This window comes from Oryza sativa, chromosome 2 (genome assembly GCF_034140825.1).
Source record: "Oryza sativa Japonica Group chromosome 2, ASM3414082v1".
Classification (NCBI taxonomy): Eukaryota; Viridiplantae; Streptophyta; class Magnoliopsida; order Poales; family Poaceae; genus Oryza; species Oryza sativa.
In genome coordinates, this window is record NC_089036.1 from 18,546,769 (window position 1) to 18,668,866 (window position 122,098).

The following is a 122,098-nucleotide window of genomic DNA, read 5'->3' on the forward strand; positions in this document are numbered from 1 at the left end:
CATGAACCCTGATTCAAACAAGTAGAAATGAATAGTCCTGGATGCAGAATACTCCTTCTGATTCTTACACTTATTGCATGGACAACAAATAAAACCCTTATGCCTATTAGCTTCGGCCACTCTCAAAAAATAATGCACGCCGTCAATAAACTCTTTGTACCGCCGGTCAGCGTACATCCATTGCCGATCCATCTACATGACATAAAAAAAATCGTACACAAATAATTATTCTTACAATAATGACAGTCATACAATAATTATAAAATAATTACAAACTCTTTCAACAGTCATACAATAATGACATATCATTATTCATACAAAAATCATAAAATGTTATACCAAATAATTCTTATTTACTATTTCTAAAGTTTTAAACTAATATTAATTTGTTTTACTTCTTTTAATTTTCATTTTAGTTTGTTTTCTATTATTTAAGATTAACTTTCACTATATTTTCCTTCTCAACTATTTTATAAAACCTTCTTTAGCAAATAAACTAAATTTCTATATATTCTTTCTTCTCCACACAAATTTTCTCTCTCATCAACTTACAACAAAATTTTGGAGACAAAAAAAAGTGTGCAAAACATAGCTCCAAATGTAATATGACAAAAAAAACATTGGAGGATGAAGTTGCTAACCTTTTAGGCACCTCCGATTTGTATATAATCACCAAAATAAATTCACTATAAATTTTGGCATGACCTCCCCTCTTTTTTGAAGAAATTTTGAAGCTTGCTCGGGCAGCTGGAGGAGGAAGAAGACATATATATAGGGGTGGGACTTTAGTCCCGGTTGACTAAAGTTACGATCTTTAGTCCCGGTTGGTGTGATCCCGGGGGGCTTGACAGGCCCTGACAGCATTTGAACCGGGACTAAAGATCAAATATGTCCGTTACCCTTTTTAACCGGGACTAAAGATCATCTTTAGCCCCGGTTTTTATTGCAACCGGGACTATTGTGGAATTCGGCCGACCGACGAAAGATGGTTTCTCCACCAGTGAGTAGCGCTCTAGTTATGTCCCTAGAAGAGGATTAATTTATCTCTCTTTTTTTTACATGATGGATTAGTGGTATTATGCTCCAACTAACTCTACTTCCAGTTGAAACAAAAATGGTCCATGCATGCTTATCAACTCGCTCTACCATCCTCTTTAATTTCTCATGGAGAAAAAGGAAAAGTGAAATAGATTTTGATTGGCATGCATGAATTCAGATCAGGTTGCAGTTACAAGTGTAACTGCAAGTTAACAACTGCACATAACTTTAACCATCCGTTTTCATGATCAACGGTTCAGACTTAACGCTACGGTAACCATGTAAACAGAACCGTGCTACAGTATTTACTGCTACAGTGCTATAAACAATACATTGCATGATCTGGGCCATCCAGTTTGCATCCAATGTGTGTACTGCTACTTAAGTTAATAGTGACTGCACCTAAGCCAAGTCCAGCATGCATGTTAGATTTTTTTTTTATTTAGTACTAAGGAAAGATGCATGCTCTAGAACCAGATCATATCAAAATATCAAAATAGCTGCTTTACGTACGTGGAGAAAAGGAGAGGGGATCAAGGGGGAGACATGGAGCATGTCAGAGCAGCGCTGAGCGATGCATGCAGCTGCTGCTTAGCCTACGCGCGCCTGCAGCTTTTGCATACACCTGCTTGCATGTCTCTACCTAGCTAGTATGGGTAAGCTCTAGCTTAAGTCAGAGCAAAGCAAGATTGCACACTGGTGTTCTCCACTAACACCCCTCCCTCTCTCTCTCTCTCTCTCTCTCTCTCTCTCTCTCTCTCTCTCTCTCTCTCTCTCTCTCTCTCTCTCTCTCTCTCTCTCTCTCTCTCCCTGTTGGGAGACAAAGACCGGCTCTTCTGGGACAATGATTTATGCGTCATGGTCTCCCACTATTTACCAGCAGCGCTCCGATGGAAACCTCTGGCCACCATCAGCATCAGCAATAGGATCTTTCTCACTTTCATCTCACCTTTATTCCCCCTCTGTCTCTCTCTCTCATTCATTTACATGTTACTCCTTAATTCATCCTCGAAGAATTACTTGTCTTTGTAGATCATATATTGGTCTCCACAACATATTCCCTCTGTTCCAAAAAATACCGATTCCTAGATGCCCGAGGTAGTTTTAGCGATGGCTGCTGAAGACCAAAATACCCTTACACAACTACACAAGTACTACATTCAATTCATCTTTCAAATAAAAAAAGCAACAATAGGCAAGGAGATTCCCTCGATCCCTCCGTCACTACCAACCATCCACATACAAATCACCGCCGACGTCATCATCGCCGCACGCAGCTGATGCCGACACTGTCGCACCACCGAACAACGCACCGCCAATGCTGACACCGCACCACCGATGCCATGCCGCACGTACCCTCCGGTGTCAGATCCATCATCTTGCACACCTTCGATGGCGCCCCCACCGCCTTGTGCATCACATCCGCCGCCTTGCATAACTTCAAAGCCAATGCCGCATCCGAGCCGCCTCCACCCGCTGCCACCAACGCCGCTAGAGAGCCGAACCCTTCCGCCGCCACATCCGCGTGGTCACGCCCTGGTGGATGCGGAGAAGCAGGAGCGAGGGGGAGAGGCATGGAGTGGAGAGGGAGCTGCAGGGAGGAGCGGTAGAGAGGGACGGAGCGGGGAGGGGGACCGGTGGTGCCTCACATCCGGCGACGAAGAGGATTCGATTGGGGATTTTGGGGTGCGAACTCGCGAGAGAGAGAGAGAGAAACGCCTGGGAAGGGATAAGGCTCGATGGTGGTAACGTGAGGAAAGAGAGGTCATGGGCCCATGGATGTCCTCCATCGGTATGACTTTCCTGGTTTTCTGCGTAAGAGTCGGTTTTTTCTGGGACAAACTCCCCCCTCTAGAATTCGACTTACTCCCTCTGTCCCATAAAAAGAGGATTCCTAGCATCCCAAGGTAACTTTAGTGAGATGTAAAAAGACCAAAATGACCCTCATCAATGAAAAAAGTAGTAATTGTAATAGGTAGGTAAAGGGTATTTAAGGGATAAATCTTCTCGTTTTATGTGCTGAAGATAGGTAGGATGGTCGAAGTTGTTTTTTTTAAATAAAATTTAAACTTTAGAAGTTGAGTTTTTTTTGGACAGATGGAGTACTCCGGATTGGTGAAAGAGTCACGGAGGTTCTCAGTTGGGACCAGTCGTTGCTATTCAGTTGGTTTTGGGCTTGCATTTTTTTCTCTATTTTCTCCTCCTCGCTCTCCTACCTGTGCACGCGCACCTACTCGCTGGTTTTTAGTAGGCTAAAGAATTATCTGGTTTAATCGGGTTTTACTAGTTCGATTACTTAGGAATGTTTTAATTGGACATAACCGTTTGAGGGCTTTGGTTCCATTTTTTTTGTCAGACGGCCGGTCCGGTCTAGTCCTCATAATTTCACATAAAACAGTTTGATCTTTGCAACAAGCACGAAAGAAGATCATGCATTTCAAATGAGGTTATATTATGGTATATATGAGCTGCAAACTTATTGTTTTTGCACAATCAGATGTACACTTGTAAAAACAAATTTGAAAAACATTGTTTAGTAAAAATAAACACTTTTGATATCACGTGTTTCACCCTATTTTATGAGAGGGAATCTATATACCTCCATCGATAAGTTCCTTTACAGTCAGATTAGGTCATTAGGCTCGGGACAACACGGTCGGAGGCAGGCAGATAGTGGGGGATGAGGAAGGGTCGCCTATGGCATGGGTTAGATGGAAATTAAGGTGGTGATATATATACGGAGACTTGGAGAGTTAAGGTCGGTGTACTGTCGCGGTTAGTAAAGGATGTTAGGCAGTAGTGGTGAACCTCGTTTTCAGCCATCGAGCCCGTGGCCAGTATAAAGCACACTACTACAAAACAACATATAAGTATCGCATTATCAGTACCGATAAAGGTTTCTTGTCCTCTCAGACCCGCGTGCTCCCAAAGTCCCGATCAATATTGGTTCCTATCCAGCACTGATGAAATACGTATCAATATTGGTTCATTAAAAGACTTGGCAATTATGTTATTAATGTCAGGTCTTCTAAACAATCGGCACTAATGTGTGAGACATCAATGTCGGTTTATTAAATGATCCACCACTCATCCAAGCCGAGTCGAGCAAATGTCAAGCCGATGTGATTTCAGTTAAAAAAAAAAGAACAACTGAGATTTTATCCCTGATCATTCTCACTCATCTCTTCTATTCCCCATTCTCTCACCCTCACTCTCTCTTTCTTTTCCTAACCTCTCACTCTCCCCATCTTGGCAGCGGTGGCCAACCTTGCAAGCATCGACGCCAGCATCACGGACACCAGCAGCTAGGCTCACGGGCGATGACGGCCACGACTGCCTCACAGGCACTAGCGGCAATGGCTAGGCTTGTGGGCACGAGGCACTGGGGCCTCCCATTGGTGACGAGGCCTAGGAGCCCATTGTGGTTGCTTCCCCCTTGCCCTTTCTCTCACCATGGGCCATTCGATCGGGCTGCCTGTAGGTCGAGGGCCGCCGGATCTGACCTCGCTCGTTACCCTGCATCCTTCCATTGTTGACTCCCTCCTCAACGTCCCTACCTTCCTTCTAGCTGTTGCGGCGTTGCATGCATTGGGGATGGAGGTTGTCCCCATTCCTGGGACTACCACGCCGATGGTTCCTTCTCCGAGTATAATCCGTGTTGCAACCTGTGCTTTTTCTTGGAATCGTTTGTAGATTCTTGATTTTTTTTTCCCATATGTTTTCATGAACTTGCATGTGATATGTTGATATTTGTTGATTAGTCTCGTTCGACTTGATTTTTTTTATGAACATGTTGATGATCAGTTGGTGGTGTGATGTATTGGTGATGATAATCTTGATCTGGATGTGCCATATTTGTCTACTATTCTGTGTCGACTTAGAAGATCTCGGGAGATCTGGGGTTCTAGACTTCTGGTGGCCGCTCAATAAATCAGTCGATTCACTACTTATTTGGCTCGTGGAAACCAATAGTGCCGATTCTCAACTCGGCACTGGTGATCAACATATTTGGTACGGTATTAAATGATCATTTGCATGTGAGATGTGACTCCCTCCCTCCCTCCATGTTTTCCTGTGGAGTATAGCATTAAATAATCTTTGCATGTACCCTGAAATTCAGAATTAAAAATAAGGAATATTAGAAGTAGAGTATAGTGTCCATATAGAAATACAATTAGGAAATGATAGAAATTTGGAATTAAAAATAAGAAATATTAGAAGTAGAGTATAGAGTCCATATAGAAATACAATTAAGAAAAAAAATACAAATTCGGAATTAAGAAAAATGAATATTAGTAGTAGAGAATAGAGTCCATATAGGATTTTAAAACTAACTAAAATTTGGAATAAACATAATGGAATTAAAAGTAGAGTTTAGAGTTCGTATAAAAAATACAATTTACAAATAACTAAAATTCGAAATTAAGAAAAACATGGAAAGAAGAGTATAAAGTCAATATAGGAATACAATTTAGAAGTAACTTAAATTCGAATTTAAAAATTAAAAAATATTGAAAGATAAGTTTAGAGTCCACATAGAAATACAATTAGAAATAATAAAAATTCAGAAATAAAAATAAATAATATTGGAAGAAGAGCATAGAGTCTATATAGAAATACAATTTACAGAAAATTCGGAATTAAAAAAATATATTAAAAGACAAGTCTAGAGTCCATATAGGAATATATATAATTTACAAATAACTAAAATTTGGTATTAAAAATAATTAATAACTAACACATATATAAAATACAATATGAATATTACACATTAGTAGTTTTTTAAAGTTATTGCAAAATTTAAAATTATATTGTCATTTTAATATATTTGAATAATATAATGAGAAAACATATATGCTATTATATGAGAGAAAATATAATGATGCTAACCGCGCAATCTGCGCGGGCCACCATGCTAGTTGTAATTATAACAAGACATATTGAGAAGATGATTGGGGAGTTATAGACGATTAACATGGACTCACCTTAATTAAGGATTCCTGCACTTCACCTACAAATGATCGAGTCCTTGTAGCTCAAAAGTCCCACATGGCAAATGGCATGGATGGTGTGGTCCCATGGCATGCATGTATGATAACACCCCATGGGGATGAGATGAGCATAGAGAGGGTCACTCACAAGGACATTATGGTAAATTCATTCAGCGGCCGCACGTATCGCAATATATGACGTCGCACAGGCATAAAGATCTCCTCAACATATCATAACCCTGCTCCAAAACACGAGCAAATTAATTAGCGCCTCATGCTCACCTCCACTCCTCCACTCTTCTCCGCCATGGAGCACCACCACCACCATGTCAGGCCGGACGGCGAGCTCCGGCTCCTCCTCCTCCCCGCCACGGCACCCACCACGCCCCGCGACGACGACGGAGCCGCCGCCACCTTGTTCCCGCCGGCGCAGCCGCCGCGCGACCACCCGCAGCTCGACCTGAGCCTGTCCATCCGCATTGGGCCGCCGCCGCCGCCGCCGTCGCACACGCGCACGGCGACGGCGACGGCGCAGGCGCAGGCCGGCCAGCAGAAGAAAGCATCAGCAGCAGCGGGCTTCGACGACGGCGACGGCGACGACGTGCGGGCGCTGAAGCAGCAGGCGGCGGAGCAGGCGCGGCTGGCGTCGGCGGAGCGCGCGTACGCGGAGCGCGTGATGGAGCTGGCGCGGCGGGAGCTGGAGGTGGCGGAGCGGGAGTTCGCCCGCGCGCGCGCCATCTGGGAGCGCGCCCGCGGCGAGGTGCACAAGGTGGAGCGCATGAAGGAGGTCGCCGCCGCTCGCCGCATCGGCGCCGCCGCGCTCGAGATCACCTGCCACGCTTGCATGCAGCGCTTCCACTCCTAGCGCTAATTTTTAACTAATCAACCTCGCCGTCGCCGTCGCCGTCGCCGTCGTTCATCTCCATCGTCTCCTTCCTTGGTACGTAGCCAGCTGGCACGCCACGTAGCATATTGGCGATACGTACGTACGGTACTATGCATGTACGTGTGCGTATACACGTACGTACGTACGTACGTACACCAAGCCTCGACGTTTGCTGGATATGGCTGTACGTAGTTAGTTCGATCTGCACACTAGCTTACATTAGCTGCTCCTTTTGTTTAATTAATTTAGCTAAATTTCGTGTGTTTAATTAACGTGTGTTGATTAATTCAGCCTTGGCTACTACACTTTATGTGTACTTGATTCGTTGTGCAAACAGAGAGTATAAAGGATTTTAAAGAGATGTGACTCGTGATACGAGAATATATCACGTCTCTCTAAAATTTCTTATATCATGGAAGAAGTTTATGCTGCACGTTGCTTAACCTTCCATTTGCTTGATCTGCTGCTGCGTGCATGTTGTGGTTCCATCGTACAGTGGCCAGCCCGAAAAGAGGTAAGGAATCTAGCAGCAGTTGAGCTAGCTTGCTTTATTACTACGTACTAATTGGTGCTTTACAATTCGGGTGCGTGCTGGAATATTGTTATCAGCAGCTACTTTCATTAGCAGGTCCAATCTTTCGAAGGTGATAATTGATAGAGGTAGAATATATATATATATACACACACATACATGTTAATTTGTTGATGGGTGAGTTTGTACGCGTGTATTGAACTGCCTATCTCCGTGTTTAGTTCTAAAGTTTTTTCTTCAAACTTCTAACTTTTCTATCACATCAAAACTTTTCTACGCACATAATCTTTTAACTTTTCCGTCACATCATTTCAATTTCAACTAAACTTTCAATTTTAATGTGAACTGAACAAAGGCTATGTCTCTCTACGGTAAAAATATCTATACACGTGAAATGAGTGTATCTCTTGGTTGATTAGGTTCTTATGGTGGAACATATTTGCTGTCTGACTTTAAGCGCTGGACTTGATAAAGTGCTCGTATTTGACTAGCTATGTGTGACTTAATCTCAAGAGGTAATATCTGCGCGCACATGGTATAGAAGGTGAGTTTGGTGGTAAAGCGAGTACCTACGCTAGATTAGGCTTGCAATCTCATTTAGAGGTTTGTTAGGAAACATCCTGTAGGTGTTTAGGAGCATAAGTATACGGTTGCGAAAAAAATTAAAAGATATGTATGATACTACCTCTTTTTAAAAAAACATATGTATATATATTTTAGATTGGCATAGATATTAAAAAAGTTGATAAAAATAATTGGAAATATATTGTGTTTGGTTTAGAAGATGAAGTAAGTGATTAAATTAAAGGGAGAATGGTTGTAATTGGTTTAGAGTAAGGGGCAGGTGGAAAAATAGCTTCATTTTGAGACAAGCTATTGTGTTAGAAATAGCTACATTTTGAGATAGAGAAAATATTCCCTCCATTTTCAATTGATCATCGTATAACTTTTTGAGGTTATTTTTAAATGATCATCATATTAGGATTTGTTCCTTAAGTCAATTTTTATTTATGCATAAGAGTAAATGAGCATTGGTGTTGCAATATCTTGGTTTTTTATTGACTAGGAAAATAATGACGATTGTGTATACATTGAGTTTGTTACCAGAGTAAATATATACATGAGTGTTATTGGCTTTGCTTGGTCTTTATGATCTCTTGTTATATAATGACCAATTGGGAATGGAGGAAGTAATAGTTAAGCAGGTTTTCTTATTTTTCGTGTATTTACTACTATCCATGATTTCACGTGCTAGGCTCATATTAGATCATGTTCTGTTCGGATTGTTAAAACGGCTTATTTATTTCACTTCGAAAAAAAGTACTATCTCCGTTTTAAACTGTAACTACCTAGTACAGGATGTGACATTACTTAATGTCACATCCTAGTACATCCTAGTAATACTAAGTAGTTACATTTTGAGACGGATGAAGTATTTCTCTATTAAAGCCATGTTTAGATTCTAACTTTTTTTCTTCAAACTTTTAACTTTTCTGTCACATCAAATTTTCCTACACACAAACTTCCAACTTTTCCGTCACATCGTTCCAATTTCTTCAAACTTTTAATTTTGTCGTGGAACTAAACACAGCCTAAAAATTTTTCTACTGTATGATTTGTACTATTCGTTTCAAGATATTTGTTAAGTTTATTTAATAAATACTTTTTTATCTTTATAGTTAAGTAGATAATTTGTGTTAATAATCTTAACCAAACAGGACATCCTCGACGTGGGTGAGAGTGTTGGATTATCTAGTTCCACTTTTTTTTAAAGAAAAAAAATTGAACATTCATCTCGATTTATGAAAGACGAGCGGAACAGAGAGGGGTGGGTCGATGTCAGCCTTGTGAAAAACACAGGAGGGAAAAGCTAGACAAAACGACCATGCAGGAGTAGAAACAGTAAGCCGCGAGCCTCTGTTTTTCTCTGTTTGCTCTTACCGATCAACAGTTTGCGACCCCTGCAAAGGAGAAGAAAGAGAAAAAGGATACTTACAAATATGGGCATGCTGCTGCTTGCTGCGTAGGACTAGGAGTATGCAGATGCAGATGCCATAACGCAAATTGTGCAGATGCTACATATCACTTCAGTGCCAGGATGTCGGCACACGAAGGATTTCTTCTGTACTGCCGCTACAGCTTTGTCATTGTTCTTCCTCCTTTCTCCTCTCGTTAATTAGTTCCAGATTTCTGGAATTATTGGGCTTGCAAGTTGATAGTTTAGATAGCTAGGATATGGGACGGAGGTAGTAATCCATAATGAACTCGCTGAGATTTGTTTTCTCGGGCAAGATCTCAATAAAGGAGATTGCGATCCTCCAATGTAACTTCCCACTAAATTAGTGGCTGAAGCCCACATGTCAGTCACGGTGAACAGTAATGTTAAAGGATCCTCTTCCCAATAAGGGTTACAAAATGGATTTAAATTCTCCACAAATTTTAACTACGTTTGAAGAAACTCGATGTTCAAGCCAGTAGATAAATTTTCATGGGTCCGAGATCAAATGCAGAAATGCCTCCAGTCTCGTTATTGGACTACAATTTCTTCAAGGAATATAGCAACTTAGAAAAAAACATATTGTACTTCTAGGAAAAGATTAGATTTCAGAAATTGTCCAAGAACTTTCTTGCTGGATTGTTCCATTCTAGTCATTGAACTCCATTATGAGTGTTCTCAGCTTGCTCAATCGCAACACTACTAGTATATACATAGCTTTTTTTTTCCGAGCAAAAAGTAATTCACTGGTAAGTCCTTATAAAATTTACAGAACTTGGAGCTAGCTACAGTTCAGAGATAGACGACCTGCAGTTCAATTCGATCAGCAAAAAGCTGATAGCATCTTGAGTACTAAAGCGCGATGATTAGGAACCGGGAAGAACCAGCAATTAATGATTGGGGCGTTATGTGTGTGTCGCGTGGAATCATCATGTGTTCATGTTCATGTTGTGATCGATCGAGACCAAACAAGCATCACCGATTGATGAGATGATGATGATGAGATGAACAATGGCTTGAAAAGTACTTCACTGACATGCTGACACGGAACCAAATTAAAGAGATCGATGTACTGATCCTACCTAGCATGAAACACAGCAAAGCACAGCCCATGTGCAACTTCGTGCCTTTTTGCGATTGGAATCTTGTTCTCACGTTGGGCTCGGTTTGTGACCTGTCTCTAGGATTTTTAGTCGAGGCTAGGGATCACGATGTTTCTGTTCTTCAGTTAACTGCAGGGTCATCTCTTTCAGACCTTGCCTAATCATGCATGCATATGGGTTGCCGATATGACGGAGTTGTTGATTGTTACGGAATTAGTTTCACTGTTTTGGGGTTAATTATTTTCCTCTGTCGACTGATAACGAAATTGCAGAACTGGAGAAATTTCACTTCTGCAAAATATATCGGTTCAGAAGAACATAAGGTAGCCTCAATTGCTTTACAGTCTGCGAAGTTGTTAACAGGAACTTTGTTTGAGTACTGTCAACTTTTTTTTTTGATAATGGAAATAGGTTATATCTCCGGCCTCTGTCCATAAGCACACAGCCAAAAGGTCCATAAGTGAACAGAAAAGAACTTGAAAAAGGTTAAGATGGGACAAACCCCCAACTTCTGCCGATAATATGATCTACTGAGATAAAGTTTTCTTGCTATGAACTTGAAGTTGAGTGCTGTCAACTTGACATGAGAAAACAAGGATGATAGCAAAATTTTCTTGTCGGCCGTGCAAAGATCCTGAATATATAATTATAATCAATGGAGCACTGATCACAGTAACATGAATGTGCATATTCTTGCGACAAAACATGCATATAGATGATCCAAAAACCAGGAACCTGACAGACAGAAACTTACAGGTGAACAACTAGCTTGGTTGCTACCACCTTATCACAGGACACAAGGAAAGAAACAAAGGAGAAGCAGAAGCAGATGGCCCGAGTTCAGATAGAAAAAAAAGGACAGATACGATGCATGCATGCCATGCATATATGAAAATCTGGATAGAGTTAGCAAGCAGAAGGCCTTATAAAGATCGAGTTGATGACATACTATATCTTAAACTTAAAGCAGGAATCATCACTCTACTTAGCCTTCTACATGAAAAAGCTACAGAATGAAGAGCATCCGATCCTATGAGCAAACAGAAAATAAAAATTAAGAGATCACGCGTAGTTAGCTAGCTGCACACGTACTCATCAGTTATCAGTGCCATCTTGCTGACGAAACTAAAGAGGCACAATTAGACTAGCTATCTGCGATTCTGAATGCATGGTAACATGTAACTTAGCTTGTCATGCATATGCATGGTGGCGACAAAGAGATAGCTACTAGAAAGAAATCAGAGACCGAGGCTCCTCGGATCGATCGGGACAGTGAATCTGTGCGAACACTGCAAAGGTGATACTGATCGATGATAAGGCACTTGGGAGTTGGGACTAGCATGAGTGACTGGAGGAGGTGCGCATGTGGGTAGTGCTTTCTAGCATGCCCTCGTACGTGAAATCAAGGTGTTGATTTTAGTTAAGGTGATAAACAATCACCACTACAGAACAATTTTCACGGACAACTTCTTTCTTTTCACAGGAGGGCGAAAATCTCCGTATATGAAACGATTTAGAAGCTACCTAGTTAATACGTAGTTAAGACCACTTGAAAAAAAAATACATTTTTACACACAAATAGTTTTCTTTTCGTAGACGGACTTATTAAGAGATCCACGTAAAAAAATATTCGCAGGCCATCTTTTTTTCCTTTTAACTCTTCCCAACTCCTTTCTCTCCCTCTTCTCCTCTACTTTTCTCTCCTTATCCCTTAGCTTCTCTACTTCTCCCTCTCCGCCTCCTCTACTTCTCCCCTCCTCTACTTCTCTCCACCAGAGATCCACTTGCGAAGGGAACAGCCGACGGGACGGCACTGTAACGAGCGAATCTGCCACTAGCGGCATCGGGGAGGGGTGGATGCGCCACCAGCGGTGGCATCGGGAGCTGCAAGGCCTCGGCGGTGGTGGGTGGGAGCTACGGTTGGGTTATTTTTTCGCAGGCGGCAGCATAACTGACCGCCCGTGAAAAATGATTTTCTCACGAGTTTGTCGCCGTTTGGAAAATGTCGATTTTTATAGACATCTTAGGGGAGGCGAGTCGCTCAGCCATTTGCGAAAATCATTTTTATAGTAGTGAATTGTTAAAAGTAATTAATAAATTGTTATGTTGGTATTTGTGAAATGATGTTGAATTTGGCAAAGTGTCGGGGCAAGGACGGTCTAACCACTATGGGGTGAGCAGTTAGACCAGAAGTACATAGCACTACTAGGAAAAGCATTATCGCAAGCGGCCGAAAAGGATCTTTGCAGGCGAGGTGGCCGTCCGCCTGTAAGCCAACGACTGTGAAGATCGCCGATCTTCGCAGGCGGGGCGGCCGTCCACCTGTGAAGATAATTTTCGCAGGCGGACGTTGGCTAGTCCGGTCCGCCTGCGAAAAAAGGAATCGGCCGCCTGCAAAAAAAAAACTTCCGCTTGTGAAGATAGGTAGAAAATATTGAAATTTAATAATAATTTGCCCGTAAAATACTTTTAAATTATTTAATAGAAATTCTTGTAGGTAGATTATTATGTACATATATTGGAAAATTATCAAGCATTTGGTACTGATAAATGTACATATATTACATTACTCAAAAGTGTTGCCAAAATATATATATTACAATATTTTTTTACATTGTCACTTCAAATACGCCATCTAGTTAATACATAATGGCATAGCACTGTTCCACTCCCGAAGATTCTTGAATTCGTCACTTGTGGCTAGGGCACCCTCTGGGTCGAAGAAATCTCCTTTCACATGACATCTTATGGTGGATGAAGTGACACAGATCACACTGGACATTTTTTATGCCTGTATCGTCAAAGCTTGTTCGACATTGTAATCTTGGCAACTGCATGCATTGAAGATAAACAATATATTAGTATCATAAATATATGAAGTTGTCTAGCACATAGTATAGAGACTTACATCCTCCGCGTTAGTCCTGTACCTCCCATTAACTCTAAGGAATTCGCAAGCGTAATACCCGCAAAGGACCGTTCCTTGCGGTTGCTTGTGACACTTCAGGACATATCATAAAAGATAGTTAAAATTTGCAATTAGTGAAACAATTGGTATACATTAAGTGAGTGGAGTATTACCGGCCAATAGGTACGTACTAGCAGCTTCTCCCTTGTTCGGGTCTGTTCTCCACCCTTGAACTTGTAGTACTGGTACGCACTGTATGGATGTCGTACCGTTTCACATTAAGGAGGATATTTATTTATAATACATTCATATAAGAATGCAAGAGTCATAATCACTTACTACTGTAAGATTGTTAGAAATTCTTTGTATGACTAGTGTTTATAATCGAGAGGGTCCAAGACTACCACGGTTCCGTCTTTAGGGTGGATGAGTAAACAGATATAATGATCGCTACATATTAACAACAGCATAGTTAGTTAGTACCAGCTAAAATAAGACATATGTGCAGAAGATAAATGTACCCGACTTACTTAAAATTATAAGCAGCCATGACGACTCTCTTATTTTGGCTCTCTTATTTTGAAAGTGCAAGAAGGCTCGTCCAATGTACTGTGCGACAGTAATCAATTTCTCCTTGTGCAAGCCCTTCTTGTATTCAGCTATCTCTTTTGGAGTCTTGCCCTTCAGCTGGTCTGACCCTGGTGCTAGCCTCATGGTATGTTGTGTTTGGCAAATCTGAGTTGGATCCAAGAAGCCGATAGGTTCTTTTGTCTTCTTAGCATCCATGTATTGCATCCTACAAAAGAAGTTTGTTAGTAACAATCACATGGATTTGTATTGTACATATTTTTCATATAATCAATTAAAACTCATACTCACATGCACCAAACACCGACGTAGTTAACGTCCATCTTATCCCGACGATATATGGCGTGGAGATCTGAGAAATCTAGCCATACGTAACCTTCTTCGCCAAAACAATCTGCCGATGATCGAGCTGTTATATTGCCCAAGCCTTTCTTGCTGGCCTGCATGTAGAAGGTATGTAACCTTTTCATCTCCCATGGTACTTCGTTCAGTGCCCATTCCGGCAAGAGTGTTTTCCCATGTTCGTACTCAGTCGGGCAATCATCGGTTGCGAAGTATGTTGGCCCGGCTAGTTCAGCGGCCTTCTGGGGGTCATCATCTCTGAGCTTGGCACGTTCCTTACCCCCTCTGAAGACGGTTACCATGAACTTCTCCTTGTTCTCATCTTTGGACTTAAAGTCGTGGCTCCTAAGCACTCTAGGCATCTCAGAATTGGTAGTGGCCTTCTCAGGGACCATGGTCTCTTGCACCTCGGGGTCTTTCGCAAGAGAAGGATCTTCAAATATTTCTGGCTCTATACCGTCCCATTCCAATCCTAGTACTTCTTCTATTTCTGACCCGACTGATGCCACAAATTGCACCTCTGGTTCTGCCACTGTAATCTCCATGGGCACTTCCGGCACTGGAATCTCCATGGCTGCCTCCGGCACTGCAATCTCCGGTGGCACTTCCGGCACTGGATTATCCTTTTGCATATCGGGTTCCTCCGCCTTATCAGTCACCTTCCTCTTAGGAGGTCTCGGAGGTTTTCCCAACCCCGGTTTTGGCACCACAGGTTTTTCCGTGGCGTCGGTGCCCAATCCAAAGGATACGTCATTCTTGTGCCAGAGAATTACAAGATCGACCGCATCCCCAAGTACGGATACACCATCTGCAGTCGGGAAGTCAATGTCATAGGATTCAAACCCTTCGTGGACCACTTGCGGCTGCACCTTGGCATATGCATCGGGTATGAACTCTTCGTTGTATGTTCTCCCAAGGATAGCAATGGCTGTAGCGGCCTCAAAAGTTTTCCCGGAGCGTCCAATGGGAACGTGCAATCTGCAGGGCGTATTCTCCTTGAGGTCATCGAAGGGTTAATCTGGCTCAGGTTCTTTGGTTTCGGGGCGAGGCAAAATCATGTGCTTGACGCAGAAATCCATCATTTGCCTTTCAAACTCCGCAGCCCCTTCGTCTCTAAGTTTATCCTTGTACGCTTCACGCTTCTTGTGGGGGTCATATTTGAACCCTTCCTTCCAACTCATCTTACTCGACACACCTCGAACCCTTCCCCCATGCTCAGGAGTACCCAACGCCGTACTTAGCACATCTTTCTCCCTCTTAGGCTTGAAAAATCCTTTCTTCTGTGAACTGGATAAATTCTCTATTTTATCAGCAACGCTCTGCAGCTCCGGATCTTCAAACGATACTTTTCCTTCATCCGTGATCTTAGGAGTTCTAGCTCTTACCCAGTTCCTTGATCTCTGTGTCCATTCCTCCATTGGTACTGGTTGCCCCTTCTTCCTCATTTCCTCCTCCTCTTTTGTCCACTGCTCCACCTTTGGTGCGTATCCCGCGGAACCTAAGCGATGAGGAAATTTGTTCTTCTTGGCCAACTCTGCATACTTTTGGCTCCTTTGAATTTCTTCCGGGGAGTTCTTCAACGCCAGAAAGTCGTCCCACTGATTCGGGGTTATGTTGGCATACATCGAAAACGGTGTGCGTCCCGTCTTGACAAATTTTGTGTTCAAGATGGTTTTCCAACCACGCCAAGACTTGGCCATTGTTTGCAGTGCACAATTCCTCACTGCTGCCTCTGATCCATTCGGGAACTAGAAGATTTTCTTCAACTCTTTCCATAGGACTTCCTTATCCCCATTCGATACATGATCCTAGTCCTTCACCGTGATGGGGATCTTTTCCCTTACTATTATGCCACACTGTGAACTGAATTTCACACGTGCCGTCTTAGGGGCGAGCGGCTCTCCTTTTGGCAAAACATGGGTAACAACATGGAACCCTTCATCCTTTCTATTCACGCTTCTCTCGCCCTTCCTTTTCTTTGCCTTAGCTGACCGTTCGCTTTTCTTTGAGCCGGTTGTGTTAGCTAGTACCTCGTCAATTTGCGACGGAACTTTTTTCTTCGGTTGCCGTTTTGATCGCCGTGGCGCCGTTTCCTACAAGAAGGTATACATGACAGTTTCGAATTAGCTCGGGCTAATAGTTATCACGGTGAACAGTTTACATATTACGTTTACTTACCCCTTCTTTAGGGGGAATGTAGTCTTTGTCGCCTTCTTCACCGTCGCCCTTTTTCCTTCTCTTCGGGCTTGGGCTTGGACAAGGATCGCTTGGCGACGAGTACTCATCGTCTTCGTGAGCTACGTCGCTGCCGGAACTATCTTCTGGTGGGACCGTTGGTTCCGGAGCAACCACAACAGCAAGGGACTGCTCTTGCTCCCCTAAACCCTTCTCTTCAGTCCCTTTAGTACTATCAGCCATAGTTTCAAACCTCTAACATAAAAGAAAAAGTTATCCTCCACATTTTAAATTACTCAAATTAGTACAAACAACTTTAAATTGCGAAATTAATTACCACTTACTATTATGCTAGAATAGATATGTTATTAATTAGTACTTATGCTATTAATTAGTACTTACTATTATGCTAAATTAATTAGTACAAACAAAATGAAATTGCGAAATGTAATTAATTATACTTACTATTATGCTAAATTAATTAGTACAAACAAATTTAAATTGCGAAATATTATTAATTAGTACTTACTATTATGCTAAATTAATTAGTACAAACAAAATGAAATTGCGAAATGTAATTAATTATACTTACTATTATGCTAAATTAATTAGTACAAACAAATTTAAATTGTGAAATGTTATTAATTAGTACTTACTATTATGCTAAATTAATTAGTACAAACAAATTTAAATTGCGAAATGTTATATATTAGTACTTATTATTATGCTAAATTAATAATGCTAAATTAGTACTTACAAATTTAAATATATCATCCACAATTTTTTTAAAAAAATGTTAACATACCCTCCTACATGTTATTTAAAAAATTTGACAAATTCACATATCCTGCAAAATTGAACATACCCTCCCAATTTCGTTCACATATCACCCACATTCCCAAATTCACATTCACAATCACATATAACCCCTCATTCACATATCACCCACCCCTCATTCCCATTCACACCCACATGCACACACATATATACCCCCTCACACCCACATGCACACACATATAAAAAGGAACAACCACATGCACACACGTTCATGGACGACGAACGGCCGACGACGAACTTCGGTCGTGGACGACGACGGAAGGGCCGACGACGAGGTTCGGCCGTGGACGACGAACCGGCCGACGAAGCCGTTCGGCCGAGTACGTCTTCGCCCGTGGACGATGAAAGGCCAATGACGAAGCCGCTCGTGGACGACTGCGAGAGAGAGACAGAGATGGCGGCGGCGGCAGTGGAGAGGTCGGCGAAGCGGTGGATGGGCCGAGGGGGCAACGGCCGGCGGCGGTGGACGGTGGCGGTGGTGGAGCGCTAGCGCGCGAGCTTGCGCGCGCGCGGTGGCTGGTGGCGGTGGCGGCGGAGCAGCGGCAGAGGTGCGGTCAGTGTAGCTCGGTGGTGGAGCGGCCGGCGGCGGGAGCGGCCGGGCTGCGGTGGAGCTGATCGACGGCCGGCGGCGCGGTGGAGCGTGAGGCCGGCGCGAGCTCGAAGGCCGGCGACGCGCGGAGGACGACGGTCGGAAGGTGAAGGTCGCAGGCAGGCGGTGGCGGAGGACGGCGGAGGCGTGCGGCGGTGGAAAATTTTGGCATCCTGACGGCGCCAAAAATTCTAGGGTTCCCGCCTGGACTTAGAAATTTTGGCGCCACAGGCTTGCCCTTATATAGGGTAACGATCTTCACAGGCGGGCCGCCCGCCTGCGAAGCCGATCTTCGCAAGCGGGCGGTCCGCCTGCGAAGATCGTTTTTACTATCTTCGCAGGCGGACGGTCCGCCTGCGAAGATGTAAACCCTGCTCGGCATAATAATCTTCGCAGGCGGACCGGCCGCCTGCGAAGATATTTGCAAGACTGACTCTTTCTATTTCAAAATTATTTTAAAATCATTTTTGTGATTTCAAAAATGTCTACAGTAGTTGTAATAAAAATGGTAATTGTACATACAAATAGATAAACCTTAGTATTACTACTTTTCAAATGTAAATATTACTTAAATGTTTCAAACATTAATATTACTTATATGTGCACTTACCATTTTTTTAAAACTTTTTAAAATAAGTTTTCAAACAATCGTAAGTGAACATAACAAAATGCTACTAAATTTTTAAACCTCTTTTAAAAATCTTTTAAAAAATAAAAAACTGTAAATGTTACCCTACAAATGGTAATTGCACATAAAATTAGTATAAACTAATATGCAAAATGTTGCATGCAATTGTTCATCAATTTGCGATATGATCACACATCACCTTACATACCACCATTACATAACTACTAACTTCTTAGATGCTTACATGCGACTCAACAATCATTACTGTCGGTGATATGGGCCCGGGGGTATCACGTCTAGAGGGAGGAGGCCGCCCTCAAACCCACGTGGCTCCCCGCGAGGGGGGATCAAGCCCGGGGTGGAGCGGTGGCTACCCCCACCTAGCTAGAGGGAGGAGGCCGCCCTCAAACCCACGTGGCTCTCCCCGAGGGGGGTCGAGCCCGGGGTGTTGTGGCGGCTACCCCCTCCCAGCTAGGGGTCAGGCCGCCCCCAAACCCACGTGGCTCCCCGCGAGGGGGGTCGAGCCCGGGGTGGCGCGGCGGCTGCCCCCTTCAAGCTAGAGGGAGGAGGCCGCCCTCGCTTGGGGTCGAGCTGCCCCGACCCCCTCCACGTATCAGCCCACGTGTACAGGGTTAGGTGGGCGCGCCTAACGCCCACCTAATTGCATTTAAAGAACTCTATGCAACCACGCCATGCCACATTTAATGCGGCGTGCTGCGCATCTGACCGGTCTGTGACCGATTGAATGACCGATGGGACGGCGACTGTGTACCCCCGCCCTGTCAGTGTGTCAGGCGGCGAGCGGCGTGCTCCGTCCAGTCCCATCATAATGATGAGGGGCTTCACAGCCTCTTACCTCGGTCAGAGCTAGTCCAACCACTCTGAACTGACCCGGGTTCCCGTTTTCTGGTGTGAACGAGAACCTGAAAGTCATCATCCATTAAATGGCGAATGACAAGGGCGCCCTGCATGATTTGATGGGTCCCGCGCAGCAACCGACGTGCAGATAGCTTCTGGGCTAAGGCACAAGACATGTAATTAATATAGAGAATATTTTCCCTTCTCCCTAGGTAGCACTCGCAGCACATGTGGTATCCCCTTAGAGTATAAAATGAGGACCATGCCTAGCTAGGAGGTGGGATCGGACTGAGGATCCCTGAGCCAAAGCTTGTCTAACCCTAACTTGCATACCAGGGATTCAGGGACTTTCTAAGCACAGAAGAATCATACACACAAGAGTAGGGGATTACGCTTCATTGCGGCCCGAACCTGTATAAACCTCTTTTGTCTCATCGTCTTGGAGGGGCCTCCGAGATCAAAATCATACACAGTTTCGCTCACCAAATCCTCGAATCTCACCCGCTGCCCCTGGCCGAGCTCTCAAAGGGGGGCCTCACAGCCTCCCGCTAGAGAGGGTCACCCCTCAACAATTACCCTTTAATATTTTTTCCCACACCGTCCGTGCGCATGTAAGGCTTCACGATCTTCTGAGTAGATGTCTCGACATTCTTAATCTTCTATACAAATTGACTATAAAGTGGCATACTATCGTATTGATTGTAATCTTCGACATCTTCAACCCCATCCACTCCCAATATCTTTTGTTTCCCGGGTAGCACTATATCTTTCTTCAAATTTGATGGGTCTTTCACGTAAAACACTTGTGCCACGCGATTGGCGAGTACCCAAGGGTCATCCTTGTGACCCACACTCGCCAGGTCAACAACAGTGAGACCGAACTTATCAACATTGACCCCGTTCGGGTATTTTACCCACTGACACTTAAATATAGGGAATTGCATTGTGTGCCCATAGTCAATTTCCCATATTTCTTCAATAAACCCGAAGTATAATTGTTTTTCCCCGGCTTCATCAATTGCCTCCACACGAACACCGCTATTTTGCGTACAGGTCTTATTATCTCGGGCTCTTGTACTAAACGAGTATCCATTAATGTCATATCCCTGCCAAGAATTTACTGTAGTTGATGGACCACAAGCCAACCGCTTCATAGTTATTTCATCGGTAATTTGTCCCTCAGGTAAGTCTAGGTCTCGCAACCAATCTACGAAGAGACGCTTGTGTTCTTTCATTATCCACTCGGTGGTGCGACCCTTATTGTTAGCTCGTATTAGTTCGATATGTTGATCGATGTACGGCTCAACGATAGCAAACTGATGAAGCACGCTGAAGTGAGCTTCTTGGAATGATTTGTGATCATGGGTGACGAATCTCTTCTTTCCTATCGTTCCCCTGCCACTCAATCTGCCCTCGTGTCGGGGCACAGGTACTCCAATTGCATATCCATCTTTGAGATAATCGATACAGCACTCGACAACCTCTTCAGTACTATAACCCTCAACCATTGATCCCTCTGGATGTGCACGATTTCGAACGTAACCCTTCAAAACTGCCATGTAACGCTCGTATGACCACATTTGATGGAGATACAATGGGCCAAGTGCAACCATCTGCGGCACTATGTGAACAATGAGGTGCTCCATCATATCAAAAAATGATGGAGGGAAACACATCTCAAGTTGGCACTGTGTCTCATGTGTGAATGTACGGAGATTTCTTAACTCTTCGAGACTAATAACCTTCTGTGACACTGCGTTGAAAAAGTAGCACAACCTTGTGATAGCAACCTTTAAATGCTCCGGTTTTATGGCCCTTATTGCAATTGCAAGAAACACGGTGAGCAAGACATGACAGTCGTGTGAATTATAACCAGATACCGACAAATCTTTCATTGAAACTAGTCGACTGATGTTTGATGAGAAACCTATGGGCACTCTGACATCACAGAGTGAGTTGCAAAATGATTTCTTCTCCTCAGGTGTCGGTGTGAAGCAGGCTGGTGGAAGATATACTTTTCCATTCTTTTCTCCTTCTTGAGGGTGTAACTCTTCCCTGATTCCCATCTCGACTAGGTCCATCCTTGATTGCAAACCATCTTTAGTCTTCCTCGGCATGTCCAACAATGTTCCAACTATGTTGTCAAACACATTCTTCTCTAGATGCATGACATCTATGGCAAGCCGAACCTCCAAATATTTCTAGTATGGGAGGTACTTAAAAAATATGGAATGCTTCTTGAATAGGGGAGGGAGTTTACCATCTGGCTTCGAACTATCATCTTGCTTCTTACTATCCCCTTGTTTCGTATTCTTCTCGGGTTTCTTGCGCTTTGTCCCCTTTGATGGTTTCTTAGTCACTTTTCTAAACTTGCAAACAATTTTCTCTGTCATTGCACACACCTTTTCTCCCGATGTTGGTTTGGGTGCAGGATCTGTCTCTTCAGTGCCATCGAACTCCGCCTTCATCTTGCGGTACTTGTGATTTGTGCGTAGGAACCGCCGGTGCCGCATGTACACAAGCTTGTTGGAACCCGGGAGATACCTATAGTACGTTCCATTCAAGCAGATCACACATCCTGTTTTACCTTTAATTTGACCTGAAACTGAAAACATTGCTGGATAATCATTAATGGTCACAAAGATGATGGCCTTCACTGTGAAGTATTCCCTTAAGTACTCGTCCCACACTTTCAATCCCTCCTTCCATAAATCAGCCATATCTTCCAACAATGGTTCAAGAAATACGTCAATATCAATACCAGGCTGACGGGGTCCCTGTATGAGGATACAGAGTAGTATGTATTTTCACTTTTGACAAAGCCAGGTAGGAAGATTATACATGGTGAGAAGCACTAGCTAAGTACTATGTGAGCTGCTCATGTCTCCAAAAGGATTAACTCCATCAGTACTCAGGGCAAATCTAATGTTCCGTGGGTCTTTAGCAAACTCTCTATACTGAGCATCAAAGTTTATCCACTGACGAGCATCTGCCGGGTGTCGAATCATCCCATCCTTCTTGCGCCCTTCTTCATGCCAGCGCATTAGTTCCGCATCTCGCGGGTTTGAGTATATCCGTTTTATGCAGTCTTTGACAGGAAGGTACCACATCACAAGCTGCGGGATTTTTCTCTGTCGTCCCTCAGTTGTGTCAGACGGTTCTAGGCCAGTATTGCTATTCGATTTGTACCGGCTAGCACCGCATGTTGGACATTCATCTAAAGAAGCATACTCTTTCCTGTATAGTATGCAGTGATTTACGCACGCATGAATCTTTTCCACACCAAGTGAAAGGGGGCATATGAGTTTCTTTGCTTGATATGTGCTGGATGGTAGTGAATTAGGCCTCCGGAGCATTTTCTGCATAAGTTCTAACAAACTGTCGAAACTGGTATCAGACCATCCATATCTCGCCTTTAACCTCATAAGTTCAAGAACTGACCGTAGTGTTGTGAACTCACTGTCACAGCCATTCGACTCATCATACAAAACTCCCTTTGCTGCCTTCTGCGAAGATTGATCTTCGCAGGCGCACGACGTCTGCCGCCTGCGAAGATTGATCTTCGCAGGCGACGCTTATATGGTCCGCCTGCAAATATCAATCTTCACAGGCGGACCGCCCCCTCCACCCTGGGTACTTTTTTTGCCGGCGGGGTTTTGGCTCCAAATTACATGCCCGCCTTCAAAAATCGATCCCCTATGACGCCGAAAATGAGTTTTCTAGTAGTGTAGGCGGCCTAACCGACGTGAGACGAGAGCTCACACCGATATACTTTTGACGAGAGTCTGTTTCGGGTTGATTTTATGGAATATGTTGATTGCTTAACATTTATGACTTATATAAGGTTTTCTATACTTGAGATATATTGTTATGTGCTAATGTAGGTCAAGAGGAACTTGTGTTCGGATGTGGATTCTTTGGTTATTCATGTGTAAGTGTAGCTTAAGGCCTCGGAATTACTACCGGTGATGAATCAGGACTAGACTTAGGAGAAGTTAAGGCCCACACAGTAGGAGATCATGTGGGATACCCAGAGAATAATGCACATGAAGATGAAGTTTCAGTGTGACACACAAGAGGAATTGTGTGTGTATGTGAAGATGAGTCAAATTTAGATTAGAGTTTAAGTTTAAGAGGATTGGAGTTTGAAGTTGCAAAGCGATGGGTACATCCCTAGTTTGAGGGGTTTCCTCTTGTGATTAGGAAGTTGGATTCGTGACTACGGATAGCCATGCTTATAGGTATAAATAGATACGGAATTGAGACTCAAAGTAAGGCAACTTTTAGAGAGAAAAGTTAGAGTTTCCTTTGAGATTTTGATTTTAGTTTCTGAGTTGAGAGATAGGTACTTTAAATGCACTTTGGAAACACAAATTGATGCAATAAAGTCAATCTATTTTAAATAGATTTTGTCGTGTTATGTTTTTCAGTTTTTAACGTTTAGACAAGTGGCTTCACGATGGTCAGCCTAACGGTAAGCGGGCGGTTAGACCGGTGACTTGAAGGTGGTCAAACGGAAGCGTCTACAAGGGTAGATCAGTGGCATCCGACCGGATATTATTATTCTGCTAATTTATAGGGTTTTTTCAGAAGCTGGAGATATAATTTATTTCTATTATCTAAAATATACAAAGATTTGAAAGAGAAAAAAAAAGGGGCATACATTAGGTCCTCATTGGATCTCGAAGACGAAATGAAACTATTCATGTGAATGAAAATCATGTAAAATTTATCCAAAATGAAACTATTTGGGCCTGATTAACATGTGCTGTAGAATCGTACAACTGTGGATGGGCCCGCATGATCTATAATGAGGTGGGTCTAATTGTTGAGGAACTGTCTAGGCCTTGTCTTGAACATGTGAATTCCGGCCCATACATGCGAATGGGCCGTGGTTTTGGTCTATCCAAAACAAGATCGTCGGCTCCCCGCCCTATCCACGAGTCCACGAGCCGGCGACGCAGACTGCTACTTGGTTGGAGGGAGTTTTTAGGAGGGATTGGGAGTTTAGAGAGATGAGACTATTAAGTGTTTTATTTGATTGGGAGACATGGGAATTTTGGTGGGATGGGGATGGAGAATTGAGCAAGGAACTCCCTCCTTTTTAATACGGGGTAGGTAATTGGGAGAGAATTCCTCCTTTACTTTTTCTAAGCAAATCTCCGCCATCCGTTTTTATTAATAACCTAATCTGCAACTAAACTCCCTGTCAATTTTCATCACCTCTACCAAACTAGATATTGGGATTAAAAATTAAATTCTCATCTTAATCTCATCATCAATTCTCTTATGTAAATTCCCAATCCCCTTCTCTCGAGTTTCCACACAAGCCGACGGAGAAAAATATCTCTCTTCTATCCACCGCAAGGCCAACGCAGAGCGCGACTCGCCGTCCGTCAGCGGTGGTCGCGGCGGCCGGCTACAAGATGATGGCGTGCAGGGCCCTCGCGCTCCTCCCGCTCCCGGCGCCCTCCCGTCTCCCCCGCCCGCGCGCCGCCTCGCTCGCGCGGCTCGACGCCGCCCGCCGCCGCGCCTCTGCCTCCTTATTGGTCCGGTGCTGCGCCAACCCCGCCGGTCCCGGAGGCCAGGAGGATCCGCCGCAGGACGCCGTGCTCAAGGCCATCTCCCGTGAGTAAACCTTTCCTTCCCGTTCCCCGGAACCCCCTTCCTCGCCTCGCCGTGCCAGTGGTAGTTCTGCTCTTCCCTCTTTTTTGACTAGCGATTGTTTGGGGACTGTCGCTGGTGATTTCAGTGGCCAGGTGATGATTTTTTTTTTTTGAGATTGGGATTGGGGTTTTAGGTGTGTCTGGATTTGCAGCTCTGCTCGCCGCCGATTGCTTACAGCAATGTGAGTGGAAAGATAACATAGGGGGCAATGGTGCTGAACTCCTGATAGGATGGACTTCCTTAGATATTCTTCTTGTCCCTTGGTCAAACCCCTACCAGCAGACTGATTTGGAGTAAATTACCGACAAATGGTGGTAGGGGAATCTTCGATCTGGTTGCCTCATCGTTATTTTCATTTTAAAGGAGAAGTTACATTCAGTGTCAAGTTGGTCACTCTTTGGACATACGGTTATTGCGAATTTGTAGGTCTCAATCTTTGGTTATATGCATACTTAATGGGCTAATATGGTGAGAATATACTATGTTCAGTTCTCTTCCTATTGTTTGTTTGTGTTAAGTTTTCCATAGGTTATAACATAGTGGTGGTCTCTTGTGGTTTTAACTTTTCATTTCCTAAAATAGAGGTAGCGAACTCTAAAGGACGGGTTGCACAGACAACAAATGTTGTCATGGGTGGTACTGTGACAGATGATGCAACTGATGAATGGCTTGTTCTGGATAAGCAGGTATCCTATCCTCTCTATTGGGTGTTTCATTATTACTTCTGTTTGTTCTTTCTTTCACAACAGGCAAGTGAATGTGCATTTTAAAAAAAATTAATGGAAGCGCTTGTTTCATGGAGTCATTTTGCTCCATTTTCATGTAAATATTCCATCTGAAGTTGGAAAGGTAGGAATTTATGTGTCCCTCTAGATTTCAACTTAGATTTTTTGCATCACTGTTCTTACACTAGATTGTATACTGGGAAGCTACATAAGGCAACAGCAGACAATGTCATTAACATCTGCAGTCACTAGTCGGTAATCATGGCTAAGGCCCAGTTCTTTTCTCCAACTCCAAACTTCAACTTTCTCATTTTTCGTTAGCAAGTTTTTCAAACTATTAAATGATACGTTTTCTGCAAAAAAATATTCTATATAGAAGTTGTTTAAAAAAATTCAAATAAATCCATTTTTCAGTTTTATAATAATTATTAATGCTTAATTAATTATGTGCTAATGAGCTTTCTCGTTTTGCGTGAGCTAAAAATTTCTATCCACACAAGCCGATCGAACGCAGCTTAAGGAGTGCGAGTTGGTTGTCACAGTAGCCTATGGAGTATGGAACAATGAACACTAAGTGTACTTACTTTGGATTTTATTTCAACCATGACAAGGGCCCTTGTTTCTTTTATTCCCTAGGTAAATACATATCCTACAGTTAGAGGATTTACTGCAATTGGTACTGGAGGAGATGATTTTGTCCAGGCCATGGTGGTTGCAGTTGAATCAGTACTGGAAGAACAAATTCCAAAGGTTGGTATTTGCACTCTACAGCTCCAATTACAGATGTTCTTAGAATGTGCAACCATTGATGAAAGTGATTATAATGTATTTATGTTTTTTTTAGAAAATGGGATAAACCCGGCCTCTACATCCAACTGGATGTACACGGCCAATTATGTATTTACCTGGATATAAAATTGCTACTTTTCTCTAAATGCTAGTATGCTAGTACCAAGTAAAGATATTGTAAGCTTGCAATGTGAAGTGGGACATGAAGACTGACGAGGCTGAAGAATCTCATTGCAACCAGTAGGACCATAGACAAAACAAGAAAGCTATGAAGTTGATGAGGATAGCATCTGTGGCAATCTGCTTGCATATATAATATAGAGCTGATGAGCAACTTCAGAGTTGCTGGTTAGCATGTTTGGTTTAATGCTTGCGTGTTTGTTAGCAAAAGGATGGCAGAAATGCATGTCATATTATTTTCCAGAACATAATTTGAAAAAAAAAAGGTGACACTAGCAGCTTTGTGGCTTGTGCGTTTGTTTGGATATGAACAATACCCAAGTTATTTGCTTAGAGCAGTTCATATGTTTGGTTCTTCCTGCTGTTGTGCGATTGTTCTGTCACTATCTTGATTCCTGTGTGTTTTTGGCTTTTCTTCTGCAGGCTCAGATTTCCCATAAAGTGTCGTCGAAGGGGAAATATGTTTCTGTAAAAATTGGGCCCATTCCTGTGGTTTCCAGCGAGCAGGTAACCAATTGTCGCATTGTTCCATTACGCTAGCAAAGATTTATAACTACAGCATTTCGGGACAGTTCTATCTTTACCATGTGCGGTGATAGGGTTGCACTTGTTTGTTTCCAGGTCCAAGCAGTGTATAATGCCATGAAGAAGGACGAAAGGATGAAATTCTTCTTGTAAACATTAACAGTACAGTATTATTCTTGTAACTCTAGCATATTGCCACACGATTGGCCATCTTTATAAGCAAAAGCCAAGAAATTTCACCATTTCTTGGCCAAACATTAAAAAGATGGATTCCCACTTTAGTTGAATAGCTTAAATGAGAGGCCACATTTCCTATTTACTGGGAATTTGTTCTGTTACCTACTGAAATTTACTGGCCAGGTTGGGCATGTTTGGACCATACTTTCAGGAGGACCTCAGTATCACGCAGCTCCATGGGGTTTTCTGTGAAGATAGCTGCTTGGCTTGGTCGATCTGACCTCGGGAACATTGATGGAAATCTGATGCATTTTGGAGGTATCGTATCTGTTCCGGTCGACCTCACACTCACAGGCAGCAATTTGCTAAACTTTGAACAGGAGTGTACGTCATCGTCCAAGGGTGAATCTAATCTCCAGTGATATCCATAAAATAAAAATTCTCCAATTATTGGAATAGTTTGTCGAGCAAAAAGAAGGCGTGTATGTATGTGCCGAAAGTTGAAAGGAAAAGACACCGGAATCTGCTTGGCATTTTATCTCATTATTTGGCCATTGGTTGGGTTCAGGAATATACTGTATCCGATTGGCTCGTCCATCAGTTGGAGCCTCAGCCCTAGGCCAGAAATTCATTTTTGGTCCAAACAAAATGCCCCTGGAATTTTTTTTTTGGTCCAAACAAAATGATGTAGGACATCCAGGAGTTATCTTGGCTATGTTAAGGCCGGTTTGATTGGGAATGGACGGCCTGATTGACGATGGCATTGTGCTCTGATTGTGTCAGTGACATATTTGACATGTAGTATCATGCCTCAAGGCTAAGTCATGATATTTTGGCAAACTGGTAGTGTAACCTAAGTTATATGTGGTCCACTGAATTTGAGTTCAAGGCACTATTTTGAGTAAAATTTATAAGCTAAGAGTTTTAAAGGGATCGAGCCAAACCTATGCTTTGAGGGCTTATAAAAGACCTTAAAAGGACCAATCTTTATAAAAAGACCTACAGTACCGTTTATTAAAGTGGCACAGAAAGGAAACTTTGGCTTGTGCTAACGTGCCAGATACCTGCAGGCTAGCAACGTTTGGGCACATGGCACTTCACAGACGATGGGGTAAAGGAATGATCTAGTTAATATTCCATGGTAAAAAAAGAAGAAGAAGAAGAAGAAGAAGAAGAAATGTTTAGTTGCAACTTGCGCGCGAGCCACAGTTCGGCACATTGACCGTAGGGATTAGGGAAGTTCAATCAAAGAGTAAATTTGACAGAGTTGTACGTATTTAAATGAAATTATAGTAAGACTTAAAATTCAAAACATAAATATCATACAACTATAGATTTTAGCTTCAAATTTATACAAAGCAATACATTTAGTAGCACCAATTATATCACAAAATTACGGAACTTCTAGACCTTAGGTGGTGTTTGAATCTTATGAAGATGAAGATAAAAATTAAGTGTTTCACGTAAAACGAGGTGGTAATAACGTGTGATTAATTGAGTTTTAGTTATTACAAACTTGAAAAATAGATTAATCTAGTATTTTAGAACAACTTTCATATAGAAAGTTTTTGCACGAAACACACCGTTTAGCAGATTGAAAAACGTGCCACAAGTATCCAAAATTTAATTCAACTTTCGTTGGAAAAAAGAACAGAGTCTTAAAGTGTTCACAAAATGTTTTAATGTTATTGCAATTCACGCCTCAAATTATATATTTCTCATATCTTTTATTGTATGTGAGGCACTGACTGATATCAATGGTTGATTTATGAAATATTTTGTAGGCTGACAACCTCGATATATGTGTAATTCCATATTGTTCTATTTGTATGTTTGTCTACCAAATTTTATCTGGTAATACTACACTATAAGTTGTTCTCTTGGTTTCTGTTCGATGCTCGCTGGCATGTTACTCCCATGTCCTCATCAGCACAAGAGCTACGAGTATAATATAGGTCCGGTTTAGATCCCACGTAAAAATTTTACACACTATCAGAACGTTAACATCTTCCTGAAGTATTAAATATAGATTAAAAATAACTAATTATACAGGTTACGACTAATTTGCTAGACGAATTTTTTAAACCTAATTGCTCCATGATTTGACAATGTGGTGCTACAGTAAACATTTGCTAATGACGGATTAATTAGGCTTAATAAATTCATCTCACCGTTCACTGACGGATTCTGTAATTATTTTTTATTAGTGTCCGAACACCGTATATAATATCCGATGTGACACGCCAAAACTTTATACCCCTATATCTAAACACCCCCATACTAGCATCGAGTGGTGGAAGGGTCTATGCGAGATTTTGTGTATACACATGAGTTTTTCACGGACTAGTCCAACACGCAAGGAGAAAAAAAAACAGAAAATCGAGAAAAAGGAAGAACTAGGATTATAATTGGCTATAGATATGTGCTTGTCATTGATAGCTCTGGTGTACCTTGAATCCTTGATCAACAAAGAAATGCCTTAACACGAAGGTACACTGAAAGAGACACACCGGGAGTATCTGGAACAACAAATGTTTTGATTTCAGGCAGACTATACATATAAAGGAATGGACCACGCACCATACGTACACAAATCGTAAGGGTTCCCATTGGATAGTAAAAACTGAAATGTGTACTATTCTGTCAAAAAAAACCAAACTCTGGCTATAAATCTGGACACGCATGTGTACAGGTTCGTAGCTAGGATTGGACTTTTTTTTGGGACGGAGGGGTAGGTTTCAACATACAAAGAACGGTGCCATCGTTTGGTGGAATAAGCTAAACAACGTATTTGCAAACGAAAAAAAAATATGTGAATAAAACTTTTTTTATACGTGTTTTAGTAATCTAAAAGTAACGTTTACTACAATGAAAAAAAAAATCTCAATATCAACTTTAAATTTGAGGTTAAAATAATTAAATTTTAGTTTATAAGTAGGAGCACAAATCCCTTGAGTTAAAACTTTAGGCCATGTTTAGATAATGGGATAGGGAAATTTTATCCAACCCTTTTAATCTTAGGCCTTGTTTGATTCAGTTTAGGATTATTATAATCTAGCTTATTAGGAGTAAGCTGAAACAAACAAATAGATTATTATAGTAGATTATTATAATCTATAAGCCAGATTATTATAACTAATAAGCTGCTCTAAAGGAGCTTTTTTTAGATTATTGAGTGGCTAAAGACCCACTACCCTACATATTTGAGAAAAATTACCCACCTATGCCATCAACTGAAAGCTGAGAGCATTATAGACTTTAGCCTTTCAAACCCAATAATCCATGCCTCCAATAATCCAGACAAACAAACAACTCACAACTTATTTTATATCAGCTTATTATAATCCAGCTTATAGCAATCTGGTTTAATAATCTAAATTATAATAATCATAAGCTGAAACAAATAGGGCCTTAGTCAATCATTCTTCATATCTTATTTCATCTCATCCCTCCACTCATATATTACTATCCTAGTCCCACCCCACTTAACCCATTATTCAAACATAGGCTCAGAGATAAAGAGAGTACATAAGCGGACACGGAAACCTACCATTTTCTTTTTTTTTTTCGGGGAACCTACCATTTTCTTTAACCCAAAAAGATGACATACGAGTTCACTGTTCCACCGTCAGCCTCCCTAGTTCCGTACATTTTGGCCGTGTGAGACGTTCTGCTACCATGGACCGTGCTCTACGGCTCATCACTCACCAGATATTAGATGGGCAGCCAGGTTGGAACAGTAGTGAGTGCCCCACACACCCCCCACCCCTTCCTTCCCGAAACTAGCCATAACACCCTCGCCCACGTCGTGGTCGCCGCGTCACGGCAGAGTAGGGCATTCCCGTCATTTCAACCCTATTGTAGGCCCCCCACCAAAGCCCGGAAAAGCACGGTACCACCTGACAACCTCACCTCCACCGTATCTCCGCCCCGCACCACACCTAGCTACCTTCTTTCACTGATTCTGGGACCCACCGGAGAGTGCGGCGCTGTAGGACCCACCTGGCAGGGGACTAGGATCATCCCGTTTCCACCCGCGGAGCGGAGGGGCTCGTGAGCAGTGTGTGTGGGAGCAGCAGCAGCAGCAGCAGACTCTGCTGCATGTCTGCGCCACCAACGCCTCGTCCCGCGCCCGTACAACCCGCCTCGGCCCGCGTCTCGCTGACGCCGCGGGCCCACGCGACACACCAATCCGCCGCGGCGATAAGATCGGCCGCCACCAATCCGCGGGGCGCGGTGCGATGCGATGCGCCGATGCCACGAGCGTCGAGCGAGCCCACGACCTCCGGTGGAAACGGGAAAACTGGAACGGAAACGGAGCCGCGTGAGAAACGGACGGACGGACGGACGGAAGTTGGGGGGTTCTCGTGTGCGGGCGCTGCTGATAGGCGGTCGGTTCGCTGCTCTGCGACGCGCGGGGCCCTAGGATTTTGGGAGAAGCTGCGCCTTCTCTTTTTTTTAAAAAAAAATTAACTGACGGTTTCATCTCACCACCTCCTAGAACCGTGATATTGCGTTCAACGTCCTCAAGAATAGGGAGATTGTTTCGTTTTGCTCCTTCTTTGGTGTATTTGTGTGATGTTGATAATAGCTTAGCAGGAAAAAACAGTTGGTAATTTCAAGTATTAGGGCGGTTTGATGTACGAATATTTGACACGGCAACAAAAATTAGTAACTAGGAGAAATAATTGGTAATTTTGTTTAGAAGCAAAGCTTGAACTGCGCAAACGATGGTCTAAATATACGCATGTGATGTTTTGACTCGTAAATGATCCATGGAATTAAATCAAGCATCATGGTTGCAAATTGTCACTCCACAATGTTCGATTAATGAAAGAGAAAAATGCTAGTATGTGGTAGATAAGTGTGAGCATACACCATTCGATCGGATGTTAACGTAGTTTCAAATGAGAGCACTTCCCTGAAACAAGCGTTATGAATATAAACATGAACCTTCAAAGTTTGGCTATATTAGTAACATGCATGTACCTTTATCGGAGAAGTGGGAACCAAGGTCCCCATCACTAGCTACTCAGGGCATCCCTATCACCAATCCCCAAGCACAGCCTATGGAGCACGGTTGCACGGCCCCCCATGGGTTATGCTCGAGGCACATCAGTCCCTCAGCGCGATTGCTCGGGGCATATATGTCTTTGGGCACAACCACCTGCGGGCTATACCCAGGCAGATTCCCACCCCCCATGGGTGGTGCTCGGGGTGCATCTGGCCTCCAAGCACGCCCCTCTTTGGGCAGTGCTCGGGGCACATCTCACCTGCGCTTGGCGCCTGAGTGCTAGGGGGCACAAGGAACATGTAGAACGTGCAAGATCTACATCTTTAAGGTGTTAAAGATGCAACTCGCGGCATCAGAAAATCTCCTCCAAGCGACGTCTATCACGAACACCATTATCGACATCTCGAGAGGCTCGTCCAAACCAACAAAAAAAAAATATACGATCAACAATGGGAGCGATCGTGGGTGCGTGGGTATGTTGGGTGCCCTGGGCGCACGGCTGCCCCAAGCATACTGGCCGCTCCCAAGTACAAGGCGCAGGCGACTTGGGGGCTCGGGATGAGGCCCAAACATGCCCTTTGCCCCCCACCCCCCCCCCCCCCCCGGTTCTCCTCAAAAAGTTCCATCCCATTATATGAGCATCAGTGGGTCCAAAAGATTGGCATTGACCAACACCATACACAAACAGTAGGGTAGAGCAATTCGGTGTATAGCTCACCCACATACCAAGAGTCATGGCGTTGCATAAAGCTCTTTGCATGCCCACATCAACCGACAACTTTAAAGGGGGCGGTGTGTGGCACGCCCTCATCATTCGTTGTCCGAGCCTACCTTAGTACTCTACAAAGCAGTCACATCTGGACGCCTTGCTTGGAGGGACATCGACTTTTACATTAGTAGAGACATGAGACACAACCATTAACTCTGAGAGTATAGTGTCTGCGACCAAGATAGGTGGTTGGTAAACATGAGCAAAGCACTTGACTTCTAGCTAGTAAGATAACTTGTACAACAACATGGAGTTACAAGTATGACTAATAATGACAACGTTGCACTCAACCAATTTCAACGATACAACCACAATCTTCTTTAAGAAAAAGCTCGATGCAATGAAAGTATGGCTCAAGCCTATGGATGGTTATGGTTATGATAAAAAAACATGTTTAAGTTGTAGCACATCAATTGATTTACAATTATTGACATCGTACTAACATTGAACCCAAGAAAGTAACTTGAAAAAACCTAATCGATAATTCTTTTTAATAGCAAAGTGAAGTTGAATTTGATTAGCACGATAACTTGTAAATGTTGTCATTGTAAACATCTCCAATAGATACTATAAATTCAACTTAAAAAAGAGCAAAATGCATAGGCATGTACCATTTGATCAGTGTGAGCCTAGTTTCACTAGAAACATTTGCTGCAACCAAGCCCATAGAACATAAATGTGAACCTCAAACATTTGGCTACACGTAGTAATAGTAGCATTCAACTATAACCGTTCGCCCGTTCTAACCTTATTAGGCGGAAAAGTGAACACAAACAAAACACCTACCTGACAACTCATACATTGAAATACCAATACATTTACAACTAGCAATAACAACAAAAACAAAAAAGCAATGCGACATAGTATAATATTCACATAGATACAACCAGAATTATTGCTAAAACAATTTAGCATAACAGCAATACCACTTAGGGTGTGTTTAGTTCAAGCAAAAATTAAAAGTTTGGTTGAAATTGGAACGATATGACGGAAAAATTGAAAGTTTGTGTGTGTAGGAAAGTTTTGATGTGATAGAAAAGTTAAAAATTTGAAAAAAAAAATTGAAACTAAACTCGGCCTTAAGCCTTTGTATCACATAAAAACCTTGGCTACAAATATAACGAGGCTGTGAGTAGAAAACCAGGAAAAGCAGAGGAGGAGAGTGAAGAAAAACGGTTCAAAAAGTGCAGTTGCCAAAAGCAAAAGAGTGAGGACTGTGCCTCTCTCTATTAAGCTCTTCTCCCAAAGCCCACCACCTTCTCCATCCCCTCCGCTTCTTCTCCCCCTCAAACCACCCGAGACCTGGACGACGGTTGGAGCAGCGAGCAGGGGGGGCTAAAACCCTAGCCATGAAGTCGCTGTGCCCCAAACCAGGCAAGGGCGGCAAGATCCACCCCTCCCCACTCGGCGGCGGCGACGGCGACCCCGTCCGCGCGGCGCTGCGCCTCCTCCCCGCCGCCATCCTCGCGCTCGCCACCGCCCTCCGCCCCGAGGACCAGCAGGTGCTCGCGTACCTGGTCACCCGCTGCCTCCAGGGTGCCGGCGCTGCGCACCACCCGGAGCGGGAGCACCCGCCCGCACGCGGCGGAGGCGGGGGGCGCCGCCGCCGCGGCGCGCACCCGCCGGCCATCGGGTGCGGCTGCTTCGACTGCTACACCAGCTTCTGGTCGCGCTGGGACTGCTCCCCGAGCCGCGAGCTCATCCACGACGCCATCGAGGCGTTCGAGGACCACCTCGCCGCCGCCGAGTCGTCCGCCCCTCCGTCCTCCTCCTCCTCCAAGCGCCGCGACAAGGGCAAGCGCAGGCCACCTCCGCCGCCGTCGCCGATGTCCCCCAAGGTCACCCCGGCGCAGCAGCAGCCGCCGCAGCCGGCCGAGAAGGTCCATGACGCCTCCCCTCCCCCATCCTCCCTATTCCCTCCCCTTCCTCCGCCACCCCCTCCCGCTCCTGAGGCGACGACCACCTTCGAGAGCGACGACGACAACGACGAGAAGGTCCCCGAAGACCCATCCGCCGCCGCGGCGGAGAATGCGTCGGAGGGGGAGGAGGAGGAGGAGGAGGAGGAGGAGCGGAAGCGCGGGTGGGCGGACGTGATGGGGATGCTTAACCTGCGGCTTTGGGGGATTTGGAGTCCGGCCGTGGAGAGCGCCACCTAGAGCCACACCACCCCACCACCTTAGCACTAGAAGCAAAACCAGCAGCAGCAGCAGCAGAAGGTAGCAAGAAATCTTCAGAGTTCATCAGGGGAGTTCAGAGTTCTTTTGGGGTCCTTTTCTCTCAGGGAAAGAGGGAAAAAATTGGAGTATGAATGGAGCAAGTGACAATTGCTGCTACTCCTAAGCTTCCTTTCTTGGCCAAAAGCAAGTGATCATAAGTGGTTGTAATCTTAGTACTTAGCTCTAGTATAGGAATGGTTGGTTGGTGATCAGTGATTGTGATGATGGTGTCCTGGGGAAGGGTACATGGGAGGGAGGAACAAGTACCAGCTATAAGAACATCTTCTGCCTTTTGGTGCTGTTGATTATAAGGTCTCTTGGTTTTTCTGACATGGGAATTGTGCAAAAGTCTCTGCCTTTGCTGTTCATTCATGGCCTCTCTTCTTCCTTTTTTTCTAGGTTTTATCTAAATCTAACTCGGAGTAGTCCTTGGCTTGCTAATGATATGCACTAGCAGCTAGCCACCTTTCCTAGCCATCTTGGTGCATTCTCCAGAAGAACATTGCATAATTGCATCTTGGTCCTGCGTCTGGAACAGTAGGGGGTTGATCTTGCTAGCATTGTTCTGTCAGTTTGTGGGTCTCTGTGTGCCTGTGTTGTGTGACCTTTGATCAGGGCCAAGCTGGAGTTTTTTATGATCGTTATCAAGAATGCTAGTAGTATAGTAAGAGAAATTTTAGATTTTGCAAGTGACAAGCCATCGTCTGATTTGGCAACTTGTCCAGATCGATTGTAGGCATTGCTGTTCATATAGGTTGACCGAGAGATTAGCTCAGTATAATCTGTAATTCTGCAAAGCAACTATTAGTAGTGGACTCGCAGGTTAATCATGGGCGTTAGTGTGTTATCTCTGGGAAAGTTGTGTTGGCGAATCAGGGTTCAGTTGTTGCAGCTGACTAAGCTTGTAGTATAATTTCCTAGCCAATGTCTCTGTTATGGTTAAGTACTTTTGGCCTTGTCCTCTTGCCAAAACTGGACATCCTCTGTTTTCTTTGAACGAACACATCCTCTCTGTTTTCTCAGTGTACTACTAGTGGAGTACTACGTTTAAGCAGTGATGCTAACACAACTTGATTGAGTACCTGATGCCTGAGTTGCATTTGTTAGATGATGTGTTTCGCTTAGTGACCAATTAATTGTAAGTGGAGTGGATGGCAATGGCATTGCCGCATTGGTATCGTTATCAGAGGCAGGTTATGGAGAGTAGACTGGGTAGAATGGCATTTGTAGGGACAAGTGTTTTGTTTTCCTTGTCATGGATAATTTTGTTTGGGCCTCGTATTTGGAGCACTATTCCACATGTAGCCTGTACTAGACCACAGGCGCTGTAACAGTAGTAACAGTTCACCTGTATTCACCAGGTAACAGTAACAGCTCACCCTTCAGTTGTTTCTAGGGTAAAAGGAAAGTATTTTTGCTCACAGCGAAACGGGGAAAAATTACGGTCATACTTTGGTCAGTGCCCAAGTGCAGTACGTGAAATCCAACCTTTTTTTTTTTGCAAACAAAAAAGACGATGAAGCGAAGCTATGAACAAGACATTGCGTGGCTACTGTTAATAAACCCTTTGACATCGACCGAACAAACAAGGGATCGTTCCAGGAATTCAGAAATGAGCTACCCCCGGTGGCCCGGCCCCAATGTTCATCTCGGAGCCCTCCTACAGTCCTACTCACGTGCTCTTTCCGATACCAAACTTCTAAATTTAGCTTCTGTAGTTGGGTCTGGAGTCGAGTTGTCAGCCAGTTCCACAACTCTAATTCATTTTGTGAGAGAGCTTCACCCAACTCCACTCCCAGTTTTGATGGAGCTGAAACTGTTTGGCTGAGCTCCAGCTGGAGGGATGGAGCTGGAGCAGAAGCTGTGCCAAACAGACCCTAAGATCTTATTTATGGCTACTCTCAGACAAACTACAAGTTCATTTGTACCTACAAATAAAGTTCATGAGTTCTTAAAAAAGATAAACTACAAGTATAGATGTGAAAAGATGAATATGTTATTCATTAAGGTTATAAAAAAATATGCTTCTCGGTTAGAATTTTGATATACCCAAGAGCTTTAATTAAGAATGTTTGCCCTGGGCAATTAGAGGTCACGATGTTGGTCTCTAACCAAGAGAAATAAAACGACCATATTAGAAGGCTACTGTAGTAGACTCCACATCTATTAAAAGGGTCTGTTTAGTTCACACACACAAATTTTACACCCTTTCACATCGAACGTTTGAACACCATATGAAGTATTAAATATATGCTAAAAAATAACTAATTGCATAGATTGCGACTAATTTGCGAGACGAATCTTGTAAGCTTAATTGCTCTATGATTTTACAATATGGTGCTACAGTAAATATTTGCTAATGATGGATTAATTAAGTTTAAAAAATTCGCCTCGCTGTTTACTGATGGATTTTATAATTAGTTTTTTTATTAGTGCCCAAACATCCAATACGACACCCTATATAATACTCAATTTGACACATTAAAAACTTACACCACTGAATCTAAACACCCATAAAAGATAGTATAAATGTTTGAGTCTTCTTTATATATATATATATATATATATATATAAATACAGGTGTTTTAGACTGCGGGAATTATAGCGTACTAACGTGGTGGCTCGTCAATATCCCGGCTGAAGCTTGAAGGGCAGCATACTGCATACATGCACCTCGTTCCCCGAGTGGCGTTCCACCTGTCGCCCGCTCGCTACACCTGCACTGCACTGCACCTTCAATCTCCTCGCTCTTCGTTCCTTCTGCCGCCGTCGGGTCCGGAGAAATCAAGCGTGACATGGTGCTGGCTAAGGCCCTATTTAGATACCACCCAAAATTTTACACCCTATTATATCAAACGTTTGAACACTTGCACAAAGTATTAAATATAGTCTAAAAAATAATTACATAGATTACAACTAATTTACGAGACGAATCTTTTAAGTCTAATTGCTCCATGATTTGACAATGTGGTAGTACAGTAAACATGTGCTAATGATAGATTAATTAAGCTTAATAAATTCGTCTCGCGGTTTACTGATGGATTCTGTAGTTAGTTTTTTTATTAGTGTCCGAACATCCCATGTGACACCCTATATAATATCTAATGTGACACGTCAAAACTTTATAGCCCTCAATCTAAACACCCCCTAAGATAAGCGTTTAGGTTGCGTTCTTTCTTCTTTTGTTAACTTCCACCATCTCGTTTTTCACGCTTCCGAACTATTAAATGGTATGTTTTATAAAAATTTTCTATATAAAAGTTGTTAAAAAAATCATATTAATGTTTTTCTAAAAATAGTTTTTACTAAGAGCATGTACAATAGCAGATAATAAACCAAATATAAACACATTTCGAGGAGATAAAATAAGAGAGAGATGAGCAGTAGGCTACAGATCTGTAGCTAGTTACAGCACAATCTCCAAGATACATGTATGTATGATAGGTGAGACCAAATATTAATTGTGTAGTATATGTTTATGGGTAACTATGGTATGAATTGGCTATAAAATTGATTATAGATGATTTGGAACCGATAGCTGGCTATACTATTAAACTTGCTCTAATACTCTCTCCATCCCAAAATTAGAAGATAAATTTATAAATAGTAATAATGAAGCTTTTTTTTATTTTTCAGAAGTATATAGAGATATATAGCATATATTGTAGTTACTAGCCAAGAAGCCGTGTATCGCAATGGAAAACAAATTTAGTCCAAGTAGTATTTTTATGATTTTACTTATTGAATAAGTAGTTGATTTCGAAATTTAGGGATAGCCAGTCATGAAACGGAAGATAAGTCATTGGAGGGGTGATGTAGTAGTATAAATTGTGGGGCTAAGTGGAAGTGAGTGATATGAGGTGTTGTAGAACGGGCGCTATAAACTTTAAGTAGTACTATAGATGAGGTACCTTGGAGGTATATAACTTCCAACTAGCAGATGTACTTGTTAGTCAGAATTCAAGAATATTTATAATGATGAGTTTTCAACCTAGTTCAATCTCCAATACTCTCTCCATTTTTTTATAACACCGTTGATTTTTTTATATATATTTGATCATTCGTCCATTTAATTTTTTTTTTCAAATGCATAAGATATAAATCATGATTAAAGTATATTTAGTAATAAAATAACTAACAATAAAATAAATTATAATTATATAATTTTTTTAAATAAGACAGATGGTCAAACGTGTGTCTAAAAGTTAATCATGTTATCTATTAAAAAATGAAGATAGTATTAGTTTTGATAATTCCGTTTATGGATAGATATATCTCAAAAAGGTACCTCTATCAATTGGAATAAAACCTTGGAACAGAAATAGAAGAAATAGCACCAGACCGATACTTGCTCTACCTCCACCAGGTGCAGGATGAATTTGGCCGGGTTTAGTTCTAAAATTTTTCTTCAAACTTTTAATTTTTTCATCACATCAAAACTTTTTTATACACGTAACTTTCAACTTTTCCGTTACATCATTTTAATTTTAATCAAACTTTTAATTTCGACGTGAACTAAATACACCTTTTGTGCAGGTAAGCTACGCCAGGCTCCTTTGCTCCTGTCCTCCTATGCTCCTTATTTTTGCTGGTGCTTGGGGAAAGGGTTTGACCGTGCTGACCGCCCCGTCGGACAGAGAAGAGAAGAGAATCTCTGTGTGTGTTCTCTCTTCAGGTGTACCAGTAGTACGGGAGGCGAAAGCCTGGGTGCCTCGCCTGCTGACCCGGCTCCGACAACACCGACACGAGACGGCCACAGGACACAGGCAGCTTTGAATGTTTCTTTTCGTACCGCTTACCTGCACTGCCGTCCGTTCGTTCGTTGGTTCGTCCGCGCAGGGCAGTGTCCGGCCATACGAGCCACTGAACTAGGGGAGTTTTGGATGGGCAGCGTCTCAGACCTATGGTTTTAAGTTCTAGCTAGGTTCGAATACCACGCTGAAGGTTTAGAGTGATCTCACAGAGTGACAGAGAAGCCTATATAGGCAACTGTGATTTGGGGTGACTTTTGGAGAGAGAAGGGGGCTCTATGTGGTTCAGGAGAGAACTAAGACTTACATGCGCCGAGGTTGTCGCTACACTCCACCGCAGCCACTGTTAGATTAATGGGCTAGGCCCAATTAAATCCTAATAAATTCTATTGGCCCACATTAAGTGCTATAGGTAATAATATGTCACGCCCAGAAATTCCCGAATAGAATTCCAAGCAGAATGTGCATTAAAACCCCTGTCCAGGACCGGCCGGGGTACACAAACGACGAAGTCGACATACAGATCCACGTCTTATAAACATCATAAAAGTCTTACATAAATGCAACAGAAAATTAAAAGATAACTGGAGCTAAGCCTTGACTTGGACTGCAGCGGGAACACCACTCCACAGGCATCCTCGACGGCACGGACGAAGACTACTCCTCGGAAAAGCCACCATCTGACGCATATTCAAACTCTGGGGTTTGGGGAAAAATAGAGCAAGACTGAGTACAACCACCGTACTCAGCAAGTCATACCGGAATAGGGGTATGGTGCAGGATATAACCAAAGGAGGCTAGGGGTTCATTTGCACAAAGCTAGCATTTATAAACAGTTGAAAGCAGTAAAACAGTTGTAGTAATTAATCAATATTAATCATCCACTGTCCAACGCTACACCACGTTGCGACAGGCCCAACCATCCACCTGAACTAATCAATTCCATTAGACTAGACTAGGGTGAGACTAATCACGGTGAATTTGGTTGACCGCCCGTAACCGCGGGCACGGCTATTCGAATAGTTTTACTCTGATCAGAGGTGTACAACTGTACCCACAAGACACAGCCCCACGATACGTTTCCGTGTGCCGACATGCCACCACGACATACCGGATAGAGGCCGTGACAGGACCCTTCGCATAACCCCCTCTAACCAAGCACACCACACCTCAGGTTTCACCCCCACTCCTCGCAAGGCAGCGGGCAGTCCCCTCTCGTGCCTAGGTGAATCCGGAAGCTGCATAGGCCGTCGCAGGGCCCATCCAAACTCCATCACGCCCACCCTTGCCTAGATGCGTCAGCTAGAGGAAAGCTACACTACAAGCCCAGCCGTTGCCCACGCTGGCTTGTGGTAAGTACGTTAAGTTCTTCCAGGGCATCCCGCGAACTGGTCCTTAAGTGCCATGGGCGCGACCATCAAAACCATGCACCCACAACCCACCATTTAATATATTTTAAATAACCAACACCGGAGCGGTGGCATTAACCAACATCATTACTAGAATCTGATATCTATGCATTAATGTGATTTCCCCATCATGTGCTAGTTGAACTAAGCATGGCTAAGCAATCCCTAATCCAATATCTAGTCATGTTATATCCCAGGCTAACAAAGGAGCATGGTACAAAAATAGCATGGCTGTAACAGTAGGTAAACATCCCATAGTAACATTATAAAACAATGCAGTATTTAAGGGAAAACGATAGAGCATTTGCAATATAGGATCAACATGTTCAAGTGACAAGCATGACTTGCCTTGCTCTGCTGCTGGAGGAACCTCGGCGACTATTTCAAAGTACACCGGAGCGTCGGGAGAGCCGGAATCTAAGCGACATACAAAGCAACAATACAAACAGGCCATAAGACTACTGAAACAGAGAACAAAACCATTTTTAATGGATTCTATTCATTTTTCTTGATTTACTGAGACTTGAATAGGCTTAAACGGAGCTCGGATGAATTAGATATGAATTTTAGAAGATTCACTGGATTTTTACTATAAACAGAAAAATCCTTAATTGATTTATTGCGCAATAATTAAAATCCCGAGGAAGAGAGAGAGCGGCGCCGACATGCGGGACCCACATGGTAGTGACTCGGGTGGGGGTCCGCGGTGGACCGGGTCCACGGACCGGGGAAGGAGCGGCGCACCACGTGGCGCTGACGTGGTGCCGACGTGGCGCACACATGGCGGCCACGTGGCAGCCATGCGGGCAGCTGAACCGACGGCCCCGATCTACCCGGCGGCAGGGAGCGCGCGGCCGGCGCGCACGGGCAGTTCAAGCCGACCCGGCGGCCATGGCGCACGGCGGCGCTACCGCGGGGTGGCGGCGGCAACCGACGGCAAGCGGCGGCGGCGCGACCCCGAGCGGCAAGGGGTGGCGGCGCTAGGAGGGGAGGGGAAGGATGACGAGGAGGTGCTCACCGAGGGTTCGGCCGACACGGAGGGGCGACGGCGGACGACGGCGAGGACCGGGTGAGCGGCGATTGCGAACGACAGAAGGTCTCCGGAATCACCTAGCGAACAAGATGAGAGAGGTTAGAGAGAGAGAGGGAGATGGAAGAGGGCAAGGACGCTGGCCGAAGGCGGCAGCCATGGCGGTGCTCACCGGCGCACGATGCGGAGTGGGTTCCGGCGGTGGATTCCGACGGAGGAGGAGTGGACGGGACGGTCCGCACGACGGTGAACGCGACGGCGTCAATGGCACGGCTCGGCACGGCAACTAGCGGCGGCCGGAGCGATGGCGGCGGCAGCGGAGAGGAGGGCGACGGCGCTAGGGTGGTGGAGGGCACGGGAGCGGGTGGTTGCAAAACGAAAAAGAGAGAGGAGGAGGCGGGGACGCTTTATATAGACCCGCGGGGGTCGATCGTGGCCGGGATGGCCGCGATTTCGCCGGCGAAGTGCGGAGAGGTGGGGAGGAGAGAGAGGCGGGATTCGAATTTTCGAATCCCGGGCGTCTCGAGCGCGGACGCGGGCGGGAAAGAGAGGGAGTGGGTGCGGGGATTGCGGAGGAAGGTGGTGACGTGGGCAACGTGGCCCGAGAGGCGCGAGAGCGAGGGGGACGGCGGCTGCGGGATACGGCGGCGACGGCCGGAGGTGGGAGACGGGCCCAACAGGTGGGCCCCACCTGTCGGCGACCTGAAGGGAGGAGGGAGGCGGCCGGCTCAGCTGGGCCGTGGCCTTCGGCCGGCCCAGCGGGGAGGGGAGAGGGAGAGAATGGGCCGGCGGCCCATTCGAAAAAGAAAAAGGAGGGAAAAGAAAAAGAAAAAGAAGGAAATGAATTTCCTGGGATTAAATATTGCTTGTGCTCGATTTTAATTGGTTAAAATTATTTCTAGAGCTCTGAAAATTCCACTAAAAATCTTGTTAGCACATTTCTACATGTAGAACTCAAGAAAAATTTCACATGCCAATTCCGATTATTATTTGCATTAATTTATTTAGGGTTTCTCTCTTGCTTTTACACCGATATTTTCTTGAGGCCAATTAAAAATTCAATTTAGGCTTGGGAAAAAAACTTCAGGGTGTGACATAATACCTCCTTGGAAATCTAAGTGCTGAGGTCTCAACTTAAATACAAAGCTAGTGGAGAGTCTCTGTTGACCGGTTGAGATGGTGCGCGGACAACCAGGCGGGGCGAGGCAGACAGTTGCTGCTGCTGCGCTCTCTCGTTTTGTAACGGACAGTAATAAACACGGAGAATTGATTTCGTATCAATGAACGCGTCGGTTACAGAATTAAACGTCGTGAATTGATTCCGTCGGTTACGGAATTAAATACCGTGAATTGATTCCGTATTAACGAGCGTGTCGGTTACAAAATTAAACACTGCGGCTGATTACTCCGAACGTTACTCTCGCGCTCGCATATATATACTCCGCAGCGACCAGAAGGATGCGAAGAAGTTCTTCCCGACTCTTGCACTTCGAATTCCTCCTCCTCTGTTCCTGAGCTGCAGAATCCTTCCCCGGTTCTGTTCACCTGCGCACACATGTGTACGGGATGAGCAGGTGCCTCCGGAACTCTGTCCGCTTGAGAACTTGCACGGGTAGGCGTGCGATCAAGTTTGGGTAGCGTTTCAAGCGCGACTGCTCCTGTTCTTCGTTCTTCGACGACAACGTTGCATCTTCCTCTACTTCTGCTTCACCATGGCTTCTGCTGGAGAGAACGGAGGAGACAACATCAATGGAGGCAATACGAATACCTCAACATCTTCTGCACCATTCTCTGGGTACAAGATTCTAACTTTATTTGATTTTCTCCTTGTTATTTACATGTTCACAATGTTATCCATAGGATTTCAATCCTATGTGAATGTCAACAATATCTATGCTTATTTTACCTTAAGCATGCTCATGTTTATGTTTAGCCTTATCACTAGATCGCTTCTCATTGTGTATGTCATGTTTATTGTCTTAATATTTTGGATTAAAATATGCCGAATTATGACCAAATTTCCAACAGCCACCGCATCCCGCTGCCGCCACTGAGGTCATCGCCGCTGCCATCTTATCCTATCGCTGCCACCGGACCCCTCCTCTGCTGCCAAATCCCGTCGTAACCGTAACCCGCCGCCGCCACCGAGGTCGTCGTCTGCTCCCCACTGAGGCCGGATACACTGCCTAGGATCCCGTTGCGGTGGTCGGGGAGGGAGCCTCAATACGTGCCGACTGCGGTGACCGAAGGAGAGGCGGCGGTGCCTCGATCTCATCAATGGAGATGGGAGAGAGCTCGAGATCAAGTGCCACCACACGGAGTTTGCCGCTGCCGATCTTGTCGCCCTCTGCGGGAGGAGCCCGTCGCGGCTGCGGGGAGGAAAGAGAGGCCAGGAGGGAGCCCGTCATGGCGGCAGGGAGGGACGCGCGTTGGCGGCCGAAGGAGAGGAGGCGTCGGCCGTGGAGGAAGCCGTACGTCCAGATCCAGTATGACGATGACGACTGGGGAGGGAGCTACTTCGATTCGTGCCGACTGTGCCAACTGAAGAAGGAGAGGAGGTGGAGGCCTGGGAGGAAGTTGCCTCGATCCGCTGCCTGGAATCCGGTCGCGGCTGTCGGGAGCCCTTCGCCTAGGATCTCATTGGCCGACGGCGATCCGGTTTGCAGGAAGAGAGAAGGGAGAGGCGGCACAGCCGGGGAGGGGAGAGGACCGGCGCTGGCGTTGAAAGAGATTCCGTCGCCGACGGTGGTTCTTGGTTCGGTGGGATATTCCATGGGAAGAGGGATGGGTGAGATAGGCTGACAATGGACCCACCAAAAGTATAGGGTATTATGCAATTCTTTTCTATTATTATGGAGTCTAAAGTATAAAAATCTGAAAATAGTAAAATTAATAAGGGCTAACATGTAAAATCCTAGGGCCCGAAAGAAAAACCCACTTTATGGTAGCCTATAGGGTTGTGTGATTTTTGTTTTCATAACCTATGTGACATCTCGAGACAACTGGTAATAGTGGTCTCTATTATACATGTCATAACGTACCATTAACGTGTGGATATATAACGGTGAGTCCTACGTGTAAGTGACCCACATAATGGTGAGCCCCCTGCCTCGATCGGGTTATGCGCGTTGGGTCGCGTCCTCAACCGGTTCCGGCAGCTTGCAGGCGTCGAGTATTTCCCCTGCCCTGAACGTATACTCGTATACTCCTACACTTTACTCCAGCTCGTCTCGTATGGGTGGGCAGTTAGGCACTCTATTGAAGGTGGATGTGACATGTGCTGTACGTGTTGGACGACGCGTCTCTCTCGATGAGATGCTATCGCGTGGTCCACGCACGGGGCCCTGCGGACGGTCGGACAATGCACCAGCACAAAACCAAAACCAGCGGTATAGCAGCGGACTAGCTAGCGCGCGGCACTGCAGCCGGATGACTGCTCCAGTTAGGCTCCATTTAGTTCCCCTAAAATTTTTTCCCAAAAACATCACATCGAATCTTTGGACACATATATGAAACATTAAATATAGATAAATGAAAAAACTAATTGTACAGTTAGGAAGAAAATCGCGAGAAGAATCTTTTGAGTCTAATTAGTCCATGATTAGCCATAAGTGCTACAGTTACCCACATGTGCTAATGATGGGTTAATTAGGCTCAAAAGATTCGTCTCGCGGTTTCTAGGCGAGTTATGAAATTAGTTTTTTCATCCGTGTTTAAAAAACCCTTCCGACATCCGGTCAAACATCCAAGTTATGAAACATTGACGGAAGATAAGTTAAAAATCATTTTGATTAGCTCTTTCTATTCTTTATCTAAGACAACGACACTCATTTAGCCGCATCATGTTCTTTGCTACAGAATGTTTGTACCTACTTAGATATGACCTCTGAAACAATACTAATATTGCAAATTTAGATGAGTACATTTAATATATTACAACTTTAACTATAAATTATCTAACGGGTTTATATCTAACGGACCGTAACTTTACTTAAATACAAAATATTTGTAATTATCAGTTAGTACAAAATTATCTATAAATTAATCAGCGCGCGGTCTCGCTCCCCCAGAGCGCGACAGCGCTGGCCCACTGCGCTTCTCGCTCTCGTGCACGCCTAAAGCGATACCACGACCGGTCTCGTGCTCCCAAAGCGCGACGCCACGGGCCCACCAGGCTTTCTCTCTCTCACGCATGCCACGTCACCGGTCTCGCGCGCGCAAAGCGCGATGCCGCGTGCCCACGTCTCCCCCGTCGCGTCATAACCGGTCTCGCGATTTCATATTACGATACCGACATCGGTCTCACGCAACAAAAGTGCGAGAGCGCTGGCTCCGCCCGAGGTAGTCGCATTGATTTCTCCACGTGGCGCTCTCGCGCGTGGGAAAAGCGATACCGCTGCGGTCTCGCGTCTCGTTTGCGTTTGCGCGAGAGCGTCAGCTCAATTTCGGTATCGCTCTTTCGGATAACGATTTCGCCACGCTATCGCACTTTCTAGAAGCGAAGAGCGATACCGATGGTTTATTTCCGCAAATCGTTCGCTATCCGGCATATTTTTGCACAATCAATCGAAAAACAGTTTAATTTCAAAATATTTTCGTCCTGCTGCTTGGTTGAACCTGCTCTCTGTTGGCCGCGCTATTAATTTGGGCTAACCTTTCTACTCCCTCTGTCCTAAAAAAAGACAAAACCTAGGTTTTTGTGTCCAACGTTTTACTATCTGTCTTATATGAATTTTTTTTATAATTAGTATTTTCATTGCTGTTAGATGATAAAACATGATTAATACTCTATGCGTGACTTGTCTATTTAATTTTTTTCATATTTTTTTCAAATAAGACAGACAGTCAAACGTTGGATACGGAACCCAAGGTTTGTCTTTTTTTGGATGGTTCCAAAAAAGACAAACCATAGATTTCCGTGTCCAACGTTAAACTATCCGTTATATATGAAATTTTTTATAATTAGTATTTTCATTGTTGTTAGATAATAAAACATGATTAATATATTATGCGTGACTTGTCTTTTTAATTCTTTTTATAAATTTTTTAAATAAGATGGATGGTTAAACGTTGGACACGGAAACCCAGTTTTTTTTTTTTTGTTTTTGATGGTGTGAGTACACAGCACAACGGAATAAGCCATGTATGCGTCTCTCGCTCGGCTTTAATGCTGTCCAAACTTCATCTTCTACTCCGTCGTTTTGTTTCGTAAATATGCACTCCTAATACGCGATCGATCGTGATCCCACAGCCCGAGCCATCGTCGACGTCCACACCCCGAACATTCCGGCACGTACGCCCAGTCAGCATGCGCTCCGCCGAGGCCCATCGTATGGCTTTTTCCCTTACTAGAAAATAAAAAATAAATTTATAGATAAAACTTTTATATATGTGTCCTCGATAATTTAAAAGTCAATGCTGAAAAAAAACTAAGTTAAAAATATCTCAAAATCAATCTCAAAATTAAATTTAAAAATTTAAATTTGGTTTATTCTTTGACTGTTTAGACCATCTGACGGGAGCTCTAGTATTTTTTGGTTAGCTCACATGCGATACTCTAATACCATATATGGTAGTATGATTAGAACAGAATTAGCGTTTATAAATTAGCATCTCATGCAGTTAGATTGGAATTTCTTCTTGGAAATATTTTACATGACAAAAATCATCGTTCACGAAACTAGAAAAAATTTACTCGGTAATATTTGTATATGAATAAACAATTTCCATTTCTAATACATAATTAAAAACTATATACATATAAATTCTTCATATAGAAACTTTTTATATATAAACTTTTCGTATAAAAACTTTATACATATAGACTATTCGTATAGAAACTTTATACAAATAAACTTACAGACAAACATGTTGACATATAAACTTTTTCATACACATTTTTATATAGAACTTTATGTTGATGAATGTAAAACAAAAGAATATAAATATTAAGTATAATATTGGGCCTAAAATCAGCCAAGCCATTACTCTACACTAGTAAAAATGCATTTTTACAAACGGTTAGATCCAATTTTTGCGTGCGGTTGAGTTACCTGTATGTCCGAAAGTGTCTGCGAAAATCACTAATTTTTCATGCGGGTGGAGCAACAGCACACGAAAATCAGTTTTTTGCATGTGGGTGTTTATGTCGTCCGCACACAAAAATAAAAATCCGAAAAAAATAAAAATCCCTAAAAATTAATACACTAGCTCCCATTTGCACCCCGAAGTTGTCGAGCCAGCTGCCGAGCACATGAGGAAGCCCGAGTTAGCCGCCAGCCAGTGCATGAGAGAGAGAGGAACTCAGGATGAGGATGAAATAATGAGGAGAGGAGGTGAGAGAGAATCGAGAGAGGGTAATAAGTGAAAAATTTTGAAGTGTTGATAGGGAAAAGAAGGGGTAAATTAGACTTTAGGCTGATTCCTTAAGAGACCCGTATGCTCTTTAAGAGGTCCGCTTATAAAAATAGGTTTATTTTTGTATGCGGTCATTTAAGAGGTTTGTCTACGAGAATCGATTTTTGCATACGGGCCTCTTAAGAATCCGTATGTAGTGCATGTTGATTTTTGCAAACGCGACCAGTTACCGTCTACAATCAAAAGAGGGTGTCATCCAGAAAAATCATTTCTACAGTAGTGTTAGCTAGGAGCGCCCATGCCCATGTCCGGGGAAAAGCTGCTTAAAAACAAACAAGCAGTGTCATTAGCGCTGATTAAAGAGATTCTCCCGATTAGGAAAGCAGCATACTTATAATCCAAAATTAGGAAAGAGATCGTGCATTAGGAACTTCATTCCTGTTCTACTGAACAGTGTGTTGCTTTTTAAAAATATAAGTACAAGAAACTTGTTTAATTTTAAAAATTATATTAATCTTATTTTCAAGTTTTTTATATTTAATACTTAATTAGTCATGCTCTAATGAGTCACCATTTTTTTTTGTCATTGAGGTGTCTCATTTGAGTCTCAAAGAACAATTAAAAAAATTTCATTTTCACTCCCCAAAACTATTTCATGAAAACTCAAAGCGCTTAACGCCTGAACAATTTTTCAGCTCATTTTACACGGTTCACCTTACTCTCTAATGGTATTTGTCTTTTTTCCCCTCTTTGTATAAGCCGTATTTTGCATTCAAATTTGGTAGGATCATATGTTGGAAGCACTAAGACTCGTACTGATTTAACATCGAGGTTTTAAATTTCAAGCAAATGATCGTGGGAATTTTATTTTTTTAAAAAAAAACGGTGAGGTTTTAGATTTCATAGATTTAAGGCTCTCACGCTTACAGTCTGATATTTTAGAAAGGGAAATTTACGGTCCAAAAGTAGAATATATACTAAAAGCTCTTGTGCCTTCTTGCAACTACTGCCGGTCCTTTGTTCACAAAACCATGTCCTCAGCGTCTAAATCCTAAGCAATACTCTAAAAGTTCTTTTCAACTTGCGAATTATGGATTATCACATACAGCCTTCCGAAGCTCCTGAACAATATGACTTTAATTACAAAAGAACACTACTAAACTATCTTCTCTTAGTAAAATCTTTTGAAATCAACCCTTCAACTTTCTAATAGTTAATACACACGAAAAATTATCATGATTTTGATTTCATCTATCGTCTATCTATAAAGAACTGGGCTATGAGATGGGAAGCACGTATTTACCTCATTTATATGCTAATAAATCACCATGACTTTTGAACCGTGATTTCCTGATTGATAAAATAGTTACTCCATCTGGTCAGAAATATTTAGTATTTAAAATAAGATTTGGTTAAATTTTGAGATGTTAACGTCAATTTTATATTAAAACAAGTTTTTATGATATTATGATATATTTTCAAGGCAAATCCACTTAAACTGTTATATTTATTTTTAAATTAAGCATTTGATAAGTCATTGATAGTCAATATTTTCAAAGTTTAACCAATTCTTTTCTTTAACGTAAAGTAGTTATGAACGGAGGGAGTATACGCTATTGGAATTAGATTACATTTGAATACAAGAAGGGTTTTAAAACTATTTTTGAAATTTTATAAAACTGCTCGGAAGAGGATTTTGGTTCACATTCGCATTTGTAAAACATTGCGGATAACCATACATGAACATATTGTTGGTACGATCGCAACATCTAAACGTCTTGCAGTGATATGTAGAATCGCCAACAACCCTAATCTAGCAAAAGCTAGACCAAGATGAGTTTTGATAGATTAAACTGGCTAGCGGAGCTGATTTAGATAGAACAGTGGACAAGTACTCGTCTTGTAGGCAAAACGGAGGTTTACGGGACAAACCTATAAAGGATTTCGCACTCTCGCAACAAAGGCAGACGATTTACGGCGCAAATCGACAAAGATGGACGAATTAAAGTAGAGCTAACTGAAAAGTAGAAAGCAATATTGAAAAAAGCGATTCGATTGATTGATTGCAGTGTGATACATTGTTTGAACCAGCCTTGTCCCCTTAAATAGAGGTTGGTCTTACCCTCTATAGGCCCCTCCTCCACGTCTAACTCGGGGTAGAAACCAAAAAGAATCCGAAACATAGCCTCCCGAGTAAGGAATCCCGAGACCTGACGAAAACGGAGTCTGACTCGGACTCTACCGGTCAAACCGGCCACATGCCGCCGATCTGAACGGCCCTCTGACGGCGGTCTGACCGGCCCATACATGGTGGTCAGACCGGTCCTCCTGGAGGAAACCGGCAGAGTTCCCAAATCTTGACAATTTTTCCTATTTCAATCTTAGATGTCAAATTTTGGTGTAAACACATATACATCGATAAAATTTTTAAGAAATTTAATTATGACAAAAACATAGATTGTAATTATGACAAAAACACAGATTGTATATCACATAATTGTTGAATAAATAAACTATATACTACATATATAACGTTTGGATCAACTAATTAGTTATTATCTATTCATCCTAACTCTTAAATATTGATCACCAGAGCTTAATCTTGCAGCTCATGTTCTTGACCCTGATCTCCCCCTCGGTGCTGAGCCTGTCGAGCACCAGGTCGCACCGGATGGTCGGCGTCAGCTTCCCCGTCGTGATCGGCCCAACCTTCACCCGCACCGGCACCTCGCCGCGGAACACGAGCGGCAGCTCGCCGCCGCCGCCGACAACCTGCTGCATGGCCTCAGCCACGGCGCCCGCGCCCTCCAGCGTCGCGTCGCCCATCGCGACGTGCACCACCCCGGCGTCGCCGTGGCCCTGGTAGAACGCCGGCAGCGCGCCCTCCGACAGCCGGTGGCCGCCGTAGAACACGGCGAGGCTGGACCCTTCCTCGTACGAGATGTCGATGGCGCGGTTGGGGTTCTCGAACCGCACCGCGGCGTCGAAGCTGGCCCGCGCCGTCAGCTGCGGGTCGCCGTAGCCATACTCGCCGCCGTGGCCGTCGTAGTCCATGTCGAAGGCCTGCACCGTGAGCGACTCGATCGCGTACCGGGGCAGCCTCGGGTCCAGCGCCAGGTACAGCGCCCCGGCGGCGGCGGCGACGGCGGCCACCAGGACGAGCGCGGCGCAGGCGAGCCGGCAGCAGCAGCCGCGCTTCTTCTTCTTCTTCCTCTGCTGCTGCTGCCGCTTCGGTAATTTGGTTTCGTGATCCGCCGGCGGCGGCGGCGGCGGCGGCGTGTGTCCGGCCTCGAGGTCGATCTCGTCGTCTTGGAACGTCACGTGGTCGTGGAACGCCATGGCTTGCTAGCTAGTAACTCGGCGCGACACGCCGCGACGTACGTGCATTGCATGCATGTCTCGATCGGTGCTTAGATGTATGTAGGAAGTGGTTAAGTGCGCACGCGCGCTATGATCGAAGCCGAATCGGGAAGCAGGGTGTGTAGTGTGTAGTACGCTTTGGTTTCTTATCTCAATCAGAGACAACTCATGAGACTCACAAAACCATGAGAGTTGATTTTGTATCGCAGACACGTTCGGTTCGGCACTTCCAAACCAACTGATATATGATTGTTATAATTGCTGTCGTGCGAGGCAGGCAGGCATCCTCGAGTGATCCATTAATATTTGAATCGGCTGACTGAATTATGGATTTCATTAGGATAGTAACAGTTATCATGTTCTAGGATAATATTGCTTCTGCGATTGTACTGGGATGGTTTTCATGAATCTGCAATATGAGTTGTTTCATACTTGCACCTAACTGATAAAAAAAAGTTAAGGTATGAGCACTGGATCATCGTGCATGCTCATGCACAGATTTTAGCCAGGCATCCTTTATTTCCTATTCCCTCCGTTTTTAAATATTTGATACCATTAATTTTTAAAGTACATATTTGACTATTCGTATTATTTAAAAATTTATGAAATATGTAAAACTATATGTATAAATAAAAGTATATTTAATAATGAATCAAATGATAGGAAAAAAATTGATAATTACTTAAATTTTTTTAATAAAACGAACGGCCAAACATGTTTAAAAAAGTGAACACCTAAACGCCGTCAAAGATTTGAAAACAGAGGGAGTACTAGGTTTAAGGTGTGTTACCCAATACCAAGCAAAACAAGCTAGCCAAGCGGCCGGCTCGGACACCAAATCGTAAAGTTTAGGAAAGTAGCTGCATGCTTGTTAAAACAACAAGAGGATAAAGAGCCTAAATGAACCAGCAGGATTGTGAAAGGGGAGGCTCAAGCTATTTTCCAAGCCGCACGTTACCGACACATCCATGACATCCAGACACAATCCCACAATATACTGTACATGTTTTCTCAATGGCACAAGGTATGTTTCCCAGCCGGAAAATACCGGTAGTGAGAAGCGAAAGCAATGCATTCAGACATGGTCCTTAACGCCTGTCCCCAAGTTGACAACAACAATGAACGAAAAATTCACAACGTAACACATCCACCCAAGTTACAAGTTAGATTCAATACAAAACATCTAGGTACTTTGGGCTGCTTTATTTTCTCGTTCATTTGGCGGAGAAGGTGACAAAAAAAAAGAGCTCTTACAGAGGAATTGAAAACGATTTCTTCAACTTCTCCACCTCCAAATAAGCAGTGGAGTACGGAAGGAACTCCGAAAAATGGCTTTGCATCAAATCGTTGATTGCCACCGCGAGCTTTGGGATTTCCATGATCTCTTCATTGGTTAGCTTCCGAACAAACCTAGCTGGATTACCAGCCCAGAGCTCACCAGTTGGAATCCTCCTTCCAGGGGGCAGGACAGAGCCAGCTTCAAGGATTGAGTTGGTTTCAACCAATGAACCTTCCATGAGGATGGAATGCTGACCGATGATGCACTCAGGTTCAATAGTGCATGAGCGCAACAGACAGTATGCACCCACTGTCACATACCGGTCAACAAGGGTGTCAGCTGGTAGTCCTGCACATAATACATAACTTAGGAATGAGATTAACTGAAACCTTGGCTTATGGAAGTACCTAGCACAAATATTACAGGTTACATACATAAAAGGGCATGTACACAGAAGTGAAGTCCCAATTGTTCCATGGATACTAGCAACAAGTTTACTGCCAAAGGCATTTAGTCTTTGACATATTGCCAGACCAAATTAGCACAAAGGAAAAAAGAGGCACTAATATGCTATCCATTTTTCCTTAAGGCAAAAAAAAAAAAGGTAAGATACTATCCACCAGATTGGAAATTCCATGGTCAAATTGATAGTGGGTAAGTTCTAACATGAGATTTGACCTCTCACGACCCAAAATTGGAGTCAAAGATTACAAATAAGCACATGTGCTTAGAGTTGATCCTCATGCAGTTTGATTTAAGTGGCATCAAAATATCAAATGCAAACTTACCCCATAAGAACCAATGATTCAGAATCCAAGCTCAATACACAAAAATATTGTCATCCTATAGCAGGGATATTCAACTATGGTTGCGAAGAAGCCAATCAAAACCGGACTCAAGGAAGATTAGCTAGCAATTATCTATTTAGTATTGCAGCCAGTTGGTCCTTTGAGCATGGTGCAGAATATACCACACCCGACCTTTTGAAAAGTTTCACTAGAGCCGTATATGAACAGTCATGCCCTACAGTGCTAAAAACAAAAGGTGGACACAAAAAAGGATGCATCAGTATGTGCTGGAATCCTGGAACGGTATTAGAAGAAATGATTAGTAATGTTTGTATGATCCAATCAAGGGTCATCAAGCCAGTTTATAGTTGTAGTCAATCATATTTCAATGAACATAAAGCATTAATCAGCTATCCATTTACTAATGATATTTTTAATCATCATCAAATATGCGCATAAACACAATAGTTGGCAAATACGAACAGACATGAACATGCCCATGTAAGTATGTAACCACTGAACACTACTTATGTGCATATGGTTAAGAGCATTACTGTTAAGTGTTATTCCCAGCAAAAAAAAAAAGAGGAAGAAATAAGTATTATTTATGCCGTCTAACATCAGCATCCTCAGTTCCATAAACTGCCTCATGAACAACGAGTCAAAAGCCTCGAGTCCACGACCAATTAATTATGAAATTTACATATCTAATAACATGGTACCAATTAACTATAGTGAGCCAGCTGGGGTTATTGGCAATTTGGCATCCTGAGTTTTGGTCGGCCTTGGATTTTTTTGAATGTGTCTTTCACTTTGTGCCAGATAAACAAAAAGACAACACATATTGGCACAAATAGGAAAACGTTGCCTATAACTCATCCCAGTTCAAGTTCAATAGCACTAGAGTGCATTGCTTTTATACTCCAAAACAGAACACTATAGACAGTCCAGGCCAAGATTTTCAGGTTGCTAGTGGGGATAATAATTGGTAACATTAACTTAATACTTTAAGAAGACAGATACCATGTGTCCTCGTGCTTACAGATAAACAAGTATGCAAAAGCAAAGTTCTCAAACATATCACCACATCACAGGCTGACATGCCCCTATTTATACCAGTGAAGACAAGGGTAAAACATTCTCAAACATAAAAATAATAAATCAAAACTCAAAAAATTCAATGCTTTAGTTCTTTACAATACAGTTCTGTCAATTACCTTGTACAACCTCACAATCTAAGAAATTTCTTTATTATGTCAGCTAGAAACGCTGAACATCATGCAGAATCAAAATTTCAGGATCCATGAACTAACTATAAATAGCATTACAAGTTAGTAACAGGAGAATTCACTGTTCCAGCCACCCAACAGCAACTATGAACACAGTTAGACACAATCAGACAATAAAGCACACTGCTCTCCAGTTCCCCACACTTAGCAACTTTGAATTTGGACTGCGCTTACAAATTAACCAAATGTTGAACGCATGGAGGGCTGTTCCCCCACACCCCCACCAACCTTGCACTTGCAGTTATGGTAAAAAACCAAACATACAGGTACACTCAAATTACACAATTATACATGTCCCTAAATAGATACCGCTAACCAAGTCATCATTGACAAGGCCATGACACCACTCTAAGGTTAATCATTCATCTGAAGTGCAGGAATAATTAAGGTTCTCAGAAACAATGCCAGAATGCCAGAGTTCAAAGAACACCATGAACACAGAAGTACAGGGTGTTTCTCAACCCATGAATGCTATGTACTAGATTGCAAAGGCATCTACAATGTTGCAGCTAGCTGCACCCTTGTGATCTACTCCTATATATCAAATCACCATTCTTATCATGTCCAGCAGAAAAGCATCGCACACGAATTTGGTCAACTCTAAAGGACGCGCCGAGAAGATATCATCAAACGATTAGGTACGCCGGATTTCTCAATCCAAGCGAGAACATGTAAACGCATCGCAACTAATACTAGATCATTCAAGAACACCTCGGAAGCATTCAGACAATCACCTGGTGGTCAGATCTGGGCACTAGACGAGATTCCAGAAGAGGTGGGGGGATGAGGGATGGGAGGGTTGGGGATGGTGAGAGACCTGTGGGCGCCGACCAGGCGGCGTGGAGGACGCATCGCTCCTGGACGTTGGCGCAGAAGCCGAGGGTGATCTTGTTGAGGTCGCCGCGCAGCACGGCGCCGCTCCACACGGAGGCGCCGTCGTAGACGGTGACCTGCCCGGCCAGCACGGCCTCGGGGGCGACGTAGGCGTCGACGGCCACCTTGGGCATCCACTGCCCGAGCGGCACCAGCTGGCGCTGCCCGCGGTAGTCCCACCGCACCCGATCCGCGCCCGCCGCGGCGGCCGCGGCGGCGGAGGGGGGCGGCGGTGGGGGCGACGCCGCGGCGGGGGAAGGGGCCGATGCGGTGGCGGAGAGGAGGCGGCGGAGGGAGGGCGCCGCGGCCCGGTGGGAGAGGCGCGAGAGCGAGGCGGCGGCCATGGCGGTGGTCGGGGAGGTGTGCGGGGGTTGGGGGTAGTGGGCGCACGGTGTGATGGGTTCGTGCTGCCCCGAGAAGAAGAAGAAAGAAGACGAGTGTCTGGGCTGGGCTTTGGGTACAAATGGGCCTCGAAGTGAATTACACTTCAGTCCTGGACTTCAGGGTCTGAAAGATGGAAAACTCCAATTTTACTCGCTCGTATCACTGAACTGAAAACCAGCTATAACGACTCCTTTAACTTATAACCGGTGTAACAGGAGTAACTCTTAATATGATATTAATGGTGCTTTTTTTTGAACTTTATGGTATAATATTGACTTGTCTTTGTCTCAAGTGGCAGCAACATACCGCTTACGTGACACTAAAAACTCAAGACCCACATATCAGTAACAATTCTACCGTGAAAAATAAATCATCTACTCCTTCCATCTCAAAATATAAGAGATTTTAGATGGATGAGACGTTTTTGTCCACACTCATAGTACTAGAATGTGTCCAATCTATTTAAAATTCCTTATATTTTAGGGTGAAGTGAGTATAGGACTTATATGTTAGTCACATGAAAAATAAACAAATATAGTGAAACCCATATTTATTAGTGGGACCCACCTCACCCCTCTCTTATACTTTGATGGTGTGTTCGGCACCACAACTTCCCAACTCCTACCCACTTGCGTGTATATTTCACGAACGGCTAAATACTGTGTTTTTTAAACATATATATGTATTACAAAGATTGTTTTAAAAATATCATATTAATCCATTTTTCAAATTTATTTTAGTTAATACTTAAATTAATCCATGTGGTAATAAGGCTCTTCGTTTTTGCGTGTGTGGGAAGAAAGTTTCTAAAATCCACTTTCAAATGCAGCCTGAATCATGAATAGGTTCAATCAATAAAATAGAAAAATGTCTGATCATCTGATTTTGGGATAATATCTAATATAGTACAATCAATAGATTAAATATTATAAATTTTAAAAGTTAGTTTAAAAACATATTATAAGAAACTTACATATAAAAGCCTTTACAAATATGCACAAGGTAGAAGCTTGGAATGTGTGATAATTTATAATTCTTAAGAGATAAACTACAAGTTTTGGTAAGACATCCTGATCCGACATTTAACTTGGTAATAGAATATGACCCAAAAATTTAACTTGGTAACACATCCTGATCCAACATTCACTTTTACGCCCAAATATCTAAAAAAGAGTTGTTTAAAGAAATGGACCCTATCAGACTAATGAGAAACTCTGTGGGTTTACGGTTTTATCCATGAAGGTTCTTACACATGCACTTTCAATAGAAATGTAAGGTTGCATTTGGCAGCAGCATAAAGAGAAAAAACTCGCTCGTCTTTCTCGTGCACGCTTACTGAATTGCTAAACAATGTGTTTTTCTAAAAGAAATTTATAGAAAAGTTGTTTTTAAAAAATCATATTAATATTTTTTAAAATTTTAAAATAATTAATACTCCATCCGTCCTAAAATATAAGCATTTTTTTACCCTGATACGGTCTTCGAAATGCTACTTTGACCAACAATATCTATATAAAAGTGAGATGTTTTAAATAAGAAGAGTTGCATATTATGATAAATCTAGTAACATCAATTTTATATGATTGATATTTTTTATTTTTTTGCTATTAATGGTTAAAGTTAAAAATGTTTGATTTGTCACTGTGCTAAAAATATTTATATTTTGGGACGGAGGGAGTACTTAATTGATTGTACGTTTAGTAAGCCACCTCATTTTATATATCTTTTTAATTTTTTTCCTTTCAGGGATCGATACTGTTATGTGTCATGAGTGTGTTAAAAAGTATGCAGGTTTGTGGTGACTAAAATGCAGGTTTGTGGTGAGGGTACATGAGGACGCGCAAGGCCGTTCTAAATTTTTCTCAACAACCAACCTTTTCCGTAAACACCAATGGTGAGACGAGAGTTGTGGGTGTATGAATTTTACCATCAAGGTATTTGGTTTAAATACATGTGTGTATGACTTTTACCATCAAGGTTTAAAATACCCGTGAATACAAGACGTGTAGTTTCAATATGATTTTAGTAAGATGTTAGTCTTTCTGTTTAAGCACAGGGCATCTGTAGGCGTGTAGTGCACTATATAGTTTTGTGTGCTCTGTGCACGTATGCGACTCCGCTGCAATGGGATAACCTAGTTCTTCTTTAAGGATTCTGCAGGCTACTTGTACTGAAAGCACACAAAATTGATAGGTTTTTTTTCCCTGATGGAAACATTTCATAAGTTCGGGGAAGATAGTTTGTTGACCAAATGACCAATTCTCGATCCGCTCTAGTTTCCGTCTCTTTATGTTACAACTTGCAAAATCAGATAAAATCTGCTCCTCAACTTTAAAAGCTAAACAGGATGAAACCTCCCGTCCCTCTGACCAGAGTATTTGTGAGCATTTGTCGCACATAGGGTGTGTTTAGTTCACGTTAAAATTGAAAGTTTGATTCAAATTGGAACGATCTTTGTGTGTGTAGGAAAGTTTCGATACGATAGAAAAATTGAAAGTTCGAAGAAAAAGTTGGGAACTAAACCAGGGCATAGGTTGGACTCGCTTGGATTTTGAAGCATTAGAACGGAATCATCATCTCTTTCCCCTAGCTTGCTCTTCGGCAGAAATAATACAAGAGTCACACATACTGTTTCAAAAATGAAGCAGTAACACACATACAGCATTACAGAGATACTTAAGACGACAGTCCCATCCATTTGGTGGAGGATTCGACGGTGCAAGCGCACATCGCAAAACCACACATGCATCAATCATGCTACTTAAGTTCAGTTGGAACAGGGAGAAAAGCAGATTAAACGGAAATCAGGCAAGAACACAAACCAACAGGATAGTTCAAACTTGAGCCGATAAACCATTGCAGAGAGAATCAACCAATACAACACATAGTTATACAACCATGGCATGTCTTCCAAGCACACAGCAACAACGGTTCTACTAGCATAGAGTAGCAGGTAGAGGCAGTAATAAATTAATTAAGCACATAGAGAGTAGGGAAAAGGCAGATAATTAATTAAAGCTGCAGGAAATCAGGAGGGGCTTGGGTAGACTAGCTAGCCGGCGTAGATGTGGACGCCGATGGCGATGAGGAAGATGGTGATGAGGGCGAAGTAGATGACGGCGTGGACGAGGACGGCGACGCCGCTGGTGTGCATGGTGCCGAAGCCCACGATCCGGCCGTGCGCCGGCAGCTGGAACAGCAGCCCCGGCGTGAGCAGCACGAACAGCACCGTCGCGATCACCACCGGCCCCCAATCCGCCATCGCTTCTCCTCAATCTGCGCTCCAAATCCTCCCCCCTTCTCTCTCTCTCTCTAGCGCTATCGCTCTCGCTGTCTGAAGGACAAGTGATGGGTGTACTAAAATGAACTGCAGGTAGAGCAGTGACAAGTAACGTGGCGTTTAAGTAGCGAGAATAGCAACAGGGATACTACTAGTATACAGTAGAAGCGAACCAAACGGTCGGCGTGACGCGACGAGCTATGGGCCGTGTGGCTGGCGCGCGGGGCCAGTCGAAGCACTCTTGGCCCACGCGGCTCACCACCACGTGAGCAGGTGCCCGGCCTGGACCCCACCTGTCAGCGTGAGCGCAACGGTGTTTTCGGGCGGTGCGGGTGCCACGTGACGCTGCCCCGCTCGTTTCTCTCTCGGGCTACGTATTCTTATTCTTCACGCTCCTTTTTCCCTTTTTTTTTGTTTTTTTTCTTTTCTCTCCCCGCTTCGGTTCCGGCGATTCGCTCGCCGACTCCTACTCCACTCCCCTTTCCAAATCCCCACGATTCGAGGCGTCCGCGTCGCATTCCGCACGTCCTTTCTCCGTATGCCGTGGCTTGGGGGCATTGCACTGTTGCGGCTTGTCTCACGTGGGTGGCCGGTGAGATTGTTAGGCCCGTGCTTCGCGTCGTGTCACTACAGTACCACTGAGCTGAACACACGAGCGCGCGCGCGCGGCTTGGCTTTCGAGTCACCGGCCGCACACCGCTCGCCACCTGAAACGGGATTCGGGGCTTTTTCTCGATGCGTCACGTTCCATTCCATTGAAAGGGATCCGCCAACGGAAAGGGATTCGCGATCGATCGGGAGAGAAAAAAGAAAAAAGGAACGGCGTTTCTTCAGCGGGGAGGATGCTTCCCCATGTTTCACTACGGAAAGAATAAACCTTTCCTTGCATAAAGGAATAAGATCACTTCGACTCCCTCAACTGACCACGAAATCTAAATCGTATCCCTCAACCGCAATACCAGGAATCTTGACCCCCCCCAACTTACAAAACCGGTGCACTTTGACTCCCAAGGCAGTTTTGCGGATGGTTTTTGCCTACGTGGCACTTTGACCGCGTCAAATGTGCTGAGTCAGCTAGGCAGTTCGGAATAAATCCCCTCACTCGTGGTTGGTGTTGCCCATTTCTCTTGCCCATCTCTCACTCATCAACGGAGAGTAGTCGGCGGCGGAATCCGGCGAAGAGTAGGCGGCGGCGGCGGCGAGGGAGAGTAGGAGCGGTGATGGCGAGCTATCGGAGTGAAGGCTCGTTGACATCTTCCTGGCGCACATCCGCAGCTCCCATCCCTTACCGCGCTGGTCCATTTGAGTACCAGCCGGCGGTGCTGTGCAACTGCGGAGCAAAGGCGGCGAGGTGGATCTCCTGGAGCAGGGACAACCCCGGGCGGCGGTATTTCAAATGCTCCGATGCCAGGGTGAGTTTGTATTCGATTTGTATTTGGTGGTTCAGATTTGGATTTTAGGATTGATTTGTAGGTTTGAGATTGCAGAATGGTGGATGCGAGTTTTATAAGTGGTTTGAAGGGCCTACTAGCAGCTTTATTCGTGATTTGCTGAACGATTTGCGTGATGCTGTGTGGTCACTGAGGATGGAGAAGGAGCAACTTGAGGTGGCTGCTGCGGATGGCCTGGCGAAGGCAGCGGAAGCCAATGCATGCAGGCAAGAGATGGTTGTATTGAGGAAGACGGTTGCAGAGCAAGAGACAAAGATGGCAGTGCTAGAGGACATGAATAGGAGGCTGGAGAATGAGAGATGTGTAATCTTTTCTGGTTTGCTAGTAGTAGTTTGTGGCGTGTTTCTGTTAATGTTTGGCAAAAAATGAGTTATCTGTGTGTGTGAGACAGTTGTCATCACATTTAGCAATCTGTAATGTGTCAACGAGTATACCCGTAGACCGGATATAGAGGGTATTGAGGTACACTGGTACAAGGATCTACGTAGTACGACATCGAGCAATCAAAAGACAAGAATTATACTGGTTCAGGCCTCTTGATAGGTAATAGCCCTAATTTAGTTGATATGGGATTATATAGTGGAAAACACAGGTTACAAAGGAAAAGATGGAACTCGGCGGATTTTGCGAGATTGTAGTCGAGTTGATTCGACTAGCTCTCGTCGACTTGGCTCCTCGCAGGCTCCGGCTTCGTAGGCTGTGTGGGTTGTGTTGGCTCTGAGATTCGATGCTCTGTGCCCTCCCCGGGGGTCCCTTTTATACCGCGGGTTTGGTACTCTCCGAGTAGGACTCGAACATGTCAAACCCGGCACGATACGTTGGCGACCTAGTTCTTGTACGAGAAGGACTCTTCTCGTCTATTGATTTTGTGAAAGGTTTCCTTAGATCATAAAGGAAATATCCGCGTACGCGTGGGTATACCATGTCAATACGTAACGTATATCGAAGGGTAGAGGGTATGCCTGACCCGTAACCCTGACAGTAGCCCCCGACTTCTGCTCAAAATGAACTCGTGTGACCATTCGCGACTTCAGGTGTCGAGAACACTATCATTCCAGATGCGAGAACCGTGGAGATGACGTGTAGTCGAGCATGCCGTTTGAAGCCCAACGGTCACGAGTGAATTTTGAACTGAAGTCCCAAAATTGCCGCTCATAACGGACCTAGAAATTTCCGGCGGGGATTTCTCTTAGTTCCTTGGAATTCGCACCGTCGGTGGTGCGTCTATTTAAAGGGGTTTTGGGTGCGCATTTTGAAGTCTGCCAGCTTCGTCAAACGCGCACCGCCTGTAGCTTTCCTCGCCTTCTCCGCTACCAAAAAAGAGCCCTAGCCTCACCAACTTAAGTCCGTTTTCCGGCGATTTTCCAGCAGCGATGGATCTTGGCAAGTCAGCTTCCACCAGCGCGACCTTGAAGAAGCTCCGGGAGGATGGCGCCCTTCCTGGCCGCGAAAAGGCAGAGAGGGAAGCAGGAGGTACTAATCCTCAGCCCATCTTAGGTCGCATGGTTGCGATCGAAGATTATGTTGTCTGTGGGTTTCTCCCTCCACCCTCTGAATTTCTTTTGCTGGTTTTGAATTTCTATGGGCTTTCTCTTCTGCACTTGAACCCCAATTCCATTGCTTTCCTTAGTGTCTTTGTGCATCTTTGCGAGGCCTACATTGGGGTAGAGCCCTTTCTCGATCTGTTCCGCTTCTATTATGAGTTGCGCTGGATGGAATCCAATAGGGTGTCTGGCTGTGTCGGGTTCCGACTTCGTGATGGTATGAAGTCGCGTTATGTCCCCTTCCAGTGTCCCTCTTCTCGCAGCAAATGGCGGAACAGATGGTTTTATCTTAAAATCAAGGATTCACATCCGGTCCTCGTTGTTCTCGAGGAACAACCGGACAAGATTCCGGCCTGGACCGCCAAGCCCCCCTTGACCCCCTCTCCCAATCGTTTATCGACATCATCGATGATCTCCGAGAACGGGGTTTATCGGGATATGAAGTCGTTGCAGACTTCGTCGGTAGGCGAATCCAGCCGCTCCAGGCTCGGGCCCATCCAGCATATAACTATTCCGGGCCAGACGACGCGACCCGGGTTTCTCCTCGGGGTATCTTTCTCGCATTCATTCTGACATGCTTGTACTCGCGTTCCTCTTTGACTTACCAAAAATTGGTTCCTTCTTGACAGGTCTGAGCAGCGAAGTCATGGAGCGACGCATGGTCAGGTGATGATTAGCGGCCCGACCACGGCGCGCAACATCCCCGCGCCCCTTTGTGAAAGGGGAGCGGCGGAGCGCGATGAAGCAATCAATGTGAGTTTATTTGAATAGCTTCCCGCCTTCTCCGTTCGAAATCAACTTATGATCCGATTTAGTGTAGGCCCTTCCTTTGACTGATGTCTTCGGACCGCTCGCGGATCATCAGGTGGCGACTTCTCTGAAGGAGAAGGTCGTCGAGGAGGCGTCCGATGCTGCCACCACTAGTGGTGGCAAAGTTCCGACCAAGCCGAGGAAATTCTCGTCTGTGCTCGGACATCGCCGCAAGGCGAAGACTCCCTTGGTAATTTTCACCTTGTCATTAGGCTATGTAGTGAGGAAGGTTTGTTCTCACTTTATGTCGGCTGTTTTGTAGGCTTCCGACGCGTCTCCTCCGCCTGCACGACGTCAACGCATTGTGACGATCCGCGAGAAGTAAGTAAAGAAACTTTTAGACTCTCGTGTCTTCCGTTTGAGTGGAGTTTTGATCCGTGGAAGCTGATAGGGAGGCGCGGTCGAAGGTTGGTCAGGCCAAGTCCGGGGGAACCTCTAGCGCGTCCCCCGTCATGGCGTCTACAGATGTCGTGCCCGTGGTCGGGAGTCGGGAGGCGACGCCGAGCGGCCCCGTCAGCGATCCCGCTGGGGGTCGTGGTCCGCCAGAGGCCATCCTTACCTGGGAGGAGCTCCAAGCCGAGATGGGGCGCCTTCTCGAAGCCGGTGCTCGCGACATTGGCCGCGAGGTCTCGGAGGTGAGGGTGGAGACGGCGGCGGCCAACGCGCGTGCCGAGCGCTTGGTGCGGGAACTGGCCGAAGCTCGCGAGGACCTCACGAAGATGAGGGAGCTGGTGGCCGGCAACGAGCGCCAGCGCAAAGGGCTCGAGGACCGCATGTCGGAACTCGGGGATAACCTCTCCGAGATCCGTGGTTCACTGCGGGTCACTTACACCGGTCTCCACCAGCTTGCCGAGGAGTGCGACGTCAAGTCGACGATCCCGGCGAACCCCGACGAGTTCTTGTTGACCTCTTCTCTTGCGGAGCTGGCGACGGCGATGGGGGAGATTCCCTCCAAGCACGCGGCCAGGATCGCGGAGGAGACGTCCAACGGTATCTATACCGGGGCTTGTCACGTCCTTGCATGCGTGAAGTTGTCGCGTCCTGAACTCGATCTGCGCGAGATCTTGGATTAGGGAGCGGCAAGCGACATGCACAAGGAGGTGATGGAAGAAGTCGGTGACCTGGGGGAGTCTGTCCTCCCCCTTTTTGAAGAGTAGGACTCCTTGTATTTTTTATGACTTGTAAACCTTAAACTCTGGTTGCCTTCGTGCGTATGATTACCATCCTTGTCCAAAGTTGTAACGCCCCGATTTTCGTTCGGGATTAAAAATTATTTAATAATGCATTTTCTAGAAATTAAATAAAAGTTTAAGCAATTTAATCAAGTGAAATAATGGGAGAATTAAAATTTTCCCTTAAAAATCTTTGGCCGAGGATATTTTGTAATATTCTTTGTGCCCTAAATATTCTCTGAAATTTTCCCGTGAATTTTCGGAGCTCAATAAATAATTTTAATAGCAAAAAGATCATTTAATCAATTATTTAAAAAGAAAACAAAATAAACTTCCCCTTCCTCCCTTTCGGGCTCGGCCCAAAATCCTTCCCCTCCCGCGGCCCGGCTTGCCTCCGCTTTTTTGCGCAAGTCTGCTTTTCCTCCCTCCCGGCCTCCCCTCTCACTCAGGCCGACAGGTGGGACCCGTGGACCCCACCTGTCACCCCCAACCTCCAGCCCGGGCCTGCAACTGCCATGGCCGCCGAGCCGCCCACGTCGCCGCCCCTCCCCGCGCGTCTCCCGATTCCAGCGCGCGTGTGGGCGCGGTCCACCCCACGTCATCCCCTTCCTCCACCATTCCCCCCACTTCTCCCCTCCAAAACCGGCGCCAAACTGCCCCCACTCGCCCACGTCGCCGGAACCCACCCCGCCGGCCGTTGCCGCCCAAATCCGCCTCGCCCCGGCTCTCTCTCACCTTCCCGAGCCTATAAAAGGGATCCTCGTGCTCCCCTCCTCCGTTTCCCCCTCCTCCCCGAGCCCGTCGCACCTTCCCCCGCTTTCCCCACGCGCTCCCCGGCGAACTCCAGCCGCGCCGCGCCACCGCTCCCGTTCACCCCGCACTGCGGCGTCGCCCTCCCCGGCACCGCAGCCGCCGTGCGCACCCCGTCCACCGCTCCATTTCCCCTCCCCACATTCGAAACGCCGCCGCCACGTTCACCATCTCTCTCCACCACCATTGCCGCCTCCAGCCGCGCCGCATCGCCTCTCTGGTCCACCTCGCGCTGCGCCGTCGCCTTCCCTAGCACCGCAGCCATCGTGCGCAGCGCGGCATCCACTCCATCTCCCTCTTCCACCCCCGAAGTACTGCTTCCACCGTGCATCCCGAGCCACCTCCACCGTCGCCTTAGCCGCCGCCGCGTCGCTCTGTCTTCACCTCTCGCCTCGCAGCGCCGTGTAGCACCTCGGTCACCGTTGTTCATCGCCGGAAACCCACCGGAACGTGGTATCTCTCGGTCGCCGGTGAGCCCCACCATTCCTCTCCTCTCCGGCGTGGTATTCTGGCCGCTCCGGTCGCCTATTTCCCTCCCTAACCGCTCCAATATTTTCCCCAGGTTTTGCCGGCCCTCAGCCGCGGCTCCGCCGTGGTCGGGCGTCGTCGGAACACCGTTCCCGTCGCCTCCCGTGCCGACCACCGCCATCCTTTCCGCCGCCGGTCGCCTCCCCGTGGTCGTCTCGCCGTCGCCGCCCTCGGTGAGCACTCCCCTCCCCTTCCTTCTTTCTCCCCTTGGCCGGCCGCCTCCCATGCTTGCGCGCGTCGTGCCGCCGCCGGTGGCCGCCCGGCCTGTGTGCCGCCGTCGCTTCGGTCCCGGCCGCCGCCGCCGCTAGCCTTGTGTGCGCGCTGGCCATGCCGCGCCGCCCGGCCGATCTGGACCGTCGGGTGCGCGCCCGCGTGGCCGATCGCCGCCGTGGACTCGGTCCACGGTGGGCCGTGCCACTGACGTGTGGGGCCCGCTCCCTTTGTGGACGTGGTCCGCGCCTCACCCCTTGCTGACGCCAGCAGCCCCCTTTTTCCTTTGTAAAAATATTTAATAATTGCGCAATAATTCGGTAATAATTCTAGAAATTCATTTAAATGGCTCAAAACTTCTAAAATTCATATCTAATTCATTCGAACTCCGAATTGAGCCATTCAACTTGCAAAATTCATCTAAAATTGAGCTCTACATGTTTGTTTACTTTTTATATACTATTTCCTTGGTTTTTATTAGAGTTTTTCCTCGTTTTGCGTGCCAGCGTGTAGAATCCGTCGTTTCAGAAGTCCGCAGTCGCGAGGAAAAGAGTTCGGAAGATTGTTTTGAAGAAGCAAGGCAAGTCACACATTCCCCTTGAGCATATTGAGCCTATTTTATAAATGTTTTACCGTTTGCAAATAAATATGCATGTTTTGCTAATTAAATGGGATCCGGGTATCACCTATCTGCTTGCTTGTGCCATGTTTACTTGATATCTGTCCTTTGTCAACATTGGGTAATAAATCGACTAGCTCATGTTACTTATGTGACCTAGCTAGAACTATATGCTTAGCCCTGCTTAAATAACACTAGCTCAGTTGATGGGATAATTGCAGTATTAGACCTTTTTAGTATCAGAATGAGCTATGTGCTCGAGACATCTGGCCATGCTTCATGGTCGTAATTATCCAACTAAAATGCGACTGAATGGTGGGCTGTGGGTGCATGGTTTTGCTAGTCGCACCCATGGCAATTAAGGACCGGTTCGCGGGAAATCCTGGAAGAATTTATCGTGCTTACCACAAGCCAGCGTGGGGAACGGCTGGGCTTGTAGTGTAGCTTTCCTCTAGCTGACGCATCTAGGCAAGGGTGGGCGTGATGGAGTTTGGATGGGCCCTGCGACGGCCTATGCGGCTTCCGGATTCACCTAGGCACGAGAGGGGACTGCCCGCTGCCTTGCGAGGAGTGGGGGTGAAACCTAAGGTGTGGTGTGCTTGGTTAGAGGGGGTTATGCGAAGGGTCCTATCATGGCCTCTTTCCGGTATGTCGTGGTGGCATGTCGGGGCACGGAAGCGTGTCGTGGGGCTGTTTCTTGTGGGTACAGTTGTACACCTCTGATCAGAGTAAAACTATTCGAATAGCCGTGCCCGCGGTTATGGGCGGTCGACCAGATTCACCGTGATTAGTCCCACCTTAATAAATCGACTCAATGCACTGTAGTTCAGGTGGGTTGGTTGGGTCTATTCAACGTGGTGTAGCGTTGATCAGTGAAGATTTAATGTTACTTTAATTACTCAATAGTTTTACGGTTTGCTCAATAAAATGTTTTACAACCGCCTTTATGCAAATAGCCACAAACCGTCCTTGTGTTCCCCTTGCACGTCTACATCGTTGGTGTGGCTTGCTGAGTACGGTGGTTATACTCAGCCTTGCTATTATTCCCCCTTTTCAGAAGTGTAGTGCTTCTGAGCTAAAGACGGAGTTAGAGGACCAAGGCTTAGACCCCAGTTGAGTTTTGCCTGTGGAGTGGAGCTGAAGCCCCGCTAGGATCGCCTTTTTCCGCTGCTGCTGCTTTCGTTTCGGTGCGAGGACTAAGTGCCTCTTCTGTAAGTGTTTTACGCTTTATTTATGTTTGGAACTGTATATTACTTGTCGTTTTGTGTACCCTGGCTAGTCCTGGACAGGGATTTAATACACAAAATAGTCTGGAAATTTGGGTTAAATTTCTGGGCGTGACAAAAGTTGATCTCGGAAGTTTTTCTTGTCGATTGTAGAGATGCTGATGACGAGGATGTCCAGCAGCGTGGGCAGCCCGAGTCACTGGCGATAGTTCCGGTACTCGAGTTTGAACCACACGTCTCACATGACGTCGAGGACCAAACTCTTGATGCGGAGGTCGAGATGGCGACAACCACCTCAAGTGAGTAGCCTTTTTACCTCTGTGTTGGGTTAGGGGTTTCTAGCTTGTCTTAGTGGCCGTTAAGTTTTAGCAGATCTCGAGGATGCCCTTGCAACCCAAGATCGTCGTATCCAATACTGGAAGACGAAATTTGAAGTGGCGGAACTCGAGAGAACAATGCTAGCCGTGAAGAAAGAGCAAGCCGTGGAAACGCTCCAAGGCCGCGAGGTGTGGTTTACATCATACTTGAAGAATTGTTGCACCTCAATGGCCAGGGTATGCAGGGAGCTTCGAGTAGTCCGCGGCGATCCTGAGGAATCGGCGGCCGGGTATATCTCATAGTTCAACGGGGCTTGTGCTCAGCTCGATGGCATCGGCAAGCGTATCGACGAGGCCTTGAAGCTAGAGTGTCGTCGGGCGAGCCGATATGCCGGAGGACATGTGCTGGCTTGCTTGCGAGATCACCGCCCGCGCCTGGATCTCGAATTCCTCCGCGAAGGTTTTGCTCGTTCTCGGAGGACTCCGGCGGAGATAGACCACCTTGCGAGGTCGATGTCACCGTTGGCCGAGAAGATTTTCCAATCAATGGACTGGCATTGGCTGTCTTGGTAATGTTTGTATCCTGCGACCAAATATCTTAGGCGAAGATGTGATGTAGTGAAATATTTATGTACAAACTGTAAGGAATATTTTGTGAATAAAGAAATCTGTCTTTAACAAATGTTTCTTACTCTGGATGTCGTGTGTAAGAGTGTGTTCTCAGTTAACGACTTAAGTTAGCCGTTTGAGTCGTACACTCTCCCTAGCCCCTAGCCTTGTCGTCGGAGGAAATTTTCTCAGAGCACAAGGCTTCTGGACTGTTGACCTGTCTTGGTTGAATAAGCTCTGATCCTAGCCCCCAGCCGTGAAGTTGGAAAGCTCGGTTTCCGATTACACGGCTTGGTTAATACGCACGGCGAGAACTCTTACACGACCAGATCTTACATGGTCTTTTGTCTCTGAAGGATCTGAGAAGGCCTTATCGGCTCTGGGCGTCCCCAGCCGAAGGTCCCTTAGGTTCCTCGGAGGCCTTGTCGAGACGGCGTAAAGGGACATAAGGATAGGTTTCAACGCTAGGTGTAGTCGGAATAGGGGATCGTCCGGTGAAAACACTTTGGTCGTGATATGAGACCAAGAAATAGTCTTTATTGATACTGTAAGGATGTTTACAGGTACAGTGGTATTGACTCATACATAGAATTTACGTAGTTGGTCAATGTTCCATGAAATTGCTAGTTCGCAACCGTCGCCGTCTGCGATTTTGTATGCGCCTGGGCGCAAGACTTGTGTGATCGTGTAGGGTCCTTCCCATTTTGGTGAGAGTTTGTTTCGCCCTGCTTGGGTTTGAACTCGTCGGAGGACATAGTCGCCGATCGAAAGTATGCGTGCTCGGATGCGCTTCTTGTGATAACGGCGGAGGGCTTGTTGATAGCTAGCTGCTCGAACGGCAACTCGGTCACAATGCTCCTCGAGAAGGTTTACATCGATGTCTCGCTGTTCCTCCTGGTTCTCATCGGAATACTTCTGTACTCGTGTACTTTGATGTCGTAGCTCGCTGGGGAGCATGGCTTCAGAGCCGTACACGAGGAAGAAGGGTGTTTCTTTATTGGACGTTGTCGGTGTAGTGCGCACGGCCCATAGCACTGATGGGAGTTCTTCAACCCATTTTTTGTCGTGTGACATGAGTCTGTCGTAGACGCGGGTTTTTATCCCTTGTAGTACTATGCCGTTCGCCCTTTCGACTTGTCCATTACTTTGAGGGTGAGAAACCGAGGCGAAGCATATTTTGACTCCCAAGCCGATGCAGTAATTTTGGAAATCGGCGCTGATGAATTGAGAGCCGTTGTCGGTTATGATACGGTGCGGTAGTCCGTATCTACAAAATATCCCTCTGATGAACTTGATGGCGTTATCGGCCTTGATTTCTCCAGTGGGTACTGCTTCGATCCATTTGGTGAACTTGTCGATCGCTACAAATAGAAATTTGTAGCCTCCCTGTCCTCGTGGGAATAGCCCAAGTATGTCTAGCCCCCAGCACGAGAACGGCCAAGTCAGAGGGATTGTCTGAAGCGCTTGTGCAGGTAGCTTTGTGTGTTTGCTGTGGAATTGACAGGCTTCACATCGCTGGACCATGTCGCATGCATCTTTAAGGGCGATTGGCCAGAAAAACCCTTATCGAAAGGCTTTGCCGACCAATGTCCGACCGGCGGCGTGTGACCCGCATATGCCTTCATGTATGTCGAGGAGGAGTTGTCTGCCCTCGTCGGTAGAGACGCATTTGAGAAGTATCCCGTTTGGCGCTTTTTTGTATAAATCGTTGCCGACCATACAGTAGATCTTTGCTTTACGGGTTATTTTCTCGGCCTCTGTATCGTCCTCGGGCAACTCCTCGCTACTGATGAATTTGATTAATGGGGTGCGCCAGTCATCCGTGGTTTCAATGTCAGCAACGGCGCGTTCTGCCTCGGTGACCTCCGAGCTGATGTCGGGGGTGCTCGGGCCAACTTCGCCGCTAACTTCTTTTACCGATGGCTTCGTCAGGACGTCGAGAAAGGTGCCGGGTTCGAGCGGCTCTCGTCTGGATGCGCGTCGCGCTAGGTCGTCTGGCTCGACGTTGTCCTTGCGATAGACGTGTCGGACCTCGATCCCGTCGAACCTCTTCTCGAGCTTCCTGACTTCTGCGAGGTACTTGGATAACTCGGGGTTGGAGCATTTGTAGTCTTTGTGCACCTGGTTTGCGACTAGCTCAGAGTCCCCTTTGACGATTAGTCGCTTGGCCCCAAGTGCGGCTGCAGCTCATATCCCGGCGAGTAGTCCTTCGTATTCTGCAGTGTTATTAGTTGCCCTAAAGTTGAGGTGGATTGCGTGCTTGAATTGATCTCCGGATGGAGATGTCAAGATAAATCCTGCCCCTGCTTCTTGGCTGTTGAGTGCACCATCGAACGCCATTGTCCATGTCTCATTGTCGCCTTGGTTGTCTGACTTGTTATCTGGCATGGTCCAATCGGCCACGAAGTCGGCGAGTACCTGAGATTTAATGGCTGTTCGCGGCACAAAGTGGACATCAAATTGGCTTAGCTCGACTACCCATTTCGCGATGCGGCCGACAACGTCTTTGTTTCTCACAACTTCGCCAAGGGGGAAGGAGGAGACAATTATGACTCTGTGGGCTTGAAAGTAGTGGCGTAGCTTCCTTGATGTCATGATGATTGCGTAGAGCAGTTTTTGAATCTGTGGATATCTTGTCTTTGCGTCATGGAGAGCTTCGCTGACGTAATAAACTGGTCGCTGTACTTTATCTCTCTCGACGACAATGACAGTGCTAACGGAATATGGCGTGGCGGCAATATAAAGGAATAATTTTTCATTAGGTTGGGGAGCAACGAGTACAGGGGGGTTTGATAGGTAGCGCTTGAGTGCAATAAATGCCTCTTTGGCTTCCTGTGTCCATACAAAGTTGTCTTGTTTCTTCAACAAGGCGAAGAAAGGCTGTCTTCGTTCTCCCATCCTAGCGACGAATCTGCTTAATGCTGCCATGCATCCGGTTAGCTTCTGCACCTCCTTGAGTCTTGTGGGCGACTTCATGTTCTCGATTGCTTTGATCTTCTCGGGATTTGCCTCTATTCCTCTGCCAGAAACAAGGAATCCGAGTAGTTTGCCCGACGGTACTCCGAACGTGCACTTCTCTGGATTGAGCATGAGGCGATATCGTCGGAGGTTGTCGAACGTTTCCCGGAGGTCATCAATCAATGAGTCGCTTGTCTTGGTTTTGACAACGATGTCGTCGACGTAAGCTTCGACATTGTTGCCAAGCTGATTGCTAAGTGCGCCCTGGACCGTGCGTTGGAAAGTATTCCCAGCGGTTATCAATCCGAAAGGCATCTTAACGTAGCAAAATACCCCAAACGGTGTGATGAACGCTGTTTTCTCCTCGTCCTCTTTTGCCATGCTAATTTGGTGGTAGCCAGAGTAAGTGTCGAGGAAGCTTAATAGTTCACAACCGGCTGTTGAATCCACTAGCTGATCTATTCGAGGGAGAGGAAAGTGATCCTTGGGGCACGCCTTGTTGAGGTCTGTGAAGTCGGCACACATTCTCCATTTTCCGTTGGCCTTCCGCACCATAACTGGGTTAGCAAGCCACTCTGGATGGAGTACTTATCTGATGAAGCCAGCTTTGAGAAGTTTGTCGAGCTCTTCTCGTATGGCTTGTTTTCGATCTGGTGCAAATCTCCGCAGTCTTTGCTTTACTGGCTTGGCATCGGGTCGCACCATTAGTTTGTGCTCAATCACCTCCCTGGGGACCCCCGGCATGTCGGACGGCTGCCAAGCGAACACGTCGGCATTATCGCGGAAGAAGGTGATGAGCGCGAGTTCCTATTTCTCATCTAGTGTAGCCCCGATTTTGACAGTCTTGTCGGGGTTAGCACTAGAGAGCGGAACGATCTTGATGGCGCTGTCCGGTTTCGGCGTCTTGTTTGGCTTGCTCACTTTCTTGGGTGGTTCAGACGTGGCGGGTGGGGTGTGCGTTTGCTCGACCATGTCGAGGCTCCGCTTGTCGCACTGCACCGCCAGCTTTGCGTTCCCCTGAATAGTGATTGTTCCCTTCGGTCCCGGCATCTTGAGCACTTGATATGCGTAGTGGGATGCGGCCATGAACTTCGCAAGTGCAGTTCTCCCGATGATGGTGTTATAAGCTGTATCGAATTCAGCGACATCGAAGGTGATCTGCTCTGTTCTGAAGTTGTTGGCTTGGCCGAAGGTCACAAGCAACGTAATCTTGCCCAAAGGTTTGGACGATGATTGGGGAGTAATTCCATGGAAGGGTTGATCGGTTGGTGTCAACTCACTTTGCGAAATTCCCATTGCATCCAGAGTGCTGGCAAAGAGGAGGTTGATCGAACTGCCTCCGTCGATGAGAACCCGTGCTACCTTGACGTTCCGAATAGTGGGTTCGACCACGATCGGATACCGTCCTGGGATAACAGAGGTCTTGGTATGGTCTGCTTCCGAGAACTCTATCTTCTGCTCAGACCACTTCATCCTGGGTGCAGCCCCCTGCCACGTCGAACAGACTTCACGTTTCACTTTCTTGTATTCTCGCTTGGAGGAGTACGTCGTGGAGCCGCCGAAGATGTGTGAAACGTGGAGGTCGGAGTCTGGGTACGCAGAGTCCGATTCGTGAGGAGGTGACTCCTCGTTCCTCTCGACAACGCGTACTCGCTTGCCTTTTTCAAACGCCATGTGCTTCTCGAGCGACTTTTTGAAAACAAGGCAATCCTCTAGAGAATGTCTGTCTGTTTTGTGTATGGGGCACCATGATTTCTTTGTGTCGCTGCCTTGTGGGTCCGGGCGCTTGGGAGGGTTCGCGTATTCTACTGCGAGGACTTCCGCTTGAGCTTTCCTTTTCCCGTTTTTGCGATTTTTCTTCTTGTTTGACTCAAATGCGTCTGCGGCTGATTTCTTCTCTCCCCTAGTCTTCGGCTTGTCGTTCTGGCGTCTTATCGCGTCATCCACGTGGGCGCACCGTTCAACGATCTCGAATAATCTTCGAGTAGTTGTGATGCGTCTTGTTGCCAACTCTTGGGTAGTGTAGCGATCTCTGACACCGGACTTAAAGGCGCGAATTACAGAAGCGTCGGTAATCTCGGGGATGGTGTTCCTGCACTCGTTGAAGCGCCGAACATATTCCCTCAATGATTCGCCTGAGTTCTGTGTTAACGCGTGTAAATCGTCTTCGATCACGTGGCGCTTGTATGTTCCTTGGAAATTGGTGACGAATTGTTGCCACAGGTCTGACCACGAAGAAATTGAGTAGGGGGGAGATGCATCAGCCACGAACGTACAGAACCCTTCAACGCGGTTGGTAAATAATTCGCCAACGCATTGTCATCTGCTTCGGCAGCATAAAGCACTGTCGAGTAGACTTGAAGGAATTCTTCTGGGTCGGTGCTCCCATCATACTTTTCAATAGCTCCAGGTCGGCATCTCTCAGGCCATCGGACATCACGTAGGGAACGACCGAAAGCCCTACACCCAGCACTGGGAGCGGTGGGTTGTCGGTGGTCGCGTGACCTTCGTGGATGTCTGTCTGACGATGAAGAGGACGCGGATGATGATGATGACGACGATGGGTCGCTTGGTTCCGGCGTACGATTACGAGGATGACGACCTGGATCCCGGGAATCCTGTCGTCGTCTCTCGCTGTTGTCTCGACGCCGATCTCCTTCATCGTCGTCGTTGCGGCGACGGCCATGACCAGTGTTGTCTGGCCCCCGCCGGTCGCGATCGTCGTAGTCTCGGTCCTCGTTTGGACGATTTCCTCGATCATGGCGCCGCGAAGAGACATGACGCCGGGAGCGGTTTGCGTCACCCCGTGTGCGTCGTGCTTCTCGGCGACCATTGATTTGATCTCGAAGATCGCCAGTGCCACGAGGTGGAGGGGTAGCTTATCGAGGTGATTCCCTCCGCTCCGGATCTTCACCATTGGCATCGCCGACTGGTGATCGATCTTGGTGTGCTGCGGTAGCGGCTTCTTCGAACGCATTGCTGAGGTTGGTCACCGATGCCCGTAATCGTTCCGTCCAACGCTCGAGGTATTTGTTTAGAACGGGATCGTAAGGAGTTTCCCTCAGTATGGCTTGAACAACTCTGATGTGCTAGGCTGGAGTAGTCGATTGATTCGCCGCCTCCGCATTGGCTTGTGCTGACGTGCCAACGTCATCGATACGCAATACCTCCTGCGCCGCACTTGTTGTCGATGACCCATAGTCTTCGAGGAGATGTAAAACAGATGGTTCGTGGGGATCGAGATCGATTACCCCAACGAATCGATCTGAGGCCGGAGTCGCTCCTTGTTCCTTGCCGTTATCCCTGACGGGGACGTATCACTTAGGAGACGGAGTTTTCATGGCGCCGAGGAGAACTTTGCAGCTCGAGAGGTCGTGATTCTTTGTCTTGTGGATAGGACAATAGACATCCCGAGTTGGAGAAGTACGCTGAATTCCGCGTTCTTTGCAGGCACGAATTTCAGCACGGACGTTGATGAATACCCAGCAATCTTGAAGGGTATGTTTCTTGGTTTTGTGGATAGGACACCAAGACCTGTTAACTTCGGAAGTCATCTTTGTCGGCCCGTGATGCATGTCAGAGGGACAAGGTTTGGCCGTATCGGAATCCTTCACGAGTTTGGATGTAGTCGGTAATCCATCCTCCGTTTCAACAGGTGGATTTTTCGACATGGAGGCGTCTTGGTTCGTAGCCACTGCGTTCTCGTTTCCAGTCATTGGAGGACCGGTTGAGATCGGCGTCGTGGTGTAAACCGGGAAGACGATTTCGCCGACTTGAGTCCATACCAGCATTGTTGAAGTAGAGAGTACTTGGCTGAAGCTGGTGTTGGCGTTGTTGTCGACGAAGCTTGATGGCATAGTAGTAGAACCTTGAGTACCAAGATCCCCTACCTGGTGCGCCACTGTCGACGAGTGATACCCGTAGACCGGATATAGAGGGTATTGGGGTACACTGGTACAAGGATCTACGTAGTACGACATCGAGCAATCAAAAGACAAGAATTATACTGGTTCAGGCCCTTTGATAGGTAATAGCCCTAAGCCAATTGATATGGGATTATATAGTGGAAAACACAGGTTACAATGGAAAAGATGGAACTCGGCGGATTTTGCGAGATTGTAGTTGAGTTGATTCGACTAGCTCTCGTCGACTTGGCTCCTCGCAGGCTCCGGCTTCGTAGGCTGTGTGGGTTGTGTTGGCTCTGAGATTCGATGATCTGTGCCCTCCCCGGGGGGTCCCTTTTACACCGCGGGTTTGGTACTCTCCGAGTAGGACTCGAACATGTCAAACCCGGCACGATACGTTGGCGACCCAGTTCTTGTACGAGAAGGACTCTTCTCGTCTATTGATTTCGTGAAAGGTTTCCTTAGATCATAAAGGAAATATCCGCGTACGCGTGGGTATACCATGTCAATACGTAACGTATATCGAAGGGTAGAGGGTATGCCTGACCCGTAACCCTGACATAATGTGCTATCTACTGTTCAATGAAGTATGAAGTAATGAGATGTGTCAAGTTGAGCAAACGGAGTTGAAATGAATCAGTGAAATGACCATTTTTGACTGAGTTGAATGAATCAGTGAAATGAACCAGTAATGAGATGTGTAAAGTTGGGCAAAATGTGAACACACATAAGACCAGTTAACAATTCAGCATTATATGGTCTGACTTGTACCTAATATTAGAGGCATTTGCAGCAAACATAATGTCAACACACATTAGAACCTCAGGTGCACAAATGACTCCATTAAATCAGACAATTGAACATAGGCCAATTCAGGTCTGGCACTGAAACATAGTTGTAGCAAAAGGCCATATGGTATGGCATTACATGACAGCACACACATAAACATTTAAGTCTGGTGCTCAACACACATAATTAAGCCTAATTGTCAGCTCCATTACATCACAGGTGATAATTAAGCCTTCATAGTCTGGCATAGCAACATACATAGGAATCTGACTCAAAGTTTGTCAGATTTCCATGGTGGCATAACGAGGAGTGCTCCAGCACTTGATTTTTTGGCCTTCTTGGATGGACCTGAAGTATCAGTTTTCTTGGACCTCCTCAGTGGCTCTTCAGCAGTGACAGAAACATAAGCCTTCCCAGATGTTATCTAAATTGATGCACTTGAAGATCCCTGTGATTGTGGCACCATGGCTTGCAAGTTGAGAGTTGCTGATCCACCTTGCTGTGTTGATATCTTGGCCTTTGCATTCACCCTGACAACTTGGGTGGACTCCATAGGTACCTACAAAAAATAGGTTAATAACAGATGCAATTGTTTGGCATGAATTGCAAGAATACAGGAGGCAGAACTAACCTTCTCCTTTGTTGCCAGTGTCCTTGACATGCTAACAGCAGTTGTGTTGGCAGTTGAAGTAGCCTTCCTTTTCCTACCCTGGACACAACTTTGGGGTGTGTTTGATAGAACCAAATTGTGTCCTGGATTGCTACCTTGCTGAGGAGCTGTGTTTGATGTCGCTCCTGCATGATGTTTATCACAAGAGGTCCTGTTGTGACCAACTTGCTTGCACTTCCTGCACCTAATGACTGTGCCCATCTTTGACAGCTTAGTTGGTTTAGGAGGTTCACCTCTCTCTCTTCTCCTCTCTGTCTTAGGCCTACCAGGCATTTTGATATATCCAGGAGCATTGAGAGGTACCCTTTCATCCTCAGGCCAGCTGCTCATGCCCTCAACTGGCTCTAGGCAATGCTCATAGGTTTTCTTGAATGCAGCAACTGAGTAGCAATCAGCAATGTATGCATCTAAAGAGTTTGTCCTGAAGAAAATGCATGATATGGCATGGGGGCAAGGCAACCCAGCCAACTGCCAGTATCCACATGAACATTCTTTTTTGTTCAACTGAACAGTGAATCTATTCTCATTATGCTTAACTTCAAATTTGTCAGCTCCATTTGATATGGCATGGCAAAAGGCTGACTCAGCAATGTACACATTAAGTTTTTTCAAGATTCCAGGACAAATAGCAGTGTTCTACCTAGCAGAGTTTTTAATTTGTGCACTGATCCTACCCATCACTTTCCTCCTAATTATTTCTAGCATTGTGATAATAGGAAAAAATCTTGCTTCTAGGATCCATTTGTTGAATGATTCACACATATTGTTGTCTACAGAGTCACAGTTTGAGCCTACCTTAAACCAAGCCCTGCTCCAGTGTTGTGGATGTGTATTGAGGATAGCCTGTGCACCTGGAGGTGTAAGCTGAGCCAGTTTTGCCCTAGCCAAGTTGAAAAGCATCCTGCAAGGGGCCTTGGCACATTTCCAAAATTTTTTCTGGTACTTCTTATCACTGAAGTGCCTCTTCCAGTTAACATATATGTGCCTAGCACAGTTTCTGTGCTCAGCCTGTGGAGCCTACTTCTCTAAAGCATTGAGAATACCCTACAATAACATTAACAGGTTCACAGGTTAACAATATGAGACAGACATGCGATGAATCAATATTTAATCATTCAGTTTTGAGTATACCTTTTGCTGATCAGATATAAACAACCAACCCTCTCCATCTCCAACTTGTAGGTCTCTGCTCAACAAGTCCATGAACCAGTCCCATTCTTCGTTGTTCTCCTTGTTTACCACAGCCCAAGCAACATGATACATTTGATTGTTTGCATCCCTTCTTATGGCACATAACAGCTCACCATTAGTTGCACCCTTGAAAAAGCATCCATCCAGTCCTATTACTTTCCTACATCCAGCCTTAAACCCTTTCCTAAGTGCATCTAGGCAGATGTATATCCTCTTGATTACAGGTGGATCCAGTCCCACCTCTCTGTTAACTACAACAGTGCTCCCTGGATTGCTTCTAAGTAGCTCCAACTGATAATTGAACAGTTTCTGGTATTGTCCCTTTGCTGCATCCATTACTTTGTGCATCACCAAGGCTTTTGCTCTTTTCAGCTTGGAGATAGATGCATCAGCAAACATCTCCTCCTGCACTATTGCCTTCATGTGAGACAGGTTCCAACCAGGGTTAGCCACAATAAATTTCTCATACTTCTCTGCAATCCTTCTTGAGGTCACCAACTTATTGTCTCTTCTAGGGGGGCAAGCATGCAAATTGTCCAGGGTAACTAGCTGCCAACTGTGTGACCTTGATGTCTTGGACAGTAGACAGACCCAAGGACAGCTAGGCCAGTCACACTTTGCTCTAACCCTCTTTGGATCACTTTTTATAAAGTTGATCACCTTCCTCTCACTCAGAGCATAAGCAGTAACTGCTTTCCTGAACAACTTCTCGCAGCTAAATTTCGTTCCTAATTCAAATGTTGGCACTCCTGCCTTCTTCTTGTACCTAGGATATTTGCTCTTTTTTGTAGTAACCTCTCCATCACTGCCAAGCTCATCTATGGATTGTTCTGAATCACTGTCTTCATATGGTGTCTCATTACCACCTTCATCACCACCAGCTTGCACATTTGGGAAACAATGCAACCCCTCAAAACCAATGTCATCCAAATCAGCTATTTTCCCTGCCTTTATCTTCTTCTTCAACTCTTTGTACTGCTTGTCTATGTTGGCAGCCTCCTCCTCATCATCAGATGGCTCATCATCTCCTGGAAAATATTCATTGTCAGAATCACTCCCATCATTTGGCTCAGTTAAGATTGGCAAGGTTGGGTCCACATCACTATCCTCTCTCCAAACAACTATCCTCTTGTCAGCCACAGCCTGTTCATCCCCATTTCCTACATCAATGCCAACTTCTTGGCCTTGCTCAGCCCCATTGGTTGCATCTATGCCAACTTCTTGGACTTGTTCAGCTACTTCAGCACCATCGCCTGCAGGACTATCCTCTTCAGAATCATTTTTACCCTCCTCTTCCATCTCAAGCTCATAGTCACGGCCTTCATCATCCTCTGACACATCTACTACAATAGGTTCCTCAGCATAAATCTCAGCAACACCTCCTTCACAAATACAATCAGACATATACTTGCAATCTGTGTCATCCAACAGTGCCCTCAAGCCAACATTAAGATCTTTCCCTGGGAACAACCAATGCAGCAATGTTCCATCCAAAACCTTTGTATGATCCCGAAGATGACCTACAATTTCTGGGAGAGATACCTTATCTCGATCTATTAATGACATTGCCTCACGGCCGCCACAGTAACTCTTCTGCCCTCCCGACAACATGAACTCCCCATTGAAATGAAATCTGACAACCAGGGTGTCTAAGATGTCTATGATAACACCAATCAGTTACCCTACATGCAAATTGATAAAAAAAATTATCACCCATACTATTATAGTATCATAAATCCAGTTTCCAAAGCACAAAAGACGCAGTGCACAATATAATATGACCTAATCCACTGGATCTACAACTTCCCGACATAAACAATGCTCAACCACCACGAACCCCCACGAAATCCAACAATGTGGCCGCCGTAATATAAAACAATGGAGGGAGACTGCAAACAAACACGGTTTAAGGCAAAAAACTTACCTACACTGCTGCTCCACGCGGACCCAGATCCGACCGAGACCTGCGGCGTCGCCGACCGACCTGCGCAGTCCGGGACCCTGCACCGTCGCCCTGCCCTTCGAGTCGCCCTCCTCGTCGCCGTGAGACGACGGTCTAGGGTTTCGGTCAACGCAAGTGAGGGATTTGGGAGTGAGCCCGATGAGCGCGCGGTTATTACCCGACTCGATGTGAGTCATCAAATGGTGGCCCCACTAGTCAGCGACACCGCCCTAGCTGACTCAGCACATTTGACGCGGTCAAAGTGCCACGTAGGCAAAAACCACCCGCAAAACTGCCTTGGGAGTCAAAGTGCACCGGTTTTGTAAGTTGGGGGGGTCAAGATTCCTGGTATTGCGGTTGAGGGATACGATTTAGATTTCGTGGTCAGTTGAGGGAGTCAAAGTGATCTTATTCCTTGCAGAAACGAGAAAGCGTATCCTGAACAGCGAGGAGAAGGGAATTTGGGCCAAAAGGTGGACATGCATGGATCAATCACATTTCGTGCTCATATCTTCTCAGAGAATTTGGGCCTAAAGTGACAGGAAAAAAAAAAGGAAAAAATCTAAGATATTTTTTGAAACCGAAAATCTAAGATAAGACCAGCGCAGAGGCTGGAGATTGTGCTGCTCTTTATGGAATTGGTGGCACGCTCGATCAACTTAGGTGAACCAGGTCTTACACAGGAGATAGTTGTTCATAGAACTCAAGTTATGACCAGTGAGTTAGCGATTTCCGTGCCAGATAAATCAAACAAAGGAATCATAGTTGGTAAACGCTGGTCTCTTCCTTTGAATGGCAATCTGATGCTCAACATCGATGGTGCATCCATTTGTTTTATCTAGGGAAAAGTCTATTTTACACCCTCAAAATCTTATGCTTGTCTAATATACACCCTCGAACTTCAAAACCGGATATAATATACCCTCAACTGTAAATACCGGACATTTTACCTCCAGAGCTGTTTTGCAGTGGTTTTTGCACATGTGGATGACACTTCGGATGCCACATCAGTCCTTCGCCAGGTCGGATGAAATAGAGTAATATATCCTGCGTTCTCTCTTATACATTCGTTCTTTCTCTCTCCTTGTTCATTGTTCTTTGAAACAGCGAGGAAGCAGGCACGTCTTGCGTCTTTGAAGCAATGAAGAAGGCGTGGGGCGGCAGCGGTGGCTGGGGTTCTCACCGCCGGCTCAGGTGGTGGCTAAGACCGGCTGAAAGGAGGCCTCCCTGTTGTGTCTGACGAAAGTACTAACAGGCTTAATTAGAGATTAACAGGCATGGATTAACAGGCTTAATTATACTGAAGAACCAACTGAACTTTTATCTTTTTGCACTTTGTCAGTAATTAGAGATTCAGAATTCAGAAATCATCTGTTGTGTTTGCCCATCCTACACTGAATTTTCTACTCCAATGATGAGCAGGGATTTTTGTTGGCACCAGCACGATCCCTTCGCCGGAGAACTCATCGTCAGTGCTCGCCAAGATTGTTCAGTCTAAGCAGAGCAAGCATGTGCGCGTGTTCAGCAGCGGCACGGACCATCGGCTGTTGCGATCGCTGGTGAACCCCGGAGAGGAGGACATCCTCACCGTCCCGAACGAGTAACTGGAGCATGTCGTGCGGTTCCTCCCGGTGACTAGGATCACGTGCATCATGACCAGCGACGACGTCCTGGTTAGGTCCCTCGGGAACGCGTATTTCCTCGTCCCCACGATGGTTAACCTCCACCCCATGCTCGCGGCGGCGCGCCTGGACGGCCGCGTGACGGTGTCGAGCGTGTGCGGTGCCGCCAAAGCTTGTTCCGTCGGCCGACTCAGCCGCAAATAGCACCTGCTTGCTGTGGCTTCCTCCCTGCTCAGCCATCTCCGCTGGCGCGCAGACCTCCTCCGCCGATGACCGCAGCAGCTTGTCGGAGATGCTCCTTCCCTGCGCCGCTGCCACTGCAGCTTGTGAAAAAGTTGGTCAAAACATCCTGTGCGCTGATGTGGCATCCAAAGTGTCATCCACGTGTGCAAAAACCACCGCAGAAACAGCTCTAGGGGGTAAAGTATCCGGTATTGACAGTTGAGAGGTATATTATATTCGGTTTTGGAGTTTGGGAGTGTATTTTAGACAAACATAGGAGTTCGAGGGTGTAAAATGGACTTTTCCCGCCTGGGACTTCAACGATGAAATCAAAATAGCCGAGTCAGTCTCAATATCAATATCATTTATCCCTTGTACTAAGGCAGCTTGTAGAGCAGCCAAACAAGCTCCAGTTTCAGCACATCCATTTGTTTCAGATTTGTTTGGCTGCTTTACAAGCTGCCTTAGTACAAGGGATAAATGATATTGATATTGAGACTGACTCGGCTATTTTGATTTCATCGTTGAAGTCACAGGCTTATGATCAAGCCCCTGGTGGTTCCATCATGGGATAAGAAGTACGAAATACCCTCCTGAACTATCACGGTCAACCAGATTACACCCTTGAACCACAAAACAAGGCATTTTTCACCCTTAATAATTGAAACCGGACAAATAACACCCTCGGATCAATCCGCGGTGGTTTTAGTCCTATGTGGCAGCCTAGTCAGCATTTTTTATCCGGGGTGGTTTTAGTCCTATGTGGTAGCCTAGTCAGCATTTTTTTTAAAAAAAATAGTGGACCCTACCTGTAAACCCTCTACCTCTCTCTATTCTCTCTTTCCCCAATCCTCTCTCTCTTCTCTCCCTGCCTCGCCTCCCTTACGCCGGTGCAGGTGGCGAGCGCGCAGCCCACCGCCGTGGTGCGCTGCCACACCACCTGCGCGCGCAGCCCAGCTCGGTCTACCTCTGTCACTCCCGAAGTTTCCCCTTTTTCATAGTTCCTAATTCACCAATAAATCGTCTATAGAAATGACTTTGGTTAACCAGGAGAAAACCTAAATTACAATGTATTTAATAATCAGAAATGTCAAGGAGAATTTTTTTTTCGAATTCTCTTTGCTCTAAAATCATTAACAGTACTTAAAGTGGAATATTCATAGCATCGGAGTTGATGATGAAATATAATTGTGCAGTAATATAATATTTTGGAAATGTCATGTACCATGAATACATGCTTAACTTTTATATAAGATAGATCTAATGGTTATAAATAATAGTTCACCGGTTTAATAGGCATAGAAGTATTTCAGTAATGTAGCTTCAAAATTATGGTTGTTTTAATATCCAATGTTATTGCAAAGTGAGCGCAACTCAATTAGTTAGATTTCTTGTGGTGCCCACCTGGTTCAAATCCTAGACATGACATCGGTGCTCGCATTTATGGCTAATTATTTTTTCAGTGGTAGGTGACATATCCGTCAATAGCAAGACGCTCATGGTGACATCGTCAATCTCAAAATGTGTCCGCTTAGTCTTTTGGAGGTACTCAAAGGGGTAGGGTGTGCGCGTGCTGTGTTTGTAAAAAAAATCCTTGGTTGTTTCTGTTTTAGTTTAATAGATAAGAAATTGCGAGGAGACAACAAAACTCATTTTCTTTTTTTCTTAAAAATGTTTTGATTAATGAACAATAACTAGTCCGTAGAATATATCGGATCCAAACTAATGAATTTTTTAATAATATAGTTAACTTTATTCTTCAATTTTATATTTTATAGTATAAATAATCTAATTTATCTCCTAACTTAGGCATGGAAAATAATGTAGGTCATCAACGCAAGATTAATTTAAGTATTAGATATTACAAAGATGAAAATAGATTCTTTTTAAAAAAAGTATAGAAAGTATTTGCAAAACATGCACAATTTAATAGTTAGGAGAACATGCTCAAGATAAATGAGGGAGAGCCAATCTGATAAGCACTTTAGAATTCAACCTTAAATTTATTACTTATGTACTTAAAAATGTACAAATAAAAAACGTGGATTGAGTTATTAACGGCTAAAATCCTAAATGTGTTTTGCTAGAAAAAAAGTGACATATTTTTAAACAATACTTTTTTATTTGTGTTCCTGACAATATGTCCCAAGTAATATATTAATTACTCATTATTTCATCTTGAACTATCAATGTAGGCCCATTGATGCAAATAAATTAAATATATCTGCACTCAACAATTGTAGTGTGAAATGATACGTTTATTTGATATTTTATATCATATTATAGATCTATTTTTGTGTGTGCATGTTTGATGAAGTAATATATTTTTCTTATACTACCACGTTCACTAAATATTTGACGTTGATCATGAGAAAGAAAAAAAAATCCAGAGGAAGTATAATAGAAAATCTAGTTTAAAATCGTTGTTTTCTTTCGGTAGTTTCACTAAATATTTAATGTTGGCCGTCATAAAAAAAAAACTCTCTCCGAGTTAATAATACTTGTCGTTTTGTACAAGGGCACGGTCTCCAAAAAACAACTTTGACCAATATTTTTCATTATAATATGTATAAAAATGTTAACAAATATACGATTTTATTAAAATAATTTTTAAGACTAATTTATACATGTAATCACCATGTTTGAAAAATAAATATTTTAAAAATAATTTATAATCAAAGATTGAAAAGTTTGACCTCACCCTTGTCTAAAACGACAAGTATTATCAACCCGGAGCCCCGAGGGAGTAGAGAGGAAGTGAAAATCCAGTTTAAAAAGCAATGTTTTTTTTCCAGTACCTAGTACGTATATATGCAGTATGTTTTTTTTCCTTTTTTGCTGCATATCATTTCTTCTTTTCTCGTTTGTGGTTGTTAACTCTGTGTACGTATGCCTTCTTGGCTTATTTCGGCTAATATTTTCTAGGTAAGTATTACATGGTAAATTAGGAGAGATAAATTAGGAGGGATAGATTACAATTTATAATGGATCTAATCTAACGGTGTAAACTAATGGGTCCATCAGCTTAAATGAAAACTAGCATGGTGGCCCGCGCAGATTGCGCGGCTAGCAGCATTATATTTTCTCTCATACAATAGTATAAATGTTTTCTCATTATATTATTCAAATATATTAAAATGACAACATAATTTTAAATTTTGCAATAACTTTACAAAACTACTAATGTGTAATATTCATATTGTATTTTATATACGTGTTAGTTATTAATTATTTTTAATATCAAATTTTAGTTATTTGTAAATTATATATTTCCTATATGGACTCTAGACTCGTCTTTTAATATTTCTTTTTTTTAATTTCGAATTTTCTGTAAATTGTATTTCTATATAGACTCTATGCTCTTCTTCCAATACTATTTATTTTTATTTCTGAATTTTTATTATTTCTAATTTTATTTCTATGTGGACACTAAACTCATCTTTCAATATTCTTTAATTTTTAATTTCGAATTTCAGTTACTTCTAAATTGTATTTCTGTATTGACTTATTCCCATGTTATTCTTATTTCAGTTACTCTTATTCCCATGTTTTTCTAAATTTCGAACTTTAGTTATTTGTAAATTGTATTTTTATACGAACTCTAAACTCTACTTTTAATTTTATTATGTTCATTCTAAATTTTAGTTAGTTTTAAATTCCTATATGGACTCTATACTCTACTTGTAATATTCCTTATTTTTTAATTTCGAATTTCTATTTTTTTCTTAATTGTATTTCTATATGGACTCTATACTCTACTTTTAATATTCTTTATTTTTTAATTCCGAATTTCTTTTTTTCTTAATTGTATTTCTATATGGACTCTATACTCTACTTCAAATATTCCTTATTTTTAATTTCGATTTTCAGTTATTTTCTAATTGTATTTCTATATCGACTCTATACTCTACTTCTAATATTCCTTATTTTTAATTCCGAATTTCAGTTATTTCCTAATTGTATTACTATATGGCCTATATACTCTACTTTTAATATTCCTTATTTTTAATTCTGAATTTCAGTTATTTCCTAATTGTATTTCTATATGGACTCTAGTCTCCTATTCTAATATTCCTTATTTTTTAATTCTGAATTTCAACTATTTCTAAATTGTATTTCTATATAGACTCTAGTCTCCTCTTCTAATATTCCTTATTTTTTAATTCCGAATTTCAGCTATTTTAAATTGTATTTCTATTCTATATGGACTCTGTCTTTTCTTTTTCTCCGATTAATGTGAGAATTTCTAGGCCATGAGAGCGAACGTGGAGGCTCATTTTTCTATTCCTTTAATTATATAATAGATTGAGGGTTACATTTTTTTCTTTTCCTTAGAATTTCTAAGATTTTCTCTATTTTATTAGAGCGCTTGAGAGCGTTTTTAGAGCGTCATGTGACGGCATGAGAGCGTTTGTAGGAAGTTAAAGGCCGGAATGTTTTATTGCATTATCTTAAAAGAGAAAAGTCTTCATGGGTGGTTTGCTAACAGTATGTTTGGTGGGAACTGGCGAGAGTTTAATTAGGACGGCCGTAGATTTTATTTATTTATTTTTGTCCTTTTTGCACGGTATAGTCTTCAATTAGTCAACAGCGCTATAACTTCCTTGCCCCGGTTTGCACGGTAAGGTGGAATTCAAAGGAGGGGATAATTTTCTTAGCCTGCCAACTATGGACTTATGGAGCCACAGATCGATCATTGGTGTGACTATATAATGGAGAATTGACGGCCGGCCACCTCAAAACAAACAAACCTGCTGGTCCCAGATAAGCGCTCGATCGCATGGCCCTCGTCGTCGCAGTCTACGTGCTCACAGCTCTCGCGGCAGCCACGGCGGCGGCACCTTCGCCGTCCTCGGGCGACGACAGCGATGCCACGGCGCTGCTCGCGTTCAAGGCGGGGCTCTCCGACCCGCTCGGGGTGCTTCGCCTGAACTGGACCAGCGGCACGCCCTCGTGCCACTGGGCCGGCGTGTCCTGCGGCAAGCGCGGCCACGGTCGCGTCACCGCCCTTGCGCTGCCCAACGTGCCGCTCCATGGCGGGCTCTCCCCGAGCCTCGGTAACCTGTCTTTCCTCTCTATCCTCAACCTCACCAACGCTAGCCTCACCGGGGAAATACCACCGGAGCTCGGCCGGCTCAGTCGTCTCCAGTACCTCAACCTCAACAGAAATAGCTTGTCGGGTACTATTCCTGGTGCTATGGGCAACCTCACGAGCCTCCAGCAACTTGACCTGTACCATAACCATCTGTCAGGTCAGATCCCTCGGGAGCTGCAAAATTTGGGTACCCTAAGATACATCCGTCTTGACACCAACTACTTAAGCGGGCCAATACCGGACAGCGTTTTCAACAACACACCATTGCTGAGCGTACTCAACCTCGGCAACAATAGCCTCTCGGGGAAAATACCAGACAGCATAGCATCTCTGTCCGGTCTCACGCTACTCGTTCTTCAAGACAACAGCTTATCTGGTCCTCTGCCACCTGGCATCTTCAACATGTCTGAGCTCCAGGTCATCGCCCTTGCAAAGACCCAAAATCTCACTGGCACTATCCCTGACAATACAAGCTTCCATCTGCCCATGCTGCAAGTATTTTCCCTCTCTAGGAACGAATTCCAGGGAAGGATCCCTTCGGGCCTTGCCGCGTGCCGGTTTCTTCGGGTACTTTCCTTGTCCTACAATTTGTTCGAGGATGTCATCCCCGCATGGTTGACTCGATTGCCACAACTTACCCTTATTTCCTTGGGTGGAAATAGCATTGCAGGGACAATCCCGCCTGCATTGAGCAATCTCACTCAACTTAGTCAATTGGACCTTGTTGACTCCCAGCTAACGGGAGAGATCCCGGTAGAATTAGGACAGTTGGCACAACTGACATGGTTGAATCTTGCAGCGAACCAACTAACTGGTTCTATTCCACCATCTCTTGGGAACCTATCCTTGGTCTTACAGTTGGATTTGGCTCAAAACCGTTTGAATGGCACCATACCAATAACATTTGGTAACCTTGGAATGCTTCGTTATCTCAATGTCGAAGCGAACAATCTTGAAGGAGATCTTCATTTCCTTGCTTCACTTTCCAACTGTAGGAGACTCGAATATGTAGACATAGCGATGAACTCTTACACAGGCAGGATCCCTGACAGTGTGGGGAACTTGTCGAGCAAATTGGATTCTTTTGTGGCGCATAGCAACCAAATCACAGGTGGCTTGCCACCTACCATGGCAAATTTAAGCAACCTCATCGCGATATATCTCTACGCAAACCAACTAACTGAAACGATCCCCACACACATGATGCAAATGAAGAATCTCCAAATGCTCAACCTCCATGATAACCTCATGACAGGATCTATCCCAACAGAAGTTGGCATGCTAAGCAGTTTGGTAGAGTTGTACTTAGGTGGTAACAAATTTGTTGCATCCATCCCTGGTGGAATAGGCAATCTCAGCAATCTCCGGAGCTTATCTCTACCCCGAAACAACCTATCTTCTTCCATCCCTATAAGCTTGTACAGCTTGACTTGTCTCATAACTCCATAAGTGGAGCATTGGCAACTGATATTGGGAGCATGCAAGCAATTGTCCAAATTGATCTTTCAACGAACCAAATATCAGGAAGCATTCCTACCTCACTAGGACAACTTGAGATGCTGACATCCTTGAATCTTTCTCATAACCTATTGCAAGACAAAATACCATATACAATTGGTAAGTTAACTAGCTTAGTGACGTTAGATTTGTCTGACAATTCTCTTGTGGGAACCATTCCAGAGTCTTTAGCCAATGTCACTTACCTCACTAGCCTGAACCTTTCTTTCAACAAGCTAGAAGGTCAGATACCGGAAAGAGGTGTCTTCTCAAACATCACTCTTGAATCCTTGGTAGGAAACAGAGCTCTTTGTGGTTTGCCACGCCTAGGATTTTCAGCATGTGCAAGCAATTCTCGTTCTGGCAAACTACAAATCCTGAAATATGTTCTTCCCAGCATTGTAACATTCATTATTGTTGCTTCTGTTTTCTTGTATCTAATGCTCAAAGGAAAATTTAAGACAAGAAAAGAGTTACCTGCCCCTTCAAGTGTTATCGGTGGAATTAATAACCACATATTGGTTTCCTACCATGAAATTGTTCGTGCTACTCACAACTTCAGTGAAGGCAATCTACTTGGTATCGGGAACTTTGGAAAGGTTTTCAAGGGCCAGCTAAGCAACGGTTTGATTGTTGCAATAAAAGTTCTTAAAGTGCAATCAGAGAGAGCCACCAGAAGCTTCGATGTCGAGTGCGATGCATTGCGCATGGCGCGACACAGAAACTTGGTGAAGATACTTAGCACCTGCTCCAATCTGGACTTCAGAGCACTGGTCCTTCAATACATGCCAAATGGTAGCTTGGAGATGCTTCTACATTCGGAAGGTAGGTCATTCTTAGGATTCCGGGAGAGGTTAAACATAATGCTAGATGTGTCAATGGCATTGGAATATCTACACCATCGTCATGTTGATGTTGTCTTGCATTGCGACTTGAAACCAAGCAATGTGTTGCTCGATGAGGAGCTCACTGCTCATCTCGCGGATTTTGGCATCGCAAAATTGTTGCTAGGAGATGACACCTCCGTTATCTCTGCTAGTATGCCCGGGACAATCGGCTACATGGCTCCAGGTATAAATAAGCATATCTCTTCTTGCAGCAGTCATTTGATTCTTCATGAACTAATTTATATTTCTCATAATATTTATCTTTTATTTGTTAAAGAGTACGGATTGATAGGAAAAGCATCACGGATGAGCGATGTGTTCAGCTATGGTATCTTGTTACTTGAAGTTTTAACTGCGAAAAGGCCTACAGATCCCATGTTTGATGGAGAGCTAAGCCTCAGGCAATGGGTTTTTGATGCATTTCCGGCTCGGCTTGTTGATGTTGTTGACCACAAGCTGCTACAAGATGAGAAAACAAATGGGATCGGCGACATTGGAACAGCCTTGGACGTCTCCTCGAACATGTTGGACAGATGCATTGTGTCAATAGTTGAGCTGGGATTGCTATGCTCCAGTGACTTGCCTGAAAAAAGAGTATCAATTATTGAGGTGGTCAAGAAGTTGCACAAGGTCAAGACGGATTATGAATCCAACCTAACAGTTCAGGGCACTCAGCAAACTTAGTGCATGACTACTCTAGTCCGTAACTACAAAGTATTTCAAGAACATCAAGGATATATTTTTCTTACTGTTTCCACACTTTGTATTTTTCTTCTTGGTTTTTTTGCGCATAATTAATCATGTAGAGTATGGGCTAAATGTAATCTTTGTGTTTTATTTATATGACCAAGGAAACAAAATAATCAATTTCATAAACGAGAATAGTACTGATGATAATCCAGTGCTCTTGCATTGCGCTTTGTGAAATCATGTGATGATTTAATCGTGGTGATGAACAATTGTCAAAGGTAATTGTTCGTGAAAATGCGGTGCTCGTGGTGATTGTCGACGTTTGACGTCGTAATTCTAGTATTTGCATAGTATGGGGATCGTCGGTGCTAGGATATATGCGAGACTGAGGTAAAAGAGATGGGGACGAGGATTTTTATACAGGTTCGGGCCCCTGAGCTATCAGGTAATAGCCCTACATCCTGTTGGCCGGAGCCGATGTTGCTTTTTATTCACCATACTCACACCAGTACAATATGTGGGGTAGCTTATCTAACTGTTGTCGACATGGCGGTCTGAAGGTCTGACTCGTAGTCGACAACAGGGTAGCCTTCCTCCTCGAGCTCACGCCCGACGGAATCAGAGACAGTGCTAGATCCCTACGGCCGGCCTCTGAAGGTACCAGATAGGGTCGATCCAGGCGTATCTCTGATGTCGATATCCGGCAGCTTGTCTTGGCGTATTTAGGCTTCTATGTTGATTGTGTTGGGAGTTGATTGTCTCGTGGTGGGTGTCCCCCTGTCCTCCTAGGGGGCTTGTATTTATACCCATAGGTGTCCCCTTGTCCAAGTAGAACTAGGGAAACCAATATGGATGCAATCCGAGTAGTACTTGTCGTTTCCATGTAGAACTCTGGTTGTCTTTACTTATCCGGAACTCCCTCGATGTCAATTTCCGTATAAGACATGGCATGTGGTGGATCCTGCCGAGATTTAGTCAACTACTATTAGGTATGTGGTATCCATAACCCTGACAGTGATGAAGAATTGTCAAAGGTAAGTGTTTGTGAAAATGCGGTGATGTGTTTCGGACGGTGAACAATGCGGTGGTCGGCACTGGGTTGCCGGTCTGACTGAGCGGGTGCCACCTGTCAGCCCGGAGGTGTCCGAGCGGTCTGACCAGGCTGCCCGACGGTCAAACCGGCAGAATCTAGGTGGGAGTCGCTTCCAGGTTATTTTCGTGGAATTTCTAGATTGCTTCATGATATGGCTTCTAGATAGTTTCTATTCGTATGAGATACTATTGTGTGCTGATGTGAGTCAAGTTGGTGCGAACTTATACTCGGATATAGAGTTTCTTTGTTGTTCATGTGCAGGCGTTGCTTGAGACCATGGGAGTATAGTCGGTGATGGATCGGAACTAGGCTTGGGAGAAGTTAAGGTCTAGACAGTCAAAGATATCACGCATGATGCTCAGGCTAGAGAACAATGCTTGGGACAAGTTAAGGTCTAGACAGTCAAAGATATCACGCAGGATGCTCAGGCTAGAGAACAATGCACTTGGAGGTGAAGGTTTCCATATGGCATATACGTACATGGTGTTATGGTCATATGGAAAGATGAGTCAAATTTGGATTGGAGTCTAAGTTTGGAAAGATTGGAGTTTGCAAAGTTTGTTTCTTGTACGGAAAGGTTTCATAGGGGATTAGGACTTTTTGTGTGAGTTGGATTCGTGGCTAGGGGCAATCATGTTATGGGTATAAATAGATGAGGATATCGATTTTTGAAAGAGAAAAGTTAGGGTTTGTTTCAAGGTTTCAATCCTAGTTCGAGAGTTGAAAGAGGAGTGCTTTAGATGCACTTCGTAAACACATATAGATGTAACAAAGTTAATCTACTTTCAAGAGAGTTTCGTCGATACATGTTTTTCTGGATCCCGACGGTTTGACCGAAGTTTATCGAGCGGTCTAACCGGCGAGACATTGGCGGTCTAACTGGCGATGTGGCGGCGGTCAGACCAGCGGCGGCGAGCAGCAGCAGGCGAGGAAGCGGCGGTCCGACCGGTTGGACAACACCAGTCAGATCGGTGTGACATGGCGATTAGACCGACTACGTCGAGATCTTCATCAACTTTGAAAGTAACTTTTAATTCGGCAGAAAGTTTTGGGCTTTTGGCTTTCCATACCATTCACCCCCCCCCACACACACACACCCACCCACCCACCCACACACAGAGACACCCCCGGTAGGTTTGTTTAGTCTTGTTTTATCCTACATCCTTCACAGTTTCGTTGGCCATAAGCTGTTTTGTTACCCGAGGCACCTAGAATTTAGCCAAATTGACCTGGACTCAAAAACTTAATCAGATACTATTTCATTGTTGTCACTAACATATCATCCATTCTTGGCCCTGCTAGGTACCTTTATTTTTGCCACATCAGAACACATAGAAAAGCAGATTAGCTAGCTAAAGAAAGAACCAATGCACGATATATGACAGATCACTGCAAAGCAATTTTTCTGCAAAAGGCCGGAGGAGAAGAGAAGAAAAGCTATACACAGCACATAGAGCATTACAGCTACATCTCATCCTTCTGACCCTTTTGCTTTACTCACCAGATCACCCCCTCGTGCTGAAACATTATCTTCTTCTTCAGTGATCATCTGCACTTGTAACTACAACAGGAACCCCCCTCTAGCAACGGATTTATGTATTGCTACAAGTCCATATAAGCGCTGCAAAGATCTATAGTAACGCATTTAGTATGTGTTGCCTATGCTGGCGTTGCTAGGGTCTATACATTGTTGTTCGCTAGCAATATATACATAAGCGTTGTAAATATCCGTTGCAAGTTAGCAACAGGGTGCCAACAATACCAGAAGATTTATATGCACTGCTATTTTCAATTGCTAGTGATCATTACTCACATGCCAATTTTCAATTAATAATTCATTGCAATATGATGTACAACTGATTCCATTTAAAAATAATAATTCATATATTATAAGTACAAATCTCAATATTCATTACAAAGATCTCAGAGAGATACAATTTGTCAATACACCACAACATAATACTGACTAGTCTAGCCTTACAATAAAAATATTATATATCATTTTCCACAAACTTTGCTTTGACTAGTCTAGCCTTACAATAAAAATATTATATATCATTTTCCACAAACTTTGCTTCAGTATTCCCATGCTATAGGCAAATGTCCAAAATATGATATCTTCCTTGTCTATTTAGGCCTGAAAGATCAACACTTACTTGTAAGTATCAAAGAGTGGAGGAGATAACAGAAACCACTGATAGTAGTAAACAAAATGAAAGCTATTTGATTACCTTTTAGTTTGAAGCATCTTCAGGATTATGTATTGTATGTCTTTTGCTGAAGAAAAATGGCACATTGAAAATCTTAGCACTTATGTACTTTATTTGGGAACTAACAAGAAGCAGGAACATTAGTTTTATACTAGATTAGAAATTAACACCTTCATCGCTTCATTAAATAGTTTTTGGAATAAGGTTTAGTTATGAGGATAGTAGGATAAGTTGCATGATTTCTTTCTTTCTGGTACTGAAGATAAATTTTAACCAATAGTGCCGCTAGTCTTATATGATTTTTGACTGTACATGCTCTTCCGTAGCATACCAAGTTATAGTTGATCTAATCAAATGAAATTGACGAGCTTACATTTATCACTGATGCAGTATTGTGATACGAGTATATATATGACATCACTTTTAAATGCTACAAGTCTAGGACACCAAACGGGAAAGAGTTTAAGACGGCTGACTGTTTACAGGTTGCAGGCTTTCTGGAGGTATCTCTGTAATTCTCTATGTTGTTGTCCCCTGCAAAAAGGGTTGGCAGATCAAAACAATTAATTGATTAAGTTAATACAGCTATCACATATATCAGAATTAACATAGATGTATAAAATCTGTGAAGTATGTATATATGATATTGGTTCTTGAATTAATATTACTAGAACGAAGTTTCAGTTTCAGGAATTATTACCATAGGACACAACCCCATTGTTTATGAGCTCCGTGCTCTCCTGCAGTCAGAACATGGCTATTTATGCAGTCAGAACATGGCTATTTAGGTGTAAGTAACATAGGAAAAATTGTTGTTAGAGCTCAGAAGACCAGGGTATAGGTTTACAATATCAATCTTATAAGCCTTACATGTTATTTACAATATCAATCTTATGGAAAAAAGAAGATGAGCAATTCCTTCAATACATCTGACTGTATGTATTAATCAGCAAGATGAAAATACTGCTTCATTTTTTACATGCATATGTATCTTTATTTGTGGCTTGATCATACCCATATATCTAAGATTATTAGAGGAAGTTGTAGACTTCTCCGTGGAACAAAAATTAGCAACCTAATTACTATTGGTTGAGTGCTGCAGGAAGGGTTTGTAAATCATATGCGCCATGGACACAACAAAAAAAAGAAACAAATGCAGTAGATCTGCAGAGGAACAGAGCAGCTCAGAGCAACAGAGAATTCAGGAGCAGAGAGCAAACCTTGATCTACACGGTATTTATCCTTCTCGCACAGCTGCCGTCGTTCCGGCCAGAATGGATGGCCCCCATCTGTGCGCCGTCACTCGCCTGTCGCTGCACCCTGTCAACTCCTCCCATGCCGCCGTGCCTAGCGCCCTACCCGTGCATCCCATTCCCACGACACCATGCCTTGAGACCATGCCATTCCCGGAGGTTGACGACGGCGATTCGGCGAGTCGGCTTGCACCCACCGCGCCGTGAGAGATTGGAGGGGATGGGGGATTCGGCGATACCTTTCTGGATCCGCAGCAGGGAGTTAGGGTTGGCCAGTTTGGTAGGCTTAGTGGGCCGAGCAATTGGGGAGCTCATACGGTCGTTGCGTTGCTGGATTGACTCAGTTCCTGGTAGTTGTGGACCCAGCAACGCATGAGAGATCCGTTGCAACCCATGCGTTGGTGGAGGGGGGTTCGTGTTGTAGAAAGGCCAGCTATATCAATCAAAATTCAGTGAGCACATATATATATTTACAAAGGCACGAGCACTTGCACTGCATGTGTTCATAAGGCATATCTAGCAAGCACATCTGTAGGAGTATATATATTATATTTGGCTATGGCGGTGGACTGGGGTCCGGTGGTGGTGGCGGTGATACTGTTCATCCTGCTGTCGCCGGGGCTTCTGTTCCAGGTGCCGGCGAGGACGAGGGTGGTGGAGTTCGGCAACATGTGCACCAGCGGCGTCTCCGTCCTCGTCCACGCCGTCTTCTTCTTCGTCCTCTTCACCGTCCTCGTCGTCGCCATTGGCATCCACGTCCGTGCCGGCTAGCCGTAGCTCCGATCGATCTGACGCATGTACGTACGTACGTGCGTTTACCTCACCTGCATGTACTCTAATAAGCCTGTTGCCACTGAAAGTAATAGGAGAACTGGAGGAGGTGTCATATGCACATAGCACCTATATCATATTGTAATCGTACGTTTAATCGATCCGTACAGTACATTTCATCTTTATTGCAAGCTACTAGCTTTCTGCAGATTAATATATGGATATATGCTTCCTTTTCATTGAGGCGCCCGGACGACACCATTTACAGGCTGTGTGATTCTACAGGAGGGTCTATATATAGTTGATCAAGGTTACATGCTAGAGTATCTCCAGTTCATATATATATATATATATATATATATATATATATATATATATATATATATATATATATATATATATATATATATATATATATATATATATATATATATATATATATATATATATATATATATATATATATATATATATATATATATATATATATATATATATATATATATATATATATATATATATATATATATATATATATATATATATATATATATATATATATATATATATATATATATATACACACACTAGAAAAATGCCCGTGCGATGCAACGGGTACACATTCTTTTTCAGCCCTAGCCTAGTCCGCTATCTCTCTGCGCTCGACCTGCCTCTCTTCGGTTCAGCTCACACAACCAATTGTCATCCTCAACCTTCAAAAAATAGTCTCGTGACCATACGATGCTAGAACAAATAAAAAGGTAAAAGCGGAGCATAGAAAAGGCATAAAAGTAAAAACAAACAATGTAGCATCGCCTTGGCTAGGTGCTCATACCACTTCGCTGAGCCGCTCACATTACGTCATTACTCACCTCTCATGGCTCACCAGCGCCAGGTGGTTGGATATGGCAGCTATAAAACATTATATCCACTGGTCCAATGGCCTGATGACTACAAACAAAGAAGAGGATTTGGAGCCAACCTTGATAAATAGGGAGGATTGGGACTATACTCGGAGAAGAGCCAATTTCTACAAGATCTAAGATATTGGGAGAAAAGATTTATATTAAATTATGAGAAAATATAAATATAAATATAAAAAGAGTAGAGAAGAATTTTATTTTTAAATCACCAAGAGAATATAACTTCACGTCATATCATATGCATAAGCTATGTGGTGGCTAAGGGCAGCAGACCCATTTGGCTCAGGTAGAGACCGGCTAAGGAGCAGTTACAGACTTGCAGTTAGGGGCTGTGGGCAGATGGCCCAGCCGGTCCAGAGAGGAGATCAGCAGTGACGCTGGGCAGAGCGAGACGCACAAAGCTGGGCCCATATCTAAGCTAGCGCGTACGTGTGCGAGGAAAATCGGATAGGGATGATTTTTTGCGCAAAGGAAAATATCGGAGACGAACGGTTAATCTCGGACAAAACTTACGGACGAAATTTTTTTACGGAAGCCATACGTATTTTTTAATTAGGTATATATATATATATATATATATATATATATATATATATATATATATATATATATATATATATATATATATATATATATATATATATATATATATATATATATATATATATATATATATATATATATATATATATATATATATATATATATATATATATATATAAAAGATCTCATATATGCTCTAATTCGAAGACATGCATGATGTTTGCACAAATTGCGCATAAAGTTTGTAATATCTGTCTATTAGACTACTACAGTATAACTTTTATAGAGCAACAAAAAGGAAACATATAGCTCATAAATAACATTCATATTGGAACATGGATCCAAATTATAATGAGGTAGATTATACTAAAGAAGAGTATGCGTAGAAAGGCAATTTAGTATAACATCCAAAAAAAATTTACACCTTATAGAAAATGAGTCCATGTCTAAAATATTACCATTTATTCGAATTATAAAGGTATTATAAGACACCTATGCCTATATGGTGTATACAAAATTGAATGCCCAGCTGTTTGATTTTTATACGATTTTCCGAGTGCAATCTCCACTGTTCTAAACTTTTGGTAGATTATGGATTATGGATAAAACTGAATTTATGACAATTACTCAAGAGCACAAATGAAAAAAAAAGAATGAATGTTAAAAAGTTAAATATTCAAAATGCTTTTAAAAAGTTTTTTAAAGAAATGTTAATGAAGAAAGTTTTTGCAAAATTCGTAGTACAAGCTCGAGAAGCGTGACACGATAATCCATAACATTTATGAATAAAACTAAAACAATAATAGGGTGTGTGGAGATTATAGGAACTAGATAGCCACACAGTCTATACCCTACTGAGGTGGGTCAGATCCATACAATATGTAATACGGTAGGTGTTAGAGATAGCTTCTCCTACAACAGGAAAGAGAGACCGGTCTATTGCCACGATTTTAGTATTGTTGCCATGATTTTTTTCGTGGCAACAAATCATTTTCCTACTAATGACCCTCCCTCCCCCCCTCCTCCTTTAGAGATTCGTCCAAGGGGCGAGAGATCGAGTTAAGATCATGTGAACACTCAAAACAAATATACATGTTCAGACCATTCGGAAGCATAATACACTACTCCTGTGTCTAGCACTATGTGGATGCAAGAGGTTTACAGTGTTAGTTCTTTTTAGGGTTTTCTTCTCCTTCAAATAGTCAAAAAGTCATTTCTAATTGGCATGACCCCTCCTTTCATAGAAAGGGGGTGTCTAAAGTGCCGCTAACATCTCGGGAAAACCCATGCTATGTCTTATCATTGCTCCCTCTAACATCTTTGAATTAATGAGAGAATTATGGTGTGTGGCTATTTTTACTATGCCCCGGGCTCCCTAGTCAGAAGGCCCGGGATAGCTGAGTCTTACTTCTCTCGCCACGTGATCATGAAACAGGTGGCCGAAGCCATGTCACGTTAGAGTCGCCGCCGTTATCCTCCCTTGGTGGTGAAGTTATAAATCTTCCAGCCTGACTATGACACGTTGCCTCATCCCTGTAGCCTGTAGCTTTGAGCAACGCGGCATTACCAGTATTTTTAGGCCTCGCCACCTCTTGGTTGCATACGAGCGAGCTGTAATCTTGATCTGTAATTTTGGGCCTGTTCACTTTGATGCCAAAAAAAACCTTACTAAAATTTGATATTACCAAAATTTGGCATAGTTGCCAAAATTAGGATTTCTTATATAGTTTCCAAAATTTAGCAGCAAACTAAATGTAACCATTTTTTTGGCAACTTTACCAAAATTTGGTAAGGTTTTTTTTGGCATCAAAGTGAACAGGCCCTTTCTGGGCACCGCACTGCAATTGGTATAGTGATGTTGCCCTCGGATTGATCGCTAGCCCCACCGCTCTGCCCAAGCTACCGACGGCACCTACAGCTTTTAGGCCCGGAGGGGTAATACTAGGGGAGATTTCCACGAGGAGCCCGGGGCAATAATCCCCGGCGACCCCCTGTCCGAAACCTCACCTGTACATCATTTTTAACTTGAATGCTCTAACCATCTCAACCTCATAGTACTAGTTGTATACGTGTGCCTCGTGTTATTTATATTTAGTTATTTCACATAGATTAAAATTCCGATAAGTATCTCTACAGAGATTGAAATGTCTCAAGAAAATGCTATTATATATCATGCATATTTTAGAAGATAAATTTAACAAAATATATAAAAGTGTCTGTAGATTAAAAGTATTTTAGACAATATTTAAAGTGCCTCTGAAAATATCTCTACACTTTAGAACTCCAGATTTTAGAGGAGTGCCGCTACATGAGATTTATATTGTAGTAGTGCTACTGCTATCATGTGGCAGAATAAACTGTGAGCAAAGCTTCGATATATATGTCCATAGAGATTTTAAAAGGCCAATGTTATAGAAAAACTACTATGAGGAAAGTCCAAAAACAAATCTAAAAATAAATTTTAAAATTCAAAATTACACAGTGGTTTATAAGATGAAACACAAACAATAGGAGATTTGTTCTAGAGTGTGCATCATAGTTGTGTTGCGGTCTGTTGGAGAATTTGATATCCCAAAATGGCATGATTTGTTCATGCTATCTTGGTTTTTTTTCTCAATCTTTATCGTGTGCATCCTAGTAGATGCGTAGAGACCAGTGTGATTTTATTACTTATTTATTTCGTAATATATTACTCCCTCCGTTTCATTTGTAAGACTTTCTGGTATTGCCCACATTTATATAGATGTTAATGAATCTATGTTTCATTATCATTTCTATGGATATGGGCAATGTTAGAAAGTCTTACATTATGAAACGGAGGAAGTATCAAACAATTACAAAATTAATGTCATAAATATAATAAAACAAATATAAGGATACTGCATTTATGACACGAAATACATATGTTTTAAGTTCAGTTATTAGAAAATTATCTAGACTAATAAAAAAGTAGAGTTGTTTAGTGCAATTAACACCACCGATTGCAATTAGTGCTGGATTAACCCTGCAGTTGCAATTAGCACCGGATTAACACCACGTCTCGCTCCGAAAAAGAAACTGCACGCCAAAAAGAACGAAAAAAATAACGCACGTCTCCGCCGCCCACCTCACCAGCCACGCCGCCGCGCCGGCGTGACTTCCCACCTCGCCTCACCCGACCATGCCGGGCCTCGCCTCACCCGACCACCCCGCCTCCTCCTTTCGCCGCCTCGGCAGCGCCCCTCCACTGTCGCCAACCGGGGCACCGCCACGCGCTGCCTCCGCATGGCCAAGCCGGCCGCGCGAGCGCCGCCTCCGCCGTCGTCTTCTGCCGGTCTCCCGGGACCCTGGGACAACATGCTGCTGCTCGGCCGGAGAGCCACCGAAGCCACCGCCTGGTCCTCCTTCCCGGCCGCCGATTCCCGGCTCCGGCTCCTTCGCCCCTCCGGCCTCTGCCATCGCTGCGCCGGCCGCCGTCCCGTGCCCCGCACCCCTCGCCGCGCCTCGCCCTCGTCCGCTCGTGCGCGCGTGAAGAAGAAAGAAGAACGAGAAGAGGAGAAATCGTGAAGAGAAGAAAAGGGACACTGTCAGGTGGGACTCATGTTTCTTTAATTAATCTTGCACAGTAATCATCCTCTTAATCCTGCCTTATTATCTCATTGACATGTGGGTCCGGTTACAAAAATTCTTGATTAAATCTATATCTATACTCTATACTAATAATCTAATAATATAAAAAGTACCACTTCAATACCAATCCCGCAATCTTTTAGATCCACTCTCGCGTGGGTCTCACCTGTCATCCCTAAGAAAGAAACCGCACCGCGCACGAAAAAAAAGAATCGCTGCAAAAGAAAGAAACCGCAGCACACCACGCCATCCCCATGCCGCGCCGCCCACCGGAACGAACCCACGCCGCCGCTCCACCCGCCTCACCTCACCGGCAAATCAATCCACCGCATCCACCGGCCACCGCCGGTGCTGCCGCAATCCCAGAAGATTATGCAGGCACCGCCACATCCATCCCCGATCCCACATCTTCGTGAACCTCCCAGTAACATCCCCCGCACGTTTCAGGGAAGTTTGCCGCTCGTGGCACACTGCCGACGACGACCCCGCCTTGATCCGCTGCCACCTCGAGCGGTCACGCGCAAGGCAGCCGCCAACATCGTCCTTGCTCGCCGTCGTGAGCACGGAAGATATATGGGACGACGAAGCGCTCTCCAACTCCGAGGTTGTCAGCTTCCACCGGCTAAGGCTTACCCTGCGAGCGGCGGCTAGACCAGGAGCGAGAGCGATGGCGGCGCCGCCGCTAGACATCACCGCCGAGATTGATCCGATGCTCCACAAGTCTATCCCTAAGGGCGGCCGTATCACCCGCCATATCATCCCCACCCACTGCGACGGCCTTGTCGCCTTTGCCACCTATGGCAGGGCCATGTTCGTGTGCAACCCGGCCACCCAGGAGCTCGTCGTGCTACCGCCCGGCAGCGGCAGCGGCCCATGCCCACAGTCTACAGAATCAACGGCAGCGGTCGGCTTCAACCTGTGGTGGAACAGGTACATCGTTGTCAGGTGCTTCTACCGCAAGTCCCACAACGATCTGCCGGTCTACGACATCGGACACGAGATCTTCACGCTCGGCGCAGGCGCTGGCGATGGATGGCAGCGCATGCAAGACCCGTCGCGTGCCATCAGTCTTGGCGGGAGGAGACCCGCTGCCTGCACGCGTGGGGGTTCCATCTACAGGTTCATCAACGAGTCTCAGCCATGCGCGCTGCTGTGGTTCAGCCTGCGAGACGAGGCGTTCGACGCGGTCCCATCCTCTCCGGGCTGCACGGCCTGCGACAACGACGACCGTCTCGCGGACCTCGCCGGCGAGCTGTGCTACGTGCATCGCATCCGCACGAGCGTGGCCACCCACGAAGTTTGGATGGCGGCGGCGGTTGATGACGATGACCAAGAGTGGTGGTTGCGATACCGAGTGGACCTGTGGCACAACCCGTGGGGCGTGCGCCGCCGCTGTGGCGGCGGCGGCAACGGCCAACGCTGGTTCCACAGCTTCGGCGCCACGGCGGCCGGCGACGTTGGTGGCCATGTTGTACAAGGAGCTGTGGTGTCACAGGGAGCAGAGCAAACCGGTGGTGAAAGACGTGAACGTGTAGGGGAGCCGGTACAGCTGTGAGTCGGCTCATCATGAAAATAACTTACACACGTTGACATGTTTAGTCAGTGTTTGTTGCTGCTTCAGACATATGCAGAGGGAAAATGTCAGTGTCCGGAAGAAAAATGGCATAGAGAAAGGCATGGGGGTAGGGGGTTTATTTTTACAAATTCAAAATAAATTTGATCAAACAAGAAATCTTTAAGTACATACATAACCTCAAATTGATATGGTAAGCTCGCCAACATGTGAAAAGATAACCAATGAGGATTGATATGGGACTTACTATCAACATCTTCAGGAATGATTTATTCCGATAAGATTACATTACTAACATAGGTTTTTTTTTATGATTTATGTTACCACATACTAACCCTCATGATTGATTTAGACGATGGATGTATATGGTCAATATATGTTGACGTGCCTTGTACGTGCACGCTCATTATGTTTTACAATGGAGGAGTATCCCGTTGTAAAATGTGCATAAATATATGACAACGCGAAATATTTCGTATGTATTTATTATTTCCTTTTTGAAAAAAGAAATGGTGCTGTTGTTGAGATACGGTGCCTTAGTAACGTACTACCTCCATTTCAGGTTATAAGACTTTCAAGCATTGCTCACATTCATATAGATGTTAATGAATCTAGATACACATATATGTCTAAATTCATTAACATATATATGAACGTGGACAATGTTAGAAAGTCTTATAATATGAAACGAAGGAAGTAGTGAATATTCCGTGTTCGAGTGTCGCTCGACGCTGGTTTCGCATCGGGGATTACCATAGTCCATAGTTTCTGATGCTATGCAGGGTTCACAATTCCGATGAAAAAGTGGTCGAATTCCATGGAAAATCGAGGTTTTGACGTGGCTCGAAAGTAGAAGCTGTCTGAAATTTCAATGGGTTTCATTCAAATTCAAATTTGAATTGATAAAAAGGAAATAAAATCAAATAAAATCCTATAAATAGTATGATATTCATAGAACTTACTCCCTCTGTTACTAAATATTTGACGCCGTTGACTTTTTAAATATGTTTGACCGTTCGTCTTATTCAAAAAAATTTAAGTAATTATTAATTCTTTTCCTATCATTTGTTTTATTGTTAAATATACTTATATGTATACATATAGTTTCACATATTTCACAAAAGTTTTTGAATAAGACGAACGGTTAAACATGTGCTAAAAAGTTAATGGTGTCAAATATTTAGAAACAGAGGGAGTATTTGGCTATAAATTTTCCAATTGGTGTATTCCGTGTATTTCTTGAACTTTACAGTAAGAAAGAGAAGTGATTTAAAAAAAGGGAAAACATTTTCCTGAGACGAATTCCATGTATTAGGCCCACTTAGAGCAAGGTCAATAACACAGCCCGCTGTTGGTTCCAAAAAAATAGCCATGCCATATATAGTAAACAGTGTAGCCAATATCTACAATAGAAATACTATAACACAGATATTTTATAGATTTGTGGGACCCACCATCTTCTCCTACCTCACGTTCTCTTTCTCCCTCTATCCCCTCAGTTCCTGACACCGACGAGGGTCTCACGGCGGCGGCGGACACAGGAGATGGTGGCGGCTGCGCCACGGACGTGGTAGACATCGGCGGCGGGCGACGGGGGCAGCGGCGGCCGGGCCACTTGGCGGAGGAGGAAGATGGCAGCGGCGGTACGGTGGCCGGGCCACGCGGCGGAGGCGGAAGACAGCGGCGGCCGTGCGGCGGGTGCCCGGGGCAGCGGCGGCCGGGCCGCGCGGCTGAGGCAGAAGACGGCGGCAGCGGCAACCGGGCCGCGCGGCTGAGGCGGAAGACGGCGGCGGCCGGGCCGCGTGGTGAAGGCGACAGACGACGACAGCTGTGCGGCGCGCGACGCCCGTCGCCCGGGCCGCGCGGCTGATGAAGACGTGTCACACCCAGAAATCCACAAACCAGAATTTCTAAGCTGAATGTGCATTAAACCCCTGTCCAGGACCAGCCAGGGTACACAAACGACAATTGTTGACATATAGATCCACGTCTTACAAAAATATAACAAATTACAAATACAGCGGAAAAGATAAAAGCGAGCTAAGCCTGAAGACTTGACTCTTGCAGCGGGCGATTCCATTCCACAGGCAATCCTTAACGGCAGCGACGAAACCAACCTCTTCGAGACATCTCCAACTGAGAAGAACTTCAACTCTGGAGAGGGGGAAAACAGAGCAAGACTGAGTATTATCTACTGTACTCAGCAAGTCATACCGGAAGAGAAGGTATGATGCAAGATATATCCAAGGGAGGCTAAATGTTCTTTTGCATAAAGCCGGCATTTCAAAGCAGTAGTTGAAAGCAGTAAAATAGTTGCAGTAATTAATCCATATTAACCAATCACTGTCCAACGTTACACCACGTTGCAACAGGCCAAAACCACCACCTGAACTAACCAGTTCCATTAGCTAACTAGGGGTGAAACTAATCACGGTGAATCTGGTTGACCGCCCATAACCGCGGGCACGGCTATTCGAATAGTTTTACTCTGATCAGAGGTGTACAACTGTACCCACAAGACACAGCCCCACGACACGTTCCCGTGCGCCGACATGCTACCACGACATACGGAAAAGAGGCCGTGACAGGACCCTTCGCATAACCCCCTCTAACCGATCGCACCACACCTTAGGGTTCGCCCCCGTCCCCAGCAGGCAACGGGCAGCCCCCCTTTCGTGCCGCGGTGAATCCGGAAGCCGATCAACCGGACACCCCGGCTGACCCAACTCCATCACGCCCACCCTCGCCTGGGTACGTCGGCTAGAGAAAAGCTACACTACAAGCCCAGCCGTTGCCCACACTGGTTGTGGTAAGTACGATAGGTTCTTCCAGGGCATCCCGCGAACCGGTCCTTATTTGCCATGGGCACGACTAGCAAAACCATGCACCCACAGCCCACCATGTAGTGTATTTTAATTAACCAACACCATTATGGTGGCACTAAACCAAAGCTATGCCAATAATCAAAGTCTATGCTTTAATGTGATCCCCCTTTGTGCACTAGTTGAACTAAGCAGGGCTAAGCATCTCCTAAACCAACATCTAGTCATTTTAATACCCAAGTTATCAATGGCGTAAGGGAAACAACATATAGCTGAGTAATATGACCCATCCCACGTGATATTGTAAAACAATGCAATATTTAATAGAAATACGGGACATTTGTAAATTGGGTACAATATGATCAATTGTAATGTGTGACTTGCCTTGCTCTCGCACTGATGGAACCACAGCAACGTCTTCGAGAAACCGCGAATCGACGAAACGGCCGAAATCTACGCGACAAACAAAGCACACAAGCAAAACATGCTATAAGACTACTGAAACAGAGAACAAAACCATTTTTAATGAATTCTACACATTTTTCTTGATTTACTGAGACTTGAATGGACTTAATCGGAGCTCGGATGAATTAGTTATGATTTTTAGAAGATTCTCTGTGTTTTTACTATAAAAGAAAAACCCTTAATCAATTTATTGCGCAATAATTCATCCCAGGGCTGACGTCAACACAAGGGGGGCGGCGCCGACATGCGGGCCCCACTGGTCAGCGGCACTAAGAGAGGGAGAAGGGGGCGGCTGGCAGGCGGGGCCCACCGGGCGACGGCTCATGGGGAGGAGGAAGGCGGCCTGGCTCGGCTCGGCTTCAAGCCGGTCGGCCGGTTATGGCGAGGGCGACGGCGGTAAGCGGGCACCGACGGCGGCGGCCGGCGAGAAGACGGCGGCGGCCGGCGACGCGAGCGACGGCGCATTGCGGCGACACGCACGCGAGGAGCGGCGGCGCGCGCGAGAGGAAGAGAAGGGGTGGGAGTTCTTACAGGGGATTCGGCCGGAGTGGGTGAAGACTACGGCGGCCGGCGGCGGCAAGCGGCGGACGGTGGGCCGCGCGGGATGGACGAGACAGGCCTCGATCTCGCGAGTCCAATGGCGGCAATGGAGCGGCGCGGCGACGGCACTAGCGACGGCTAGCGGCGGTTGGAGGCGGCGGTAGGTGGCGGCGCGTGGGGAGAGCGGTGCGGCGGTGGCGCACGGCAAGCAAGCGGCGGCCGGGATAGCCCTCACGACGGCGAAGCTAACGGTGGTGACGGCTTGGCGCGGCGGCAGCTCTAGCAGCGGCGGTGCGCGGCCGGAGCTCGACGGCCACCGGTGACGTGGGAGGTGGAGAGAGAGAGAGTGGGGGGGATTCGAATTGAATCCCGCCCATTTTGGGCGCTCGGAGCGGGCGGGAAGGTGAGGGCGTGGGCGGCGTCGCGGCGACGTGGGCGCGGGAAGTGCGGGCGGCGGAGTGGGGCACGGATGCGGAGTGGAGGAGGTGGGGCGCCGGCGGTTGGAGCGCCGGCTCCAACGGCTAGAGGAGGAAGACGACCGACAGGTGGGCCCCATCTGTCGGCGCCCGAAGGAGAGAGGGAGGGAGGGAGGACTTCGAGGAGGGGAGGAGAGGCGGACCGGCGCGGAAGGAATGGGCCGACGGCCCAAGAAAAGGAAAAAGGAGGAAAAAGAAAAGAGAAAAGAGAAAAAGGATTTTCCCAGGGATTTAATATTGCACTTTGCTTATTTTAATTGGTTAAAATTATTTCCAAGGCTCTGAAAATTCCACTAAAATTCATGTTAGCATATTTTGACATGTAGAATCCAAGAAAAATTCCACATGCCGATTCCGATTATTATTTGTATTTATTAATTTAGGATTTCTCTCTTGCCCTTAAACAAATAATTTCTTGAAACAATTTATCAATTGGATTTTTGCTAGGGAGAAGAACTTCAGGGCGTGACAAGACGGCGGTGGTCGGGCCGTGCGGTGGAGGCGAAAGACTACTACGGTTGTGTGGCAAGCGACGGGGGCAGCGGCGGCCAGCCCGCGCGGCTGATGCGGAAGACGGCGGCGGTTGGGCCGTGCGGTGGAGGTGGAAGACGACGACGGCTGTGCGGCGGGCGACGGGGGCAGCGGCGGCCGAGGCACGTGGCTGATGCGGAAGACGACGGTGGTCGGGCCGTGTGGTGGAGGCGGAAGACGACGACGGCTGTGCGGCGGGCGACGGGGGCAGCGGCGGCCGAGGGGCATGGCTGATGCGGAAGACGACGGTGGTCGGGCCGTGCGGTAGAGGCGGAAGACGACGGCGGCTGCGCGGCGGGCGACGGGGGCAGCGGCGGCCAGGCCGCGCGCTAATGCGGAAGACGGCGGCGGTCGGGCCGTGCGGTGGAGGTGGAAGACGACGACGGCTGTGCGGCGGCGGGGGCAGCGGCGGCCGAGGCGCGTGGCTGATGCGGAAGACGACGGTGGTCGGGCCGTGCGGTGGAGGCGGAAGACGACGGCGGCTATGCGGCGGGCGACGGGGGCAGCGGCGGCCAGGCCGCGCGCTAATGCGGAAGACGGCGGCGGTCGGACCGTGCGGTGGAGGCGGAAGACGACGGTGGCTATGCGGCGGGCGACGGGGGTTGCGGCGGGCGACGGGGGTAGCAGCGGCCGGGCCACGCGGCTGATGCGGAAGACGGCGGTGGTCGGGCTGTGCGGCGGTGACCGTGCGGAGCGCGCCGATGCTTCTCCATGCCTTGCGTCGAGAAGAGGCTACGCTAGGTGGGCCCCACAATTTCCTCGAGCGTCGCGTGCAGATTTAGTCACCGGCTCACTCTCTCTCTCCCCCTCTCTCCTCCAGATCATCACAAAATCCTACGTGGTGAAAGTGCATTAATCCCTCTAGTGGGTTTTGGTGATTAATGACAAATGTGGTTAAGGGACTAATGAGTTTATTGAGCTACTTTCAGATGCATTAGTCCAAGGTGTGGAAGATGGATGCTTGGAGACCCCGTCAAAAGTATAAAATCAAGTGGACCGGAACTCGAGAAGTGCATAGGATAGTTTATTTATTGCAATCGAGTTTTTAGGAAAAACCGTACTATTAAGAGGGGTTCCAGGTGATGCTCAGAGATATGTCAAGTGCTCTTAGTGTGAATCTAGTGTCAAAGTTTCCCTAGGAGTCATTTTTGCAAATACTCCATCTATTCAAAATTGCAAGTCCGGAACTTCCTATCTTCCAGGTTCGGAAGTTCCGGCCTTGTGAAAAAGATTTTCCTAAGTGTAGTCCGGAAGTTCCGGTCTTCCAGGTCCGGAACTTCCTGTCTAGTTTCCAGTTCAAATTTGTGAGTAACGGTTAGATGACATCACCTAGCCGTTATATATATACAGCTCGTTTCCAGCTCGTTCCTTGGCCATTCCACTTTCACTTTTCAAACCTAGAGCTATTGCTAGCCTCTCTCAAGTGTTTCTTGCCTTCTCCACTCAATCTAGAGCCTAATTCTTGTGTGAATGAGAGATTGAGAGGGAGAGAAGAAGATTTGGAGAGGTGTGAAGACTAGGATCTTGGGTGAGCACTTGGAATATCTCGTGGGCTGTCATCTCGGTGCTTATTACTCTTGGAGATGATCTCCTAGACGGTTAGGTGTCGCCCGCGAGAATCCGTTGCATATTGTGGATGTCCCGGGTAAGTTTGTGAAGGATTTCCTCTCCTCCGAAAGGGAATGAGGTAAGTTAGTGAAGTTCTTGTGCTGAGATTCTAGAAGCTTTCCAAGTAGAGCAACCCACACTTGTGGTGGATTTCTAGAAGTAGGTTGAGTTGGATCTTGGTGGTCACTCAATTCTAGAAATTTGCCTAGGGGTGTTTTGGGTTGAAGGCTGTGGATTTCCTCTGGGGTTTTTGCACAAGTGAGGCAAGGGGTTAATCGAGACCTAGCTCTTTGGAGCTCCTCAACGGAGAGTAGGATTGCAAGATCCGAACTTCGGGAAAAAATTGCTCGTCTCTTTCGGTGATGCTTCTGTGGATGATTCTGTGATATATCCTCTGCTTAGAATACCTGTGCACCATCTTGTGAAGTTTGGCTTAGTCACTTGTTTCGAAATTTGAATTTCATCTCTATTCTGTTACCCGGAAGTTCCTGTCTTAAAACACCGGAAGTTCCGGGCCTGGGAGGCCGGAAGTTCCGGAGTTCCTTACCAGGAAGTTCCGAGTCTGTTTGAATTTTACCGCTGCAATTTGTTTTTAAGTTTTCAGAGACAGCCTATTCACCCCCCCCCCTCTAGGCTTCATCAGCACGTTCACGTGGAACTACTGCCTCCCATTATTGTACCTGCTTTTAGTACTTAGCCTAGATAATAGAATAAAGAGGGGATGTGGTCCTGCACCCGATTTCGCTCGGAATTTCGCCAAAGCCGACCGGTTTCACAAGTGTATCGGTAAACTTAAGGAATTTGTATTCAAATTTTGGTTTATGAAATTTATTCGAAATCTACCGGATTTCCACTGGATTTCGCTAAAACCGTCGTACCGCCAGAGCCCAGAACATAAGGTCATCTCGAAATCATAAACCCTGATCCTATGCCTCACGTATAGATATGGAATAATGGATAGGGTGGCATGAATCCTGTTGATAACTGTCACGCCCAGAAATTCTCGAACCAGAATTTCTAAGCTGAATGTGCATTAAATCCCTGTCCAGGACCAGCCAGGGTACACAAACGACAATTGTTGACATACAGATCCACGTCTTACAAAAATGGAAAAGATTACAAATGCAGCGGAAAAGATAAAAGCGAGCTAAACCGGAAAGCTTGACTTCAGCAGCGAGCGACTCCACTCCATAGGCAATCCTTGATGGCAGCGACGAAACCAACTTTGACAAAACAGCTCCAACTAGGAAGATCTTCATCTCTGGTGTGGGGAAAAAGAGAGCAAGACTGAGTACTACCGACTGTACTCAGCAAGTCATACCGGAAGAGGAGGTATGATGCAGGATATAACCAAAGGAGGCTAGAGGTTCTTTTGCATAAAGCTAGCATTTAAAAACAGTAGTTGAAGGCAGTAAAACAGTTGTAGTAATTAATCAATATTAACCAAACACTGTCCAACGCTACACCACGTTGCAACAGGCCCAACCAACCACCTGAACTACACCAGTTCATTAAGCTAAACTAGGGGTGAGACTAATCACGGTGAATCTGGTTGATCGCCCATAACCGCGGGCACGGCTATTCGAATAGTTTTACTCTGGCCAGAGGTGTACAACTGTACCCACAAGACACGATTCCACACATGTCGCTATGCCCCGAAGTATCACCATGATACTGCAAAGGGGGAAATCGTGACAAGACCCTCCACATAACCCTCCCCTAACCATCCACACCACGCTAAGGTTTCACCCCCACCCCTCAAAAGGCAGTGGGCGGTCCCCTCTTGCGCCGCGGTGAATCCGGCAGCTGGACAACCGGACACCCCGGCCGACCCAACTCCATCACGCCCACCCTCGCCACCGGTGCCTAGGAAAGGGTCGAGCTATACTTCAGATCAAGCAGTTACCCACTCCCGCTTGTGGTAAGCACGGTAAGTCTCCCAGGGTTTCCCGTGAACCGGTCCTTAACTGCCATGGGTGCGACCAGCAAAACCATGCACCCACAGCCCACCATTCAGTGTATTTTAATTAACTCACACCATTGCGGTGGCACCAATCTAAAGCTATGCCAATAGACAAAGTCTATGTAATAATGTGATCCCCATGTGTGTACTAGTTGAACTAAGCATGGCTAAGCATTTCCTAAACCAACATCTAGTCATTTTGATACCCAAGTTGTCAATGGCATAAGGTAAACAATATATGGCTAAGTAGTAGGACCCATCCCACATGATATTGTAAAAGAATGCAACATTTAATAGAAATGCGGGATATTTGTAAATTGGGTACAATATGATCAAACGTATTGCATGACTTGCCTTGCTCTCGCACTGATGAGACCTCAGCAACGTCTTCGAGAAACCGCGGATCGACGAAACGGCCGAAATCTACGCGACAAACAAAGCACACAAGCAAAACATGCTATAAGACTACTGAAACAGGAAACAAAAGTATTTTTAATGGATTCTTTGCATTTTTCTTGATTTACTGAGACTTGAATGGACTTAAACGGAGCTCGGATGAATTACTTATGAATTTTAGAAGATAAACTGTGTTTTTACTAATAAAGAAAAGTCCTTAATCAATTTATTGCGCAATAAAGCCCAGGGCTGACGTCATCCAAGGGGGGGCGGCGCCGACAGGCGGGCCCCGCTTGTCAGCGGCTCAAGAGAGGGGAGAGAGAGGCGCCGGCAATCGGGCCCCATGGGTCAGCGGCACAAGGTGGCCGGTCCACTGTGGACCGGGACCACGCGGGTGGTCCACCGCCGGTCCACGGGACCGACGGTCCGGATCGGCCGGGAGGCCGATCGGACGGCACGGCGGCGGCTAGGCACGGCTCGGCTCGGCTTCAAAACCGGCCGGCCGGCCATGGCAACCGGCGGCGACGCGCACGGTCGCCGGCGACGGCAATTGGCGGCGTGGGAAGCGACGGAGGACGGGGCGAAAAGCGGCGGCAGCGGCTGAAGGCGACGGCGCACGCGCGAAGGACGGCGGCGCACACGGGAGAGAGGGAAAAAAGGGGAGCGGAGGGGAGCCTCAACGGCGAGCACGGCGACCAAAGCGGAGGATGAAAGGCGGCGGTGACCCGGCGACGAGGAGGGGCGGACGGGCGGAGGCGACACCTATAGGAAAGGAGGAGAGGGATTAGGGGTGGAGAGGACGACCGCAACGACCAAAGTGGCCGGCCGGAGATGGATGAAAAAGGAGAGCTCACCGGCGAGCGAGGGAAACGGGGTTTCGGGGGTGATTGGCGGCAACCAAGCGGCGGCCGAGGAGCGGACGGCACCCGCGAGCGCGACGACGGCGGCTTCACGGCGCGGCAGCGGCTCTAGCGGCGGTGGCGCGCGGCCGGAGACGGCGGTAGGCGGCGGCGTAAGGGGCGAGCGGCGCGGCGACGATAGGAAGCACGGGAGAGCGCGGCGAATGAGGGAAAACGAAAGAGGGGGCTCGGGAGAGTGCTTTTATGGGCGAGGGAGGGGAGGACGTGGCCGGGAACCCTCCCGATTTGGCCGGCGACGTGGGGAGGAGAGAGAGAGAGAGGGGTGGGATTCGAAATCGAATCCCTCCCTCTCGAGCGCGCGCACGGGCCGGGAGATGTGGGGAAGGTGGGCGGCGACGCGGGCGCGGAGTGGGGCGCGAAGAGGGACGGAGAAGGCAGGCGGCGTGGGGAGGTGGGGCGCCGGCGGTTGGGGCTCGGCTCCAACCGGCTAAAGGAGGAAGACGACCGACAGGTGGGCCCCACCTGTCGGCGCCCGAAGGAGAGAGGGAGGGAGGGAGGACTTCGGGGAGGGGAGAAGGAACGGGCCGGCCCAGGAAAGGGGCGCCGAGCGCGGGGAGAGAGATGGGCCGACGGCCCATCTAGAGAAAAAGGAAGGAAAAGAAAAGAAAAAGAGGGGAAGGATTTTCCTGGGATTAAAATTGCACTTTGGTGATTCTTAATTGGTTAAAATTATTTTCAAGGCTCTGAAAATTCCACTAAAAATCTTGTTAATGCATTGGAGCATGGGGAACTCAAGAAAAATTCCACCACGCTATTTCCAATTATTAATTGCATTTATTAATTAAGGAATTAGCTCTAGGTTAATTAAGATAATTTCTTCGGACGATTTATTTAGCCAATTTTTAAAGCAAGGAGAGGGGGAAACTTCAGGGCGTGACAAACCTACCCCCCTTAAACGGAATCTCGACCCCGAGATTCGGAAGAGCTGGCGAAGAGGTGCGGGTGGGTGGCCTTCAACTCATCTTCTCTTTCCCAAGTGGCCTCTTCCTCTGAGTGGTGGCTCCACTGAACCTTGCAGAATCTTATTACTTTGTTTCTGGTCTTTCTCTCGCTGGTTTCGAGGATACGAGTTGGCTTCTCCACATACGTCAAGTCTTCCTGGATTTCGATTTGATCCGGACTTGCCTGTTCCTCAGGAACTCTCAAACATTTCTTCAACTGGGAGACGTGGAACACATTATGGATGCCAAGCATGTTGGAGGGAAGCTCAAGCTGGTAAGCAACTTCACCTCTACGTTCCAGGATCCTGTATGGTCCCACAAAGCGTGGTGCCAACTTTCCTTTGGTTTGGAAGCGATGTACTCCCCTGAGCGGAGTGACACGGAGATACACATAATCCCCTGTTTCGAAAGCGAGCTCCCTTCGGCGGTTGTCTGCATAGCTTTTCTGCCGAGATTGCGCGATTCTCAATCTTTCCCTAACAGCTCTGACTTTCTCTTCTGCCTCATTTAAAACTTCTGTACCAAACAACTGGCGTTCCCCTGTCTGATCCCAGAAGAGCGGAGTACGACACCTCCGTCCATACAGTGCTTCAAACGGTGCCATCTGCAGACTAGCTTGGTAACTGTTGTTGTAAGAGAACTCAGCATACGGCAAGCTTTTGTCCCATGCTCCACCAAAGTCAAGCGCACAGGCTCTCAACATATCCTCTAGTATTTGATTGACTCGCTCGGTCTGGCCATCTGTTTGTGGATGGTAAGCAGTGCTGAAATTCAACCGGGTTCCCAATTCTTCTTGTAATTTCTGCCAGAACTTTGAGGTGAATTGGCTCCCTCGATCAGACACTATCTTCTTAGGTACACCATGTAAACACATAATTCTTGCCAGATAGAGTTCTGCTAATTTCTTCCCTGAGTAGGTAGTGTGCACCGGAATGAAGTGAGCCACTTTGGTGAGTCGGTCAACGACTACCCAAATAGAATCATGCCCCGATGACGTCCTGGGCAAACCGGTGATGAAATCCATTCCGATTTCTTCCCACTTCCATTCTGGAATCTGAAGCGGCTGTAGCAAACCTGCTGGCCTTTGGTGTTCTGCCTTTACTCGTTGATAGACGTCACAGAGTGCTACGAATTCAGCTATTTCCCTTCTCATGCTGACCCACCAAAACTTCTCTTTGAGGTCTTGGTACATCTTAGTACTACCGGGATGAATGGAATACTGAGTTTGATGAGCCTCTGTTAGTATCAGGTCTTTTAATTCCTTGTTTTCGGGTACACACAATCTTTCTCCCATCCAGATTGTTCCTTGTTCATCCTCAACAAAACCTCGGGCTTTTCCAACTCTCATGTTCTTTTTGAGCTTTGCTATTTCAGGATCACTTGCTTGAGCTATGCGAACCTGCTCCACCAGTGTGGGCTGTGCCTCTAGGGCAATCACGAATCCGTGCTCAACTATCCCAAGGTTCAGATGTTCCAAATCACGTTGAACCTCACAGCATAGTTGCTCTACCCATGCAACATTGCAGTAGCTCTTCCTGCTCAAGGCATCTGCAACCACATTAGCCTTGCCGGGATGATAATGTATTCCCATATCATAATCCTTGATCAGCTCCAACCATCTTCGCTGTCTGAGATTCAAATCAGGTTGAGTGAAGATGTACTTTAGACTTTTGTGATCTGTATATACCTCACAACGGTTACCGATGAGATAGTGCCGCCAAATCTTTAAAGTATGAACAACTGCGGCCAATTCCAGATCATGCGTCGGGTAGTTGCCTTCATGAGGACGCAACTGCCGTGAAGCATAAGAAACCACTTTGCCATCCTGCATCAACACACATCCTAGCCCCTGGCGAGATGCATCACAATAGACCTGGAAATCTTTCGTCTGATCAGGCAGGATTAAGACTGGTGCAGACACCAACCGTCGTTTGGGTTCTTCAAAACTCCTATTGCATTCAGCAGACCAGATAAACTTTTCTTCCTTCTTCAATAGCTGTGTCATTGGCTTAGCAATTTTAGAGAAGTTCTCAATGAACCGGCGGTAATAGCCCGCAAGTCCTAAGAAACTCCGAACCTGAGTGACTGTCCTTGGTGGGGTCCATTTGGTAACTGACTCCACATTTGCTGGATCCACAGCTACTCCTTGAGCATTCACGATGTGACCGAGAAACTGAACTTCCTTAAGCCAGAAGTCGCACTTGCTGAACTTGGCATATAGCTGGTGCTCTTTTAACTTTTCAAGTACCAGCCGAAGATGCTGCTCATGTTCTTCCTCGGACTTGGAGTAGATAAGTATGTCATCGATGAAAACCACGACAAACTTGTCTAGAAATTCCATAAACACCTTGTTCATCAAATTCATGAAGAAGGCAGGTGCATTAGTGAGTCCGAAAGACATAACTGTGCATTCGAACAACCCGTACCGAGTGATGAATGCTGTCTTTGGAATATCCTCTTCGCGGATCCTCAACTGGTGATAGCCTGATCGCAGGTCTATCTTAGAGAACACAGTAGCTCCTTTCAACTGATCAAACAGATCATCAATCCTTGGCAAAAGATACTTGTTCTTGATGGTGACCTCATTGAGTGCGCGGTAGTCAACGCACATCCTCTTGGTTTTGTCTTTCCTCTCCACAAAGATAACCGGAGCACCCCAAGGCGACGTGCTCGGGCGGATGTATCCCTTCTGTAACTGTTCATCGACTTGCTTCTTGACCTCCGCCAACTCGTTGGCTCCCATTCTGTAAGGCCTCTTGTGGATCGGTGCAGTTCCAGGTACCAAGTCAATCCGGAACTCGATATCCCTTTTTGGTGGCATTGTTGTCAGATCGTCCGGAAAAACCGCTGGATACTCTCTGACTATGGGAATATCCTCCAGCTTCTTAGTGGTTTTCTCCACTGCTACCTCTTGTTCTTCACCAGCAGCCTGGTTTAAACTGATCCTTGGCTTCTGCGGCACTGGAGACTGGAAGGTTACCACCTCTCCTTTTGCATTGGTCAACTTGATGGTGCGGCTGGCGCAATCAATCACTCCTCTGTGCCTTGTCAACCAATCCATTCCAAGTATGACATCTAGGTCCTTGGATTCGAGAAGAATGAGGTTGGCTGGAAAAATCAACCCTTGGATTTCAACTGTCACCGACGGGCAATAGTGAGTTGTGGTCATGCCTTCTCCAGGAGTATGGACTCGCATAGGTATCTTAAGCTTCACTAAAGATAACCCATGTGCACCAGCAAAACGCTTAGAAATGAAGGAATGAGTTGCACCAGAATCAAACAATATTTTTGCCGGTGTCGAGTTGACAGGAAATGTGCCCAATATAACCTCTGGTGCTGACTGCGCCTCCTCTGCAGACGCATGATTAACACGGGCCTGAACGAACTTGGGTCCAGCACGTCTTGGCTTCGGGCACTTTCCAACCGTGTGTCCGGGTTTGTTACAATTGAAGCAGAGTTCGGGTTTTTCTCCCAACCTCTTGGGCTGTTCTGGCAGAGCTGGCTGAACTGATTGAGCTGGAATCTTTAGTGAACTCGGAGTAGGGTTGAGGCTGTGCTGCTCACTGTTGTTGTGACTGCCACTATGGTGGTTCTTGTTGAAGCTACCCGGGTGGTAGGGACGGTACTGCCGGATAATCATGGTGGAAGGTCCACCGTGATGTCCCATCGTGAAACGAGGCTTCTGACTCTTCCCCTGGGGAGTCCTGAACTAAGCTGCCTTCCTCTTACGGTTTATTTTGTTACAGTGCTCCTCCTGACGGATAGCCTTATCCACCAGCTTCTCAAAGTCCTCATAATCTCTAGAGATCAACTGGTTAATCAATTCATCATCAAGACCAGACAGAAACTTCCCCTGCCTCTCGGCATCGGTACGCATGTCCTCAGGGGCGTAGCGCGCGAGGCGGTTGAACTCATGCAAATACTCTATAACTGTTCTGGTTCCTTGTTGCAGGGAACGGAACTCTCTCTTCTTTTGTGCCACAATTCCCTCGGGAACCTGTGCTTTATTGAAACTATGACAAAACTCTGTCCAAGTAACCTCTTCCCCAGCTGGACGGGTCACCATGTAGTTGTCCCACCAAATAGAAGCGGGACCTTGTAGCTGGTGTGTAGCAAAAGCAACCTTCTCCTGCTCGTTGCATTGCAAAAGATTCAGCTTCTTCTCAATGGCATGAAGCCAGTCGTGGGCCTCGATTGGGTTGGTGGTGCTTGAGAAAGTGAGCGGCTTGACACGAAGAAATTCTAACAGTTTGGACTGAGGAGGTGGAGGACCAAACTGCAGGTTCTGCTGCTGCTGCTGCTGTGCTTGCTGCTGCACCTGTTGCAACATCTGATGGTACTGTTGCTGCATCTGTTGCATCATCATTGTCATCATCTGAGTCTGATTGTCCAACACCTGAGCAATTGTTGGGTTCTCGGGCGGTGGGGACGGACTGTTGTCAGATGCACCGTTGGCACGTGCTCCATTGATCGGCTCTTCGCTGCCACTGGCGTTGTTGGAGTCGCGTGAACCATTCCTTATCTCCATCTGAAGGGGATAGGTAGAAATATGAGAAAAGGAAGAAAAACAGGGGGCTCAGAAACTAATCTTGCTTATGAATTTAAGTGCAATTATCTTAATCTTGATTAAAACACTGAAAAAGAGGCACGCAACTCCTAATTGAGGCAGTCATACCACTGACACATGATATCGACCGCCGACTAACCCACAAGCAACAAACCTAAACACGAAAACTAGCAAGCAAACAGACTAAGAAGGCGATAAAGCTAAGGGCGGCGACTCTGAAGCTCGAGGCGGCGCTTGCAAACGAGGGATAGGACTGACATCTAAAGTAGACAAGGGATAGGAACCAATTCATGCTCAAATCCAAATTAAACAAAGCAAAAGAAGACTCAAATAAATAACCGAGCATGATGATTTTTCTGCATAGAACAACATTTTTCACGAACCGAGACAAAAGACACTAATGCAACTGACTAAACAATAACTTAATGCATGAAATAGATGCATAGTCATACTGATACGCATAAACTTACCCCACCGAACATAGACACGACCTAATGCATATCACCCGACAATTCCCGACTGACTGCCGAATAAATTCCGAATAAATTTTTACTAACTCCCTAGACTGTCCCTAGTCGAGAAATCCAGTTAAATAAGCGACCAAAATTTTTCCCACAAATCAAAAGAACAAAGCCCAAAATTTTCCCGAAACAAAATCCAAGTGAAAAGGGCATATGCATAAGAAAAGGGGTTCAGAGGGCTCTTAGGTTTTCCAGTTGGCTTGTCCTACGGTCAAGGTCGGCTCTGATACCAACTTGTCACGCCCAGAAATTCTCGAACCAGAATTTCTAAGCTGAATGTGCATTAAATCCCTGTCCAGGACCAGCCAGGGTACACAAACGACAATTGTTGACATACAGATCCACGTCTTACAAAAATGGAAAAGATTACAAATGCAGCGGAAAAGATAAAAGCGAGCTAAACCGGAAAGCTTGACTTCAGCAGCGAGTGACTCCACTCCACAGGCAATCCTTGACGGCAGCGACGAAACCAACTTTGACAAGACAGCTCCAACTAGGAAGATCTTCATCTCTGGTGTGGGGAAAAAGAGAGCAAGACTGAGTACTACCCACTGTACTCAGCAAGTCATACCGGAAGAGGAGGTATGATGCAGGATATAACCAAAGGAGGCTAGAGGTTCTTTTGCATAAAGCTAGCATTTAAAAACATTGGTTGAAGGCAGTAAAACAGTTGTAGTAATTAATCAATATTAACCAAACACTGTCCAACGCTACACCACGTTGCAACAGGCCCAACCAACCACCTGAACTACACCAGTTCATTAAGCTAAACTAGGGGTGAGACTAATCACGGTGAATCTGGTTGATCACCCATAACCGCGGGCACGGCTATTCGAATAGTTTTACTCTGGCCAGAGGTGTACAACTGTACCCACAAGACACGATTCCACACATGTCGCCATGCCCCGAAGTATCACCATGATACTGCAAAGGGGGAAATCGTGACAAGACCCTCCACATAACCCTCCCCTAACCATCCACACCACGCTAAGGTTTCACCCCCACCCCTCAAAAGGCAGTGGGCGGTCCCCTCTTGCGCCGCGGTGAATCCGGCAGCTGGACAACCGGACACCCCGGCCGACCCAACTCCATCACGCCCACCCTCGCCACCGGTGCCTAGGAAAGGGTCGAGCTATACTTCAGATCAAGCAGTTACCCACTCCCGCTTGTGGTAAGCACGGTAAGTCTCCCAGGGTTTCCCGTGAACCGGTCCTTAACTGCCATGGGTGCGACCAGCAAAACCATGCACCCACAGCCCACCATTCAGTGTATTTTAATTAACTCACACCATTGCGGTGGCACCAATCTAAAGCTATGCCAATAGACAAAGTCTATGTAATAATGTGATCCCCATATGTGTACTAGTTGAACTAAGCATGGCTAAGCATTTCCTAAACCAACATCTAGTCATTTTGATACCCAAGTTGTCAATGGCATAAGGTAAACAATATATGGCTGAGTAGTAGGACCCATCCCACATGATATTGTAAAAGAATGCAACATTTAATAGAAATGCGGGATATTTGTAAATTGGGTACAATATGATCAAACGTATTGCATGACTTGCCTTGCTCTCGCACTGATGAGACCTCAGCAACGTCTTCGAGAAACCGCGGATCGACGAAACGGCCGAAATCTACGCGACAAACAAAGCACACAAGCAAAACATGCTATAAGACTACTGAAACAGGAAACAAAAGTATTTTTAATGGATTCTTTGCATTTTTCTTGATTTACTGAGACTTGAATGGACTTAAACGGAGCTCGGATGAATTACTTATGAATTTTAGAAGATAAACTGTGTTTTTACTAATAAAGAAAAGTCCTTAATCAATTTATTGCGCAATAAAGCCCAGGGCTGACGTCATCCAAGGGGGGGGCGGCGCCGATAGGCGGGCCCCGCTTGTCAGCGGCTCAAGAGAGGGGAGAGAGAGGCGTCGGCAAGCGGGCCCCATGGGTCAGCGGCACAAGGTGGCCGGTCCACCGTGGACCGGGACCACGCGGGTGGTCCACCGCCGGTCCACGGGACCGACGGTCCGGATCGGCCGGGAGGCCGATCGGACGGCTCGGCGGCGGCTAGGCACGGCTCGGCTCGGCTTCAAAACCGGCCGGCCGGCCATGGCAACCGGCGGCGACGCGCACGGTCGCCGGCGACGGCAATCGGCGGCGTGGGAAGCGACGGAGGACGGGGCGAAAAGCGGCGGCAGCGGCTGAAGGCGACGGCGCACGCGCGAAGGACGGCGGCGCACACGGGAGAGAGGGAAAAAAGGGGAGCGGAGGGGAGCCTCACCGGCGAGCACGGCGACCAAAGCGGAGGATGAAAGGCGGCGGTGACCCGGCGACGAGGAGGGGCGGACGGGCGGAGGCGACACCTATAGGAAAGGAGGAGAGGGATTAGGGGTGGAGAGGACGACCGCAACGACAAAAGTGGCCGGCCGGAGATGGATGAAAAAGGAGAGCTCACCGGCGAGCGAGGGAAACGGGGTTTCGGGGGTGATTGGCGGCAACCAAGCGGTGGCCGAGGAGCGGACGGCACCCGCGAGCGCGACGACGGCGGCTTCACGGCGCGGCAGCGGCTCTAGCGGCGGTGGCGCGCGGCCGGAGACGGCGGTAGGCGGCGGCGTAAGGGGCGAGCGGCGCGGCGACGATAGGAAGCACGGGAGAGCGCGGCGAATGAGGGAAAACGAAAGAGGGGGCTCGGGAGAGTGCTTTTATGGGCGAGGGAGGGGAGGACGTGGCCGGGAACCCTCCCGATTTGGCCGGCGACGTGGGGAGGAGAGAGAGAGAGAGGGGTGGGATTCGAAATCGAATCCCTCCCTCTCGAGCGCGCGCACGGGCCGGGAGATGTGGGGAAGGTGGGCGGCGACGCGGGCGCGGAGTGGGGCGCGAAGAGGGACGGAGAAGGCAGGCGGCGTGGGGAGGTGGGGCGCCGGCGGTTGGGGCTCGGCTCCAACCGGCTAAAGGAGGAAGACGACCGACAGGTGGGCCCCACCTGTCGGCGCCCGAAGGAGAGAGGGAGGGAGGGAGGACTTCGGGGAGGGGAGAAGGAACGGGCCGGCCCAGGAAAGGGGCGCCGAGCGCGGGGAGAGAGATGGGCCGACGGCCCATCTAGAGAAAAAGGAAGGAAAAGAAAAGAAAAAGAGGGGAAGGATTTTCCTGGGATTAAAATTGCACTTTGGTGATTCTTAATTGGTTAAAATTATTTCCAAGGCTCTGAAAATTCCACTAAAAATCTTGTTAATGCATTGGAGCATGGGGAACTCAAGAAAAATTCCA

General features: G+C 45.6%; 9 protein-coding genes, 1 long non-coding RNA gene and 1 pseudogene across 12 annotated transcripts; 6 read left to right on the forward strand and 5 right to left on the reverse strand.

Annotated features, from left to right (window-relative positions):
• The first annotated feature begins 6,231 nt into the window (after positions 1–6,231).
• On the forward strand, positions 6,232–7,323 carry LOC4329440 (protein indeterminate-domain 16). Its single transcript, XM_015769417.3, has one exon. It carries the CDS (start codon positions 6,304–6,306, stop codon positions 6,892–6,894), a length of 591 nt encoding a protein of 196 aa, XP_015624903.1. The 5' UTR covers positions 6,232–6,303; the 3' UTR covers positions 6,895–7,323.
• Positions 7,324–24,794: 17,471 nt separating this feature from the next.
• LOC4329441 (uncharacterized) lies at positions 24,795–28,374 on the forward strand. Of its 3 annotated transcripts, none has more exons than XM_015772200.3 (6): positions 24,795–25,099; positions 25,721–25,824; positions 26,500–26,613; positions 27,256–27,339; positions 27,454–27,519; positions 27,718–28,374. In XM_015772200.3, the coding sequence occupies exons 1-5, from the start codon at positions 24,898–24,900 to the stop codon at positions 27,508–27,510; spliced, it is 561 nt and encodes a 186-aa protein (XP_015627686.1). In that variant the 5' UTR covers positions 24,795–24,897; the 3' UTR covers positions 27,511–27,519; positions 27,718–28,374. The 3 variants fall into 3 exon arrangements, with proteins under 3 accessions (XP_015627686.1, XP_015627684.1, XP_015627685.1); XM_015772198.3 differs by having other exon boundaries at positions 27,454–27,506; XM_015772199.3 differs by lacking the exon at positions 27,718–28,374 and having other exon boundaries at positions 27,454–27,676.
• Positions 28,375–34,548: 6,174 nt separating this feature from the next.
• LOC9267555 (uncharacterized) lies at positions 34,549–35,841 on the forward strand. Its single transcript, XM_015768804.3, has one exon. It carries the CDS (start codon positions 34,667–34,669, stop codon positions 35,471–35,473), a length of 807 nt encoding a protein of 268 aa, XP_015624290.1. The 5' UTR covers positions 34,549–34,666; the 3' UTR covers positions 35,474–35,841.
• Positions 35,842–51,666: 15,825 nt separating this feature from the next.
• LOC112937907 (NDR1/HIN1-like protein 6) lies at positions 51,667–52,419 on the reverse strand. Its single transcript, XM_026023079.2, has one exon. It carries the CDS (start codon positions 52,417–52,419, stop codon positions 51,667–51,669), a length of 753 nt encoding a protein of 250 aa, XP_025878864.1.
• A 1,048-nt stretch (positions 52,420–53,467) lies between these two features.
• LOC4329443 (gamma carbonic anhydrase-like 1, mitochondrial) lies at positions 53,468–57,104 on the reverse strand. The gene is made up of 2 exons (XM_015767315.3): positions 56,614–57,104; positions 53,468–54,067 (listed from the first exon to the last, which is right to left on the reverse strand). The coding sequence occupies exons 1-2, from the start codon at positions 57,011–57,013 to the stop codon at positions 53,691–53,693; spliced, it is 777 nt and encodes a 258-aa protein (XP_015622801.1). The 5' UTR covers positions 57,014–57,104; the 3' UTR covers positions 53,468–53,690.
• Positions 57,105–59,883: 2,779 nt separating this feature from the next.
• On the reverse strand, positions 59,884–60,428 carry LOC4329444 (uncharacterized). Its single transcript, XM_015767242.3, has one exon. The coding sequence runs from the start codon at positions 60,313–60,315 to the stop codon at positions 60,106–60,108; it is 210 nt and encodes a 69-aa protein (XP_015622728.1). The 5' UTR covers positions 60,316–60,428; the 3' UTR covers positions 59,884–60,105.
• Positions 60,429–65,772: 5,344 nt separating this feature from the next.
• On the forward strand, positions 65,773–68,836 carry LOC136355175 (proline-rich receptor-like protein kinase PERK2). The gene is made up of 4 exons (XM_066307455.1): positions 65,773–66,590; positions 66,683–66,821; positions 67,365–67,438; positions 68,535–68,836. The coding sequence occupies exons 1-3, from the start codon at positions 65,826–65,828 to the stop codon at positions 67,427–67,429; spliced, it is 969 nt and encodes a 322-aa protein (XP_066163552.1). The 5' UTR covers positions 65,773–65,825; the 3' UTR covers positions 67,430–67,438; positions 68,535–68,836.
• Positions 68,837–77,319: 8,483 nt separating this feature from the next.
• Positions 77,320–81,230, reverse strand: LOC9270682 (uncharacterized). The gene is made up of 4 exons (XM_015767244.3): positions 81,067–81,230; positions 79,083–80,824; positions 77,913–78,995; positions 77,320–77,840 (listed from the first exon to the last, which is right to left on the reverse strand). Exons 2-3 carry the CDS (start codon positions 80,751–80,753, stop codon positions 78,969–78,971), a joined length of 1,698 nt encoding a protein of 565 aa, XP_015622730.1. The 5' UTR covers positions 80,754–80,824; positions 81,067–81,230; the 3' UTR covers positions 77,320–77,840; positions 77,913–78,968.
• A 6,428-nt stretch (positions 81,231–87,658) lies between these two features.
• On the forward strand, positions 87,659–91,334 carry LOC107279954 (receptor kinase-like protein Xa21; annotated as a pseudogene).
• A 2,702-nt stretch (positions 91,335–94,036) lies between these two features.
• On the reverse strand, positions 94,037–95,909 carry LOC112937992 (uncharacterized). The gene is made up of 4 exons (XR_003241024.2): positions 95,621–95,909; positions 95,101–95,157; positions 94,422–94,934; positions 94,037–94,327 (listed from the first exon to the last, which is right to left on the reverse strand). It is a non-coding gene; the product is annotated as an uncharacterized lncRNA (long non-coding RNA).
• Positions 95,910–96,172: 263 nt separating this feature from the next.
• On the forward strand, positions 96,173–96,593 carry LOC107275403 (uncharacterized). Its single transcript, XM_015768310.3, has one exon. It carries the CDS (start codon positions 96,212–96,214, stop codon positions 96,422–96,424), a length of 213 nt encoding a protein of 70 aa, XP_015623796.1. The 5' UTR covers positions 96,173–96,211; the 3' UTR covers positions 96,425–96,593.
• The last annotated feature ends 25,505 nt before the right edge of the window (positions 96,594–122,098 follow it).

Excerpts from the sequence above, each read along its gene's own strand:
- LOC4329440 (XM_015769417.3), top strand. The coding sequence starts at position 6,304 with ATGCTCACCTCCACTCCTCCACTCTTCTCCGCCATGGAGCACCACCAC.
- LOC4329441 (XM_015772198.3), top strand. The coding sequence starts at position 24,898 with ATGATGGCGTGCAGGGCCCTCGCGCTCCTCCCGCTCCCGGCGCCCTCC. Across the intron at positions 26,614-27,255 it reads TGGAAGAACAAATTCCAAAG|GCTCAGATTTCCCATAAAGT; the intron begins GTTGGTATTTGC and ends TTTCTTCTGCAG. Across the intron at positions 27,507-27,717 it reads GAAAGGATGAAATTCTTCTT|GTTGGGCATGTTTGGACCAT; the intron begins GTAAACATTAAC and ends TTTACTGGCCAG.
- LOC9267555 (XM_015768804.3), top strand. The coding sequence starts at position 34,667 with ATGAAGTCGCTGTGCCCCAAACCAGGCAAGGGCGGCAAGATCCACCCC.
- LOC112937907 (XM_026023079.2), bottom strand. The coding sequence starts at position 52,419 with ATGGCGTTCCACGACCACGTGACGTTCCAAGACGACGAGATCGACCTC.
- LOC4329443 (XM_015767315.3), bottom strand. The coding sequence starts at position 57,013 with ATGGCCGCCGCCTCGCTCTCGCGCCTCTCCCACCGGGCCGCGGCGCCC. Across the intron at positions 54,068-56,613 it reads CGCCTGGTCGGCGCCCACAG|GACTACCAGCTGACACCCTT; the intron begins GTCTCTCACCAT and ends TATTATGTGCAG.
- LOC4329444 (XM_015767242.3), bottom strand. The coding sequence starts at position 60,315 with ATGGCGGATTGGGGGCCGGTGGTGATCGCGACGGTGCTGTTCGTGCTG.
- LOC136355175 (XM_066307455.1), top strand. The coding sequence starts at position 65,826 with ATGGCCGCCGAGCCGCCCACGTCGCCGCCCCTCCCCGCGCGTCTCCCG. Across the intron at positions 66,591-66,682 it reads GTGGTATCTCTCGGTCGCCG|GTTTTGCCGGCCCTCAGCCG; the intron begins GTGAGCCCCACC and ends TATTTTCCCCAG. Across the intron at positions 66,822-67,364 it reads TCTCGCCGTCGCCGCCCTCG|CGTGTAGAATCCGTCGTTTC; the intron begins GTGAGCACTCCC and ends TTTGCGTGCCAG.
- LOC9270682 (XM_015767244.3), bottom strand. The coding sequence starts at position 80,753 with ATGTTGTCGGGAGGGCAGAAGAGTTACTGTGGCGGCCGTGAGGCAATG. Across the intron at positions 78,996-79,082 it reads TTATATCTGATCAGCAAAAG|GGTATTCTCAATGCTTTAGA; the intron begins GTATACTCAAAA and ends ATGTTATTGTAG.
- LOC107275403 (XM_015768310.3), top strand. The coding sequence starts at position 96,212 with ATGGCGGTGGACTGGGGTCCGGTGGTGGTGGCGGTGATACTGTTCATC.